The sequence below is a fragment of the Pogoniulus pusillus genome, chromosome 13 (genome assembly GCF_015220805.1).
Source record: "Pogoniulus pusillus isolate bPogPus1 chromosome 13, bPogPus1.pri, whole genome shotgun sequence".
NCBI classification, from domain to species: Eukaryota; Metazoa; Chordata; class Aves; order Piciformes; family Lybiidae; genus Pogoniulus; species Pogoniulus pusillus.
The window spans coordinates 9,833,014-9,969,863 of NC_087276.1; the positions used below are offsets into that span (position 1 = coordinate 9,833,014).

At 53.7% G+C, this 136,850-nt stretch overlaps 7 protein-coding genes across 9 annotated transcripts; 2 read left to right on the top strand and 5 right to left on the bottom strand.

Annotated features, from left to right (window-relative positions):
- Positions 1-27,752: 27,752 nt before the first annotated feature.
- On the bottom strand, positions 27,753-36,980 carry CRYGS (crystallin gamma S). Of its 3 annotated transcripts, none has more exons than XM_064152927.1 (3): positions 35,876-35,996; positions 29,861-30,103; positions 27,753-28,161 (listed from the first exon to the last, which is right to left on the bottom strand). In XM_064152927.1, exons 1-3 carry the CDS (start codon positions 35,957-35,959, stop codon positions 27,889-27,891), a joined length of 600 nt encoding a protein of 199 aa, XP_064008997.1. In that variant the 5' UTR covers positions 35,960-35,996; the 3' UTR covers positions 27,753-27,888. The 3 variants fall into 3 exon arrangements, with proteins under 3 accessions (XP_064008997.1, XP_064008996.1, XP_064008998.1); XM_064152926.1 differs by lacking the exon at positions 35,876-35,996 and adding an exon at positions 36,018-36,561 and having other exon boundaries at positions 27,754-28,161; XM_064152928.1 differs by lacking the exon at positions 35,876-35,996 and adding an exon at positions 36,597-36,980 and having other exon boundaries at positions 27,755-28,161.
- Positions 36,981-38,826: 1,846 nt separating this feature from the next.
- On the bottom strand, positions 38,827-50,943 carry TBCCD1 (TBCC domain containing 1). The gene is made up of 7 exons (XM_064152925.1): positions 50,511-50,943; positions 50,277-50,426; positions 46,859-47,225; positions 45,273-45,459; positions 44,375-44,872; positions 40,547-40,710; positions 38,827-39,336 (listed from the first exon to the last, which is right to left on the bottom strand). Exons 1-6 carry the CDS (start codon positions 50,862-50,864, stop codon positions 40,581-40,583), a joined length of 1,686 nt encoding a protein of 561 aa, XP_064008995.1. The 5' UTR covers positions 50,865-50,943; the 3' UTR covers positions 38,827-39,336; positions 40,547-40,580.
- Positions 50,944-51,237: 294 nt separating this feature from the next.
- Positions 51,238-69,605, top strand: DNAJB11 (DnaJ heat shock protein family (Hsp40) member B11). Its single transcript, XM_064152929.1, has 10 exons — positions 51,238-51,427; positions 51,558-51,714; positions 54,476-54,573; positions 56,326-56,458; positions 57,508-57,650; positions 58,140-58,222; positions 59,436-59,493; positions 60,928-61,039; positions 61,557-61,716; positions 68,685-69,605. The coding sequence occupies exons 1-10, from the start codon at positions 51,258-51,260 to the stop codon at positions 68,747-68,749; spliced, it is 1,179 nt and encodes a 392-aa protein (XP_064008999.1). The 5' UTR covers positions 51,238-51,257; the 3' UTR covers positions 68,750-69,605.
- An 8,868-nt stretch (positions 69,606-78,473) lies between these two features.
- Positions 78,474-80,808, bottom strand: PROCR (protein C receptor). The gene is given in 4 exon segments (XM_064152678.1): positions 78,474-79,082; positions 79,167-79,433; positions 80,270-80,506; positions 80,631-80,808. Coding segments are annotated over 4 exon segments (795 nt in total). The 3' UTR covers positions 78,474-78,969.
- Positions 80,809-82,990: 2,182 nt separating this feature from the next.
- On the top strand, positions 82,991-89,845 carry PFKL (phosphofructokinase, liver type). Its single transcript, XM_064152930.1, has 22 exons — positions 82,991-83,109; positions 83,676-83,749; positions 83,850-83,927; positions 84,014-84,203; positions 84,402-84,567; positions 84,646-84,690; positions 84,776-84,884; positions 85,208-85,303; positions 85,384-85,476; positions 85,739-85,864; positions 85,970-86,034; positions 86,508-86,571; positions 86,658-86,804; positions 86,923-86,993; positions 87,109-87,196; positions 87,334-87,486; positions 87,635-87,799; positions 88,008-88,069; positions 88,392-88,503; positions 88,584-88,683; positions 88,802-88,907; positions 89,009-89,845. Exons 1-22 carry the CDS (start codon positions 83,025-83,027, stop codon positions 89,154-89,156), a joined length of 2,343 nt encoding a protein of 780 aa, XP_064009000.1. The 5' UTR covers positions 82,991-83,024; the 3' UTR covers positions 89,157-89,845.
- Positions 89,846-92,873: 3,028 nt separating this feature from the next.
- CFAP410 (cilia and flagella associated protein 410) lies at positions 92,874-98,774 on the bottom strand. Its single transcript, XM_064152931.1, has 7 exons — positions 98,658-98,774; positions 98,253-98,271; positions 97,521-97,567; positions 96,482-96,711; positions 95,691-95,853; positions 94,972-95,065; positions 92,874-93,876 (listed from the first exon to the last, which is right to left on the bottom strand). The coding sequence occupies exons 1-7, from the start codon at positions 98,732-98,734 to the stop codon at positions 93,751-93,753; spliced, it is 756 nt and encodes a 251-aa protein (XP_064009001.1). The 5' UTR covers positions 98,735-98,774; the 3' UTR covers positions 92,874-93,750.
- Positions 98,775-104,961: 6,187 nt separating this feature from the next.
- Positions 104,962-119,176, bottom strand: RARRES1 (retinoic acid receptor responder 1). Its single transcript, XM_064152935.1, has 6 exons — positions 118,903-119,176; positions 108,612-108,674; positions 108,105-108,279; positions 106,787-106,923; positions 105,584-105,646; positions 104,962-105,484 (listed from the first exon to the last, which is right to left on the bottom strand). The coding sequence occupies exons 1-6, from the start codon at positions 119,122-119,124 to the stop codon at positions 105,326-105,328; spliced, it is 819 nt and encodes a 272-aa protein (XP_064009005.1). The 5' UTR covers positions 119,125-119,176; the 3' UTR covers positions 104,962-105,325.
- Positions 119,177-136,850: the final 17,674 nt, after the last annotated feature.

A 136,850-nucleotide genomic window follows, 5' to 3' on the forward strand; every position in this document is an offset into this window, starting at 1 on the left:
TGACTCCCCCTGGGCGGACAAAGCCGTGGCACATGTGTTTGTGCAGGGCAGTGTCTCCCCTTAGCTGACCACAGCTGCAGGTGGCTGCTGCCTCCCGCGCTCTCCATCTCGCGTAGCTATTACCCTGCTGCCTCCAGGCAGCCACTCAATTGTGCTCAGTGTTTTGCATATAAATTTCTCCCACTGAGGGGGAAAAAAAATAATCATAATAAAACCCAAACCAAAGCTCTGCTGTGCCAGAAAAAGAAGCTGCCTGGGATGCCAGGTTTTTTTCTTCCTGGGAGTGCTTCTGGTGCCTTGCCAGGGACATGCTGGAAGGAACGAGTCCCTCCTAACCTTGGTGGAACTGCCCCGTGGGCTTCCACTACCTATCTCTCTGTCCTGATGAGTCTCTCAGCACAGGTTCCAGCAGCCTCTCTTATTTTTGTTTCTAAAATCCTTCCCTGCTCACCTTCAAGCCAGGATCAGCTCTGGGAGCAGGGCAGGGATTTCAGGAGGTGGCCAGCAGTGCACAGAAACCTGAGGAGATGACCTATTTGCTACAGGTGTTGAAAACAAGTTTGCACAGGGTTGGAAGGCACCTTAAAGCTCATCCATTTCCAACCTCCCTGCCATGGGCAAGGACACTTCCCACTAACCCAGGCTGCTCAAAGCCACATCCAACCTCACCTTGACCATTTTCAGGGAAGGGGCATCCACAACTTTCCTTGTTCCCATAAAGCCCCCCAGTTCAAGAGAGATGTTGAGGAGATGAAACCTGTCCAGAGAAGGGCAACAAAGCTGGTGAGTGGCCTGGACCACAAACCCTGTGAGGAGAGGCTGAGGGAGCTGGGGGTGTGCAACCTGCAGCAGAGGAGGCTCAGAACAGACCTCACTGCTGTCTGCAACTACCTGAAGGGAGGCTGTAGCCAGGTGGGGGGTGGCCTCTTCTGCCAGGCAAGCAGCAACAGAACAAGGGGACACAGTCTCAAGTTGTGCCAGGGGAGGTCTAGGCTGGATGTTAGGAGGAAGTTGTTGGCAGAGAGAGTGATTGGCATTGGAATGGGCTGCCCAGGGAGGTGGTGGAGTCACTGTCCCTGGAGGTGTTGAAGCAAAGCCTGGCTGAGGCACTTAGTGCCATGGTCTGGTTGACTGGCTAGGGCTGGGTGCTAGGTTGGACTGGCTGATCTTGGAGGTCTCTTCCAACCTGGTTGGTTCTGTGACTGTTTGTGAATGTTTGCCTTTATTTCTTTCATCTAGGTAAGCCAGCTGATTTTAATGCACAGCTGCCCAGGTGTTAGGCAGGTCTTAAACTCCAGAGTGTCTTGAGCAATTTCAGCCCTTACAGGTTTAGGAAAAATGCAGGACCTCAGCAGCTGGGCTTTAGGAGCTGATAAAGCTGAGCTCCATTCCTGCAGGCACGTCACCAGACTTTGCTTCCCTGGATTTAGCACCAGCAACACATACACAAAATCATCGGCAGGAGGGGGCTGACCCAGTAAGGATTGCTAGGAGCTAATCCAGTCTCCTCAGATGAAGTCCCACACTGAGATGAAGGCCCCCTCCCGTGCCCTGAGCTCTCCAGCCTTGACATGTTCTGCCTTGCAAGGGGGGTGAGAGAGACTCCCATACACACCTCTCTGCCTCTCTCCTGCTCACTGGGCACACCTTCACCAGCACACCAGGAGCTGAGAAGGTGATCAGGCACACCTGAAGGAGCTGGGACAAACAATCACAGAATCACAGAATCAACCAGGTTGGAAGAGACCTCCAGCATCATCCAGTCCAACCTAGCACCCAGCCCTAGCCAGTCAACTAGACCATGGCACTAAGTGCCCCATCCAGGCTTTGCTTCAACACCTCCAGGGACAGTGACTCCACCACCTCCCTGGGCAGCCCATTCCAATGCCAATCACTCTCTCTGCCAACAACTTCCTCCTCACATCCAGCCTAGACTTCCCCTGGCACAACTTGAGACTGTGTCCCCTTGTTCTGTTGCTGGTTGCCTGGCAGAAGAGACCAACCCCAGCTGGCTACAGCCTCCCTTCAGGTAGTTGCAGACACCAATGAGGTCTGCCCTGAGCCTCCTCTTCTGAGATGATTGAACAGCAAGGAGATGATTCCAGGAGGCTGAAATCAAAAGGACTACCAGGACACTTAGGAGAAGGTAAGAAACCCCACCTACAAGCACTGCCAGCTTGGCAGACTCCACACACAGAGCACAGTTTGCTGTGAGGCCTGTGTAATTTAAGGACTTTTCCCATGTATTCCAAGGACTTGGTCAAATTATAACCAGAGGGAAAAAAAAGCTGGCTCTGCAGCCACTGTGCCTGTGGGAAGCTGAAAATCAGCACATCCTTCCCACAAGAGTAGTCAGGTGTCTGCCTTTTGGACTTCCAGCTCAGACTTTGCTTCACACCCAGGCTTTAAATCACACCTGCAGAGTGTGTCCCATCTAGACATAGACATCAAAGCCGTGGGAGCTTCTTAGGCTGAAGGAAAATCAGGTTCCTGCATACAGCAGGGCACAGCTGGTAGCAGTAGCATGGCTGTGGATGAGTTGGCAGCCCAGGGTGACCTCAGCATGGGCACTGCCTTCATCCAGCAAGGCACAGCCCTCCAACATCACAGCCAAACACTGGCACTCATTACCAGTCATAGAATCATAGAATCATAGAATCAGTCAGGGTTGGAAGGAACCACAAGGATCATCCAGTTCCAATGCTACTGCCATGGGCAGGGACACCCTACCCTAGAGCAGGCTGCCCACAGCCTCAGCCAGCCTGGCCTTAAACACCTCCAGGGATGGGACCTCAACCACCTCCCTGGGCAACCCATTCCAGGCTCTCACCACTCTCATGCTCAACAACTTCCTCCTCACCTCCAGCCTGAACCTACCCACCTCCAGCTTTGCTGCAGTCCCTGGCACAATGAGGGGATGGGCCAGGTCCAAGGTCCATCCACAGAGCCTGCTTGAAAGACCAGGCAGAAACAGGCTCAACACAACACATACTCAAGACTCACACAGGAGAAAGGCGAGACTGGAGACAAGCACACCTACAGCATGGTCCGAGCCAGGGCCAAATGCCTGGGGCTGAGCTCCAGTGGAGCTCCTGAACCTCTTGGGAGCAAAGTGTGGGGATCAGGGTCCCAGGGGAGCCAGGTGAGAGCAATTAAAGCACTCGAGGCCCTGCCATTATATCAGGGATCTCTCCAGTAGCAGAGCTGTGACCTATTTTGAAGAGCTTCTAAATCTAAGAAAAGAGAAAAGTCTGGACTTCCAAAAACCCACCTGGGCAGCACTGAGTTAGAAGACCATCCTGCTTCTTCAAAGCATGGCACAAAGAGCCCTCTCCCAGGGTGCTAGACCATCTCTTCAAAGCATGGCACAAAGAGCCCTCTCCCAGGGTGCTAGAGCATCTCCTTTATACTCTAGTCTTACCCTAGAAGGTTGGACTGGCTGCTCCTTGCAGTCTCCTCCAATCTGGTATTCTATGAATCTCTGAGTCCTGGGATTCCTTCCCAGCCTGCTGCCTTCAGAATCACACAATCACTTCAGCTGGAAAAGACCTCTAAGATCACCGAGTCCAACCTTCAGCCTCCTTCCTATGAAGGACAGAAAGGCAAAGGAGGATGCCTTGCAGCCCTGCTCAGCCCTGGGCTGCTGGAGGAGGCTCAAGCAGCCTCCGCTGGACCTCATTCATGCCTAGGTTTGGCTTGCCTGACTTGCAGGCAGCTGCCGGTGACTGCAAAGACAGCAGCAGCCTCCAGCGGCCAGCTGGCAAACAACAGCAGCGTGCCTGTGCCACCACAAATGCCAGCATGACTGTGCCACCACAACAGCAGCGTGCCTGTGCCACCACAAACGCCAGTGTGACTGTGCCACCACAACAGCAGCGTGCCTGTGCCACCACAAATGCCAGTATGACTGTGCCACCACAACAGCAGCGTGCCTGTGCCACCACAAATGCCAGCGTGACTGTGCCACCACAACAGCAGCGTGCCTGTGCCACCACAGCACTAGCATGGTTGTGCCACCACAAACACCAGCACGACTGTGCCACCACAACAGCAGCATGCCTGTGCCACCACAACAGCAGCGTGCCTGTGCCACCACAAATGCCAGCGTGACTGTGCCACCACAACAGCAGCGTGCCTGTGCCACCACAACAGCAGCATGCCTGTGCCACCACAAATGCCAGCGTGACTGTGCCACCACAACAGCAGCATGCCTGTGCCACCACAAACGCCAGCGTGACTGTGCCACCACAACAGCAGCGTGCCTGTGCCACCACAAATGCCAGCGTGGCTGTGCCACCACAACAGCAGCGTGCCTGTGCCACCACAAATGCCAGCGTGGCTGTGCCACCACAACAGCAGCGTGCCTGTGCCACCACAAATGCCAGCATGACTGTGCCACCACAACAGCAGCGTGCCTGTGCCACCACAAATGCCAGCGTGGCTGTGCCACCACCAATACCAGAGTGGCTGTGCCACCCCCAACATCATCATGGCTGTGGTACCACTAGCACCTGCATGGCTGTGCCACCACCAGCACCTGTGTGGTTGTGCCACCACGAACATGGCTGATGTGGTCTCCTGTCCTATGTCCCATGGCAAACACCACTATAGTCTCAGGTCATGCATCCCACTGCAAACACCAATGTGGATTTTAGGGATAACTTTTCACTACAAGAGTGGTCAGGGACTGGCACAGGCTGCCCAGGGAGGTAGTGGAGTCGCCACCCCTGGAGGTGTACATGAAACCATGTAGAGGTGGCACTTTGGGACACAGTTTACTGGTCATGCTGGCCGTGGGTGGGTTGACAGTTAGACCTGATGATCTTAGAGAGCTTTTCCAGCCTTAATGGTTCTGTGATTCCATGATTCTGTAGCTTAGCACCAGCCTTGGTAGAGTGAGATAATGGTTGGACTCTATCAACTTAGAGGTCTTTTCCAACCCAAGCAATTCCATGACTCCATGATTCTGTGATTCATGCTCGATGTCCCATGGTGAGCTCCAGCTCAGCCTTGCATCCAGCAGCCCATGGCAAGGACCAACATGGCCTCAATTCCAAAGTCCCATGGTGACAACTGCTATGGCCTGACACCTGACATCCCACAGCAAACACCCGTGCACAAAAGCCCACAGCAAAAGCAAGCAGAGCTTTGCACCCAGCATCCTCCAAGGCATCTCACAGACTCACAGAAACATCCAGGCTGGCAAAGCCCCTCAGGATCACCAAGCCCAACCTAGAACCCAACTCTACAAGATTCACCTTAAACCATAGCCCTAAGCACCACATCCAAATGATCCTTAACCACATCCAGGGTGGGTGACTCCACCACCTCCCTGGGTAGCTCATTCCAGTCCCTGACCACTCTCTCCAGGAAAAACGTTCTCCTAATGTTCAATCTAAACCTCCCCAGCCTCAGCCTGAGGCTTGTTCTGTCTTCAATTACCTGTGAGCAGAGATCAGCAGCAGCCTTTCCACTACGTCCTTTCAGGTAGATGTAGACAGCAATGAGGTCTCCCCTCAGCCTCCTCTTTTTCATCCTCGTACTCTTCATCAGACCTAAGCAGACAGGGTTCAATTGGCTCAGCTGGGCACAGCACTGCAGGTGAGGTCCCCCAGAGCAGAGCAGAGGGGCAGGATCCCCTCTCTTCATCTCTGGCCCCGCTGCTCTGGATGCAGCCCAGGCTGCCATTGGCCTTCTGGGCTGCCAGTGCCCATTGCTGGCTCCTGCCCAGCTTCTCCCCCTGAAGTCCTTCTCTGCAGGGCTGCTCTCAGTCTCATAAACCCCAGCCTGGATGAGTTGTCACAACCTTAGTGTATGACCTTGCACTTGGCGTCGCTGAACTTGATGAAGTTGGCCCACTTATCTGTCTTGTCCTGGTCCCTCTGGACAACATCCTGTCCATCTGGAATGTTGACCACACCACTTAGCTTGGTGTCATCTGCACACGTGCTGAGGGTCCCCCTGTCAGTATCACTGATGAAGATGTTGAACAGCACTGGTCCCAGTACAGAGCCTTGAGGAACACTACTTGTCTACACTCAGCTCCATCTGGACATCAAGTTGTTGGCATCCTTGGGGTGCCATCCTCCAACCAATTCCTTTGCCACTGCACTGCCCACTCATAAAATCCACATCTCTCTAGGTTAGAGAGAAGGATGATAGATGATCCTTGTGGTCCCTTTCAACCCTGACTGACTCTATGGTTCTATGCTATGGGGGACTCTGTCAAAGGCTTTACAGAAGTCCAGGCAGATGACATCTCATGGTCTTCCCTTGTCCCTTGGTGTAGCTACACCCTTGTGGGACACCACTAGGTTGGTCAGGCAGTGCCTGGCCCTGTGAAGCCACACTGGCTGTCTCACATCACCTCCATGGGCCTTAGCAGAGTTTCTAGGAGGATCTGTTCCATGGTCTTCCATGGCACCAAGGTGAGAGTGACAGGTCAGTAGCTCTGGGGATTGTCCTTTCTACCCTTTAAACCATGGGTGGGATGCTTCCCTTTCTCCAGTCTCCAGAGACTTCAGCTGACTACCAGGACTGCTCAGATATCATGGAGTGTGCCTTGGCAACTCCATCAGTCAATTCCTTCATGACCCTGGGACTCCGAGGTCTTCCTGGTGGCTATTCACTGTTCCCTCCTGCAAGGATAGAATCACAGACTGGCTTGGGTTGCAAGGGCCCTGTGAAGGACATCCAGTCCAACCCCCTGCCATGAGCAGGGACATCCTTAACTAGACCAGGTCCCCCAAAGGCTTCAATCTTCAATGTCACCATGCCAACCCCAGCGATCCCTATGATGTACCCTTCCCCAGCACCTCACCCCATGCACTGCCTGGCTGTCTTCCCTGAGCTGCTGCACAGAGAACATCTTGTGGAGGAGGAGCCCACTCATATGCCCAGAGAAGCTGCAAACCAAGAGTGGGTGAGCTTATTTTTCTTGTTGTCTGCTTTTCCTTAGCCCTTCAGAATAATCACAAACATTGCAATTATTGCCAAGATAAAATAGCAAGGATTAGGAAATCCTCCCAGGCAAAGCTCTCCATCAATTAACTGAATCAATCCTTGCTTTAAAATATAATCCACAACAAGAAGCCACAGCAAGAGACTCTTCTGAAATAGGCACAGCAAATAAATATTCTGGAGGAAGAACAGGGTGGGAAGGAGAGAGGAGAGGTTGGTATCAGGGAGCAGAATTGGGGTTTGGGCAGCTGCATGTAACTTACAAGCACACAAAAATACCTTAGTGAGGAGCATGCTGAGGTGTTGAGTTCTTTGCCACAAGGGTGGTGGAGCACTGGAACAGGTAGTCCAGGGAGGTGGTCAAGGCCCCATCCCAGGAGATATTCAAGGTGAGGCTGGACAGGGCTCTGGGCAACCTGATTTAGTTGAAGATGTCCCTGCTGACTGTAGGGTGGGTTGGACTGGATGAGCTTTGAAGGCCCCTTCCAACCCAAACCATTCTATGATTCTGTGATTCCATGCCAGGCAGGTGGTGGAGGCTCCATCCCTGGAAACAATCAAGGTCAGGCTTGGTGGGACTCTGAGCAACATGATCTGCTTGGAGATGTCCCTGCTTAGTGCAGGGGCCTTGGGCTAGATGAGCTTTAAAGGTCCCTTCCAACCTTTTAGTCTACAATGCATTGATGACATCTTAAAATGTAGCTGAGGGATTCCAGGGGCATCAGGAGTTTTGAGGTACAAAGATAGGCAATGTTTGGATCAGGTATGTAAAACTGGGTTCCTCAGGCCACCTTTAGGGACGTGGCACTAGACAAGCTCTCTGGGACCATTCTCCCACAGCATGAGCAGTGCTGGCATATACTCCTCCTCACTCAGCAAACAGCCTCTGCTCCAGGAAAGGTTCAGTCTGGGGGATGCTGTGCTCCGTGTGCTGGCAGAGGCTCCTCTCCTCCACAGCCTCCTTGATGGGTGATCAGGGTTGGTTACTGTCAGTCAGCTTGCTCCTCCCAGTTCAGCCCAATTTCTTCCAGTATCAGCAGCCTTTGGTAAAGGAACCAGCTGCCAACCACTCCAGTGCCCTCCTTTTGGGCAGCAGAGGAAGCAGTTCTTGCTTCATTGACTAATGACTATGCTAATTAAAGTTGTTGCCTAGTGACTCGAGACAGAGATCAAGCCTCAACATCAGGGGGAGACACCAACATGAAATCAGTGACCAGATGCGTGTCCTTCTAGGGCACCCCATAACCAACAGACCTGTGAGCTTGCTGGAGAGAGCCCAGTGGAGAGCCACAGAGATGCTGAGGGGACTGGAACAGATGCTTGTGAGGAGAGGCTGAGAAAGCTGAGGCTGTTCAGCTGTGAACTACTGGAGAGAGCCCAGTGGAGAGCAATGGAGATGCCGAGGGGACTAGAACAGATGCTTGTGAGGAGAGGCTGATAGAGCTGAGGTTTTTCAGCATGGAGAAGAGGAGGCTGAGGAGGGATCTCATTGATGCTGCTTCAATAGCTAGAGGGTGAGTGGCAGGAGGATGGAGCCAGCCTCTTTTCAGTGCTGTCCAGGGGCAGGACAAGGGGCAGTGGACACAAACAGAAGCTTCCATGTAAACATAAGGAAAAAAAAACCTTCCCTTTGGAGGTGGCAGAGCCCTGGAGCAGGCTGCCCAGAGAGGTTGTGGAGTCTCCATCAACAGAGGCATTCCAAACCTGCCTGGATGTGTTTCTGTGTGATCGACTCTGGGTGATTCTGTTCTAGCAGGAGGGCTGGCCAAGATGACCTTCAGAGGTCCCTTCCAATCCCCACTAGTGTGTGATTCTGGGATTCCAACCCCCACTAGTGTGTGATTCTGGGATTCCACAGGGAGGATGCAGGAGTGCTGGGCACTGAGGAGCAGCATGCAAACTCCCAAGGCTTTGGAGCTATGTCCACCAAAACCTGTAACTCCCACGACAGGTTTGTCCCTGTGGCAGGGACAGGTTTGTCCCTGATGGGCCTTAGCAGCCTTACAGGCTTGGGCTGCTGCCTTCAGTCAGGAGAACCAAGCCCATGGTAGGGAAGTGAAATGCTACCACAGGTTGCCTAGAGAGGTGGTAGAGGCCCCGTTCATGGAGACATTGAAGGTCAAATTCCATAGTGTCCTGAGCAACCTGATTAAAGATGTCCCTACGAGGGGGTTGGACAAGATGGTTGGAAAGGTGGCTTCCAACCCAAAGGTTCTATGTTTAACCAGGCAGATTTGGAGTTATGGCTCAGGTGAGCTCCTCATTTCATAGAATCATAGAATCAACCAGGTTGGAAGAGACCTCCAAGATCATCCAGTCCAACCTAGCACCCAGCCCTAGCCAGTCAACTAGACCATGGCACCGAGTGCCTCATCCAGTCTTTTCTTCCTCTGTCCTCTGCCAGGGGCAAGCCTCCTTCTCCCTGTGCCCACATACAGCACCCAACACAAAATCCTGCCGTGCAGGTAGAGCCAAGAGAGCCCTAAGCTTGCTAAGCACAGAGAGCTGCATTTCAAATCTCCCTGCTGTGCTTTGTCTTCATTTGGAAACTCAGAAGCCATAAGGGACAATCACACACCAGGAAAAAAAAATAAAGGAGGTTAATAAAAAGTGGGAAATGCTCTGAAATGACAGCTCAGGCTTCTGTTTGTTGTTTTTTTTTTTCCCCTATGCAGCTCAACTCGAATATCCCTGCTAATTTTTTGGAATCTTGCTGTAGTGCACAGAAGAAGTGCTGATGACACATTTTCCTCACACAAAAGCAGATTACATTTCAGCCTCTTTTAGAGACTATAAAATCAGATTCATCCTAACGAGAGAGCAAATAAAAAGGGGTTTCCCCTTTTCTTTCTCAGTCTCTTGGCATTTTTTCCCCCTCCCTCCTCCTCCTCCTGTGGTTTTATTCTTCTCCTCCTTCCCCCTCTCTCTCCCCCCCCCCCCCCCTCCCATCTCCTCTTTACTCAACATTATCTGTGTTTCCTGCTCATTTCAACTTGATGACATGTTGCTGGGACAACTAAGTCTCCTAACCTTCTTAACTTGGCCATTGTTACTGCCTGGAGTGTATTTAGGAGGAGTGTTTTAATTTCTTCTCCGCTGCACCGCGCCTGCCCCGTAGAAAGATATTAGAAACGGGAATGGGAGGCTATGGGGGGGGTCGGAGGGGGGGGGAAGGCTTTTCTTCTATAAATGTGTGCTATTCAAATCATCTCTTTTTTTATTTCCTTTAAACCCATCATTTGTATGCTGTAGGTCGCTACTTTAAACCCCGGCTCGCTATTGCTGAAAGGATCACCCGTATAATGATGTCATCCATATTCAGCTGAAAGCGCAGCTCGGCTCACAGCCCGCAGCTCCCCTCCCTTCCTTCCCTTCCCCCTGCCGGCTCCCCACCAGCCCATGCTCACCTCAAATTTCCCTGCCACAGCTCTGCCAGGGATGGAGGATGAAAGCGATCCTGGCAGGAGCATCAGGCGCGTATAAAGCTGCCGCAGCGAGTGGCTTCCGCTGGAGCCAGCTCTACGAGCGGCTGCTTTGGAGGAACCTCTCTCCCAGTTTTGGTGGAAGGTCCTTAGGGTCATCCCACAGAGGAGAATCGGAGAATCAAATAATCACAGAATCAGAGAATCATAAAAACATAGGACCACAGAAGCACAGAGTCATAGATTCATAGAACCACAGAATCATAGGGTCATAGAATCACAGAGTCACAGAATCATAGAACCACAGAATCACAGAATCATAGAAGACAAGAGTCATAGAATCATAGATTCATAGATTCATAGAACCACAGAATCATAGAGCCATAGAATCACAGAGTCACAGAATCATAGAACCACAGAATCACAGAAGCATAGAGTCATAGATTCATAGAATCATAGAATCATAGAACCACAGAATCATAGAGTCATAGAACCACAGTCACAGAATCATAGAACCACAGAATCACAGAAGCATAGAAGCATAGAGTCATAGAATCATAGAACCACTGAATCAGAGTCATAGAATCACAGAGTCACAGAATCATAGAACCACAGAATCATAGAAGCATAGAGTCATAGATTCATAGAATCATAGAATCATAGAACCACAGAATCATAGAGTCATAGAACCACAGTCACAGAATCATAGAACCACAGAATCACAGAAGCATAGAAGCATAGAGTCATAGAATCATAGAACCACTGAATCAGAGTCATAGAATCACAGAGTCACAGAATCATAGAACCACTGAATCATAGAGTCATAGAATCACAGAGTCACAGAATCATAGATCCACAGAATCACAGAATCACAGAAGCGTAGTCATAGAATCATAGAGTCACAGAGTCATAGAATCAATCATAGAATCAGCCAGGTTGGAAGACACTTCCAAGATCAGCCAGTCCAACCTAGCACCCAGCCCTGTCCAGTCAACTAGACCATGGCACTAAGTGCCTCATCCAGGCTTTTCTTAAGCACCTCGAGGAACAGCAACTCCACCATCTCCCTGAGCAGCCCATTCCAATGCCAATCACTTTCTATGTGAAAAACTTCCTCCTAATATCCAGCCTATAGCTCCCCTGGCACAACTTGAGATTGTGACCCCTCATTTTGTTACTGGTTGTTTGGGTAAAGAGACCAACTCCACCTGGCTACAATCTCCCTTCACGTAGTTGTAGAAATGCTTCTCTTGCTGAGAGGAAAGGATCTGGCCTGACCAGTAGCCAGCAGGACCAAGGAGATGATCATCCACCTGTACTCAGCACTGGTGAGGCCACACCAGTGTTGGGCCCCTGACTCCAAGAAGGACATTGAGGGGCTGGAGCAGGTCCAGAGAAGGGCAACAAAGGTAATGAAGGGTCTGGAGAACAGGGCTGGGATGGAGCATCTGAGGGAGCTGGGGGTGTTCAGACTGCAAAAGAGGAAGCTGAGAGGATACCTCATTGCTCTCACAGCTCCCTGAAAGGAGATTGCAGTGAGGTGGGGTTTGTCTCTTCTCCCTGGTCTCAGGTGATAGAAATAGAGGAAAGGTCCTGAAATTGTACCAGAGGAGGGTTAGGTTGGAGGCTGGGGGAAATTTCTTTGCTGCAAGAGTGGTCAGGGATTGGCACAGGCTGCCCAGGTTGGTGGCGGAGTCCCCATCCTTGGAGATGTTTGAGAAAGCTGTGGCCATGGCACTTGGGGCCATGGTTTAATGCCCACGGTGGTGTTGGGTTGATGGTTGGACCGGATGATCTTGGACAGCTTTTCCATCCTTAATGACTCTCTGATTCTCTGATTCTAAGAGCAGCCTGCCCCAGCCCTCACAGCTCAGCTGGAGCCAGGTTCCACAGCATGCTGCGATATCCCCAACCCACGGCTCAGTGCCAGCTCAGTGCCTCTGTGCCCAGCCCAGTTTAATTGCATCAAAGATCTCACGGCACACCTGTGGTGCACACCAGCTCCCTGTCCCCTCACTGCCAGCTTGATGTCTCCCTGACACACTTCTTGTACCTGGATCAATGCTATTTTAACAACTAATTGATCTTTTATTAACATACAATAACTTACTTATTAAATCTAAATTAAAGACTTAATTGAGACACTTAATCTGGAGTGGCTCAGTGTATCACCCTCATAAGCATAATGTGTAATTTAATTAATTGACAGGGCTGATAACAGCACGTCATCTGTCACCATTTCTCCTGACCTGGGAGCTGGATTTTGCCATGGATGCAAACATGAGGCTCTCCCAGGAGTGGTACTGGAAGGTTTGGGTGATGCTCCTTGATGCACCAGGCACAGGCATCTGAAAGCTGATCCCCACCAGCAGCAGAATGCACACAATGAATTTGCTGCCTGGGATCACAGGCTGATATTCAAATGTTGTCTGCTTAGAAGAAGAAGGCTCAATGTGCACTGATGGTGAAGGATCAGCTCAGGCCAGGGATGACCCAGGGTTGTTGGAGGAGGGCAGCAAGGATGTTGGTGAAGGAGGGCAGCAAGGATGTTGGTGGAGGAGGGCAGCAAGGATGTTGGTGGAGGAGGGCAGCAAGGATGTTGGTGGAGGAGGGCAGCAAGGATGTTGGTGGAGGAGGGCAGCAAGGATGTTGGTGAAGGAGGGCAGCAAGGATGTTGGTGGAGGAGGGCAGCAAGGATGTTGGTGGAGGAGGGCAGCAAGGATGTTGGTGAAGGAGGGCAGCAAGGATGTTGGTGAAGGAGGGCAGCAAGGATGTTGGTGAAGGAGGGCAGCAAGGATGTTGCTGGAGGAGGACAGCAAGGATGTTAGTGGAGGAGGACAGCAAGGATGTTGGTGAAGGAGGGCAGCAGGAATGTTGCTGGAGGAAGGCAGCAAGGATGTTGGTGAAGGAGGACAGCAAGGATGTTGGTGAAGGAGGGCAGCAAGAATGTTGCTGGAGGAGGACAGCAAGGATGTTGGTGGAGGAGGACAGCAAGGATGTTGGTGAAGGAGGACAGCAAGGATGTTGCTGGAGGAGGACAGCAAGGATGTTGGTGAAGGAGGACAGCAAGGATGTTGCTGGAGGAGGACAGCAAGGATGCTGTTGATTTCTCTCCCCCCTGCCTCCAAGTGCAGGTTTTGGCTCTTGTCCTGCCTGGCAGCTGCCTGGAAATCAGGGTGCAAGCAGCATCCCCCTAGATGCAGAGGTGGCAGGTAAGGCTTTCTTTCCCCCCGACAGTCACTATTCCTTGCGCTCCAGCTAAATTTTGGGCCCATGCAGCGTTTTCCCCAGCCAGGCACTTACACTTCCCCCCTTCCCCTCTACCCTTTCCCGCCACCATCTTCCCACAATAAAGAATTTCATCTGAAAAACTGAAAGATTTAATTTAAAAGTACAAAAATGGCCAAGGGAAGGTGGTGCTTTTTTTTTTTCCCCCCTTCCCCTTTAACTAAAAAAAATAAAGGTAAAGAGATGATGGTGGGAGCAAAACGTTCTAGAAGAAAGCTGTTCCCTTGGGGGTTCTTTTTTTTTTTCCTTTAAGCTTTGCATATTACAATTTGAATTTTTTTGTGTGTGTGTAAAGAGATCCCCATTTTATATTCACACTGGTAGCTTGAATTTAAATATCTCTCTCACCTGAGATTAATACAGGCTTCACCCTGAATTACTTCCCGGCTCTGAAGTACAGCTCTGGAGAGCTCAACTCTCCACAAATTCACTTCTCTTTTAGAGGCATAAAAGCTTATGAAATATATGAAATATTAAAATGGGCTGTGTGCTGGGGCAGGGGAAGGGGGGGCAAGGAGAAGGCAGGGCTGGGTCACCGAGCAGGGTGCTCCTTTGATATGAAAACAGACTATTCCTCTAGCGGAAGTGGGGATCTGTTAGCGTGGGAGAAGAGAGCAGCTGAACACCAAAGGCACAGATTCCAGCCCCTCTCCTTTTGTCGATGCTGTTTAATTGCTAAGCCTGGTGCAGGGAGCAGGATGCAATCTGTGTTCTGCTTCTGCACTGGATGCAATCCCTGCTGCACTTCTGCGCAGGATGCAATCCCTGCTGCGCTTCTGCGCAGGATGCAATCCCTGCTGCGCTTCTGCGCAGGATGCAATCCCTGCTGCGCTTCTGCGCAGGATGCAATCCCTGCTGCGCTTCTGTGCAGGATGCAATCCTTGCTGCGCTTCTGCGCAGGATGCAGTCCCTGCTGTGCTTCTGTGCAGGATGCAATCCCTGCTGCGCTTCTGTGCAGGATGCAATCCCTGCTGCGCTTCTGTGCAGGATGCAATCCCTGCTGCGCTTCTGCGCAGGATGCAATCCCTGCTGCGCTTCTGTGCAGGATGCAATCCCTGCTGCGCTTCTGTGCAGGATGCAATCCCTGCTGCGCTTCTGTGCAGGATGCAATCCCTGCTGTGCTTCTGTGCAGGATGCAATTCCTGCTGCGCTTCTGCGCAGGATGCAGTCCCTGCTGTGCTTCTGTGCAGGATGCAATCCTTGCTGTGCTTCTGTGCAGGATGCAATCCCTGCTGTGCTTCTGTGCAGGATGCAATCTGTGCTGTGCTTCTGTGCAGGATGCAATCCTTGCTGTGCTTCTGTGCAGGATGCAATCCCTGCTGAGCTTCTGTGCAGGATGCAATCCCTGCTGTGCTTCTGTGCAGGATGCAATCCCTGCTGTGCTTCTGTGCAGGATGCAGTCCCTGCTGCGCTTCTGTGCAGGATGCAATCCCTGCTGTGCTTCTGTGCAGGATGCAATCTTTGCTGCGCTTCTGTGCAGGATGCAATCCCTGCTGTGCTTCTGTGCAGGATGCAATCCCTGCTGCGCTTCTGTGCAGGATGCAATCCCTGCTGCGCTTCTGTGCAGGATGCAATCCCTGCTGTGCTTCTGTGCAGGATGCAATCCCTGCTGCGCTTCTGTGCAGGATGCAATCCCTGCTGTGCTTCTGTGCAGGATGCAGTCCCTGCTGTGCTTCTGTGCAGGATGCAATCCTTGCTGTGCTTCTGTGCAGGATGCAATCTGTGCTGCGCTTCTGTGCAGGATGCAATCCCTGCTGTGCTTCTGTGCAGGATGCAGTCCCTGCTGTGCTTCTGTGCAGGATGCAGTCCCTGCTGTGCTTCTGTGCAGGATGCAGTCCCTGCTGTGCTTCTGTGCAGGATGCAATCCTTGCTGTGCTTCTGTGCAGGATGCAATCTGTGCTGCGCTTCTGTGCAGGATGCAATCCCTGCTGTGCTTCTGTGCAGGATGAAATCTGTGCTGCGCTTCTGTGCAGGATGCAATCCCTGCTGTGCTTCTGTGCAGGATGCAATCCCTGCTGTGCTTCTGTGCAGGATGCAATCTTTGCTGCGCTTCTGTGCAGGATGCAATCTGTGCTGTGCTTCTGTGCAGGATGAAATCCGTGCTGCGCTTCTGTGCAGGATGCAATCCCTGCTGTGCTTCTGTGCAGGATGCAATCCCTGCTGTGCTTCTGTGCAGGATGCAATCCCTGCTGTGCTTCTGTGCAAGATGCAGTCTATGCTGTGCTTCTGTGCAGGATGCAATCTGTGCTGCGCTTCTGTGCAGGATGAAATCCGTGCTGCGCTTCTGTGCAGGATGCAATCCCTGCTGTGCTTCTGTGCAGGATGCAATCCCTGCTGTGCTTCTGTGCAAGATGCAATCCCTGCTGTGCTTCTGTGCAAGATGCAGTCTATGCTGTGCTTCTGTGCAGTATGCAATCCCTGCTATGCTTCTGTGCAAGATGCAGTCTATGCTGTGCTTCTGCGCTGTGCAGGCTTTGTAAGACACCCAGTGCCATTGTGGCCCCAGAAGAAACAGCAGTTCAGAATTACTCCTGGGCCAAACCTGGAAGGGACAGAGGTGCATACAGCAAACAGAGGGCAGGCAGCCCACTGCTGCACATCTGCCATAAGCATCAAGACCAGACAATGGGTGGACAGCCCCCAGCCTGGGACACACCAAGATGGTCCTTCTTTTGGAGAGGTGGGCACATGTGAACTTCAGGAGGCCCAACAAGGTCAAGCACAAGGACTTGCAGAGGATCACAGAATGTCAGGGGCTGGAAAGGACTCAAGGAGATCATCAAGTCCAACCCCCCTGCCATAGCAGGACCACACAATCTAGCTCTCTGGGGAGCCTGTGCCAGTGCTCTGGGACCCTTACAGGAAAGAAGTTCTTCCTTGTGTTGAGGCAGAACCTTTTTTGATGCAACTTACACCCATTGCTCCTTGCCCTATCCCAGGGAGCAGTGAGCAGAGCCTGTCCCCCCATTCCTGGCAGCCTTCAGATACTGATAAACATTGATCAAATCCCCTCTAAGTCTTCTTTTCTCCAGACTAAACAGCCCCAGGTCCCTCATCCTCTCCCCATAAGCCATGCCCTCCACTCCCCTAATAATCCTCATAGCCCTCTGCTGGACTCTCTCCAGCAGATCCCTGTCCCTCTTCAACTGGGGAGCCCAAAATTGAACACAGTACTCAAGATGAGTTCTCACCAGGGCAGAGTAGAGGGGGAGAAGTTCCCTTGATCTGCTGGACACACTCCTAGTACACCCCAGAGAGGATGGAGCAAGGAGGGGGCAGCCTCTGCTCCTTGGTGACAAGTGACAGGAGCAGAGGAAATGGTTCCAAGCTGCAGCAGGGGAGGTTCAGGATGGATGCCAGGAAATATTTCTTCCCAGAGAGGGTCCTCAAATACTGAATTGGTCTGCCCAAGGCAGTGGTGGAGTCACCACCCTTGGAGGTGTTTAAGCAGCCTGTGGAGATGGTTCTTGGCAACATGATTTGATGTTGACCTTCCAGTGCTGGGTTGAAGCTTGGACTGGATGAGCTGGATGAGCTTGGAAGTCTCTTCCAAGTGGATGTATTCTGTGATTCTGTGACAGGGGAGACTTTCTCTGCTGCTGCTCCACTCTGCCAGCTGCAGTAAATTCCTTTGCTGGCACTGCTGGTCTGAATCAAACAGAGTTTATTTCATTTTAAGAAGTCTTTTCTTTTTTTTTTTTTTTTTTTTTTGCTTCCCCCTTCCGTTTCAGGAAAATGAATGTTAGAGCCAGATAAGAAACTATAGTCTGCTTTCAAGAAGGTTACAAGAAAACTGCATCTTGCATTACTAATCCTTTATCTTTCATGTTAACAAAGAGATTACTGACATATTTTTGAATGAAAGAAAATAAAACAGCAAATGCATCTAAAGAGCTGTGTAACTTTCATGCAACACACAAATCAGTTGTTAAACGCTGGGGGGGGAGGGGAGAGAAAGGGAGGAGAATGAAGGGAAAATTCATCATGCATTTCCCTTTGTAAAGTGAGCAAACCAACTTTCTGTTGTAAGAGAAACTAGTGGAGGAGCAGAGGATCATAGAATCATAGAATAGACTCATAGAATCAGTCAGGATTGGAAGGGACCACAAGGATCATCTAGTTCCAAATCCCCTGCCATGGACAGGGACACCCTACCCTAGAGCAGGCTGCCCACAGCCTCATCCAGCCTGGCCTTAAACACCTCCAGCCATGGGGCCTCAACCACCTCCCTGGGCAACCCATTCCAGGCTCTCACCACTCTCATGCTCAACAACTTCCTCCTCACGTCCAGTCTGAACCTACCCAGCTCCAGCTTTGCTCCATTCCCCCCAGTCCAGTCACCCCCTGAAGAAAGGCTGAGAGTGTTGTCTGGAGAAGAGGAGGCTGAGGGCAGACCTCACTGCTCTCAACAACTCCCTGAAAGAAGATTGCAATGAGAGGGTTTGGTCTCTTCTTCCTAGTATCAGGTGATAGAAGGAGAGGAAATGACCTGGAACTGTGCCAGGGGAGGTTAGGTTGGAGATAAGGAACAGTCCCTATGCTGCAAGAGTGGTCAGGGATTAGAACAGGCTGCCCAGGGAGGTGCTGGAGTCACCATCCCTGGAGGTGTTTGAGAAATGTGTGGCCATGGCACCTGGGGACATGGTTTAGAATCATAGAATCCTAGAATCAACCAGGATGGAAGAGACCTCCAAGATCATCCAGTCCACCCTAGCACCCAGCCCTAGATAATCAACTAGACCATGGCACTGAGTGCCCCATCCAGGCTTTGCTTCAACACCTCCAGGGACGGTGACTCCACCACCTCCCTGGGCAGCCCATTCCAATGCCAATCACTCTCTCTGCCAACAACTTCCTCCTAACATGCCGCCTAGTGGCCATGCTGGTGTTGGGTCGACAGCTGGGATGGATGATCTTAGAGATCTCTTGCAACCAAAGCAACTCCCTGACTACTCAATTCAAACAGTCCTATCTGTGGGACAAACAGTTGTCATAGGAGACCCAGACAGTGCCTCCCTCTGTCCCACTGTGCCAAATCTGCCCAGAATCAGCCTTTCCGATGCTTCTCTCCCCAGACCTCCCTGGAAATCCTAGCCCTGATCCTCAGCCCTGCTGTTTTTTTTTTTTCCAGGAGAAAGCATCCCTCTGCCTTGGCACGCAGTGGTTCATTAGGCATCCCATAATTGAATTCCCTGACCATTCAGTTCTAAACCCCCTTTGATGGAGAATTAGTTAATTATGCTGGCCCCAGTCTGTTCCTTGTCACGAATTTTGCCCATGTCCCCCAGATATGCCATTGCAGGCTCCTCTTGCATTGTGTCCTTTGAAAGGCGTTGCTGAGCCTTTGAAGCTCTCTTCCCCCCCCCCCCCTTTCCCCCCCTCCCCTTAATGACGCATTGTTCCTTAATAAGTTGCCTGTAACACTTCCCCATTAGGAACTCGCCGTCTGCGCCTCGCTTGGGCTGTGAATGAGCAATAATAACCCCAATGTAATTGATGATGTTGCAGCAGAGCCGAGTGCTAGGAGCTACCTGGAGGATTGGCTGGAGCGGGGCGGGTGGGATGGGGGTGGTGGTGGAGGGGGGGGGAAGAGTGCGGTCCCTGCCCGCCCCTCCCCAGCGCCGTGCCCTTCGCCGTGCTCACCCTGCCAGAAATCCGTTTGACTTTGAGACAGGGACTGAATCCAACCTCCCAGCAGCTGATAAGGGCTGAAGAGATCACAGGTAAGGGAGAAGAGTCGGCGCGGGCAGCTGCCTCTGCCTCCAGCCTGGGAAGGTGGCGGGGAGGGGTGGGGGGAGATGCAGGCAGCGTTTCCTGGGCAAGGTGAGAGGAGATAAGGAGCATCTGGAAGCGTGGCAGGAGAGGAGGCAAACGAGGAGATAAGGTCGAGATGGGGAGATTGCACTCAGCTTGGCTCAGGAAGGAAGGGCAGTATTAATGAGGCATGTTGAGGGGTTCCATGGGGCAAAGGTGGTAGAACCCCTTCTTTCTTCTCCTTCAGGGCTGGAGGACAGATGTGCCTTCTCCAAGCAAGCTGCACCTGAACAAAGGATTTCACTCTGGGACATGGTTCGTCCCAGGCTGGCTGCTGGGCTCAGTGATCTGAAAGGATCACAGGATCACAGGATGGCAGGGTTGGAAGGGACCCAAAAAGATAGAATCATAGAATCAGTCAGGGTTGGAAGGGACCACAAGGATCATCCAGTTCCAACCCCCCTGCCATGGGCAGGGACACCCTAGCCTAGAGCAGGCTGCCCACAGCCTCATCCAGCCTGGCCTTAAACAACTCCAGCCATGGGGCCTCAAACACCTCCCTGGCTCTCACCACTCTCATGATGAACAACTTCCTCCTCACAGCCAGCCTGAACCTACCTACCTCCAGCTCTGCTCCGTTCCCCCCAGTCCTGTCACTCCCTGATATCCTGAAAAGTCCTTCCCCAGCTTTTTTGTAGGCATCAAGTCTGAGCCCAAAAGGCCTTTTCCAGAAGAAACAATTCTGTGATTCCATGGTTTTATATAAGGCCTACCCCAGACTGCCAAAACCAATCAAACAAACAAGTCTTTTCCCCCAAAGCTTTACCCCCAGGCTGTAGCACCATCACCGTGGTGTGGATCTCCACCCAAATAACCTCCCCAGCTGACTGCTGGGCTGCCCAGCTCCTTTAGGCACCCTGACTCCAAGCAGGATGCTGCCCCCCAGCACTCAGATCTCTCTGCCATGTGGACTGTGTCCTTTGCTCTTTCCCCTCCAGAAGAACAGGTCTCATCTCTGCACCCAGGTTGGAGCACTGTCAGGAAAACCTTCCTTGTGATGTCCACCGGGATGCCTCCTTCTGACTCAGGGGGCATCTGCGTGTGGGCTGCTGCTCCTGCCATGGACATCTGCCCTTGCTAAAGCATCCTCTGTAATTCCAAACAGGTTGGGGGACACATACAAAAAAAGCTGAAAACCCTTCTGCAGGGAACCTGCAAACAGGATGTGAGCCCCTGCCAAGCCAGGCAGGAGGGTGCAGGGAGCAGTAATGCGATGGGACAGGTTCCTGCCCTGAGCTGGTCCAGCAGCGGGGAGGTGAAAGGGTTAGAGTTAGGGTGCTCTGCCCACCTCTCCCCTGCTGCTTCCTCTCCCCAGCCCCCTGCTCCCTTTGCAAGGCATAAGGGAGCCTTCTGAGCAGTGCCAGCCCCAGCCTAGCACAGCTCTCTGGCTATGGTGGAATCCGATGTCCAAGAGACCATTCACTCAGGAAGAGACTCAGAATCTGAGCTCAGGTCAGTGGCACAAATGGACTATGTGGAGAAGAATCAGTGCTGGGAACTGTCAGCACCATTTCTTCCAGCACCACTCACCAGAGGCATTGGGCCATGCCCATCTCAGCAGCATTTTTCAAGTTAAAAAAATGACCTAAGCCCAAGAAAGTTTAAACCAAAAGCTCAAGCATCTCCCCTGCCTTCTCCATCCTAAACCCAAAGCTGTTAGTTTGAGATTTCTGGAAGCATCGTTTCGTTTTAACCCCTACCAAAATATCCTTGCATCCTCTGTTCAGCTTGGAGCGGCTTCTCCAGCCCCTCCCAAGCGCCGCTGCCACTGCACATCGCTGCTCGTGGCCCCCCCTTGCACGGTGTCCCCTTTGCTCCTACATCGCTCTGCTCTCAGGTCTCCGGCTTGAAAACTGCTCCTCTTGCGCCTTGTTTCTTCCATTTGCTTCTGTTGCCCTCTGCTGGGCACTGCCAAAGGGATCGTTAAGGGAGAGGCTGGTCCCGTCCCGGGCAGTGCCCTCTTCTCTCTGCAATTTTAGGGGAGCCACAGAGCCTGAGGCTGAGGTGCCACCAGCATCCTGCAGCGGCATGAGGGCATCGGCGCTCACATGTACCAGGGAGACAACTCCCAGGCTACTGCACGCCCTCTCACGGCCACAGTGGACCCAGAACATCTGGCCAAGAGGACGTGTGTGATGGTGAGCAGACCCCAGAGGGGCCTCCAGGACGTGGGTGAGGGTTTGTAGTCAAATCCGAGATAAGAAACAGCTCAGTTCTGCTATTGCATCTTTCTGCACACAGCTTGAAATCTCTGCACATCCAGAGCTGGGCCAGGCTTTGAGCCACCAGCTCAAAGCAGGATGGGCAGAGCTCACCTTGAGCATCATCTCCTGGAATGCTTTGCTTGGTGCAGCTTTTGTCAGCAGGAAAGTCACAGAGTGGTTTGCACAAGAAACAGAAGAGGACATCTGGAAGGGCCACACTGGCAAAACCGAAGTACATCCTGGAATCACTAGCAAGGACCTTCAGACACTGCCCAGGTGCAGTCTAAGGTGGTGGCTGAACCCACAGGGCCTTTGCTTTCAGTGAGGAGACAGTGGGATCAGCAGGATCTAAAGCAGCAGGGCTCAAAGGGAACCAAATGGCAGTGGACACTGCTGGGTCTTGTTCATTAATGACTTCTGCTAGTGGAAGAAAGGTGCATCACCAGCTTGCTGATGCCTCAAGACTGAAGAGCATCAGTGACTCCCAAAGAAGACCCACAGAACTCTATGAGGCCCACTGTGAGCAGCACAAAAGCTCAGGCTATGCCCACAGCAAGCAGCAGGGAGAACTTCTGCTGCAACCCAGGAGCATCACTGCTGGAAAGGTTGGAAGAGCAGGGCGGCAAAGACAGGAACGTGGACTGATGGAGTCACAACCACATTGGCTCTGGCCTGTGTCTGTGGTGCCCACAAGCTTGCAGCATTAGGGCCTGGAAGCAGATGTGGAGGGGCTGGGCAAAGGTGAGTGCAAGTGTCCCACTGGGGCTATGCAGCTCTCGCTGTCTCCCACCCGGGAAGAAACCCAAAGATGTGATGCTCCATGGCAGAGCTATTGGTGCCTCACACTGGATCACTACCAGCCAGCTCAGAGCAGGAACAAGCTGGAGCACTCAGAGGAGTATTCACTTCCAAGCATATCATTTATCTCCTCCAATAAAAAGCCCTCCTCTGCCCAGGTTTTTAGCAACTTAGCATTTCACCAGCTGGACTCAAGGAAGGAAAGGGGAAGAAATTTGAGACCCTTTTCCTTCAGGAACTTCTTTACTGTAAGGGTCCCAGAGCACTGGAACAGGCTCCCCAGAGAGGTTGTGGAGTCTCCTCCTCTGGAGCCTTTCAAGGCCTGTCTGGATGTGTTCCTCTGTGATCTGTGCTAGATTGTATGATCCTGCTCTGGCAGGGGGGTCAGACTGGATGATCTCCTTGGGTCCCTTCCAACCCCTAACATCCTGTGATCCTGTGATCCTGTGATCCTATGATTTCAGCAGCAGAGAGATGCTGCAAAAGCAGGTGGAGTCTCTCCTGTAGGGTGAGGGCACCAGCACCCACCTGCACCCAGAGATGGAAGGAACAGATGGGCCTGCAGGGATGGCTCAGGGAGCAGAAGAAAGGGAAGCTACCATGCCACCTGTCCTCACTGAGGACGTCCTGGGATTCCCCAAGGACAGCCAGCTTCAATGGGGATGGTCTTCCATCCTTCAAAGTGGTGCCACCTCTCCCTGTTCCTCAGGGCCAGCTGGACCTGCCTTTCCCTGGCAGCCGGAGGAAAAGTCTGGAGCAGAGTGGCAGAAGCAGGAAAAGAGGGGGGGATAGCAGCGAGTCTTTGGGCACTAAGGAGATTTAGATGAAGGTGGCTTCACGATTTCAAAGACAACCTGTGGCCCTCAGCCACAGCCAGCGCTGGACTGGCTGAGGAGGGGAGGCAGACGCCTGCCTGCCCGCCCAGCTGCCTCTGCTTCCAGAAGTCCTTGCACACCCGTTGGATTACAGATGATGGAGGAGAAGAACGCCTTATACCAATTAATTCCCAAAGTGTAATTAACATCTGGGCCAGCTCTGCATGATCCCCAGCTGCTAATGAAGCATGGCACCGCTTTAATTCCTGCTACGCTGCACCATCTCCTTATTAAATCCAGGAGCAGGTTCCATCACATTTCCCTTAAAGGGAAAATGGAAAGAGAAAGAAACGGAGCAGGATTTGTCTCAATGAAACGTGATAGATTAGAGTTTGCTGGATAAAGAAAGTCGGGGTGGGGGGAGGGCAGGGGATGTGGAATTTCATAGGTGCGCGCAGGCAGGCGGGCACCGGGATATTCTCTCCTGCAGTGACCTCCTTACACCCCATCCATCAGCCTGGGGTTGGCTTATTCTAACGAGCAGAGCCTTTTCTCGTGTCTAACAGGCCCATCAGACACAATCTGCATGCCAATTACCGGAGCGGACCCCCTGATACTGAGAAATGGAAATTAGCTGTCAAGCCAAGCACGGCAGCGGCAGGCTGCGCTGGGGAGCGCGGGCGCCCTCCGCGCCGCTCAGCTCCGTACGTGCCCCTGCTCCGCCGGCAGCCCTGCGAGCAGGGAGCCCCCGGTGGAGGGAAAGTCATCGAGAAAATGAAGAAAAGCAAGAGAAGCAAAAATAAGAATAATCGAAAATCCACTGCAGTGTTACTTGCGTCCATTGCCACCGTCGAGGGCACAAAATACGCACCAGAGGGCGAGAGGCAGCCAGAGGAGGAGGAGGAGGAGGGAGAGGGAAGGAGTTGGGATAATTGAGTGTTCACAGTGGGGAGATCAGACTGTGCAAGGGAAGGAAGGACACGGGGAGGACACCGTTCAGTTTTGGGCCCCGCTGCATGGAAAAAAAAGGCGTGGGCGGGCTGGGAAGTATCACAGTATCAGAGTATCAGAGTATCAGAGTATCACAGTATCAGAGTATCAGAGTATCAGAGTATCAGAGTATCACAGTATCACAGTATCAGAGTATCACAGTATCACAGTATCATCAAGGTTGGAAGAGACCTCATAGATCATCAAGTCCAACCCTTTACCACAGAGCTCAAGGCTAGACCATGGCACCAAGTGTCCAGACAAGGGCCAGGAGAGCCATCAGGGGCCTGGCAGCATTGCCATGTGAGGAAAGGCTGAGAGAGTCTGGAGAAGAGAAGGCTTAGGGCAGACCTTATCATGTTGACCAGGACAGAAAGGGTGGCTGCTAGGCAGATGGAGATTCCCTTTGTACAAGGAGTCCCATGGAAAAGACTGATAGGGGCAAGTTACTGCTGGGGAAATTCCCACTGGACTCCAGAAGAAAATGTCTTCCCATGAGCACAGTCAGACACTGGAATCATCTCCCAGGGGCAGCAGTGTGGTCCCCTCCATTGGACACTTTGAAGACTCAGCTTGCCAGAGCCAGCTCATTTCAGCTCCACCATCAGCTAGAAAGGTTGGAGCAGATGATCTCTCATCTCAGATGGGGTCTCTTCCAACCTGGTATTCTGTGAGTCTCTGACACGTTACCCTAAGAGCAAACCTGAAGCAGGTCTGGTTCCTCCCATGCTCTGGGGCACTGTAGCACCCCAAATCTGGCTGCTGCAGCTCTGGCACCCACCGCAGGGAGAGATCAGTCCCACCATGCAGAGTGGGGAACTAAGCTGCCCAGGCAGGTGTTCCCCAGAATCAGAGTGGGAGGTGGTTGGTGATGCACTGTCCAGAGCACGTTGACCTTCAAGAGGTCTTCCATCCAAAATGGGCATGGAACAGGCTTCCCATCAAAAACACTGCCTTGCACAGGTAGGAGCCAGCAGCCCCCCAAGGCACTTGAGAGCCTTGCCAGAAGTCAGGGGCAAATGGGGAGCTGCAGTTGGGTGCTGGAAGGGCTGGGTGGTCATGGAGAAATATTTTGGGGAAATAGTTCAATGTTTCAGGGTCGGGCTTGGTGGGGCTCTGAACAACCTGATCTAGTTGAGGAGCAACAGGATGAGAGGAAAACGGCCTCGAGTTGCACCAGGAAGGTTTAGGTTGGATGTTAGAAAAACTTCTTGTCTGAAAGGGTTCTCAAAGACTGGCACAGGCTGCCCAGGAAGGTGACTGAATCCCCATCCCTGGAGGTGTTTGGAAGAGCTGTGGTGCTGAGGGCCATGGTGTAGCACCAGACATGGCAGAGTCAATGATCTTGAGGGACTTTTCCAGCTGAAACAATTCTGTCATTCTATGCCCCTGCTACCTGCAGGGGATTGGACCAGACGACCTCTGGAAGTCCCTTCCAGCCCAGTGCACCTATGACTCTGATATATCCACTAAAACCTGAGGATGCATCCTGCTGACCTGTGATGGAGAGGTGATGGAGGAGATATACAAGGCAGGACAGAAGTGGGTCAGAAAGATGCATCACCCCCTGCAGCAAAGGGCTAAAACACACACAAGGAGCTAAGGTAGGAGGGGTGAATGCAGGGTCATGGCAGGAGAAGGAGGAAGGCAACTCTCTTCAGCCTGCCTTTGTGCTGGGGGAAGCCTGCAGGGTCAGAGATGTCCCTCTCAGCAGCCCCTTCCCACTCCTCACTGGTGGCTGAGGTCCCGAGGGGTGCCAGCGCCGTGGCTTGACAAGCATTCCCTACCCTGCCTCCCTGCTCCGTAATAACCTCATACATCAAGCGGGAGGAGACCATCAAGCATGGCCAGAAGGGCTCTGCTTCCACATCCAGCATCATTATCCCAAGGCCCCTTGGCAGGATATGCAAAGAGGCTGCAGGTCCCCAGGGTGCCCAGGAGGAGAGTGCCCTGCACAGCAGCCATCAGTTGCTCTGCTGTGGGAGGCTGCACCTTGGCATGCAGCTGCAGTGCCAGGCCAGCCTGAGAGCCTGGAGCAGGCTGCCCGGGGAGGTGAGGGAGTCACCATTGCTGGAGGTGTTGAAGAAACACATGGATAAGGCAACCTGGGGACACGGTTTAATGGCCATGGTGGTGTTGGGTTGGACTCAATGATCTCAGAGGGTTTTTCCAACCCAAACAATTCCATGATTCTATCTAGCAGCAACGTGGAGTGCCCCAGCTGGTGGCAAACCGGGCTGACTGGGAGCCTGGTGGCCCCCTCTGCTCCTTGTACGTCTCAGGTGCCTGGGCCCTTTTCCTGCCCTTTGAGACCACTCAGCAGCAACCTCATGTTCCAGAGAAGCTTTCAGAGGCACTGTCTCTGGCCAAATCAAGCCTCTTCTCCCCGTTCCAATTGCCCAACTTGATGCAGTGCTTAGCTCCATTTCAAAGAGCTGCACCCCATGCCTCACATCTACAAGGGACACCCCATACCTGACACCAGGCTGGCAGGGTCCCCAGCATTGCTCCTAGACCCTGCAGCTATCTTTCCTCTGCCTGCTCTGCAAAGTCTGCCTCTTATGTCCATTTCCCACCCCCAGCTCCATTGTCCTGTGCTTTCCAAGAGGGACATGACTCTCCAGCAACAGGACTGCTGCCTGCTAAGGCTCCCCCAGGCTGGGGCATGGGTGCAAATCTCATCCCTTCTCCCTGACCATCAGCTGCCTCTTCTCCTGAGCCACCACAGAGCAGCAACACAGCAAGCAGAGGGACCCTCCCCCTGCCAGCGTCATAGAATGGAAAGGAGTGAAAAGGGACCTCTGGAGATCATTGAGGTCAACACCTCTTGCCAAAGCAGGATCATCTTGACAGGTCTCACAGGAGCACATCCAGATGGGTCTTGAAAGTCTCCAGCTGCGACTTCACAACCTCTCTGGACAGCCAAGGCTCCAGCACCCTCATAGTAAAGAATTTCCTCCTCATGTTTAAGTGGAACTTCCTGGGTTCCAGTCTGTATCCATTGCCCCTTGTCCTATCACAGGGCACCACTGACAAGCGATTGGCTCCTTCTTCTTGACCCCCACCCCTCAGATATTTATAGGTAGTGAGAAGATTCCCTCTCAGCCTTCTCTTCTCAAACAGCTGTTCCAATCCGTTCATCACCCTCGTAGCCGCCGTTGGACACCCCAGTAGTTCCCTGTCCTCCTGAACAGGGCAGCCCAGACCTGACACAATTCTCCAGATGTGGTCACACATCCAGCCTGCTGGCTGGATCAGGACAGGCTGAGCTAGCCACAGCCAGATTCAAAACCAGAAGCCCTGGGAATAGGAGGTCCCACTGCTCCATCAGACTGGCCAGAGGCTGGAGCACAACCTCTGGCTTTGGAGTAGTCTTCCCTGGAGAGGAGCAGTGTGATGGAGGGAAGGGGATGGGGTCAGCCTGGGTGAAGGCGATGCCAAGGGAGGCAGCGAGGGCTGGCAGAAGGTGTTTCTCTTAGAGCAGGCTCAGCTCTGTGCAATCTCCCCGCAGGCCAGGACAGGAAGAAGCAGGACAGGCTGAGCTGAGTGACTCGGTTGCTTTATTGGTGGCCTGCAGCAGCCCGGCCAGGGGGCGCCTCACTCAGCGATGCTGCGGAAGGACTGGACCGCGGGGCTGGCTGCTCCCCACTCCACGGGCTTGCGGTACTCGCCCTTGGGCAGCAGGTACTGCCTGCCCCGGTAGTTGGGGTGCTCGTAGAACACCCAGACGCCCTCCAGCACTCTGCAGGCGTGCACCTCCCGCATGTGCCACTCCTCCATGACGGAAGGGCAGTCTTCGGTGGCCTCGAACATCTGCCCGCCGAAATCTCCTTTCTCAAAGACCTGGATGTGGCCCCGGCCTCCACTTGGCTAGAAAAGGAGGAGAGAAAGATCAGAGTGCCAGGCTTGGGAGGCACCTCTGGAGATCCCAGAATCACAGAAGGTTAAGGGCTGGAAGGGACCTTGAGAGACCATCCTGTCCAACCCTTCTGTGAGGGCAGGATCACCTAGAGCAGGTCACACAAGAATGTGTGCAGGTGGATTTTGAATGTCCCCAGAGGAGACTCCACAACCTCTCTGGGCAGCCCCTTCCAGCGTTTTGGTCGTCCAGTCCAACTCCCTGCTAGAGCAGGGTCACCCAGAGCCGACTGCATAGGAATATGAACACAGCAGAGTGCTGGAAGCAGGCATCAACACATCCCTGGCTCTGACGGTCACCAGCAGATGGGAGCAGAGCTGAGGCATGGTCAGACTCACACCGGGTACAAACCAGCTCTCCAGCACACCAGGACAAGCCTGAACAGTTCACATGAGCACAGTGGGGAGGAGCTGGGGTAACAGAATCACAGAATGTTAGAGGTTGGAAGGGACCTCTGGAGATCGTCGAGTCCAACCCCTCTGGCCAAGGCAGGATGACCTAGAGAAGGTCACACAGGAACACATCCAGATAGGTTTGCAGTGTCTTCAGAAAGAGACTCCACCACCTCTCTGGGCAGCCTGCTTCAAGGCTCCAGCACCCTTAAATTGAAGAAGTTCCTCCTCATCTTCAGATGGAACTTCTGATGTTCCAGTTTGAGCCACTTTACCCTTTGTCCTGTCACTGGGCACCACTGAACAAAGCCTGGTCCTGTGCCCCTGACAGCCACCCTTGAAGTACTGATCAGCATTGATGAGACCCCCTCCTGCTGCTCTTCTCCAGACTTAACAGCCCAAATTCTCTCAGCCCTTCCCCATCAGAGATGTTTCAGACCTCTCAGCATCTTTGTGGCCCTTTGCTGTACCCTCTCTCCAGCAAGTCCCTGTCCTTGAACTGGACAGGACAGAACTGGACACAATACTTCAGCTGTGGCCTCAGCAGGGCAGGGGAGAAGGGGAAGAGAACCTCCCTACACCTTCTGGTTACATCTTGTTGTTGCACCTCAGGATGCCCTTGACCTTCTTGGCCATAAGGGCACACTGCTGCCTTATGGTCACCCTGTTGGCTACCAGGACTCCCAAGTTCTTTACCCCAGACTGAGGCTGACCTCCTGACCTCCAGGGTCTGATCCATGCGGTTATTCCTCCTGAGGTGCCGGCCTCTACACTTGCCTTTACTGACTTCCACTGGATTTCTCCCCACCCAGCTCTCCAGCCTGACCAGGTCACTGCAGATGGCAGCACAGCCTGACTGGGTGTCAGCCACTCCTCCCACTTTGGCACCACCAGCAAACCAGCTGAGGGTCCACTCCGTCCTTTCATCCAGATCACTGACGAAGGTATCTCCAAACAGGACTGGATCCAGTAATGAACTCTGGGCACACCACTAACCACAGGCCTCCAACTGAAGTCTGCCCCACTGACCACAACCCTCTAGAGCTCCTTCCTTCAACCAGTTCCCAATCCATCTCACTGCCCAACCGCCCAACCTGCACTTCTTAAGCCTGGCTGTGAGGATGCCACAGGACCCCCTACAGCCATCCCCTCCAAGGGTCCTGCAGGCCACCAAGAAGGGACCACCCACAAGCATGGCAAAGCCCTGCCAGGGCAGAGGTGTGAATTCCACGGCCCCTTGGCAAGAGGTGACACTTACTATCTGGACGGCTTTGCAGGAGCCGAGGCGGTCGTTGAGGCCCATCCAGTGGTGGTAGTCAGGGTAGTCCCCCCGGGTCAGCACATACATGTTGCCAGAGAAGTTGGGCCTCTCGTAGGCCACCCAGGTGCCCCCGTCCACGCGGATGGAGTTGCAGCGGCTCAGGTAGGTGTGGAAGTCAGGGCAGTCGCTGTCGCACTCATAGCTGCGGCCCAGGAAGTTCTTGTCTTCGTAGAAGGTGACCTGAAAGGCAGGCAGAGGAAGGAGAGCAGGAAGGCTTCTCGTCACCTGCCTGCCTCAGAAAGCCTTCTCGTCACCTGCCTGCCTCAGAAAGCCTTCTCATCGCCTGTCTGCCTCAGAGAGCCTTCTCATCTCCTGCCTGCCTGCCTCAGAGAGCCTTCTCATCACCTGCCTGCCTCAGAAAGCCTTCTCATCACCTGCCTGCCTCAGAAAGCCTTCTCATCTCCTGCCTGCCTGCCTGCCTCAGAAGCCTTCTCATCGCCTGCCTGCCTCAGAAAGCCTTCTCATCTCCTGCCTGCCTGCCTCGGAAAGCCTTCTCATCACCTGCCTGCCTCAGAGAGCCTTCTCATCGCCTGTCTGCCTCAGAAAGCCTTCTCATCTCCTGCCTGCCTGCCTGCCTCAGAAGCCTTCTCATCGCCTGCCTGCCTCAGAAAGCCTTCTCATCTCCTGCCTGCCTGCCTCGGAAAGCCTTCTCATCACCTGCCTGCCTGCCTCAGAAGCCTTCTCATCGCCTGCCTGCCTCCACGTTGTAGCCACCACTTCATTCCACAGCATGAAATCTCTGCCAACAGAGCCCTCCACAGAATCACAGAACTCACCAGATTGGAAAAGACCCTCCAGATCATCAAGTCCAGCCTAACACCTGCCAGCTCTGGAAAGGTGATGTACACTTACTTCCAAAAACCTTCCAGTGAAACATTGCCAAGTCCTAGACCCAGACACCTCCAGCTTGAGAACCTTCCAGATCAGAGAACCATCAAATATTTTTGGTTGTAAGAGACCTTTGAGATCACAGAGTCTGTATGACTCTGCACTCTGCCTGCACATTTATACACTGACTGTACCTTATCACAGAATCACTGAAGCTGGAAAAGACCTCTGAGGTCATCAAGCCCAGCCTATAACCTAACACCATGACATCAGCTAAGCCATGCCACCAAGTGCCACATCCAATCTTCTCTTAAAGACCTCCAGGGATGGTGACTCCACCATCTCCCTGGGCAGCCCATTCCAGTGCCTAACCACCGCTCTCCGTGAGGAAGTGCTTCCTAATATCAAACCTAAACCTCCCCTGGTGCAGCTTCGGGACATGAGTCCCACTGTCAGCCCAGCACTGCCAGGTCACCACTGCTTCACAGCCCTCAGCACCACACCTACACAGCTTTTAAGTCTCTCTAGGGATGGTGACTCCACCACTTCCATGGGCAGCCTCTTCCAGGGCTTGACAATGCTTCTGGAGGAGAAATTTTTTCTTGCTATCTAACCTAAATCCCCTCTGGGGCAAGCTGAAGGCAGTTTCCTCTTGTGCTATTGCTTGTAACTGTACTTACATGAGAGTCACTCATCACAAGCTGCCCTTCACAACAGGGGCTCCTGAACCACTATGTCCATTTTGACTGCAGGCTTGGCTGCTCATGGTACTGTGCCACTCAGCCCACGCCAAAAAAGATATCAGTCCAATGGGAATTGGTCTCAAAGGATCCCTTTAAGCTGCATCCAACCACCAGCCTGTCTTCCATCCTAACAAGAGCTTGATTGCTCACCCCAGGGTCTTCTAGAGCTTAGACCTAGACGGTTGATCCAACGTGGGGCATACTCAGGATGACATTCTACCTTTTCCAGCCTCCCAGCACATACACACTGCTGACTTCATAGATTCAGAGAATGGTCTGGTTTGGAAAAGACTCTAAAAGATCATCCAGTTCCAACCTCCCTGCCATAGGGACACCTCCCACTAGCCTAGGTTGTTCAAGGCCTCATCCAACGTGGCCTTCAACACCCCCAGGGAGGAGGCATCCACAACTTCCCCAGGCAACCTGTTCCAGTGCCTCACTACTCTCAAAGTCAAGAATTTCTTCCTCATCACCAGTCTGAATTTGCCTTCCTCAAGCTTCAGTCCATCCCCTCTAACCCTATCACGACCAGCCCTTTGTTATTTGGCAGCACCTGAGATTGCCTCCACCAGTCCCCTCCAGATGCTCTGGAGGGAAGGTTTCTGGCCACAGTGCTGCCAGCACCTCAGACACAGCACTCTGGAATTCTCTTTTCCCATTACTTTCCCATGGCTTGAGTATGAATGCAGAATCTCCTTCTGCTCCCAGATGTTTGAATTTCAGCTGTCCTTTGGCTGCAAAGCTTCAAACCAGGAGATAAGACTCAAGTCAAGTACAACCTGCTCATTATGTTTGGGTGCTTGGTTTGGGGTTTTTTGTGTTTTGGGGTTGGCTTGGGTTTTTTTATTTTTTGGTTGGTTTGCTTTGGGTTTTTTATTCACTTTGGGTTTTTTATTCACTTTGTGTTTAAAATGTTAGCTACAGCTTTCCTAGAGCTGGTTGGTCACTGTGTCCTATCAGCCTGAGCAGGTGTCTGGGCAGTCAGACTAACCACACAATCACAGCGGGTGGAAAGGAGCTCTGGAGACCACTGAGTCCAATACCCTCTGCCAAAGCAGGGCTACTTAGGGCAGGTTGCACAGGAACACATCCAGATGGGTCTTGAAAGTCTCCAGACAAGGAGACTCCACAACCTCCCTGGGCAGAATGCTCCAAGGCTCCCTTGTAGTAAAGGCTTTTCTCCTCCTGGATTCCAGTTGGCCTCCATTGTTCCCTCTCTTGCCACTGGGCACCACTGAAAAGAGCCTGGGCCCCTCTTGACACCCACCCCTCAGATATTTATAGACATTGATCAGATCCCCTTTCAGCCTCCAGACTAAAGAGCCCCAAGGCTCTCAGCCTTTCCTCATCACACAGCTGTTTCAGTCCCTTCATCATCCTCATAGCCTCTTGCAGTAGATTCTTGTTCCCCTTGTTGTGGTAGGCCTGATAGGCCCAAAATCACAGGCTCACAGGATGTCAGGGGTTGGAAGGGACCCAAGGAGATCATCGACTGCAACCCCCCCTGCCAGAGCAGGACAATGCTATCTAACACAGATCACAGAGGAACACATCCAGACAGGCCTTGAAAGGCTCCAAAGAAGGAGACTCCACAACCTCTCTGGGGAGCCTGTTCCAGTGCTCTGGGACCCTTACAGGAAAGAAGTTCCCCCTTGTGTTGAGGCAGAACCTCTTGTGCTGCAACTTACACCCATTGCTCCTTGTCCTATCCCAGGGAGCAGTGAGCAGAGCCTGTCCCCCCCTCCTGGCAGCCTTCAGATACTGATAAACATTGATCAAATCCCCTCTAAGTCTTCTCTTCTCCAGACTAAGCAGCCCCAGGTCCCTCAGCCTCTCCTCATCAGCCATGCCCTCCACTCCCCTAATCATCCTCGTAGCCCTCTGCTGCACCCTCTCCAGCAGATCCCTGTCCCTCTTCAACTGGGGAGCCCAAAACTGAACACAGTACTCAAGATGAGGTCTCACCAGGGCAGAGTAGAGGGGGAGGAGAACCTCTCTTGATCTGCTGGACACACTCCTCCTAATACACCCCAGGGTCCCACTGGCCTTCTTGGCCACCAGGGCACATTGCATGTCCTGCCTTGCCTAGGCATGTTTTTCTGCTCCACCAGAGAGGCAACCATGAGAAAAGGACACAAAAGGACACAAAAGAACCTGTAGCCACTGAGCCTGGCCTGCCCAGGATCCTGTGCTAAACAAGGCCCACACACTTAGCTTGTGTAAGGCCTCTGCCTTTCCAAATGGGGGTAAAAGTGAGGCTATGGCTTTGCCTGATATGGTAAGCTTTGGCTAAATGCCAGCCTGACTGGCTGCTCTCTGCAGCACCTCTGCTGTAGAGAGTTGGGGCTCTGCAGCCTGGAGAAGAGAAGGCTTCCAGGAGACCTTGGAGTGGCCTTCCACTATCTGAAGGGGACCTAGAAGAAGGCTGGGGAGGGACTATTGAAAGGTCTTGCAATGACAGGATGAGGGGTAATAGGTTCAAACTGGAAGAAGTGAGATTTAAACTAGATGTTAGGGGAAGTTCTTTACAGTGAGGGTGATGAGACACTGGCACAGGTTGTCCAGGGAGGTTATGGCTGCTCCCTCCCTGGAGGTATTTAAGGCCAGGTTGGATGAGGCCTTGAGCAACCTGTTCTAGTGGGAGGTGTCCCTGCCTATGGCAGGGGGTTGGAACTGGATGATCCTTGAGGTCCCTTCCAACCTAGACCATTCTATGATTCAATTAATGTTTCTATATTTTGCTGGTTATTACTAGATCTAGTCAGGGGGTGGCAAGAGTTCTGAGTAGCAAAATCAATAGAGAACATTAATTCTGGAAAAGATTACCATCTCGCATCAATTATCTCCTCTCCACAATGCTCTTCAACTGGGGAGCCCCTAACTGGACACAATACTCCAGGTGTGGTCTCACCAGGGCAGACTAGAGGGGGAAGAGAACCTCCCTTGACCTGCTGGAAACACCTCTAAGATTGCTGAGTCCAACCTTAGAATCATAAAATCAACCAGGTTGGAAGAGACTGCCAAGATCATCCAGTCCAACCTAGCACCCAGCCCTAGCCAATCAACTAGACCATGGCACTAAGTGCCTCAGCCAGGCTTTGCTTCAACACCTCCAAGGATGGTGACTCCACCACCTCCCTGGGCAGCCCATTCCAATGCCAATCACTCTCTCTGCCAACAGCTTCCTCCTAACATCCAGCCTAGACCTCCCCTGGCACAGCTTGAGACTGTGTCCCCTTGTTCTGTTGCTGCTTGCCTGGCAGAAGAGCCCAACCCCACCTGGCTACAGCCTCCCTTCAGGTAGTTGGAGACAGCAATGAGCTCTGCCCTGAGCCTCCTCTTCTGCAGGCTGCACACCCCCAGCTCCCTCAGCCTCTCCTCATAGGGTTTGTGTTCCAGGCCTTTCACCAGCTTTGTTGCCCTTCTCTGGACACGTTCCAGCAGCTCAACATGTCTCTGGAATTGAGGGCTCAAAACTGGACACAGTGCCTTCTACTGAACACCTCCATGACCATTAGACCATGTCCCAAAGCACCACTCACTGCCCAAACATGGCTTTTTGGGGCTTACCTGGGCAGAAAACAGTTTTGCCTTAGCAGCTCTCCCTTTTGGAGCTGCCTCAGCCAACTCACAGCAGCTCTGGTTTCTTTCCACCAGCAGCTGTCAGAAGGAAGCTCCACAAACAGTAACTGCAAACCACAGCTAGCAGTGCCCACTGCCTTCTGAGGAAGCAGAGTAGGGGCAGTGACCCTCTTCCAGGGCAGTCTGCTTGCTTAGGTTGTGGGAGGTCATGTTTTGATTCTCTCCTCTCCCTGGAATGGGCTAGACAAGAGCATGGCACAGAGAAAAGCTGAGATTCATGCTCTTGCACTGCTTTAGCTGCTCCTGAACACTGTGCTGCAGCTCAGCAGCACACAAGACTCCCTGCAGCATGCTCACAGGGCACATGGCCTTCATCAGGGGGAAAGGTAGCAGGTGACTAAGGCTCTCCAAGCAGACAGAGGAGCAGGACACAAATCAGTTACACTCCCCCAGCACCTTCTTTAGGCAGTAGTACATGCAGGCTGTGCCCCTGTCATCTGCACCAGCAGGTTAGAAGCAAGCAGCACCCCATCCTCAGCCTCCAAACCTGCTCACAGCCAAACCACTTTGAGCCAAGGTCCCAGGGAAGCAGAGGCTGCGTGTAGATCTTCCACAGCATCAGCCAGTGCCTACAAACCATTCTGCTACTCAGCCTTCTGCCCGCTCTGGAACTGTGGTCTCCACAGTTTAAAAGGAAGCTAACCCAAAACTCATCCAACAGAGACACAACCAGCCAGAGCCTCTTAACAGCTGCTAAACGTTTCACAGGACAAGCTGGCCACTAGCCCCAAGTTCTCACCCTCCTTTCCCAGGCATTTATCCCTGCCCAGTCCCAACCCTGCAGCAAGGTCTGCATGACAAAGCAGCTCAGCTTTGCTAACATCCAGACCGAAGATCACACCATCAGAGTTGGGTCCCCTCCGTGATGCAGACCACTCCACCTGAAGCTGAACTCTTCTGATCCACCTCCTTCTCCAGCTGACATTCATCTCTGATGATTCCACCAAGTTAGGAGGTTGGCTTGCATCCCTTAGGGAGCCTTTGGTGCTATGGGCATCATTTAGGTGTTTCTCTGTTGCAGCACACCATTTGTTCCCCCATGGAAGGGGGACGTGGCAAATGCCACTGCTGGAAGCTGGATGGCTTCCATGACACCCTGCCCTGCAAACACAGCTGGTCATGCTCACCATGGCCACAGCAGCCTCCAGAGTCAACTTACAAGATGTCAGCTCCTGCTGCACTTTCAAATGTCCCCTGACCAGCTGCTGTGTCCCACCTCCCTTCTCCCACAGAGCCACACCTTGAGGAGACAGCCAAGATCTGGCAAAAGACCTGGGAGGGCTCAGCTCCAGCTTCCCTCCATTGAGGGAGGGATTTGGAGCATCTCCTTTTGCCACCACACGGACAGAGGGGGAAGCTGTCAGTCAGCAAAACAAAGCAGCCGAAGTTTCTCCACCACTTACCCCTGTTCAATTCTTTCCTCCTAGCCACAAGCACCTGGAGACTGCAAACACCCTTACCTTGGTTCCAGCTCTGGACATTTTCCGTCCCAGCCAAGCTCCCCACTGCTGGAGGAATGTCAGAAGCTGTTACAAACAGCCTGGATCTGAGGCACCCTTTTTATAATGGGCTTGTTTGAAACCAGACAGCCGCTTTGTCATGAGAATAGGATCCAAAAATTGAGTCAGTGATTCTGGGGCTGCAGCCCATTTCCAGAAAAGCAAACAGGATTATGGAATAAAGGAAGGCTTCACCATCCTGCCTTTGTCACCATCTGCTGAGTCAGAACACCAAAACTCTGCCAAACGCACTCAAAACATGCAGACCCCTGCCAAGGCCTGGAGAATGGGGAGGGTGGGAGGGAGCATAATTTGGCTGCTCTACTTCACAAGCATGTTAAAACAAAAAGGCATCCTCGGCAGCTCTGAAAGGCCCAACCCCATCTGTGAGGAGCAGACCCAGCACTGAGCCCGCAGCATCTCCAGGCAGCCAAGGATGCAGCTAGGAAAGGGTCAACACATGCCAAGGGAAGACACCACAGGCTTTGTGAAGAACAGGCTCTGAGGGGAGGTTTTGCTTCAAAAGCTCCCAAAGGACACATCTGGGCAGCAAGGAGGCTACAGGTTCTATAGTACACCTTCAGCTTGAGCTTTGGTCAGTCACAGAATGGGCTGGGTTGGAAGGCACCATAAAGATCACCCCGTTCCAAATCCCTTGCCATGGGTAGGGAAACCTCCCACTAGGTCACATTGCTCAAGGCCTAATCCAACCTGGCCTTCAGCACTTCCAGGCAGGGGGCATCCAGAGCTTCCCTGAGCAACCTGTGCCAGTGTCTTACCACCCTTGCTGTAAAGAATTTTTTCCTCACCTCCAGTCTCAATCTCCCCTCTTCCATCTCAACACTATTGCTCCTTGCCCTGTCGCTCCCAGCCCTTGTGAAGTCTCTCCCCAGCTCCCCTGTAGCCCCTTCACCAACTAGAAGGCTGTTTTAAGGTCTCCTTGGAGCCTTCTCTTCTCCAGGCTGAACAGTCCCAATTCCCTCAGCCACCTGCTGCTGCAAGATGGTGCTCCAAATGATGCCCCAACACAGAGGAGAAGTCTGGCCACACACCCCTGAAGTGAGTGACTTCACACATCAAACAACCCCAGGATTGTCTGGGTTGGAAAAGACCTCTGAGATCAAGTCAGCCATCAGTCTAAGAGCACCATGGGTGTTCAAGTAGTAAAGAACAACACCCAAATTTCTGCTGGCATCACAAACCAACCCCACACCCTCACGGCACCATCTGAGGTCTTTATTTTAGCCACACTCTGGCCCAGCGAGCAGGCAGGATGAGGACTGCAGCTTGTGTGGACCCAACCCCCACCCCAGCCAATGCACAATGAAAAAAACCACCCCTGCAGCAGCCAGGGGCTTAGTGAGACAAAGGCAGAGGAGTTTGGCACAGCAGTGCCTGGAACACACAGGCTCCATTTCAAATCTGCCAGGACAAGCAGGCTTGCAACAGCAGCTCTGCTAAATGCACTCAGGTAGGACAGCCTGAGGCAGACACATCCAGCAGCACCCCAAGGCAAGGTGTCTTCAGTCATCTGCTGTTGTTGCTGACAGCTTCTGCTGGTAGAAAGTTGTGAGGTCATTTACTGCAAGGTTGGGTTTGTTTTTGTAATTCAAACACTCAGTGATGGGGATCAGAGTCCAAACACAGCCCAGGTCCTATCAAAAGGCATCCTAGTAGTTTCAGAGGACATCTCCAACCTCCACTGTGATCACTCTGGAAACACAGAAGCACAGAATCGTTTGGCTTGGAAAAGCTCTCTCAGATCCTTCAGTCCAACCAGCAAGCCAACACCACTATGGCCACTAAACCATGGCTCCAGGTGCCAAGGCCACATGGTTCTAGAGCATCTCCAAGCATGGGGATTCCCTGACAGCCTGCTCCAAACCCTGACCACTCTTGCAGCAAACACATTTTTCCTCATCTCCAACATACCCCTCCTCTGGCACAATTTCAAGCCAGTTCCTCTCCTCCTATAACCTGAGACTACAGGGAGAAAAGATCAACCTCCACCTCACTGCAATCTCCTTTCAGGGAGCTGTGAGGTCTGCCCTCAGCCTCCTCTTCTCCAGGCTGAACACTCCTAGCTCCCTCAGCTGCTCCTCCCCAGCCCTGTTCTCCAGACCCTTCCCCACTGCCCTTACAGCTGTTGTGTCCCTCTGACATGCCCCTCTCCCTAGGACAGGTGTCAGGCTTAGGTGACAGCTTTGGTTTATTGACATTTGCCAAAACACTGCAAACACCTGAGAAATTTCACTCCATAAATCCCCCACTGTTGAAGTGCCATATTCAGATAAAAACACATCCATTGTCTTTTTAGTCACTAAAAACAAAACATCAAACCTTTCCTTCCCACAGCTATAAAAAGCAGGGAGCTGGCTCCTACCATCACGCAGCAGCGGCAGCCAGGGTCTTGTGTGCAGCTCTGCACCAGGAACAGCTCCTTTGCTGGACACCTGCACACCCTGCCAGCCTCCCCACTGCAGCAAGCACACTGCATCCTCCTCTAGTGACATCCACCTCATCAGCAGAGGAGTTACAGCACACTCCTGGGAAAACAGCAGTGCTTGGACATCCTAAACCAGAGTCCAACCCACACCCAGGCTGGGCAGCAGGTCCACACCGAAAGCTGTGCTCAGACAGGAAGGCTGTGAAGGCTTCAGGAGAGTTGTTTTCCAGGGTACTGCTATCTGTCCCCAGAGCTCTGTAACAAGATAAGAGGAGCACATTTTACTGGCAAAGAAAGCACATTCCAATGACTAAAGAAATCCAAAACCACTTTCACAGAATCACAGAAAAGTAGGGGTTGGAAGGGACCTCCAAAGATCATCAGGTGCAACCCCCCTTGCAAGGCAGGGTCACCTAGAGAATGTCACACAGGAATACACACAGGTGGATTGGGAGTGTCTCCAAAGATGGAGACTCCACCACCAACCTAGGCAGCCTGCTCCAGGGCTCTGTCACCCTTTAATTAAAGAACTTCCTCCTTATGTTCAGATGGAACTTCTGCTGTTCAAGTTTGTGCTCCTTATCCCTTGTCCTGTCACTGGGCACCACTGAAAAGAGCCTGGTCCCATCCTCCTAACAGCCACCCTTGAAGTATATTGATCAGTATTGATGACATCCCCCTCAGGCTGCTCTTCTCCAGGCTAAACAGCCCCAATTCTCCCAGCCTTTCCCCATCAGAGATGTTCCAGACCCCTCAGCATGTCTGTGGCCCTTTGCTGTACTCTCCACAACCAAGTCCCTCTCCTTGAACCAGGGAGCCCAGGACTGGACACAATACTCCACATGTCGCCTCAGGGGGGCAGAACAGAGAGCACCTCCCTCGACTTGCTGGCCATAATCCTCTTGCTGCACCCCATGATGCCCTTGGCCTTCTTGGCCACAAGGGCACATTGCTGGCTTATGGTCACCCTGTTGTTCACCACAAAGCAAATGCTTCCAATGGTTTGAAACATGCAATGGCAGAAGACTATGGTGAGGGCTTGTTTCTGGCTCCTAAACCACTCCTGCATGGCAAGAGAAAGTCTACAAAGCAGGAATTATTTGAAGCTGCACTCCCTTCTGCTAGGCACACAGGGTAGTACAGACCTTCACAAGCACAGCCACTGGGGAAGAGCAGCTGCTTGGAGGAGTTTGGACATCAGAATGTGTACAACACATCTGAGTGCCCCACCAAACCAAACACACCATCTGCAAAGAAGCAGGGAAGGGTTGAACCCACAAGGAACAGATTCAAACTGCACAGAGCTTTTGACCAAAAACCAAGAACTAAACCCAAATGCAAAGCTCTTGGGAGAACCTCCACTGAACAGCCTCCTACTTCTGCTTCTGCCCAGGCTGAACACACACAAAGATGAGACAATTCCTCTGGTTGGACAAGAAGCAAGAGGATCAGGCTCTCTACTCACCCTTGCTTTCCTCTGGCTGCACAGGAACACAATGCTAGCCTGCTGCCTGCTTGGAGCCCACTGCAGGAGGGACGAGGCTGTCCAGCTGCAGTCGGTTCCCTGTCTGCACCAGCCACTCATAAAATTTGTTCTCCACCAGCATCTGGAACTGCTTCCTCTGATCCCTGAAACCAAGAGCAGAGCAGCAGGGTAGCAGGCAAAGATCACCTTTATTTCTAGTGTTGTACTTCTCACCTCCATGGCCAAACTCAACTCCAGCTACATGAGCTAAGGGCTGGGCTGAGCTCCTCAGCTCAGGAGGACGTTTTGACCAAGTGACTCTTGACTATCATGAACCCCAAAGGCAGAATCTGGTGAAGCTAGACAAGCCCTGCAAACCTACCCCATCCCCCCAGCACAGCCACCCTGCTCCACAGGTCTGCAGAGATCAACAACCTGTCTCAAAAGGGTGGAAGAGATCAGTAAGCAGGGTTACAGCACTAAAGGCACAAAGTTCTGTTCTAACAGCATCTGGCAGAGAGAGGATGAAGAGCAGAAGAATTCACTCTGAACAGCAGACAACTAACAGCCATTACTGCTACATCACTTCTGGGGTGTCTCTCCAACTCTGGCACCAATCAGATGTTCAAAAGTAGCACAGGCTCACGGCAGTGCTTCTCCAGAAGAGTATCCCAGTCACCCCATGCCAGCTCAACTCTGGAATCTCTTAGGCCAAAGGCATAACAGGTGCTGAGTAGCTCCTGATGGAGTTTTTTTGCTCCTTTGAGCTTACACAATTCCTTTCTGAATTCAAGTGAAGTAGGAATACTTTCAATATCCTGCAGAGATTTTATGTGGTTCTGCTTTGAACCTGAGTTCAAACTTCATAGAATCACAGAATGGCTCAGGTTGGAAGGGAACTCAGAGATCATCTGCTCCAACCTCCCCTCCATGCCCAGGGACACCTCTGAGCTAGACTCAGCTGCTCAGGTCCTCATCTAACCTGCTCTTGAACGCCCCCAGGGCAGAGACATCCACAGCCTCCCTGGGTAGCCTGTTCCAGAGTCTCACTACCCTCACGCTGAAGAACTCCTTCTTCAGCTCCAGTCTAACCCTACTCTGCCTCAGCTCCAAACCATTCCCCTTTGGCCTGTCTCTAGACATCCTCAGCAAAAGTCCCTCTGCAGCCTTCCTGTAGGATCCCTTCAGCTATTGGCAGGCAGTTCTAAGGTCCCCCTGAAGCCTTTTCCTCTCCAGGCTGCACACCCCCAGCTCCCTCAGGCTGTGCTCACAGCAGAGCTGCTCCAGCCCTTGGATCATCTCTGTGCCCTCCTCTGGCCTCTCTCCAGCAGCTCTGTGTCCTTCTTGTGCTGGGGACATCAGAGCTGGAGGCAGAATTGGAGGTGAGGTCTCAGCAGAGCAGAGCCAAGGGGCAGAATCCCCTCTCTTGCCCTGCTGCCCAAACTCCTCTGGTTGCAGCCTGGCACACAGCTGCCTGCTGGGCTGCAGAAGGGCACTGCTGGCTCCTGGGGAGCTTCTCAGCAACTAACACCCCCATGTCTCTTTCTTCAGAACTGCCCTCAATCCACCCCGTGCCCAGCTTGGATTCATGCCTCAGATTGGCCTGACCCAGCTGCAGGGCCTGCACTGTGACTCGTTGAACTTCATGCAGTTGGCACTGGCCTACTTCTCCAGCCTGTCAAGATGTGCTGATGCCAGCCTGTCCTGGGCAAAGCAGCAAACCAGCCCTGTCCATTTCTGTGCCACACCTCCAGAGGCTCAGTGTACCCAAACCATTTTTTTTTGCCTTTCAAGCTCAAGGCTCCTCTTTGTACCATCACTTCCACTGGTGTCATTCCCCAAAAAGCAGGGTTCTAGGACAGACACCAACCTCAATTCCTCCTTGGTGACTGTGAGCACAAAGGCAGACACTTCTTTCTTCCCTTCCAGTTTTATCTTCTCCAAGTGCTTTTTATATCCCTTGATCTGCTGCTGCCCCTGAAAGCCTCTCTGTCTGATAGGCTGGGAACTGAATAAACAGGATTTTATGCTTTGGCAAGTTGCTCCTCAAGCTGTCTCCCTGCTCCTGTCTTACTGGGGTTTTACTCTCAGCCTGGCAGGATTTACATTCTTTTTTTGCCCCACTTTCCTCATTCAGACAACATCAACTTCTTGAAAGATGTTTGCTTATTTCTAACATTCTCTTTCACATCCTCATTCAAGCATGGCAGCTTTTTTTCTTTCTACATGTCTGATATCCTGTTTGCTCTAAGCTTGCCAGTTGTCTCCTTGCTTGTATCCCTGTCTGCAGGAGGCAGGCAGGTTTTACCCTGTCAGCTGCCCAGATTCTTTGCAGCAAGCTGCTAAACTCAGCACAGCTTTCCCCCTTTTATGAAATAAGGCACTTCAGCAGTGAGCTCTTGCCCCCTGTGACTGCTGCAGGGGATGGTGAGCCTAAGCATATTCATCTCTACTACCTCACATGCCTTCCACGGGAAGATTTTTGACAGGCCAAACACCTTCACAGAACTCTGGGCTGAGAAGCAGTAGCCTTGAGAGGATAATGGCTGGAGGGGGACGCCTGATAAGCACAAGGGATGACTCCAGCACAAAGGTTGAAGCTGCAGGGCTCCTCTCTGCTACCTTTGAAGACTCAAGGCTGAGAGTTGAGGTCTGTACACCTCTGCTACCACTACAGGGTCACTATTGCTCATCCATCCTCCACGTGTAGCAAAATCCTACTACCCCAGAACCCCTTCTCTCTCCCAATTTGGAGCTCTTTCAAACTGCAGGCTGCTCCAAGCTCAGTACAGAGGCATCCTGACTTCAGAAACAAAGGATGGAAGTCAAGGGAGCTCCTCCAAAATAACTGCTCAGCTGGACAAGAACTCCTCAGCCTGGCATTGATGGTTTGACCAAAGAGTTTTTGATGCTCTCTTCCCTATAGGATAAAGCCCCTCAAGATCACTGCTTACCAGCACCCAGTGACACACCAGTTACAAGCCAGTCACTGAGCCCAGAACACTGTCTGTGTAAAGCTTTGGGTGGAAGCGACCACCAAATGGCTGCAGACCATTAATTAGTGGAGTTCTTGTGCAGGGTACACAGCTAGAGCTCTCCCACAGCAGCATGAGGCACTGGAAGTAGGAGACACCTCTGCTGTGAGGGCAGGCTGAGGGATCTGGGCTTGTTCAGCCTGAAGGACAGAAAACTTTGAGGGGACCTAAGAACTGCCTGTCAATAGCTGAAAGGAACCTGCAAGAAGGCTGCAGAGGGACTTTTGCTGAGGGTGTCTAGAGACAGGCCAAGGGCCAACGGTTTGTAGCTGAGGCAGAGCAAGGTTAGACTGGAGGAAGAAGTTCTTCAGTGTGAGGGTGGTGAGACTGGAACAGGTTGTCCAGGGAGACTGTGGCTGCCTCCTCCGTGGAGGTGTTCAAGGTGCTCGACAGCCTGCAGTAGTTGAGAGGTGTCCCTGGGCATGGTGGGGAGGTTGGAGCAGAGGATCTCTGAGGTTCTTTCTAACCTGATCCACTCAATGATTCTAGGAGAACCCAAGGCGAGATCAACTGCAAAGCCTTAGTGGCAGGGTGGATCGCTCAGCTCAGCCCTCAGCAGTCCCTAGGCAGTGTCCTTTCCCTTAAGTCTCCCCAGCTAGGAAACTGCCCTCCTGACAAAGCAGCTCCTTCAGAGGCAGGACGGGGAGCACTGCTGTTCTCCCTGCAGCACCAAAGACCCCCAGGATGGCCTGCAGATCGTGGCTCATGCACACCCCCCCGTGAGTCAAGCAGCATGGAATGACTCCTCTGCCTGCACGCAGCTCAGGGGCTGCCGCGGGAGGGCAGCACTCACTTGGTCAGACCTGCCTCCTTCACAGTCTTCTGCCAGATCTGCACCTTCCGCTCTCGCTGACTCAGTGCCTTCTGGTAGGCCGGCGGGAGGCCACCTGGCGTCTCTGTGGTGTCTCCTTCCATCTCGAATGGAATCACGAAGGTGTAGAAGTCGGAGGGAGGCATGAGGCTGAAGACACTCCTGTCCCCACTCTCCCTGCACACCAGCATGGGGTCATCCCAGTGGTTGGGCAGAGTGGCCAAGCCCACCTGAGCCATGTGGTCCTCCAGCGTGGGATAATGGGTGTGGAAAGGGGCAAAGCTTACTGTTTGGTTGCCCGGGAGAATGAGAGGCTGGGTAGGGGTGAGAAGGTGAAAAGTACACCCAGTGGTGGAAGAAAGGATCAAACGGTGGCAAATGACAATGACCCTGACGGTGTCACAGCTGTGGACGTGGACAGATGCCTGCACAGGGCCAAGGACGAAGGTGCTACTGCGGCACTTCTCAATGGTGACAGACCTGCAAAGGAACCACAGAGCCAGTTGGGCAGGAAGGCACCTCCAAAGGGCAGCCTCCAAAGACCTATCCCCCCACAGTCAGCAGGGACATCCTCCACTAAATCAGGTTGCCCATCGCCCTGTCCAGCCTCACCCCAAGGATCAGGTCTCAACCACATCCCTGGGCAACCTGTTCCAGTGCTCCACCACCCTCATGGTGCAGAACTTGTTCCTAATGTCCAACCTAAATCTGCTCTTCTCTCGTTTCAAACCACTGCTCCTCATCTGAGAGGGCAAGGACACCATGAGCAGAAGGAGCAAAAGCAGGACTTGGTCACTGCTTCAGCCTCTCTAACAGGAACTCAGCAGTGGCTCAGCCTGCCAAGCACCACCCAGCTGTGTCCCAGAGAACAAAGACTCACCGGAGGGGAGAGAGGAGATAAACAAAGGACTCATTGCAGCGATGAATTCTCACATGAGCACCCACCAGGGTGTCTGAGCTCTTGGCCAGGGTCTGCTTGTACACCTGACTCATGATCACCATGGAGGATTCCTCAGGCACCCCACGAGTACTGCAAGCAATCTTTGCTCTCCTGGTTGTTCCTTCAACTGCAAAATAAAGTTCACCAGTGGAAAGGCAACCAACCAACCACTAACAGACAAAAAAAGCACAGAAAGGCTCCCTGTGATGATTCCTACAGAGACACACACACGATGCTTTACTGCCCCCAACACTCCCACAAGGAAATCATCAGCCCCGAACTTCAAGGGCACATCAAACTGTATCACTTCATCCACCAATGCCTACCAGGGAGGTCAGCAGCACACAGCAGCCACAAGCCTCAGAAGTTTTTGAAAGATCAACTTTTGATCCTTCAAGTTTCCAAAAGATCAAAACCGCTTCAAGGTTCTGCCGGCGGCAGCCATGAACCTCCCACAAGCTGCAGACAGCCCTGGCCTAGGCTTCTCCATTGCCAGAACACAAGATTCAGCTCGGCAGGAAGATCCTAAGGACAGGTTTGATGTGGAAAGCAGGAACTGTGTCTGAAGGTAGCCAAATGCTCCCTCTAGAGTACAACCCTTGAGCAACCTCCCTGTGCCATCCAAAGCACTGTCACTGAGGGCTGCACAGAGGAAAACAGCATTCATCAGAACCTGGGGAAGGTGCCTTGGCTCCCCTGCCATGGTCCTGCAGGCAAGGAGCTCTGATTCAAGAGGAGGAAACCCAGAGCACTTCTCAGCTTTCTCACAAACACATCACCTGATCCACACTCTCTTGTGCCCAGCTCTACTGGATCATTGAGGGCAGCAATCCTGATCTGACCCTGCATGGCCTTTGCAGTGAACTCTTTCCTATCTGCTCACAAAACTGATCCACAGACCAGACAAACACATACAGATGGCATGGAGCACTCTCCTGTCCTCCAGACCTGCCTCTCAGCTGTCGCTTTCCCCACCTCCACTGACAGAGGGCAAGCCCCCGAGGGCACTGCCAGATCCCTACTCAGCAGAAGTTGTGAGACTAGAAGTTATTTTATAGAATCATAGAATTGCTTTGGTTGGAAGAGTCCTCTAAAGATCATCCAGCCCAACCTTCAACCCAGTACCACCATGGCCATTAAACCATGTCCCCAGGTGCCATGGCCACATCATTCTGGACTATCTCTAAGCATGGAGACTCCACCACCTCCCTGGGGAGCCTGTGCCAAGCCCTGACCTCTCTTGCAGCAAAGACATTTTTCCTCATCTCCAACCTAACCCTCCCCTGGCACATTCTCAGGCCATTTCCTTTTGTTCTATCACCTGAGACCAGGGAGAAGAGACCAACTCCCACCTCACTGCAACCTCCTTTCAAGGAGCTGTGAAGCGCAATGAGGTCTCTCCTCAGCCTCCTCTTCTCCAGACTGAGCAATCCCAGATCCCTCAGCTGCACTTCACCAGCCCTGCTCTCCAGCCCTCCTTTCATGGAGCAGTGGCATCTAAAGGGAAAGACAAGGCCTGCAGTTACCTTGCTGTGCCCAGGCCAGTTTCTTCCCCGCCCTGAGGCAGGCACTCATTCCAAAGGGGTTTGTGATCAGGCAGGAGCGCAGCCAGCTCTCCAGCTTGGCCAAGGAGAAGGCTCTGGAGAGCTTGGAGTAGCCGTTGGGCTCCTGGCAGGGCTGCCAGAGAGCCAGCTCGTGCAGGGGACGGACTGTCCTGGACTTGCTCACAGTCCCTTCAATCAGAAAGCTGAGGGCACAGACGGCTTCGTAGGACACCAGGCTGCTGTGGGTGGAATGGGAGGAGGCAGTGAGCTGCTCTGGCTCCAGCAGCAGTTCCAACATATCCAAGAGGTGGCTCTGAACAAAGGCAAGGTGCTCTTGATCATTCCAGTTCTTGGCAGGCAGAAAAGAAACACAGAAGAAGGAGGCGAGTTAGAATGATTGAATGGCTCAGGTTGGAAAGGACCTCAGAGATCATCTACTCCAAACTCCCCACCATGCCCAGGGACACCTCTCAATCAGCCCAGGCTGCTCAAGGCCTCATCCTGCCTGGCCCTGAACACCTCCCAGCAGGAGGCAGCCACAGTTTGTCTGGACAGCCTGTTCCAGTCTTAGCACCCTCACACTGAAGAACTGCTTCTGCACACCCAGTCTAACCCTGCCCTGCCTCAGCTCCAAACCATTCCCCCTTGGCCTGTCTCTAGGCACCCTCAGCAAAGTCCCTCTGCAGCCTTCCTGCAGGATCCCTTCAGCTATTGGCAGAAAGCTCTAAGGTTCCCCTGGAGCCTTTTCCTATCCAGGCTGAACAAGCCCAGCTCCCTCAGCCTATGCACATAGCAGACTTGGATCATCTTTGCAGCTCTTCTTTATCCACCCCAACATCAGCTGGAGAGCCAACAACGCAGGGCATAAGCGATCCAGGAGATTCCTGGAATGCATTGATGCTCCAAGCAAGAAAAGAACCAAGGAGGAGAGCTGACATAATAAGCCTTTGTTTTCACCAACAGGAAGGGGCTGGTATGTTCTCAGAGAGCTTCATGGACATTCTACAACACATCCTTGCTTCTACTCATTTGGAAAGAGGGGAAAGCAGCTCCAGACTCCTGCTTTGCCCTGCCCTGCTTGCTCCTTGTGCTACTCTGCTCTTCACAAACACAGACAACAACCTCCACCCAAAAGAGTTAAAAAAAAAAAAAGAGAACAAACATTTTATTCTAACTCCAAGTACCAAATATTTCATTCTAGAAAGCAGAAACAGACTCTGCTGCAACCCTTCCCACACAAATTCAGCCAGCTGCTGCTGCTGGCAATCGCAGGTAGGAAACAAATCAATAACTGACAGTCAAGGTCTCACTATTGGAAAACTTCTGCATCTGCTGCAGACCTTCAAACATGATTCAGTGTCGCTTTCCAAGGCACTGCAGGGGAAACAGCAGAGGGTCATTTCTTCACAGAGAGCAGGGCAATAAATCAAATGACCTCTAAAAGAATCACGAGTTCAGATTCTAAAGCACTCTAGACACACACCACCCAAAAATAAGCGGATGGCAGGAATTATAGCAGGCCTCAGTAAGGACAACCTCTGCTGTGCACTGTAGAACAAGCCACACACAGCTGTGACCACACATTCTCCTCACCACCAGCAAGGCCTGGAGCACAAACCCTATGAGAGGCTGAGGGAGCTGGGGGAGTGCAGCCTGGAGAAGAGGAGGCTCAGGGGTGACCTCATTGCTCTCTACAACTACCTGAAGGGAGGCTGTAGCCAGGTGGAGTTGGGCTCTTCTGCCAGGCAACCAGCAATAGAACAAGGGGACACAGTCTCAAGTTGTGCCAGTGGAGGTCTAGGCTGGATGTGAGGAGAAAGTTGTTGGCAGAGAGAGTGATTGGCATTGGAATGGGCTGCCCAGGGAGGTGGTGGAGTCATCATCCCTGGAGGTGTTGAAGCAAAGCCTGGATGAGGCACTTAGTGCCATGGTCTGGTTGACTGGAAAGGGCTGGGTGCTAGGTTGGAGTGGATGATCTTGGCAGTCTCTTCCAACCTGGTTGATTCTGTGATTCTATGGGCTGGAGCCAGAAGGGCTCAACAAGCAGCTGTGAGCATCCCTGTCCAGCAGCTGGATCACAGAGATCCACTGGCACTGGACAAGCCTCCCTGCCCCATTTCCAAAAGGGATACTGTCACATCAGGCGTTGCTGATGGTGGGAGAAACTCACCCGCCACAGAGACAAATAACAGCAGAGGAGGCAGACCCAGCCCTGCTGGGATTAAAACCTCTGGGGATCACAGAATGATCTGACTCAGAAGGGACCTTAAAGACCATCCAGTTCTAAACCCCCTGCCACGGGCAGGGACACCTCCCACTAGACCATGCTGCTCAAGGCCTCATCCATCCTGGCCTTCAACACATCCAGAGAGGGGGCATCCACAACCTCCCTGGGCAACCTGTTTTGGTGTCTCACCACCCTTGATGCTAACAATTTCTTCCTGATCTCCAGTCTCAATCTGCCCTCTTCCAGCTCAAAGCCATTGCCCTTCATTCTGTCACTACAAGGCCTTGTCAAGTCCCTGCCCAACTTTCTTGCAGTCCCCCATTAGGTACTGGAAGGGCAGAATGGAAGGGTACTGGGAGGGGTACAGTGGTAGCCAAAACACACATTCTTCCTACCCATAAAACATCAGCTCTCAAACAACACCAGCACTTCATGGCCACTCAACTCACAGCCCTGGATGAGTTTCTCCTGTTCCTTTTCTCATGTGTCCAGTCTTTCAGTGTAAAGTGACTTCCTATTTTTCATTATTTCAGCTTGCTCATCCCAAGCTACATTTCACCAGCCCATACAGCTCCCAGCATCCCAGCCTTGACAGAAATCCAGAGGTCTGTAGCCAATCTTCCCAATGATGTCACCAACCCCTAACTCACTCTTAAACACAGAGCTGCCCACAAGCTGGACCCCCTATATCCAACTTACTTCTTTTTAACTACCTGAGAGTATTTTAAAAGGAAACATCAGCAGCACCTCCCTGTGGTCGATCTACAGCTGACCAAGCAATCCTCCTCTCTGAAATATAAATGCATGCAAGGGGACATCCTAATAATCTATGGTGGATCACAGGAAAGCAGTCTCCCATCATAGGAAAAGCTTCCCAGTGGAGTAATAGAAAAGGCCAACAGGCAGTTGTTTCTGAGAGAATGTTGGTCTCAGGCTCAAGGAAATTCCCATGGACAACTTTTGCTGGTAAAGCTGCAGAGGATGCCCCGGGCTTACAGAATCAGAGCATCCCAGAAGGAGAGGGCTTGGAAGAGGCTCTTAAAGAGTCCAGCCCTCTAGCTTAGACTTTACTGCAGAGAGGGTTAGATCGTTGTGGGAACGAAGCAGTCACTTTTGTCTCCCCCTCAAGGCAAACTTTCGCACTTTCCCACAGGACCCTACAGCCACAAATACCTTGTTGTCGCTGGCCGATTTCCCAGACAGGCTGGGAGACTTGGTCCTGGGGCTGGGCCATTCCTCTCCGACCAGAGACCGCCGCAGAGAAACCTTGTTCACCTGCTGGATGTACAGGAAGAGCAGGAACTGCAGAGTATCTACGGACAGCTTGCCAAGAGGAGAGGAAAGGAAGGCGTTAGGCCGCGCTGGGCTCTCCCCACGCCTGCCCGCCGCGGGGTGCGGGGCTCCTACCTTGCTCCGCTCCCGCTCCAGATCGTCGGCGCTGACGCAGCCCGCCTCGGTCTCGGCCCACTCGAGGCGGCGCGGTGGATCCCGCCGCAGGAGACTCTGGAAGAGCTCGAAGTAGAGCCAAGCCAGGTCGCGGCCCAGCTGCAGCTTCCCGCAGGCGATGTGCCGCCAGCGGGGCCACGACAGTCGCGGGAAGCAACCCTCGGCCGCTCGCAGCCGAGTGTAGACCGCCATCTTCCGCAGGTAGTGGGGACCGAGGCGGGCGGGCGGCGGGGCGGGCAGCACGCCCACCAGGAACGGCTCTGTCCTCACCCAGAGCCGCACCGGAGCCGCCGCCGCCGCCGCCGCCGCCTCCATGGCGACCGTTGCCACAGATCGCTTCCGGTGGTGACGGAGGCGCTGTGCAGAGCGGCGCTCGCCCGGGCCATCGCCAGCCGTGGAGGACTCGCCGAGGAGCCGCTTTCGATTGGCTGATGGAGCCAGCGTGGAGGCGGGCAGAAACGGCTCACTCTCTGATTGGCTACCGCCGGGCCAATTCCCGCCGCCGCACGGCGATAGGGCAGGGCTGCTGTGACGGCCTGAGCCGCGATTGGGCCGTCGGGCCGAAGGCAGACGCCGCGGCGGGCCATTGGCTGCGGCGCCGTGCCCGTGCTGAAGTGTGCGCCACCGATAGGCCAGCGCCGCCAGCGCGCGGGGACGCGCCGCTCTCCGATTGGCTGGCGCCCGCGGGCGGACTCCTCCTCACGTCTAATGGTGGCCGGGCCGGGCTGGGTGGCTGCGGCGCCGCGGACCGTTCCGGAGAGCGTCGCTTCCTCTGCCCGTCGCCGCCCGGGCGGGCCCGGCCGCCGCGCCATGGCTCCCGGCTGGCTCGGCCGCCTCTTTCTTCTGCTGCTCTGCCTCTGCGGGGAGGCCGCCGCCGGGTGAGTGCGCCGCCGGGCCTGTGCTCCCCTCCGCTGCCTTAGCGCCGGGCTCGCCTTGCCCTCCGCCCCAGGCTCGGTGGCCGCGGCGCTAACGGGGCCCCGCTCCTCTCTTCTTTCCCACCCCCGCCAGGAGGGACTTCTACAAGATCCTGGGGGTGTCCCGCAGCGCCTCGATCAAGGACATCAAGAAGGCCTACCGGAAACTGGCGCTGCAGCTGCATCCCGACAGGAACCCCGACGACCCTCGGGCGCAGGAGAAGTTCCAGGACCTAGGGGCTGCTTACGAGGTGAGGCCGGAGCCCGCGGGTCTTCACCTCGCCCTCTGCCCGTCCGTGAGCGCTGCTGAGCGGCGTCGCTGCCGGCAGCGTGGGGCAGGGCGTAGCAAGGCTCAGCGTGGCGGCTGGGGAAGGAGAAGGGTGAAGTTGTGCGCTCCGTTGTAAGGAACTCGGAGAACCTTAAGTTCTTCCAGCACTTCCCAGACCGTGAGGTGAGCAGGAATTCATGGTGAAACAGGCTGGCAGCATGAATCTTGAGGTAGCATCTTGAACTTTCATCCTAGAAGGTTCAGGGGAGCTAGAAAGGGGAGCCTCTAGGAGCTCTTAGAATCACAGAATGGTTTGGGTTGGGAGGGTCCTTAAAGGTCATCCAGTTCAGCCACCCTGCCATGGGCAGGCATCTCCCACTAGCCCAGGTAGCTCAAGGCACATCCAGCCTACCCTTGAACACCTCCAGGGAGGGGGTATCCTCAGCTTCACTGGGCAACCTGTGCCAGTGTCTCACCACCCTCACTGTCAAGAATTTCTTCCTAATCTCTCGTTTAGATATGGCTTTTTCCAGCTCAAAGCCATTGTCCCTCATCCTGCCACTGCAAGCCCTCGTCAAAAGTCCCTCCCAGCTTTCTGCTGGCCCTTGAAGGTAGTGGAAGGCTACTCTAAGGTCTCCCTGGAGCTTTCTCTTCTCCAGGCTGAGCAGCACCAACTTTCCCAGTGTCCCCATAAGGCAGGTGCCTTGGAGCATCTTCATGGCCTCCTCTGGACCTGTAATGTAAAGACTGCAGGTGCAGTCCATGCTGATCCTTTACCATATCCAACTGCACACATTCTACCAAGTGAAAAACAAAGGTAGAGAGGCCACCAGGTGAATGAGATGCTCTTGTCAGGGGGCAATAGGAAACCACAGCACCTTCAAGCAAGAGAAAATGAGGGCAGCAAGACAAAGTGATTTGGCATTTGTTAATTGAGGAAGAAACTCTGTTGCATCAGCTATAGGCCTGGCACAAGAGCAAGTCTGTCTGTGTGTCTGGCCTGGCTGTGAGGCTGAGCTGAGAGCTTGCCTTTGAGGAGGCCTCAAGGCGGTGAAGATGGTTGTGGGTCACATGTGTGAGGATTCCTGATGTTTCTGTGGTAATACCATAGAACTGTTTGGGTTGGAAAAGCCCTCCAGGGTCATCCACTCCAGCCAGCAACCCAGCACCACCATGGCCATTAAACCATGTCCCAAAGTGCCAAGTCTGTACTTCAAGGGTGTCAGGGGGATGGGACCAGGCTTTGTTCAGTAACAGGACAAGTGCCAATGTCAGGACAATGAAAAAGAGCTTAATTGAAGGAGCAGGCTGATCAGAGAGGTGGTGGAGTCTCCACCTCTGGAGACAATCCAAACCCACCTGGTTGTGTTCCTGTGTGACCTTCTCCAGGTGTACCTGGCTTGGCAGGGGCACTCCACCACCTCTCTCGGCAGCCTGCTCCAGGGCTCTGTCACCCTTCAATTAAAGAAGCTCCTCCTCATGTTCAGATGGAGCTTCTCACGTTCAGGTTTGTGCCCCTTACACCTTGTCCTGCCACTGGGCACCACTGAAAAAAGCCTGGCCCCGTCCTCCTGACAGCCACCCTTGAAGATCAGCATTGATGAGATCCCCTCCAGGCTAAACGGCCCCAATTCTCCCAGCCTTTTCCAATCAGAACTGTTCCAGTCCCCTCAGCATCTTTGTGGCCCTTTGCTGTACTCTCCACAGCAAGTCCCTGTCCTTGAACCGGAGAGCTCAGAACTGGACACAGACTCCAGATGTGGCCACAGACAGAGGAGAGGGGGAGGAGAACCTCTCTCAACTTGCCGGCCACACTCTTCTTGCTGTGTCCCAGGACTGGGGATTGTGAATTGTGGGTTGTTACAAAACAGTAACTGGAGAAACAATTCTGAGTGCCTGAGAAGCAGATGAAGAGCTATGCTGCTGTTATGTGATTTGGGTTTTTACTTCTCTGTGTCCTGCCCTGCAGGAGCCCATTGGAATTGCGCCTTCTGATTTTTTCTTCATGCCTAAGGTCAACTCAGTGTTGTTTCTGTTTGCTGTGCTCCTTGTGCTGCTTTGATGAACTACCCTTGCCTTTTCTGGACTCAACTAAGGACTGTTTCACTTCCCCAGCGCAGTACAGCAACCAGGCTGTGGGCAGTTGTGCTGGTTTGAGGCTAACTGGAATATTTTAATGAGACAAATTAGATCACTGGCTGTGAAAAGAAAAATAATAGTGATGTCTGTATCACTCATTTGTTCTGCTGAGAGATATAAAACCAGGAAACAATAAACAAAATCAGTCAGTCTCTGTCTGGCTGTCACCTGCTTCACTAATTCCTCTGCCTGGACCTGCATAACTCAAACTAATCAATCTAACTTCTTATCTGGCTGCCTTCATCTCATCCCTTGCACATAAGAGATTCTGGCTCAGGAGGAGTGGTGGAAAGAAAGAAGAGAGTTGGTTTGGCAGTCCTGCTGTTAGGGTGGGGTTTTTGTATTTCTATATTACTTTTAACTTGTATCTAATTGCCTATAGTTGTAAATATCTGCATATATTATGTATCTATACTGTAACTGTAGCTTCATTCCTTAACTTCCACCTAGCTGAGTTAGTCTGATGAATTCTAGGGGAAGGGATGGAGGCAGGAAACTCTCAAACTACCACAGCAGTGCTGGCGTCAAGCAGCAGCAAGGTTCTCCTCAAGCTGTGTGCCTCAGCTCAGCTGTGAGTCAGTGTCTCGTCTCTTTGCCTTTGCCAGGTCCTATCAGATGAGGAGAAAAGGAAGCAGTACGATGCCTATGGTGAGGAGGGGCTGAAGGATGGCCACCAGAGCTCCCATGGAGACATCTTCTCACAGTAAGCAGATCTTGCCACTTCAGGCTGTAATTCTGTGATGCTCTGTTTGAGGTGGGTTCATTCTGCGGTCAGGCCATGTGCCCAGTTAAGAGACACTGCTCTGAAGTGACAGTGGAGAACGGAAAGCGAACATTGCACAAGCAGTTCTTGGTTGTCTATCATGCATTGGCCCCTGCCTCAGGAGCAAAGAGCAGGAACCAGTGATGCCCTCTCACAGGAGTAGCACACTTGGCAGGCTGCACTGCCAGCATGGGCAATGTGTAAGGTGCTGCAGCTGCATTAAACAAGTAGAAATCTCCTCATGTCATCTGGGCTGTGGTGAATGCTGAACGCTGAACCTGCTGTCGCAGATTACAGCTGGGGACACTTTTCCTCTGCAGTGACCCACACGGCATTTCAGAGCAGCTGTAGAGTTTGAATGGTCAAGACCCAAAGGCCCTTGGGTGTTGCTGAGGCAGAAGCTGACTTTCTCTTCAAGGCCACTTTGTTTCCTTCTGCTAGACATAAAGTTACTAAAATTCCTGAAGTTGCACATCTCCTCTCATGCTTGTGAGTGAGAACTCGCAGTTGTCTGCTCTCTTTAGAGAAGAAATACGTAGTCTTGTGTCGTGGGTTGGTTTTTTTTAAAGAGAGCACGACAGAGATTAAACTCTCAAAATCAAATTGGAGAGAAAATACAGAATTCTATTTGGAGAGAGAATACAGCGATAGACATTACAGAGCAATTACAGTGGCAACCCCCCTTGAAGTTTCCCCCATTCCCAAAAACTAAATCTACACTCCCCAGTGCTCCAATCCCCCCTCCCCCCCCAGCGCCTCTGCCATCCAAGAGGCCTACTGCTTACATGTTTCCAGATAAATTGGCTCCCGCCACACACTCGGGGCAGGAGGAGGAGGAAAGGAGAGCAAACTGACCTTGTTGTCAGTCTGTAAAGAGATAGCAGAATAATGGGATTGAATAACAATCTTCTAGTCCCAGGAAAAAATTTTTTAACCCTATAGCCTCAACCTGGGACATCTTGCTAGGAAGATTTTTCTTACCTGTGCTCTCCTCAAACTACTGAAAGCCAACCTGCTGGCATTGACTTGCAGTGCCAGAGATCACAGAATGGGTTGGATTGGATCTTAAAAACTCATCCAGTTCCAATCCTCTGCCATGGGCAGGGACACCTCCCACTAGCTCAGGTTGCTCAAGGCCTTATCCAATGTGGCCTTCAACACCGTCAGGGACTAAGCATCCACAACCTCCCTAGGCAACCTGTTCCAGTGTCTCACCACCTTTACTGTCAACAATTTCTTCCTACTTTCCAGTTTCAATCTTTCTCCTCTTTCATCTAATACCATTGCCCCTCATCCTTTCACTACATACCCTTGCAAAGAGTCCCTCCTCATCTTCCTTGTAGCCCCCCTCAGGTACTGGAAGATGGAAAGCACTATTTAGAGTTTACACCTTGTGATGATGGAGTTGAGAGGACTTCCCTTAGTGGTCAGATGTTGAGGTGTTGGCATTCAAGTCCTGCTTCCAAACCTGTGCTTTAGTACACCAAACTCTTCTCAAGTGCCTGCTTGGCTTGAAGGCCTTTCCTCATGTCCTGCAGGAGCAAAAGGAGGTCTCTGGGTTTGCTGTGGCGCTTTGTGCTGTAAGGAGGGAGTCCTCTGAAGTGTTCACCAAGCAGCACAGTGCTGCTGCCTTCATCAGAGCCTCATTTGATCAGAATCTCCTCCTGAACTAATCCATGTTCTTTACTCCAGCTTCTTTGGGGACTTTGGATTCATGTTTGGAGGGAACCCTCGCCAACAGGACAGGAACATTCCCCGGGGAAGTGACATCATTGTGGACCTGGAGGTCACGCTGGAGGAGGTGTACTCGGGAAATTTTGTGGAAGTAAGTTTGCCTGCTTGCCTGTTGGGCTCTGCAGTGTGTGCTCAGCCTTGAGCTGCATGACCTGGCCACTGCTCTGGATGACCTCTGCCGCCAAAGAGTGGCACTGACATAGGTGAGCTGTTTCTTGGTATCTGACTGTGAAGGATCTTGTGAATCACAGGACAGGATGGGTTGGAATGGACCTTCAAGATCATCTAGTTCAAACACCCTGCCATGGGCAGGGACACCCCCCCACTAACCCAGGTTGCTCAAGGCCTCAGCCAGCCTGGCCTTCATCAACTCCAGGGAGGAGGCATCCACAGCCTTCCTGGGCAACCCGTTCTAGTGTCTCGCCTCCTTTACTGTGAAGAATTTCTTCCTCATCTCCAGCCTAGATCTGCCCTCTTCCAGCTCAAAGCCATCATCCCTCATCTTGTCACTACAAGCCCATGTCAAAAGTCCCTGCCCAACTTTCCTGCAACCCCCTTCAGGTCCTGGAAGGCTGCTTTAATGTCTCCCTGGAGCCTTCTCTTCTCCAGGCTGAGCAGTCCCAACACTCTCAGCCTGTCCCCATAAGTAACCTGTCCCATGCAGAACCTGCTGTCCATCAGCGAACTTGCTGGACAGACTCTGTCTGTCTGTGCCCTCATCAGTGGCATTGGTAAAGGTGTTGAACAGGACTGGAGCCAGCACTGAGTTGACGTTGCAAGTGTGCAGGAAAATGGGCAACTCTAAATCTTAGTAGCTGTGTGGGTCAAGAAACCTCTGTGACTTAAGTATGAGGCCTTTCCTATGATGAAAGATGTGCAAGAGCAAGAGAGGGTTTGGTAGCAGTGGTGTCAGGAAGAGCTGTTGTGGTGGTTAATGTGTGCTCAGCAGAGGCTACAGGAGGCTCAGACATCAGGTCCCTTCCAACCCCTACCATTCTAGACAAGATAAAAACTGTCATCCGAGTGTTTCACTGAGGCCACTTGGAACTGCTGTGGAGGCAGCAGACACAAACTTAATGGCATCCAGAGCCTTGTGGGGACCCAAGACTGCTGGTCTCAACCTCTTCCTCTTCCATGCAGGTTGTCAGGAACAAGCCAGTGGCAAGACAGGCGCCTGGCAAACGGAAATGCAACTGCCGGCAAGAGATGAGGACCACCCAGCTGGGTCCTGGACGCTTCCAGATGACTCAAGAAGTTGTTTGTGATGAATGTCCAAATGTCAAGTGAGTTTATAAACTTAGTGCTCTCTGGATGTTTACTCCAATCCTGCCACTAGGTGGATGAATGTGCTTGTGTTACCAGCAAGAGCTGAGGAACTGGGGACAACCCAGCAGCAGCTCCATCTCCAAGGCGCCAGTATATTCTTCCAGTAGCTTAGCTGTAGAGCTTCCCAGCTTGCCTCTTTTTCCACAAACAGTCGGTTCCACAGCTAAACCCGAATAAACAAAGGCAGGGCAGCTGCAGGACTGGGAACAGTTGGACATGGAATGCTGGTTTAGTTGCACATCCAGATGCTGGCTGCATTTAGGAGCTGGTCTCTGCCTTCTCTACTGGCTGATGAGTATCAGCTCACAAGAACTACAGGGCTTGCCCTCCATTTGTAGATGTGAGCAAGGACAGAGTGTGTCTGAACTTCTGGGGGTGTTCTCCTTACCTCTGTAACATGAGCAGGGGTTGAAAGCTTCTTGGTTGCTTCCTCTCCCCCTTTGCAGGCTTGTGAACGAGGAGCGAACGCTCGAAGTGGAGATAGAGCCGGGCGTGAGGGATGGCATGGAGTATCCCTTCATTGGGGAAGGTATGGATATGGGCACTGCCCTGCTTTACCTTCTCCTTTGCCATCCTCAGAGAATGGCTTACATTGGAAGGGACCTCAGAGATTATCTGCTCCAACCCCTCTGCCATGGGCAGGGACATCTCTCAACTAGACTTGGCTGTTCAAAGCCTCATCTAAGCTGGCCTTGAATACCTCCAGGCAGGAGGCAGCCACAGCCTCCCTGGGCAGCCTGTTCCAGAGTCTCACCACCCTCGCACTGAAGAACTTCTAACCCTGCTCCCCCTCAGCTTCAAACCGTTCCCCCTTGGCCTGTCTCTGGACACTCTCAGCAAAAGTCTTTCTGCAGCCTTCCTGCAGGATCCCTTCAGCTATTGGCAGCAGCTCTAAGGTCCCCCTGGAGCCTTCTCTCCAGGCTGAACACCACCAGCTCCCTCTGCCTGTCCTCACAGCAGAGCTGCTTCAGACCTTGGATCATCTTTGTTGCTTGCTCAAGATTCACTCCAACAGCTCTTTGTCCTACTCATTCTGAGAACACCAGAAATAGAGGCAGTGTTTGAAGTGGGATCTCACAAGATGATGCAAGACTGCTCTGCAGAGCAGTGCAAAGCCTTCAAGCCCTGCTTTGAGTGACTGATGATCAGATGTGGTTTGAAGTTAGGAGGCTTCCAAGAGCATGCCCTGCTGAGTCTGAGTTCTGCTGCCTTTGCTGCTAAAGAGGTTGCACACACACACACAAAAAAATTCTAAATCTGGTGTTTCAAAGAACTTTTGAGCAGGAGTATTTTTTCCAGGCTTGAGTATGTGAGGAAACTCCCCCTGCCCAAGGAGACAAAGTCCCAGGTGAAGGACAGGACTAAGGAAAGTTTGTTTGCAGGGCAGCAGAGAGGTGACAGATCCTTGAGGCAGTACTCAGAGTCCTGGGCTTTATAATAAGAGATGTGTGAGCAGGGCTTTAGTTATGTGAAGATCCCCTGACTGCTCTTATTCCTTCTGAGGTGCAAATCTCTAGAGCTTAACTCTGGTGCTGTCTGTTTCGTGGAACCAGGGAATGGTTTGGGTTGGAAGAGTCCTTCCAGATCATCCAGTTCTAGCCCCCTTGCCCTGGGCAGGGACACCTCCCACTAGCCCAGGTTCCTCAAGGCCCCAGCTAGCCTGGCCTTGACCACCTGCAGGGAGGGGGTTTCCTTAGCTGTTCCTAGGCAGGTCCTTTAAAGGGCTTTTCTGTCTCTCACAGGTGAGCCCCACGTGGATGGGGAGCCAGGAGATCTGCGCTTCCGAATCAAAGTGCTGAAGTAAGTCACTGCCCCACTTACACTACTCCTGCTTTTGGAATGATGAGTGGTTGGCCTTGGAAGGGACTACCAACCCCGTGCCATGGGCAGGAACACCTTCCACTAGCCCGGGTTGTTCAAAGCCTTGTCCAACCTGACCTTGAATGCTTCCAGGGATGGGGTATACACAGTTTCTCTGGACAACCTGTTCCAGTGTCTTGCCATCCTCACAGTGAGGAATTTCTTCCTGATCTCCAATCTGTATCTCCCCTTTTTCAGTTTCAAACAGTTACTCCTCCTCACTGTTCCTGTAGGCCCCTTCTAGGTACTGAAATGCTGCTCTAAGTTCTCCTCAGAGCCTCTGCTCCTCCACAGGGAACAACCTGAACTCCCCAGCCTGTCCTCAGAGGGGAGGTGCTCTAGCCCTCTGCTCATCTTCATGGCCCTCTTCTGGATCTGATTGAACATCTGTCTTTCTTCCACTGGGGACCCCAGAGCTCCAGTGAGGTCTCAGGGGAGCCGAGCAGAGGGCGAGAATCCCCTCCTTCAGCACTTCTCTGTGTCTTTATTACACTGGGGACCCCAGAGCTCCAGTGAGGTCTCAGGGGAGCCGAGCAGAGGGCGAGAATCCCCTCCTTCAGCACTTCTCTGTGTCTTTATTACACTGGGGACCCCAGAGCTCCAGTGAGGTCTCAGGAGAGCAGAGCAGAGGGCGAGAATCCCCTCCTTCAGCGCTTCTCTGTGTCTTTATTACACTGGGGACCCCAGAGCTCCAGTGAGGTCTCAGGAGAGCAGTGCAGAGGGCGAGAATCCCCTCCTTCAGCACTTCTCTGGCTGCAGCCCAGGCTGTAACTGGCTCTCTGGGCTGCCGTTACACGCTGCTGGCTCACGTTCAGCAACACTCCCGAGTCCCCTGCAGGGCTGCTCTCAGCCCAGTTAGAAGGGAGTCACTCTAAAGGAAACAAGGGACTTCCCAGCCAGTGTTGCCTGCTTGGCTGGCAGCGCAGCTTGCCTTGCAGCAGGGCCATGGCACTCAGGGCTGTGCAGGGCGTTGAGCTCTGCTGATGCCAAGCAGCTGGATTCACCACTGTTAAGATGCTGCCCTCATTCCACTTCTATTTCCTTTGCTTCATTCTGGCATGCATTAGTAGCTGCTGTGTGAATCACACAAGTTGCTGCTCCTTTTTATCATGAGGCACACAAGCTCCCTGTTGTAAGGAAATGCCCTCCTGAGAAAAACTGCTGGGTGAGTCATGGCTTCTTGCCACGCCTCGCCACTCACTGCCCTAGAAATAGAAAGGTTAGGACTGGTGTGTACCTCACACAGGAAAGAAAGGCTCCATTTCTTTAATTGTTCACTTCCTCCCTGGTTCCTGAGTGCTCCAAAGTCATAAACAGGGGAGAGAGCTGGCGGACCTGGAAGGAGAAGGATTCCAATGTCTCTTCTTTCCACAGGCACCCAGTGTTTGAAAGGAGAGGAGATGACTTGTATACAAACGTGACAATCTCGCTGGTCGAGGCGCTTACAGGCTTTGAAATGGACATTGCCCACTTGGATGGGCACAAGGTGAGGCAAAGGGTTGCTTGAATGCCACAGAGTGCCAGTTTGGAAGGCACCCCAAGGATTGTCTGCTCCAACCCCTCTAGAGTTGAAATGAGCTGGCTCAGCACCCTGGCAAGCTGAGTCTTCAAAGTGTCCAGTGGAGGGAACTCTGCTGCTGCCCTTGGGAAGCGATTCCAATGTCTGACTGCTGATGGGGAAACATTTCTCTGCAGGTCTTCTGTGCTGAGGCTTAGCCTTGCTTGAAATCTGGCTGTATGCAGTGTTCCCTCTGCCTGGAACCTTCCAGACCAATTCCAATGGAGACAGAGCAGGCCCTGGGCTGCAGGGTGTGGGTCTTGGCGGCAGGCTGTCACAGCACTTCTGCATCTGGGGTGCTGTTAGTCCTGGCAGGAATCCTGTCTGGACCCTTTGGACACCAGTGCCTTTGGCAAGCAATCAATAGCAGCTGAAGCTGCTTGTTGGACCGGAAAGGACGGGCAGAGAGCAGCAGTAACCTCCTGAAATGTCCTTTTGTCTCTAGGTTCACATTGCTCGAGATAAAATTACGAAGCCTGGGGCCAAGCTCTGGAAGAAAGGAGAAGGTCTCCCAAACTTTGACAACAACAACATCAAAGGCTCCCTGATCATCACCTTTGACGTGGAGTTCCCCAGGGAGCAGCTGACAGGCGAGCAGCGGGAAGGTGCGTGCTGTAAAGCTGCCCAGCAGCAGCCTGCAGCTCGGCACAAGCTGCCACAGCTGAGCCAGTGGCCAGGAGAAGCTCCTCTTGCCCTGTGCCCTTGTGCAACGTGACACAGTTGGCTGCTGTCCTGGGATTTCACTCCCATTTGCCTCTGAAGCACAGGAGCTCAGCTGCAGGGGCTGCATTAGGCTGGGCTGTGCCGTTGCTGGGATGCAGCACTTGGGCAGCCTGCAGGAGTTGTGTAGCTGGCCATGTCTGAGCTGAGACTCGCTGCTCTGGGCTCTGCTTTGCCTCTGCTCAAATGGCATCACCGGCAGCTTTCCAGCCCTTGCTGCTACTTTCTTAGAGGCAAGACTTGTGCAAATCCCTCTAGAGCCAAGGTAAGGAGTGTCATGGAGCACCAGGAGAAGGATTGGGCCTTTCTACATCCCCTTCTACCATACAAGGAGGAAGGGTGCAGTGCAGGCTTTCCATAAGAGATTTGCTTCTCAGCTTCAGGACTCAAATGGGAGCTTGATGGACCTACAACACAATAGAGTAAACTTTGTACCCCTAGCTGCAGACTCATTGTGGCTTCATCAACCTTTGCTGCCTTGCACAAGATACCAGAGTAGAAGGTATAAGGGCCTTATCCTCCGCTAGAGAGCCTCCAGGGCAGGGCTGTTACACCTACCAACTTCTCAAGGTGCCCTGTTAGTGGATTCTGGCAGCTGTCCTGGTAGAATGAGGTAAATATGCAGCTTTCCTGGACTCCTCAAGCTTGTAGAGGGAAGCTAAGCCCAGATGGGTTGGGGTTTTGTGACAAAGAAGGGCAAGGAAGCTAGTGAAGGGCCTGAAGAACAGGGCTGGTGAGGAGCAGCTGAGGGAGCTGGGGACATTCGGCCCGGAGAAGAGGAGGCTGAGGGCAGACCTCATGACTCTCTACAACTCCTTGAAAGGAGGCTGCAGTGAGGTGGGGTTGGTCTCTTCTCCCTAGTCTCGGGTGATAAGAGGGAATGGACTGAAATTGTGCAAGGGGAGGGTAAGGTTGGAGATAAGGAGAAGTGTATTTGCAGGAGTGGTCAGGGATTGGCACAGGCTGCCCAGGGAGCTGATGGAGTCCCCATTCCTGGAGTTGTTCTAGAACTGTGTGGCCATGGTACTTGGGGACACAGTTTGGTGGCCATGGTGGTGTTGGGTTGAAGGTTGGTCTGTGGATGATCTTTAGAGGACTTTTCCAATCCATTCAACTCTATGATTCTCAGCCCTGCAGAGCTTACTGCTGCTTTGGCAACACTGCTTGGAGCTGTGCTGGTAGCTACAGCTGCAGGGTTGAAGGGTGCTCTGCTGCTCTTCCTGCAGGTCTCTGGGCTGTGAACTCTGTGCTTTGGGGCTGGGCCGGTAGTGACCCTGTTCAGTGTTTCTACCCCTGTGTGTTGTGCCCAGTGAACAGAGTGGAGCACATGTGAAGGCTCATTTCATGCTCTGCTGCCCTTCTGGAAGTGTCATCTGAGGTGTCATCAAACAGATGTGAGGTTTTTCCAGCTGTAGCTCTTGGCAGTTAGTGAGGAGAGAGGACAAAGGGCAACGACAGAAGCCTCAGGTTATCAGAATTGCTCACACCTTTGCCAGCATCAGGGATTCACAGAATGGGTTGGGAGGGACCTTAAAGCTCATCCAGTTCCAACCCCCTGCCATGGGCAGGGACACCTCCCACCAGCTGAGGTTGCTCAAGGCCTCATCCAGCCTGGCCTTGAACACCTCCAGGGAGGGGACATCCACAGCCTCCCTGGGTGGCCTTGTTCCAGTGTCTCACCATCCTCACTGCAAAGAATTTCTTCCTTATCTCCAGTCTCACTCTCCTCTCTTGCAGCTCAAAACCATTCCCCCTTGTCCTATCGCTGCAGGCTCTTGTCAAAAGTCCCTCCCCAGCTGGCCTCCATCAGGTACTGCTGTAAGGTCTCCCTGGAGCCTTCTCTTCTCCAGGCTCAGCAGCCCTAACTGGACACAGAGAGGTGGTGGTCCTGGTGTGAATGTGGGTCTGCAAGTGTTGTGCTTCCTGCCATGGCAGTGCCAGCGTGCCCTGGGGAAGCAGCTGGGTGGGCAGCGCTGCGTTTCTGTGCCCTGGGCCAGCTCCAGGTGCCCAGCGACTGCCGGAGCTGCGTCAGGGGTGAGGTCTGGTCACGTTGTGTGGCAGCAGGTCAGGGTGCACTTCGAAGGGAAGAGTGTGGGCTTGGGAATTCAGAACATCCCTTCTGGTTCTTTTTGTTGGCAGTGGCCCTGATGCCTTATCACAGCCACGTGTACAGCTGCTGGGGCTGTCCACTGTGGGCACTGGGAGCTTTAGAGTCAGAGCAAAAATGTTTGCTTTCCTGTGACATCAGGGAATTGATTTGCTGTTTCTCAGGGGTGCCTTTCCCCCTGACTTGTCTTCTGTCCCTCTCTGCTGACACTTGTTTGTTGCCTGGTCCGGAGCTTTGGATTCCCTGCTTGAACTCTGCTGTGCCCAAATCTTGCCAGCAGGCAGCAAACTGCCCAGGTTGTCTTGTCATCTGTTTGTGGTGTCAGATAAGCCTTGAAGCTGCTTCTAGTACAGAGTGCCTGAGGTGCAGTAGCACCAAGGATGCTGGCTGGAGTTCCATCAGGAGTATCCTGTGGGGCTCAAATGTGCACTAGGAGGGCGTCCTTCACACTAGAGCAGTACCTAGAGCTAGTCAGCAGGAAACAAGGTATGGGAATGCTGCTAAGCCAACTTTTCTCAGGGCTCCTGAGCACACCTTTCTCCTGCTGTGTCCTTCCTTTCCAAGAATGCACATTGAGGAGCCACATCCTCCAGGAAGTGGCTTTGAGCCTCCTTTGGCTGTGGAGGGGAAGTGACCTTGCCCTGCCCTCGCTGGGAGAGTGCCCTGGCTAGCAGCTAGTGTACAGCTCTGCTGCTGAAAACACTTCTGACTTCTCTCCTACACTCAGAATTCCCAGCCTAGGGAGCAGGAAGTGTTGTTCTTGCTTGGCAGAGAGCTGCCTCGGTTCCAGTTACCCCTACACAGACAGTTCTTCAGGAGTTTAGCAGAGCTGGTCTGACCCTAGTGGCCAAGAAGGCCAAGGGCATCCTGGGGTTCAGCAAAAAGAGTGTGGCCAGCAGGTCGAGAGAGCTTCTCTGCCCTGTATCCTATGCTCTTCTGAGGCCACAACTGGAGTGCTGTGTCCAGGGCTCCCTGGTTCAAGGACAGGGACTTGATGAGGAGGGTACAGCAAAGGGCCACAAAGATGCTGAGGGGACTGGAACAGCTCTGAGAGGAGGAAAGGCTGGGAGAATTGGGGCTGGTTAGCCTGGAGAAGAGCAGCCTGAGAGGGATCTCATCAATGCTGATCGACACTCAAAGGTGGCTGTCAGAAGGATGGGACCAGGCTTTGTTCAGTGGTGCCCAGTGACAGGGTGAAGGGCACAAACTTGAACATCAGAAGTTCCATCTGGACATGAGGAGGAGCTTCTTTTATTAAAGGGTGAGAGAACCCTGCTGCAGGCTGCCCAGAGAGGTGGTGCAGTCTCCATCTCTGGAGACATTCCCAACCCACCTGTGTGACCTTCTCTAGGTGACCCTGCCTTGGCAGGAGGGTTGGCCTGGATGATCTTTGGAGGTCACTTCAACCCCTACCTTTCTGTGGTTATGCATCAAGCTGCTGTTCACTCTGCTGAGACCCCACCTGGAGTGTGAACAGCCCAAACCATCACAGTACTCTATCCCATTCTGGAGCCCCCATTACAAGAAGGATGTGGAGATGCTGGAGCAGAGTGAACAGCAGAGTGAACAGCCCAAACCATCACAGTACTCTATCCCATTCTGGAGCCCCCATTACAAGAAGGATGTGGAGATGCTGGAGCAGAGTGAACAGCAGAGTGAACAGCCCAAACCATCACAGTACTCTATCCCATTCTGGAGCCCCCATTACAAGAAGGATGTGGAGATGCTGGAGCATGTCCAGAGAAGGGCCACGAGGATGCTCAGAGGGCTGCAGCAGCTCTGCTGTGAGGACAGACTGAAAGAGTTGGAGCTGTTTGAGTATGGAGAAAAGGAGGCTCTGAGGTGACCTTCTTGTGGCCTTTCAGTATCTGAAGGGAGCCTACAAAAAAGCTGGGGAGGGACTTTTCAGGCTCTCAGGGAGTGACAGGACTGGGGGGAATGGAGCAAAGCTGGAGCTGGGGAGATTCAGACTGGATGTGAGGAGGAAGTTGTTGAGCATGAGAGTGGTGAGAGGCTGGAATGGGTTGCCCAGGGAGGGGGTTGAGGAGGTCCCTGGAGGTGTTTAAGGCCAAGCTGGATGGGGCTCTGGCCAGCCTGCTGTAGGGTAGGGTGTCCCTGCTCATGCCAGGGGGGCTGGAACTAGCTGATCCTTGTGGTCCCTTGCAGCCTTGACTGATTCTGTGATTCCTGAAGGGCAGAAGCACTGGAGGCAGTGACAAGCAGGACAAGGTCTGCAGGGAGGTGCACTCCCGTGGGTGGGTTTCTAGAAGGACCTGAATTCTGGAAGGTTGGGGCTTCGTTGGTCACTTCACTTGCTGATCCTCCAGCTCCTTGCCTGTCTCCCTCACTTGAGGTCAGCAGCTAGGTGCAGATGCTGACAGGAGGAGACCACAGCTCAGGCTTCAGTGGAGCAACAGGGCAAGCTGCTCTGAGACAGGCTTCCAGTCCCGCCTGCTGTCCTGTGGAGGTGCAAGGCAGGCATTTATAGGCCTTGTTCTGAGGACAGCCAACAGCCATTTAGCTTCCTTTTGTTTGGAAGTTGCCTGTGGGGTGGGGAATTCTCCACTCTTCTGTGGCCTGACAGGTCTGCCTCAGGCTGAGTGATTTCTGCTGCTGGTCAGAACAGAGATGCAGCCTTACCCTGGGGCCTCCATGGCTGGGGTAGTCTGTGACCAGGCTGACTTCAGAAAGGGAATCCTCTCTGCTTATCTCTGGACAAACAGTGTGACACATCTACTCCTGCCACTTGGCTTCCTCCCTCTTGTGTAGACTTGCCCTTTAAGTAGCAGTGACAGACCTGCTGGTGTCCCTGAGTGTGCCAAGGGCAGTAGCTTAGTTCTGCTTTGCTTCATTGAGTCATTCTTATCCTGTTCTGGATCACAGGATGTTAGGGGCTGGAAGGGACCTCTGGAGATCTTCCAGTCCAACCCCCTGCCAGAGCAGGACCAGAGAATCTAGCACAGGTTGCACAGGAACACATCCAGACTGGGGAGCTCAAAACTGAGCACAATATTCTCAGCAGGACAGAGTAGAGGAGGAGGAGAACCTCCTTCCATCTACTGGCCACACTCCTCTTAATGCACCCCAGGATGCCCTTGGCCTTCAGGGACCATTTTTGGTGGCCAGCAGTGTCCCCAGGCACTGCACAGCACTGTGCAGAACTTTGCTTCCCAATCACTTGTGTGGCTTTCTGCAGCTGCCAAGTCCAGAATGGCTCAAATGTAGCCCTCCTGAGCTTGCTGCCAGGACTGTAGAAGGGGTCTGGGGAGATGACCTTGAAGAATGCAGCTGGAAAGGCTCACAAAGCTCTTTGGTAGATGCAGTTTTACTTGAGATGATGAAACTGTTCTCGGCTTCAATTGCAAAACAGCTCTGGGAGTCAGTTTTGTCCCTTACAGAGCTGTGAGGACCACGAGGGTAGTGCTCCAGGCTTGGAGTTTGTAGCACAGGAGACTTTATCCTTAGATCCCACTGGGCTTGCATTGGTCCAAGAGTATGTGAAAGCACTGGGACAGCATCACTAACCTTGGCCCTCCTTGTAGGGATGCTGAAGGAGCAGGAGAGAAAGCTGTCACCCCTTGGGTTTTCAGGGGTTTGAGTTTGGTTGGTTGTTGGGTTTTTTTGTGTGGTTTTGGTTTGATCTGGGTTTGGAGTTTGTGTTTTAATGATGCTCTTAGAGTTCCTAGTGGTGGGCTCAGGCTGGAAAGGCTGGTGTGAGGAGGAGAGCAGTGTCCAGGACTGCAGGCCAGCATACAGCAGGAAGATCAAAGCCAGAGCCCTCCTCTTTCTCCTGCTCATAGAATGGTCTAGGCTGAAAGGGACCTCCAAAGGTCATCCAGTCCCACCCCCATTTCAGTCGGCAGGGACATCCTCCACTAGAGCAGGTTGCCCACAGCCCTGTCCAGCCTCACCTTGAATATCTCCAGGGGTGGGGCCTCAACCACCTCCCTGGGCAACCTGTTGCAGTCTGAAATTGTGCCTAGGGAGGGTCATGTTGGAGACTGGGGAAAAAATTCCTTGCTGCAGCAGTGGTCAGGGATTGGAACAGGCTGACCAGGGAGGTGCAGAACTTGGTGCAGAATCTGTTCCTAACATCCAGTCTCAATCTGCTCTGCTCTAGTCTGAAGCCATTGTCTTCATCCTGTCCTTGCAGGCCTTTACAAACAGTCTCTCTTCAGCCTTCTTGTAACCCCTTCAGGCACTGGCAGGCTGCTATGAGGTCTCCCTGAAGCCTTCTCTTCTCCAGGCTGCACACCCCCAGCTCTCTCAGCTTGTCCTTGCAGCAGAGCTGCTCCAACCCCCTTATCATTTTCATGGCCTCCTCTGGACCTGCTCCATCAGGTCCATGTCTTTCCTATATTGAGGGCTTCAGTGCTGGATGCAGCACTCCAGGTGAGGTCTCAGCAGAGCAGAGGCAAGAAGCAGGATCCTCTCTATCTCTGGCCACACTGCTTTGAATGCAGCTCAGGCTGCCATTGGCCTTTTTGCTGCAAGCTCACACTGCCTGCTTATGTCCAGCTTCTCCACCAGCAGCCCCAAGTCCTTTTCCTCAGGGCTGTTTTCTGTCCTCTCCTCCCCCAACCTGTATTAACAAGATTGTTCCTGCCCAGGAGCAGGACCCTGCACTTGCTCCTGTTGAACCTCATGAGGCTGACCTGGGCCCAGCTCTGCAGCTTGTCTGGGTCCCTCTGGATGCCATCCTGTCCCTCTGGTGCTGTGCAGTAACATTTTCCCTTCCTCCTGCAGGTCTGAAGCAGCTGCTGAAGCAAGGCTCTGTGCAGAAGGTGTACAACGGCCTGCAGGGCTATTGATGTGTGGCAAAAATGGGACTTCAAAGACAAAGAAAAGTCAGAGTTGGTTGCAGTCTTTTCTCCTGCCCACTGGAGAGTGGCAGAGGGGGGAGGGGGGTGTTAATTGGTGAGGTATATTGAATTTTTTTCCTTTGTAAATGGTGGAAGTGCTCAAAGTTGGGGAATCTTCAACCCTTCTTGGGCCATAACTGGTGCTGCCTATCATGTTCCACATCCTGGAACAACAAAGAAGACTCCTTGAGCAGGAAAAGCAAAAAGCTGGGACAAGGAGTTCTAAATTCCATGCAGATTGGAATTTCTGGTTTTTAAATATATTTTGATGTGACTTTTCTTGACCATCTCAACATATTTTCATAGCTTCTCCTGCTTTTGATGTCTTTTGAGTCAATCCCTTTTGTGTTTCTTGGGGTTTGGGTGTTTAGGTTTTTTTTTAATCCCAGCCCTTCCTCCCTTTCTCCTCTGGGTCCAGAGCGTGGTGTTGCTTCAGAGGCTGGTTTTGGGGTGCTGTTGGAAGTGGACTGGTGACACAACCTTTATGGGTTGTGTTGGGAAAGCAGAGGAAAAGAGTCTCTGACAGCTCTTAGTGGTTAAGAGAGTCCTTAAGTTGTCCTCTTGTCCCAGAAGATAACACTTGGTTTGAACTTTGAAATCACAACAAGGTAGCAAAGAGTCCTCAGCCTTTCACTGTGAGGTTTTGGAAAGTGATGGGAATGGCTTCTTGTGGCCTTGGTTCTTCCTCATTGTTCCCAAATGTAACCAACAGCTTGCCTGGAAAGGTTCCCTTCCCTCCTGCACCTCATCCTCTGTGAGGATGGGCAAAGCCAAGAGCACAGAAATAAAAACGTTTGAGTTGGAATGGCCAAAACTCCCTGATTATATAAAAACCCTTCCCTTGGGCCAGCTGCAGGTTGTTGGACTAACAAGGGAAGATCTCTTTGCAGCAGCTCCCAAGTTAAATTCACCAAAGGGTGAAACTCTACCTGCTGCTGCCAGCAACAGCTCTGGAACTGTTGCTGATGTGAACTGGGGGCCTGGAGACCTGACAGGTAAGTACCTGTGCTGCTCTGGGCTCTCTTGTGAAGACTCTCACTCGAAGCATCCTCATCAGGGACTCTCATATATTCATAACGCCATAGAATGGGTTGGGTTGGAAGGTACCTTAAAGCTAATCCAGTTCCAACTCCCTGCCATGGGCAGGGACACCTCCCACCAGCCCAGGTTGCTTGAGGCCTCATCTAACCTGGCCTCAACACCTCCATGGATGGGGCATCCACAGCCTCCCTGGGGAATCTCTGCTAGTGTCTCACCACCCTCACTGCAAAGAATTTCTTCTTCATCTCCAGTCTCAATCTCCTCTCTTCCAGCTTCTAGCCAATGTCCGCTATCCTGTCACTGCCAGTCCTTGCCAAAAGTCCCTCTTCAGCTCCCCTGTGGCCCCTTCAGGTACTGGCAGCCTGCTCTGAGGTCTCCCTGGAACCTTCTCCAGGCTGAATAGCCCCACCTCTCAGCCTCTCATCTTTGTGGCGTATTCTGGTCCCACTCCAAGAGCTCCAGGTCCTTGTGCTCAGGCCACCAGCACTGGAGGCAGTGTTGCAGCTGTGGTCTGAGCAGAGCAGGGGCAGAATCCCCTCCCTGTGCTGCTGCTCTCCTTGTCTGGATGCAGCCAGCGACCAGTGCTAGCTCCTGGGGAGTTTGGCACCAGCTGACACCCCCAAGGCCTTCTCCTGAGCCACACCTCACCCAGCCTGGGTTTGTGCTTGGAACTGCCCTGACCTAGGCACAGGACCTGGCATGTGGCCTTGTTGAACCTCACGAGGTTGTCTTGGGCCTGCATCTGCAGCCTATCCAGGTCCCTTTGGGTGGATCCTTCCCCTCCTAGCTGTCAACCACACCACACAGCTCAGTGTCATCCCCAGACTTGCTGAGGGTGCTTCAATCCCACTGCCCCTGACACTGACAAAGCTGTTAACAGCACTGGTCCCAGTGCCCAGCCCTGAGAGGCAGCACTTGTCACTGGTGCCCATTTGGCCACTGAGCTGCTGACCACAGCTCTGAGTGCAGCCACCCAGCCAAGTCCTTACTCAGTGTTCTCATCTCCATATATTCTCCAGGAGTGGCAGCTGGACACCTCACAGGCACCTGTAGCAGATTTCTGATCCACAGCCAGAGGGTTGTGGGCATCAAGAGAAGCAGTTCATGCAGGATGCTCTTCTGCTTCCCTCCAGGCCCCTCTCAGGGTTCCAAGGTGGGACCTGTACACCTCATCCCCTTGCCTGGGGAGTGGCTGGGACCTGCTTTATGGAAGTACTGGCTGGAGAGCAGCAGCAAGAGCCTCAAGGTGGGTTTGGCTCTTCATTGTGAGCTCTGAAGTAGCTCAGAGAGGTGAAGAGCAGCTCTGGCTCAGCTTTTATGTGCTGCCCTTGCTCTAGCAATGTCCCACCCAGCCCAGCAGCTCCAGCAGGAGCTGACGCAGCGGAAGCAGCAGCAGGGGGAAGGCTTCCTCTGGGATCCTTTGTGCGTTTGCCTTGGCAGAGCAGTGCAGGGACTTCAGGAACAGCTGAGAGGAGGACAGGACAAGCCCACGGTGCCAAAGCCTTGCTCTCAGTGCTCACCTTCCTCAAAAGCTCTACGCATGAGCTGTTAGCCCCAGCTATGGCTGCTGCTTCAGACCTCTGATCTTCAGATGAGCAGCTCTTTGCAGGTGACTGCAGGCAGCTCTGCCCTCATCTTTCCCTTCCCCCTTAGACTGGATTTCTAAGAACCCTCAGGCAAAAACTCTTCTCCTGTCCCTGTGCTGGGGCTGGTTGCTGTTATCTCAGCCCCTTGACGGGTGCATTCCTGCTCACTGGCAGGTGGCCACTCTGCCAGTGCTGGCCCCTGGCTGTAAGGCCAAAAGGCTGGGGCCTCGCACCGAAGTCTCAGCTCCTCCCCAGGAGATGACGGCACAGCCCTTCCTACCTGCACCTCCAGCAGCAGGCACTGCGTTTATTTCAGGCCTGCAGAGTTCTTGCTGCTGCTTTTTCCTTTCCCTGATAGTACTTTTCCTTCCTGGAGTTGGGTTTTGTTGTTCTTTCATTGTGGGTCTGCGCTCTGGGAAGCCCAGCGACAATAGCTGCAGAGCTCCAGCTTTTGGGAGGTTGAGAAGCAAAAGAAAGCCCCAAACTCTACCAAGCAGCCCTGCTTCCTTCCATCTTCCTTTTTCAACCCTGCTGAGGGCTGTGTGCAAAGCTGGGCTCCCCTGGCCTCCAGACCAAGCTTCCCTGCAGGTTCCCATGCACTCTTCACGTGCAGCAGCCTGCACTGGTGCTTGCCAGGGTCTGCCTCACACATTTCCTCGTGCTTTCGTTGTGCTCTGCTCCCCTGAGGGAAGCTGGACTGCTTCTGGGGTCATGAGGAGGGATTTGTCCTTCAGAGGCCCCAGGGTGTCTGGCCAGAGAGATGTGGAAGCTCCACATCCTGTGTCCCTTATTTCTGTAACACTGGGCTGCTGTGAGTGAGTCACAGTGAGTGTGGGCTCCTTCAGATGACGCTCAGCAGGCTTAGATGTTCATCATCATCTCTTCTCGGTGAGTATTGGGAGGGTGGGATTCTCTGAGTTGGGACTCTTGTACTGCACAGGCCTTGCAGCCTCTTCTAAGCAATGCTTAGATCCCAAATTGAATCAAATTAAAAAGGAGCCCTCATGTCCTGGTCCCCTTCTACCTCAAAGCCTTGCATGAGTCAAGGATTGTTGAGGGCTTAGGTAGAGTTCCTCCACTTGGCCTTGATACCTGCTTCCAGAAGTCCTTGCTGTTTGAAAAGGGCTTTGCCTGCCTGAACTGGGATCCCAGCTGGCTTCTGAAGTTGGCATTGATTACCTCCAGAAGCCATGTGTGTACCTCCAGAACCTCACCACAGGCTCACATTAAGATGTCACCACCTCCAGCAGGGCTATGTTGCCTACCATGCTTTGGCTGCATCCCTCCCATTCCAGGAGAGGTAAAGCAACCAACAGGGTGAGGATTTCAGAGGCAGGTAGATGACATGGGGTGAAAAAGGGACTTGGCTCTATTTTTCCAGACAGCATCGTGCCCAAGCAGCCTCATCCACTCCTCCAGTCCCTCTGCAGGTGACACTTCACAGGCTCACAGGATATTAGGGGTTGGAAGGGACCCAAGGAGATCATCGAGTCTGACCCCCTTGCCAGAGCAGGGCAATACTAACACAGATCACAGAGGAACACATCCAGACAGGCCTTGAAAGGCTCCAGAGAAGGAGACTCCACAACCTCTCTGGGGAGCCTGTGCCAGTGCTCTGGGACCCTCACAGTAAAGAAGTTCCCCCTTGTGTTGAGGTGGAGCCTCCTGTGCTGCAGCTTACCCCCATGCACTTCCTGCATCTAAAGCCACCTTTACCCCAGGTGCTGAAGTGTGGGGGCTGCCCACAGGAGCTTCTGCATTAGGTACAGGGGGCCTGGGAAGCAGTCTGGCCCAACGGGATGGGCTGTGCTTTGTGGCAGTGTGCATCCCAGCCTAGGTCAGTAATGGGGTGGCCAGGAGGCCCAGGGCAGGGATTGTCTCCTTGGACTCAGCACTGAGGAGGCCACAGCTTGAGTGCTGGGTTCAGTTTTGGCCTCCTCACTCCAAGAAGGACATTGAGGGTCTGGAGAAGGTCCAGAGAAGGGCAAGAGGGCTGGGGAGGAGCAGCTGAGAGAGCTGGGATCAGTCAGTCCGGAAAAGAGGAGGCTGAGGCCAGACCTCACTGCTCTCTGCAGCTCCCTGAAAGGAGGCTGCAGTGAGGTGAGGGTTGGTTTCTTCTCCCTAGTCTCGGGTGATAAAACAAGAGGAAATGTCCTGAAACTGTGCCAGGAGAGGGTCAGGTTGGAGACTGGGAAAAATGTCTTTGCTGCAAGAGTGGTCAGGGCTTGGCACAGGCTGCCCAGGGAGGTGGTGAGTCCCCATCCCTGGAGGTGCTCAAGAACTGTGTGGCCATGACACTTGGGGACATGGTTTAGTGGCCGTGCTGGTGCTGGGTTGCAGGTTGGGCTGGATGATCTTTAGAGGTCTCTTTCAACTCAGACAATTGCCAGACTCCAGGCAGGGGGCTGCTGCTCTCTTCTCTCTCAGCTCAGCAAGCCGCACAGCTCGGACAGAGCATCCCCTCCTCCCCTCCCTCAGCCTGCCCTCAAAGTCCTCCCAGCCAGCAGCTGCTTCTCCGCGGCAGCTCCTCCGACAGCAAAAGGCAGTTGGTTTTGCTTGGGGGGGTTTCCAAAGAATTTGTTGTTTTAAAGCGTTCTCCTTTATCTAAACTGTCCTGCTTCCAAGAGACAAGGGGAAGTGGCTGGTGCTAAGAAAAAACCTGCTCTGAGGACACATTAACATGAAAACCTCCCTGGAGGCTTCTGCTCCACTGGCTGGGAAGGGAAGGGGCAGAGCTGGTTCCTTGCAGGAGTGCTTGAGGCGGTTGGCAGGCGGCAGCCTCATCGCTGCCCAGCATCCTCGGGCTGATGCGAAACGCTGCAGCACGGCCGCAGGGGCAGCCAATGCCCAGGGAGGGGACAGCCCAGCTGGGCAGGGTGGCAGATGTGCTGTAGGGCGAGCGGTGGCATCCTGCTGCTGCGGGGCCTGCTCGGGGCTGATTGTGGCCAGCAGCCAGCTTTTCCCACCCCTTTCCTCTGGCCTGGTCACTGCCCTGGGCGGTGAGAGGAAAGAGAAGAGGGCAGTGATGGGTCCTAGGCACCCCCGAGGAGGGGCTCGCCAGCACAACCCTTTTCCTCTGCCCTTTCACGTTTCCAGGGACCTGCCTACTCTTGTGCGGCAGCAGAAGGCTGCTGGAAGGCAGAGACCCACGGACTCCACCCGAAAGCTATGATCCCCCCTCCCCCCAAAAAATAAAAGCCTCTCTTGCTGCAGGAGGGCTGCCTGGAGGCTACAGCTGCTGCAAATCCCGCCTTGGAAAGGTTATCCCGAACGGCGACATCTGGGACTGTGACCACACGGCCCGGGCAGGGAATTCCCGGGAGCTGAGCTTGTTTAGTCCAGCAGAGCGCCAGTGACGCCGCTGCAGGCACCCAGCGCGTCAGGGCTGCTGACAGGGACCATCCTTTCTCCTTGCAGCTCCCCTTTCCTCACAGGCACTGACCCCAGCAGAGCCACAGCGCTTGGGTTTCTCTTCTCCTCAGCTGCTGCCTTCCCACGGGCTACTGAGCCAGCCAGCGAGAGAGAAGGATTGAACCCCCGCCCCTGGAGGTGCTCCCAAGAGGCAGGGATGTGCTGAGGCACATGGCTGAGCCCCAGACTTGGTCGAGTTACAGAATGGTTGGCTTAGATGACCTTAAAGAGCTTTTCCAGTTGAAATGATCCCATCCCCAGCCAAGAGGCACAGGAGCCCGTCACTGAAAGTCCCTGAAGGACAAGACCAAGGACATCATCAGCTCCTGCCACAAGGCTGTCTGGAAGGCAGCAGTGGGCCTTACCCACCCCAGCTGAAGCACCCCACCCATGGGACGTGGGCAAAGGGGAAAGGTTGCTCCTAGCATGTTGACATCATCTTGCTAGAATAAGGTTCAAGGCTGGGGCCCTTATCTCAACTCTTACTGAAGCCAGTGATAGCAGAGCTGAGGGATGGAAAGCCTGCGGTGCAGGGAAAGCAAAGCCTCAGGCTGTGACTGGTGTGGACAACTGGGATGCTGTTCATGGAAAGAGGTTGGTTAAAGCCTGTTTTGGGGCCCTCACTCCAAGAAGGACACTGAGGGGCTGGAGGAGGTCCAGAGAAGGGCAACAAAGCTGTGGAAGGGTCTGGAGAACAGGGCTGGGGAGGACCAGCCAAGGGAACTGGGCTTGCTCAGCCTGGAAAGGAGGCTCTTCACAGCTCCCTGAAAGAAGGTTGCAGTGAGGTGGGGTTGGTCTCTTCTCCCTAGTCTCAGGTGATAGAACAAGAGGACCTGGCCTGAAATTGTGCCAGGGGAGGGTTAGGTTGGAGATGAAGGAAAATGTGTGTGCTGCAGCAGTGGTCAGGGCTTGGCACAGGCTGCCCAGGGAGGCGGTGGAGTTCCCATCCCTGAAGGTGTTCCAGAAAGGTGTGGCCATGGTTTGATGGCCATGGTGGTGCTGGGTTGAAGGCTGGACTGGATGATCTTTAGAGGGCCTTCCAACCCAAACAATTCTCAGATTCTGAGGGGCTTTGCTCATCCTTCTGCAGGAACAAAACCAACCACAAAACAACCCAAGGAGCAAATGCAAAACAACCCTGGGCTGACAGAAGATGTGGTTAAGTGTCACCACCTGTCCCAAGCTGTGATCAAGGGCAGAAGAATCACCAAGCTGGGGAGAGGATCAGCCGTGAGCTGCTGGACAGAGGGAACCTGTTGGAGCTGTGGTAGATAGGGAGCCCAGGCTGGGGCTGTCCTTGGCAGTGCTGCACCAGGCAGGCGCTGGGAGCTCTCTGGTGAGGCCGTTGGGGACGTTGGGGCTGCGATGTGCTGCAAGTAGCCACTCTGCTCTTGGGCACCGTGCCTGAGGCAGCAGCAGGTGCTGGTCACCAGCAGGGCAGGTGGCCCCGGGATGGGGGTGTGCAGCTTTGTGTGCATTGCTGCAGGCACAGCTCAGGGTGAGGCTGTTTTTCAGGACCCTGAGCTTTCCGAGGGGCCTCTGCTGCTGGGTGCTGCCTCCTCACCTTGGGTTTGCTGGCAGAGACTCAAGAGAGCAGCAGATGCTGGCACTCTGGAGGGCTCTCCTGCTGTGACCAACCAGCATGGGGGGCCTGTGGGAAGGCAAAAGGCTTTTCTACAGCTGTCTAAAGCAGAGGCTTCCTCAGCTGGCCAAAAAAATGACGTACTTCAGAAGACAAAAGCAAAACAAGCCCTCGTGTCCCAGACCTCCTCTATTCCTCCAACTCAGCTCTGGCCTGGGTGCTGGCACTGCTGCCAGCTCGTGTCCGGCAGCATCTTCCCAGCATCGAGGCATTGCTCTCACCTAGGAGCAAGGAGATGCAGCCCCAGCTTGCTTCGTGGAGGGGTTGCTCTGGGGAAGTCGGGGCTCTGGGGACCACAGTGCAGTGTGCCTCCAGCTGCAGGCACCCCAGCACCCAAGCAGAGCTGCAGGGGCAGTGGGTTCTCCATGCCTGGAGCTGGCCACAAGCATTCCTAGCCCTTGGTGAAGAGCAAACCTACCCTGTCTGATCTTCAGCATCAGCTCCATCTCCCCGATGGCCCCAGCAGGGACGGACAGTGCTTGGCCCACAGCACTCCCCCCGGCTCCAAAGGGCTGCTCTGGAGAAGCTGGGCAGTGACATTCCTGTGCCTCAGCCTCGCTGTTTTGGATCCTCTGAGTGTCTTGGCTGCCATCTCCCTTTCTCAGAGGAGCTTGCTGAAGGGTGGGGAGTGCTCTGGCCCCTGCCCCAGGAACCTACTGGGGGCGGGGGCTGCTCAGAGGGTGGCCAGCAGCCAGGGTGATGAGATGTGGGCTTTGGAGACCTTCTCCATTTCTTCTTAAGGACAACCACTAAGTCATCCACCCTTCCACTTTCTGTCCTGTGTCTCTTTTCCCATCTTGTCCCCTGCCCGCCCTTGCCTTCTTGCTTTGAGCCTCAGGGAAGGGTATTTGGAAAGGAATGAGCTGCAAGTTAATCCAGGAAAGCTCCTTGCTGCTGTGCTGTCCCTTCTTCTGGTGGCCCAGGCCAGTTCCTGGCTTATCCCCAGTTCTTCCTGCCCTTGGGGTAGCAGAGGCAAGGGTGTCATGGTCATTGGAGAGCATGCTCTGGGCTAAAGGAGAATGCAGTCAGGAATTTACTGTTGATAGAACTAAGTCCCAGCAGCCCAGTTCTGCAGAGCAGGCTGCAGGAAAGACAACCAAAGCAAGGAAGGCTGTGGAGCAGCACTCATGCTAGAGCTCCACCTTTCTTTAGCTGATCCTTGGAGAATGATTTTTCACTCTGAGGTTCCCCCATGCAAGGCCCTGTCCCTCCCTCAGCATCTCCACACTTCCCTGTCCCTTCGGGCAGCATCCTTACAGGACATTCATCTGCTGAGGGAGGACTCAGCCTCTGTGCTTCCACAGAGATGAGGAAATGAAGAATCAATGAAACTTTGCCCCTTGGCCACTGGGGAAATGATTTCATTCGACCATACCAAAGCTGAGGGCAGGCTGAGATGAGCTCAGGAGGCACAAGCCCCAACAGCCTCTCAAAGCTGGGGCAGGCTGAAATGAGCTCAGGAGGCACAAGCCCCAGCAGCCTCTCAAAGCTGGGGGCAGGCTGAAATGAGCTCAGGAGGCACAAGCCCCAGCAGCCTCTCAAAGCTGAGGGCAGGCTGAAATGAGCTCAGGAGGCACAAGCCCCAGCAGCCTCTCAAAGCTGGGGGCAGGCTGAAATGAGCTCAGGAGGCACAAGCCCCAGCAGCCTCTCAAAGCTGGGGGCAGGCTGAAATGAGCTCAGGAGGCACAAGCCCCAGCAGCCTCTCAAAGCTGAGGGCAGACTGAAATGAGCTCAGGAGGCACAAACCCCAGCAGCCTCTCAAAGCTGAGGGCAGACTGAGATGAGCTCAGGAGGCACAAGCCCCAGCAGCCTCTCAAAGCTGGGGGCAGGCTGAAATGAGCTCAGGAGGCTCAAACCTCAGTAGGCTCCCTCCAGAAGGATTCCAAGGCTCCACTGGAAGTGCCAACCCAGCCCCAGCAACCACAGCCACCCTGTGCCTGCCCTCTGTGGTTGATCTGTAGCCCCATGTTGATGCTGTTGGAGGTGGAGGGGAAATGAGAGCAACCAAATGTGCCCTGCGAGCTGAGGGGGCATTTATTACACCACGTCTTGATGCAGCACCACAAAGGTGTGACACCCTCTCTTTCCAGCCATTTAGCCCCACTTCAACAGGGACACATGAGCGTTTCAGTGCCATCCTTTCAACTCTTCCTTGCTTATTTCTTCTGCCACTTGCTTCTCTCCCACCGCAGGCTCTTCCCTGCTTTTTCCATCTGTGCCAAGCATGGTCCCGTGTTAAGTCTCGGTGCCTCGTGCCAGCCCAGCGTAGGGACCACCTCTAGGGCAGGGTGCTGGTGCTGGTGCTGGGGAGTCAACCCAGCTGGGAATGGGCAGAAGCCAGCAGTGTCCTTTGGGAGCAAAGCCTACAGTGCTGGGGAGAGGCGTCCCTTGCGGGGCACAGGCTTCATCCCTGAATCCACAGGGCAACGATGATGTGACGATAGGGTCCATCCCCTCCCTCCACAAGGTGATGTGAGGCTTTGGCTCTGCTAGCAGCTCCCTCCTGTGCACAAGAAGATGCCTATGGCCATGCCCAGCAAGGCAAAGGTCCCCAGGATCAGGCCCAACACCAGTGGGGCATGAGACCGAGTGCTCTGTTTCCCTGCAAAAGGCAAGAGGGATGGAGGTGACAACTGGGATCGTCCCCACCATGCCACCCTCTTCCCTCCCCAGCCCTGGCACAGACCTGTCTTGGCACTCTGAGTCTGCAGGATGCCAATGCAGGTGGTGTTGAGGAAATGCTGGAGGGTTTGGGTGGTCATAGGGTACTTCATCAGCTCCTTCTGGGCGTAGTCAGCCACTGCATGCCTGCCGGGCCAGCGCCGCTGCCAGGTGGCATTGGGAACATGGAAGCTGAGGAAGGCTGTCCCGTTGAGAGTCACCTCGTAGAAGCTGTGGGTGGTGCCATTGGGGAAGAGGTAACAGCCCAGGTGGCAGTCCAGACGCTGGGTGTCTGTGGAGATAGAGGGTGTGGTGAGGGCCAGCGTGCTCCCACCCACCCTCAGCAGCCTTGTGCTGCCACCAGCATCAAGTTGTGCACCACCCAAGCCACCCACAGCTTTGTTTGTGCCCTGTTTGGCTGCAGGGGTGGCTTTCCCAGTGGGCAGGCAGCCATGCTTGTGTTGCCCTTCCTTATCTGCACGCAGCACAGCCAGGACTGATGGAGACAGGGCAGGGGGCACACAGCGAGCTCTTCCTCGCTCCTGTGGAAGGAGGCACAGGCAGTGTGGGGACACCACACCAGGGGAGGTGTGGGGCTTACACTGAGACCCAGAGAAAGGGCTCCCTGGGGCCCTGGTAGAGAAATACAGAGCTGGGGCCAGACTGGGTTTGGGGGGAAGGAAAAAAAGGAAGGCAAAACACTCCCTGGGCAGGGGCATTGGAGTGGGCTTGGGCAGTGCAGGCAGGAACACAAAGCCACAGGCACTGGTGTCCCACTCCTCCCACAAAGACTGTGGGCTGCAGGTGGGATCCAGGCAGGATGCCTATACCTCACCATTCCCTCAGACTGCAGCCCCCTTCCCTTCTCCCAGGGGCCAGCAGGAGGCTGAGCAGCAGGTTGCCAGGTGGGCTCTGGGTGAGGAATTCCTGTCTCTGCAGAAGGGCTTCTTTTGCCCAGACAGGTTTTACACAGCCCCACTTTGGCTATGTCTCTGTCCCTCTGCCCAGCTCTCTCCAGAGCATCATCCTCATGCCCAGGCAGTGCAGAGGGGGCTCCCCTTCCTCGGTGAGACATTCCCACACTGAGCCATGCATTTCTGTTCCTGCACCCCCCAGCGTAGCACTCACAGTTGATGGGCCTCTCCTTGCTGAAGAGCTTCACCAGCTGGCTGAAGCAGGTCAGGTAGAAGGCCACTTCTTTCTGTCGTCTAGCCCAGGCATCTGGGGGCTCCAGTGGCAGCACCTGGGTGACGTTAAGCCCCTCCAAGAGATGGCTGAGCTGCCCATCCAGTCTGGCATTCCCCCAGAAGAGAGAGTTGCCCTCGAAGACACGGGTCCTTTGCAGCATGGTGAAGGTGAGCGGGTCTGCAAGAGATGCCAGGCATCACCCACGGACCATGCCCTGCCTGTAAGCCGTGTGCCTGCGTGTCCCATGCCAACCCCAAGCCTCTCCAGCACCCCCCACACACACACCCTGTCCTTGCCTTACCTGCGTGGTCTGCCCCACAGCCCAGGGCCCCGCAAAGCAGCAGCAAGAGGAGCATGATGTGAAGAGGGATGGGGATGAGAATGGTGGCCCCAGCGCTGGCCTGGCCAGTAGTTAAGTGGGACCGGGGAGGTGGGGCTGCAGGAGGAGGAGATCAGGAGCCCAGCCAAGTCTCTCCCATTTCCTTAGCCTGAGCCACTCGCACCCCTTCCCTGCTGGACACGCCGACAGCGCCCGGCCCCACAGCCCCTGCGGATGGGGGCGCGGGATGAGGCTCCCGGCGCTCCGCTAGGCATCGCGGCACGGGCACCGGCACCGCTCTGCCTGGCAGGGGAGGCAGCAGCCAGCGCCTGCCTCTGCTTCCCCACCCCCCGGCTAGGCAAGAGCCCCCTCGCCCGTGCTCCTCAGGGTGGTGCAGGAGGCCAGCGGGGACACAGTGATGGAGGAGGGGGGGGGATGGAGTGGAGCAGCCTAACAGCACCATGCTGCACCCATCGTGGCCCAGAGTGGATGCCCAGTGCCAGTGCTCTCAGTAAATGCTGGTGCAACAGGACCCCCACCCATGGAAAGACAGCCCCTCAAGATGCAGCACCCCTACAGCCCCTGCAGCAGCCTGGGCATGGAGGTGCTGAGGAGGAGAACTCCCTGGCTGGGCTCACTCGGTGTGTTTGGGTTTTAATTGCACCTGAAGTAGTTACGAGACCAAAATGAAAGTGCATTGAAATGTCCAGGTTGTTCCACTGGCACAGCATGGCACAGCCTGGGGTGCCAAGACCTGGCACCTCCTGCCAGGGTGCAGTACTGAGGATGGCTGGACGTGAGCCAGCGTGTGCTTGGGTAACCGAGAAGGCCACCAGCATCCTGGCCTGGATCAGCAGTGGTGTGACCAACAGGACCAGATTGTCCCCTTGTACCCAGCGCTGGTGAGGCCACTCTTTGAGTGCTGGGTTTAGTGTTGGGTCTGTCACTCCAAGGAGGATATCCAGGGGCGAGAGCAGGTCCAGAGGAGGGCAACAGAGCTCAGGAAGGGTCTGGAGAACAGGGCTGGGGAGGAGCAGCTGAGCGAACTGGCTTTGTTCAGTCTGGAGAAGAGGAGACTGAGGGCAGACCTCATTGCTCCCTACAGCTCCCTGAGAGGAGGTTGGTGTGGGGTGGGGGTTGGGCTCTTTTCCCTTATCTCAGGTGATAGAAGGAGAGGAAATGGCCTCAGAGTGCACTGGGGGAGGGTTAGGTTAGACATTAGAAGATACTGCTCGACCGAAAGGGTTCTCAGGCTGGCACAGGCTGCCCAGGGAGGTGGTTGAGCCCCCATCCCTGAAAGTGCTTCAGAGAGGCAGAGATGTAGTGTTGAGGGCCATGTTCTAGCCCCTGTTTTGGTGCAGCTAGAGGATGTTTGGCTTTGACGATCTCAAAGGGCTTTTCCAGCCCAAACGATCCTGACCTTTATGGCTCAGTACAGCACAGAAGCACAGGGTGGTAGGGCTTGGAAAGGAGCTCTGGAGGTCATCGAGTCCAACCCCCTTTCCAAGCCAGGTTCACCTAGAGTAGGCCACACAGGAACACACATAGGCAGGTTTTGAATGTCTCCAGAGAAGGAGACTGCACCACCTCTCTGGGCAGCCTGCTCCAGGGCTCTGCCACCCTTCCCTTAAAGAAGTTCCTCCTCATTGTCCTGTCACTGGACACCACTGAGCAAAGCCTGGTCCCATCCTCCTGACAGCAACCCTTGAAGTATTGATCAGCACTGATGAGGTGCCCCTCCTGCAGACTTCTGAGCCCCAGTTCTCTCAGTGCTTCACAGAATGGCACAGAGACCTCCAGAGATCAGAGAGCAGCACCACCTAGGGCAGGTCGCACAAGAACACATCCAGATGGGTCTTGAAAGCCTCCAGAGAAGGAAAGTCTACAACCTCTCTGGCCCTTCTTGGCCACAAGGGCACATTGTTGCCCTTCAGGACTCCCAGGGCCTTCTCCATGGAGCTGCTCTTCAGCAGGTCAGCCCTCAACCAGCGCCGATCCCCGGGGCTGGCTGTTCTCCCCCACATCAGGACTCCCCCTAGATCAGGACTCCCCAGTTCAGAACCCCCCCCGAGCAGGTTCATTTCACAGATCCCCAGATCAGGACTCCCCCCAGATCAGGACCCCCCAGTTCAGGACCCCTGAGACCAGGACCCCCCAGTTCAGGACCCTTGAGACCAGGACCCCCCAGTTCAGGACCCCTGAGACCAGGACCCCCCAGAGCAGGACCCTTCGCACGCCCTGCCTCGAGACCCGGCGCGCGGGCGGAGGGGGCGTGCCCTGGCGACAGGGCGTGGTCTGTAGGCGTGGTCTCGGTGGCGATGGGTGTGGCCTGGCGGGGGCGGGTCCGGCGGGGGCGCCGGTGCCGGGAGCGCAGCGATGGCGGCGGCGGAGCTGGAGCGGCTGCGGATGGCGGGGGCCGGCATGGCCATCGCCGTGCTCACCAGCGGCGGGGACGCGCAAGGTAGGGCCCGACGCGAGGTGAAGGTGGGGAAGGGCAGCCCGGTCCCAGCCTCGGCCTCGCTCGGAGCTCTGCGTGTCGCTCTTCGTGGGCGCGGCGGGGACAGAGTCCGCGGGGCCTCGGGGCGCAGAGCGGCAAGGTGGCCCGTGCTCCCGCCGGGGCTGTCGGCTGGAGGGCGCGGGAGGATACCCCTCTTCTTCCCGTGTTGCCTCCCCTTCCCATATTCTTCCCCCTCCCCCGCAGGGGGGCAGGGTCGGTGCGTGCCACCCGCGGCGATTCCCCGTCCGCATCACCTCCGGAGTGCCCTCTGCGGGAGGTCACGGGCCCCGCGAGGAGGCTCTGCGGTGGGTCCGCGCCACCCCACCCGGGACTAAGCAGCTGTTCCCACTGAGTCTCACGCTGGGGCAGTTGCTCATCTGCAGCTCTCACCTGTGCATTGAGTGTCCCCAGTCTCTGCCCACGGCGGTGCTCCCCACTCGAGCGCACACATCAGGGTCACCCATAGGATCCAGTTCTCTATTGTGCATGGGGTCCTCGGGACCAGCCTGGCTCACACTGTGCTTTTCCAGGGATGAACGCTGCCGTCCGTGCCGTCACCCGCATGGGCATATACGTGGGAGCCAAGGTCTTCCTCATCTATGAGGTCGGTGTCCCTCCTTGCTCTCCATCGCTGAGTAAATTGGGGGGCGCTGATGCCCCCAATGCCAGGGTACTCCTCACCTCTGCCTCCCACTTCTTTACAGGGCTACGAGGGGCTGGTGGAGGGAGGAGACAACATCAAGCAAGCCAACTGGCTGAGCGTCTCCAACATCATCCAGCTGGTGAGGATCCACTGATGGGGACATGGGACCCTGAAATCCTCCCCCAAACCTGTCCGATGAGCTGTGTTCCCCCTTTATCCCTCCAGGGTGGGACAGTGATTGGCAGTGCTCGCTGCAAAGCCTTCACCACCCGGGCGGGCCGGCTGCGGGCCGCCCGTAACCTGGTGGAACACGGCATCACCAACCTCTGCGTCATCGGTGGGGATGGCAGCCTGACGGGGGCAGACATCTTCCGCTCTGAGTGGGGCGGCCTGCTGGAGGAGCTGGTCCGAGAGGGTGAGGGGACTCACACCTTCCCAAAACCCCTTGGTGGGCAGAGCTGGAAATGTTCAAGAGATGTTGAGGTCTGGAGGTCTACCACATCGCTATGACCCTAAGGAAGACTGGGCTGCTCTGCAGGATCTGGCCCGATGCTGGGCCAGGGGAAGCAGGAGCACCCTAAAATAACCAGTGGTGTGGCCATTCCCTCTGCAGGGCAGATCAGTGAGGAGGTGGCACGGGAGAACTGCCACCTGAACATCGTGGGGCTGGTGGGCTCCATCGACAATGACTTCTGCGGCACCGACATGACCATCGGCACTGACTCGGCACTGCACCGCATCATGGAGGTGATTGATGCCATCACCACCACGGCACAGAGGTGAGCGGGCTGGGTGATGGCTGCTGTACCGCCCTGGGGATCACACTTACCTTCCTCTTCCCACCTGTGCCTTTGCAGCCACCAGCGGACGTTCGTGCTGGAGGTGATGGGCCGCCACTGCGGGTAAGGCCCCATGGGTAGGGATGCCCATTGCTGGGATAGGATGCCACCATCTGGGGCTGGTGCTGCTACCACTGTGTCACTCCAGGTACCTGGCCCTGGTGTCTGGTTTGGCCTCCGGTGCCGACTGGCTCTTCATCCCTGAATCCCCACCAGAGGACGGCTGGGAGGACCTCATGTGTGAGAGGCTTGGGGAGGTGAGACTGGGGGATGGTTCCTGCAGCCTCATCCCCCTTTTTCCCACCCCAGAGTCCCCACAAGGACCTGAGCTCAGGGGCTGGTGCCTGGTCCCCACAAAGCTTCAGGATCTGCCTCCATTGTCCCTGTGAAACGGGGCACTCATCCGAGTGCAAATCCAGCCCTGGCGTGCCAGGGGCAGCTCTGGCTGGCTTGGGGACATGACTGCAAGCTGAGCAGCTCCCCTCCAGGCAGCAACCAGCTAGTGGGTGCAGGATGCTCAGACTTGGCCACCACCAGTTGGTTTCAGGCAAGCTGCAGCAGCTTGTCTTCCTCACCCCAGACGCGCAGCAGAGGGTCACGGCTCAACATCATCATCATTGCTGAGGGCGCTATCGACCGCAGTGGCAAACCCATCTCCTCCAACTACGTGAAGGACGTAAGTGCCCACCCCAGCACCTGCTCTGCAGCCTGCAGTGGCTCACATGTGCCCTCCATAACATCCTCTCCTCGCTGCAGCTGGTGGTGAAGCGCTTGGGATTCGACACTCGTGTCACTGTCCTTGGGCACGTGCAGCGCGGGGGGACCCCCTCAGCCTTTGACCGCGTGCTGGTAGGTCTTGGGAGGGGACATGCAGCTGCCTTCCCTTCACCCATACTTGGCAGCAGGGACATAGCTCAGTCCCCACACGTCCCTTTCCCCTCATTAGCTGCATATGTCATGGGGCTCTCAGTCAACCCCACTGTACATCAGCCGTGCAAGCAGCCGTGCCCTTGGGAACATCCCCATGTGAGCCTAAGGGAGCGTCCCACCCGTCTGGCGTGGGTGGTGGTGCTGGTGTTACGGAGTGGGGGGTGCCCCTTTCCCCCTGCAGAGCAGCAAGATGGGGATGGAGGCTGTGATGGCGCTGCTGGAGGCCACGCCAGACACCCCTGCCTGCGTGGTGAGCCTCTCGGGGAACCAGTCCGTGCGGCTGCCGCTCATGGAGTGTGTGCAGGTGGTGAGTACTGGGGCCACAGCAGGCACACCAGCCCACTGGGTGGGGATCCCACTCCCCTCCTCATCAGCATGAGTGTCATGGTGCTGCTTCTCTTCCTCCTCCTAGACAAAGGATGTGCAGAAGGCCATGGATGAGAAGAGGTTTGACGAGGCCATCCAGCTCCGTGGGAGGTGAGGAGTGGGGATTGGGATGGTGGGAAGATGTCTTTATGGGGTGACCAAAGGGACATCGTTGTGGCTATCACCATAAAGAGTGGTTTGTACAAGGACACCCATGGAAAGGACAAAGGGTGATGGGGACAAGTTACTGCTGGGGAGATTCCTATTGGGCTCCAGAAGAAAATGTCTCTCCATGAGCACAGTCAGACTTTGGAATCATCTCCTAAGAGAAGTGGTGGAGTCCTCTCCACTGGACAGTTTGAAGACTCAGCTTGCCAGGGTGCTAGGTCAGCTCATTTCAACTGCCCCATCAGCTAGAAAGGTTGGAGCAGATAATGCTTGGAGTCCCTTCCAAGCTGGTGGTCTGTGATGCTGTGACATGTTGGGATGGGGGCTCCTCTGTGGGGAAGGGAAACTAGCAGCTCCTGCAGCCAGGGAAGGTCTCCTCCCTAACCACTCCAGGCCATGTCACCTTGTCCTTGCAGGAGCTTTGAGAACAACTGGAACATCTACAAGCTGCTGGCACACCAGAAACCAGCGCAGGAGAAGGTGAGAAGGAACGGGAGGTGGCAGGGGACAACATCCCCACCCTGGGGACACAGAGCGATGTGCTGTCCCCATCTCTGTCCCCACAGAGCCCCTTCAGCCTGGCCATTCTGAACGTGGGTGCCCCTGCTGCTGGCATGAACGCTGCTGTCAGGTCGGCCGTGCGGATCGGCATCTGCCAAGGGCACAGGGTCTATGTGGTGAACGATGGCTTCGAGGGCTTGGCCAAGGGGCAGGTGAGAGGAGCAGCAAGCCTGGGTGCTGTGAGCTTCCTAGGGGGATGAGTTTAGGCTTGGAGGGGGTGGTGGGGTGTTCTTCACCAACCCAAAACCAAGTGAGTGCTGCTGCTTGCAGGTCCGTGAGGTGGGCTGGCATGATGTTGCGGGCTGGCTGGGACGTGGAGGGTCCATGCTGGGCACCAAGCGGTAAGCATGGCCCCAGGGGATGAGAGGATGTAGCAGAGGGGACTCTGCTGTCCCTGGAGATTGCAGGGATCCCCTGTCCTCACCCCACAGTCTCTTCTCCCTTTCCCCACTGCAGGACACTGCCCAAGACCTGTATGGAAAAGATTGTGGAGAACGTGCGGAAATTCAGCATCCAGGGGCTGCTGGTCATTGGTGGCTTCGAGGTGCGGGGGGACCCTCAGCCCCCTTGTGGTGGGTGGGCTGTTGGCATCCCAGGGGCTGCAAGCACTCCAGGCCATCCCTTCTGGGATGTGGATCCAGCCCCAGGGCCAGCATCTCCCCAGCGTTCCACTGCTTGCAGGCCTACGAGGGGGTGCTGCAGCTGGTGGAAGCCCGTGGGCAGTATGAGGAGCTCTGCATCATCATGTGTGTCATCCCTGCCACCATCAGCAACAACGTGCCTGGCACCGACTTCAGTCTGGGCTCGGACACGGCTGTCAATGCAGCCATGGAGGTGAGGGGCAGGGCAGAGGATGCAGCTCACGGAGCCCTCCTGCTTGCCCATCAGGTTTTGGGGTGATGTGGCAATGAACCAGCATCCCACTTTGGGGTGGCAAAGATGGGTTCCTCTGGTGTGATGCCCCCTGCTTCTCCTGGCACAGAGTTGTGACCGCATCAAGCAGTCAGCCTCGGGCACCAAGCGCCGTGTCTTCATTGTGGAGACCATGGGTGGCTATTGTGGGTACCTGTCCACTGTCACTGGCATCGCAGTGGGCGCTGATGCTGCCTATGTCTATGAAGATCCCTTCACCATCCATGACCTGAAGGTGAGCAAGAACTCTTTCTAGCAGCATGGTTTGGGCAAAGTAAGAAAGGAAATTGGAAAAGGGAGGTCCCTGTGGCAGGGCAGGACTTGGAGCAGCATGGCCAAGCCCCGTGAAGCTTCTGGTTGATGTTACTAACACTTGGGTCTGAATGAGAGGACCAGGGGCACCCAGGATGGCTACCAGCAGCATCCTGGAATTCATCTTGCAGGCCAACGTGGAGCACTTGACTGACAAAATGAAGACAGATATTCAGAGAGGGCTGGTGCTGCGGTGAGTTGGGGACCCCTGGGGACGTGGCACTGAGAACTCAGCCCTGTGGCGGGAAGCAAGGCCAGATCTGAGCCCTTCTTGAAGCTGTGAGGGTCCCTAGGTGCAGTGGGGTTCAGCACAGTGGGCACGCAGCATCCTACCCAGGGATGCCACCGCATTCGGCCAGGGGGACAGGCCTGCACTGGGTGGTGTCCCCAGCCCCAGGGTCATGCTGGAAAGATGGGCTGGGGCTCTGGGCTTCAGGCTGAAGTGTTTAGGGGGCCACGGAGGGACCCTCCAGATTATGAGGCAGCCCCCTACTCATTTCCCTCTGTTCCCCCAGCAATGAGAAATGCCACGAGCACTACACCACCGAGTTCCTCTACAACCTCTACTCCTCTGAGGGCAAAGGCATCTTTGACTGCAGGATTAATGTCCTGGGCCACCTCCAGCAGGTATGGGAGACAGGGCAACATGGGTCACCATTTACCCCAAGAGCTGGGTGGGCTTCACGTTGCCATTTCTCTGCCCCTAGGGGGGAGCCCCCACCCCCTTTGACCGCAACTATGGGACCAAGCTAGGAGTGAAGGCGGTGCTGTGGATGTCAGAGAAGCTGCAGGAGGCCTACCGCAAGGGTGAGTTAAGGGCTGGGGGAGTCCTCTGCTGGTGTGGGGGGCGTCTGGTGGCCCTTGGAAGCACTTGGTCACTCATCCCCCGGCAAGGTGGCCATGGTCAGCTGTGTCCCCCTCCCAGGGCGTGTGTTTGCCAACTCGGGTGATTCTGCCTGTGTGATCGGGCTCAGGAAGAAGGTGGTGGCCTTCAGCCCCGTCACGGAGCTTAAGAAAGTCACTGATTTTGAGTAAGTCCCTGTGCCTGTGCCTCATCAGTTCACCGGGTCCCAGGGGAGCCTTTCCAGTGGTCCTCGGGGCCATTCTGGAGCTGTGTCCCCTCTGTGTACAGGCACAGGCTGCCCCAGGAGCAGTGGTGGCTGAACCTGCGCCTGATGCTGAAGATGTTGGCCAACTACCAGATCAGCCTGACCGAGTACATCTCAGGCAAGATGGAGCACGTCACCCGCCGCACACTCAGCATCGAGAAGGGCTTCTAGTCCCACCAGCCTGAGCCATAGCCTCCCCTCTCTAACTCCAAACTCCACCCCCACATGCTGCTCGGGGAGCACCGGGTGCCTCCTGTTCTCAGTAGCCGTGTAGCTTTGCCATCCATCCCTTAAAGCGGGCAGAACCTGGTCCCAGCTCCCAGACGGCACAAGTCAGCTCCAAATCGCCGGTCCAGGGTCTGGTGCAGATGCAGAAGAGGTGTTGCTAGAGGCCAGCTGCTCAGCCCAGAGCTCTGGATCTTTGCTCCCTAGCCTGTTCCTGTTATTTAATGGGCCAACTCCATTCCTTACTTAGCGGCTTGACCGCCTGAGCCAACTGCAGCAGCTTTTAGTCGCCTGCCCCACGCGCAGAAAGGGAGCCAAGCAGGACGTGGTGCTAGTCCAGAGCAGGTAATGGCTGGTCCCAGGGGTTCTTGGCTGCCCTGTGAGCTCCGTTAAAGCTCAGTCCTCTGGTGGTGTTTGCCCAGTAGGGTGTCTGGAGGGCTCGGGGTGCAGAGCACGGGTCCTGGCAAGCCCCCTCTTCCCCAGCCACATCGCATGACGCTTGGCTGCCACCGTCACCGTGCGGCCTCGGGTGCCGTGCACGTCAGCTCACCACTGCTCTGTGACCCCCTCCCCCAGTCTTGTACTGTTTGCAGCACTGCTCTCCTCCTCTAGAGATAAAACTCACTGGAGCCAAACTTTGCCTCGCAAGAGAGTGATCAGTGTGCGCCGAGGCCCCGTGGGGAGGAACAAGGGTGGCAGACCCCGGGGGTTTGGGGATGAGCAAAGCCAGATGGTTTGCTGCAGCCAGATTAATGCCAGGCCAGGATGTTTTCCTGCTTTGTGTGTCCTCAAAGCCTGGCAGAGCACAGGGTGGACTCTCTCAGACCGGGGCTGCAGCAGATGTAAGATTAACATCCCCCTATGGGCAGGCTTCACCGTCGTGGAGAAAGAAACTGCTGCTTGTTCTGGTTGCCACCTTCACAGACAGCACAGAAGCAGCGTCTGAAGGCGACAGCTGCTGGCTACGGCAGCTTGTCAGGGTGGCTGCCAAGTGTGCTGGCTCCTGTGTGCAGTGCTGGAGCTTGGCAGGGCTCTGCTGCGTGTAGCCCCTTTCCCAGGACACTCTTGGGGCTTTTGGCTCAGCGCTCCAGCATCTGGGACATTGCCATCGTGAAGACACGTGACAGTGTTTTGGGTGGAACAAGCAGTTATGTTTTCCTCCCCATGGAGCTGTCCCCATGTGTCAAGTGCCCCTTAACGTCAGGGCTTTTCCCCTAGCTGGCCGCATCGCTTGCTTTAGGCTCTGAGGAAGATCTCCCCTGCCAGATCTGGGCATGCTGAGAAACAGCAGATCCAGCTGATGGAGGCAGCACTGCTGCTACTTTCTGAGCCTGTATGTGCTCTGAGGACCCCAGGGAAAGACCTGAATGCTCCTCCCAGCATCAGCAGGTGAGAATCAAGTTTTCCAGTCCCTGAAGTGATCCTGCAGGAAGGCTGCAAAGGGAGTTTTCATAATGGTGTCTAGAGACAGGACAAGAGGAACTGGTTTAAAGCTGAGGCAAGAGCAGGGTTAGATTGGATCTTGGGAAGAAGTTCTTCAGTAGGAGGGTGGTGAGACCCTAGAATGGGTTGCCCAGGGAGGTTGTGGTTGCCCCCTCCCTGGAGGTGTTCAAGGCCAGTTTGGACGAGGCCTTGAGCAACCAAGTCTAGTTGAGAGGTGGCCCTGCCCATGGCAGGGAGGTTGTAGAGATGAGCTCTGAGGTCTCTTTCTCCCTGAGCCATTCTCTTGATTCCACTTTCCTAGGGAGCCTCAACTGGCTTCCAAGTGGGGTCTCCACCAGGCACACCTCCCCTTACTGCAGTGGTCCCAGATGCCTGCTTCACTATTGGCCTCTATGAATCCCCATGGCTGCTTCGAACACAAGTAAATGCTGGAGCCGTGCCCATGGGCAGACAGCTGCTGGCATTTTCCATGCCCAGGAGACGTCCACCCTCACCACTCGATGCCCTGGAAACAGGTCAGGGTGAAAGCAGGTCATGCTGAAACACCCTGTGGTTGTACCACAGCCCAGGTGGAGCCTCATGCCCAAGCGCAGCTGGCAAGCCCTAGGCACTTGGCTTCTCTCCAGCCTGCTGTTTCTCCAGCCTGCTGCTCTCCGCAGCAGGCTGGGCATTGGAGGGGCTGGCACAGCATCACAGTCCTCCAGCAGCCAAGTTTAGGGTGTGAATGGGGGGGAAGGGGTTGCCCTCACACTCCAAACCAGCTGCACAGGGGTCACTGCAGCCCTAACGCTTCCACCCAGGAAAAAAAGCCTGGAATGCCAAATCCCTGGAGGGAGATGGGACAGGCACAGCTTCTGCATCCTATGAGGCAACCACCCTGTGCCTTGCCAGGAAGAGTAGGAAGGAACTGCACCCAGGCTCCCTGACATATCCAGCCCCAGCCCCAAAGGGAAGACAGAGCAAAAAAGGCCATGAGTGTGTTGCAGGGTAAGGCAGGCTGCCAGGTCCCCAGCGTGAAGAGGCAAGAACCAAAGGGCCCAGCCACCCCTCTGGGCTGTGCCCAGGGCAAGCAGGGTGCTATAGGGTCACCCAGCAGGACATGGTCGGGAGCATCACGGGTGGCTCGTCTGGCGGCGGTGCAGTGGCAGTGGCCAAGTATGACAAGCACAGCACGTAGGCAGTGAGCTCTGCTCTGGGAGCAGAGCAGCCTCAGGCCATGGCGACTGCTCCATTAACCACCTCCACCACAAAGTAACCCTGACGACAAATGGTGACGCTGGGTCCCACTGCTCTCCTCCTAGCACACCCTAAACGGCATCTCTCCCCTTCTCCAACGTGGGAAAGGCATGACTTCTGTCACCCAGCAGAGAGCCTGGGAGAGGACAAAGCAAACAAGCTGATGGCTAGCTCTCTTGGGCTCTGGCTGTCAAGGGAAATCTGCTAGCTTGTAAATCACTCTGTCCCTTTCAATAAGGCTGGGTTTAATGCAGAAGGCAACAACTAGGTCGTGGTTGAATCCCCATCTCTGAAGGTGTTTAAAAGATGCAGAGATGTGGTGTTAAGGGACATTGACATGGTGGAGAGAGATAATGGGTGGACCTGATGAGCTTAAAGGTCTTCTCCAACCAAAGTGAGTGTGTGATTCTGTGATCCTAGGTCATTTCAGTGGTTCAAGGCTGTCTTCACCCAAGTGCCAAGGCTCAGTGTCTCCTCCCATCAAGGTCAAGCAAGCAGGCTTATGGACACAGGGCTGTCATTATCCCCAAAGAACATTGCTTCCTGGCAGCATGAACCAGCCCAAAGGGGCCCGGACACCTTTAAAGCAGTGAGTGGCGATTTGGAGGGGCTGCACCACTCTAGGCAGCACTGGGGAGCTGCTGCTGAGCAGCACAGAGGCCCTGTGCCCTGCAGCAGAGTAGCACCATCCTGCCCGGGCAGGTTCTCCACGCACAAGTGACATTTGCTGACCAGCTCTTTTGCTTCCTGTGCTCCATGTGCAAGGCTCCTACAGAGCACAGTGCTTTGAAGAGCAGCCTTGCAGCAGCCCGGAGGCAAGGGAGCCATTTCCCAGGGCCAGTGAAGCAGGAAGGGGCAGGGGCCCACAGCCCTCCTCCTGCTCTGCTGGGCAAACAATGTGAGCTGTGAACCAGACCTAATGGAGCAATGCCCAGGGTCAGTTGTTCTTGCCATATTTACTGAAGCCCAGCCACATCTGACATGTCCTGGAGGGATAATTTGTTTTATTGGGTGTGTCGCAGGGTTTTTAGTTTGTATTTAACAGCTCTCTATCAAACCTGGGTAGATGCAGCTGCCTGTGCAAACTGGGCAGTAAGGCTTGGATTGTTTTCCTCCCCTGACTGCAGAAAGCACAACAGCTTCTAACTCTGACCTGACTGCTCCTTAAGCTGCTCTAATACCTGCAGGGGCATGTGGGGGTAAGAGCACAGCTGAGCGTTCAGAATGTGGCAAAGAGAAAGTTCTGTCTCAGGCTGCACCGAGCTCTTCTCTGGGCTGCCTGACTGCCAAGTCAGATGCTACATGTGCTAATGGGGACCTGGGGAAGTCAGGAGCTGAAGAGAAATAAAAAGTAGACATTTGTCCTTCTCAATCTGCACCAGGCGGCTCTCAGCGATCATTCCAGGCAGCATCTCCCTGAGAGACTTCACAAAAGCCAATTCTTGTGGTAGAAACTGCCTTCGGAGTCTGCTTCACACAGAGCTGGCCCGGCAGGGAGGCACCGAGCAGCAGTGACCTTTTTAGCCACCAGCAGGCTCTGCCATCCCTTTTGATCACACAGCAACGTCCCTCCTCTCTCCCGCTGCACCGACTGCTGCCCCCAAACCACCCCAGCCACAAAGGTTAACGGAGCCTGCTAGGCGAGCAGGAAAGCTCCAGAGAGCCAGGGCAGGCACTGCCAGCCCCCGCACGACGGGACCATGTCAGGAGCTACAGGGGCAGCCAGCAGCACCCAGTCCCAGCTCCACTGAAGGGGAAATAGAGCAGGAAGCATGGAGGCTTTGGCTGCACCCGGGCATGTGCAGGCAGAGCAGCACCCTGGGGCTGGCTGGTGCTCCAGAGAGGTTTGTAATGGGCACTGTCACTCCTCCTGCAGCTCCTTCTTCCGAACGGCCTGGAGCCTCCTCCCCACTGTCTGCTGAACAATCTCCAGACCCTCAGTGTCCAGTTCCTTCGTGAGAAGCAGGATGGCATTCAGGACATTGTTCTGTCGGGACAAGACAAACACTGCTTTACAAAAGCCTGTTAATGCCAGCCTGGAAAAAGACATTTGCTTTTCAAAGAGATGCTCTCTCTAGGAACTCCACTGTCACCACAACCGCCACCACCACAGCCAGCAGTTTGCAACAGCCACCTGCAGCTACAGGACCAGAACAACCAAGCTCCGGTGGCAAACATGGGCAGAAGCTGCGGGAGATGAGCCAGGCTAAGTGGAATGCAGGACAAACCACCAGCCAGCTCCAGCACAGGCTGCCTACGTGCCTCTGGCTGCAGGCCACCACCCCCACAGTGGCTTCTTGTGAGGAAAGGCACATTCAGTAGCTGCTGCCATCTCTCCAGTGTGACCACGTGTAGGATGGGGAAGGACAGAAACCCTCTGGTCTGAGCACTAAGAGCTGCTCAAATGACAGAATCACTAGATTGAAGGAACCCCTGAAGGTCCCCAGCCCAACCTGCCATCAGTGCAGGACCACTGCCAACATCAGACCATGGCCCTTGTCAAACCACGTCTTGAAAAGCTCCAGGGAGAGATTCCACAGCCTCTCTAAATGACTCTCCTTCTAGGGAACATCTTCCCTAACGTCCAGCCTGAACCCGCCCTGCTGCAACCCGTGGCCGTTTCCCCTTCTCTGACGCTTCCTTTTCTTCTGAAGGCCAGGTCAGCCTCACATCACTTCAAAGCAAGACACTAAACTAAGCTTCCAACACGAGCAAAAGACAGACTGCAGGCAACTATGATAAAGCAGGACATACCTAGATCTCACTCCAGCCTTCTCATGCTAACTGAGGTGGCACCAAGCCCAGCAGACAGCAATTCCCACCTGAACAACCAAGACCCATGAGGCTCACCCAATGTTACACCATGGAGGAGGCTGAGGAACCACCTAAGCTTTCAACTCGGCAGCCTCCTTTCCACCAGGGTGCATTTCAGATGCTGCCCCTCTCCCATGTGTTCTTAGCACAACTGCAGTGAACGTGAGCTCCTGAGCAGCCCCATCGAGAGGGCAAACCCCATAGGGCCTTCCTTGCATGGCACAGCATCTGAAAGATGAGAAGCAATTTGGTCTTTAAGGATACTCACCCTCTTCTTTCTGTTGCAGTCTGTCTCTCGAGGTGAAAAGGATGAAAACTTATCCCTGGGAAGAGGCTTCATGCCGAGCTCCTCTCGGATTTTGCTGAAGGGGAGGAAGAGCAAATGTTGCTACGACCACCTGGGAGAGCCTTCCTCTCTAATCCTGGCTGGATAACCACACCGGAAGTACCTAGCTGAAGGATTCAAGGCACACCTATTCATACCCCACCACTGCCCACTGGCCACAATGCCTCAAGCAAAACTCCCACAGCTCAAGCAAGAGCCTCACAGCTATGAAAAGAAAAGGAGCACATTGCCACAGGGAGTCTGCTCCCAGCCCTGCCTGGGGTGACAGCTTCCCATGCCCAATGCTAGCTGGGACTGCAGCCCATAGAACACTGCACGTGTCACCGCACTGCCATGCACCAAAGCACATGGCAGAAGCAGAGCCAAGCGGGAAGGGACTGGAGCTCACACTCTGCCTGCACATGCAGCTGCCATACTTCAGAGGAAGTACCCACCTAGGGGAGAGGCTGGTTTGCAGATACAGAACCAGCCCCACAAACGATATTAAACCAGCACAGCTCCACCATGGCAACCGGAAGAACAGGAATCTGCACCAGCTGCAGACCTTGGCCCATGGCATATCAGCACTGGCTGGCAGGATCCCTTCATGCTACGCTCAAGTTCAGCCCAGAAATCCTAACAGCTCATGAGCAAGCCCTCACTTTGTCTCCTCCAGACTGAAGTTCAGCAGTTCACGCTCAGTCTCTGTTGTGGACTCAGCTGCACTGGATTCAGGGCAGCCATTCTCCACGTTCCTCCTAGCTGGTGGAGCTGTGATCTCCTCACCATCCACCAGCGCCTGGGACAGTTCTTCCTCCGTCACAGCTGCAAAAGCCAGAACAAAAGCCTGCTGCAATGAACTCCAGCAGCCCAGAAGACCGTGTTTGCAAAGGGGCAGGCACTGCTCCTCCAGAGTTACACCCCGGGGCTCTGGTCCAAAACTTGTCCTTTGCTCCAGCCTTTTGCTTTCATCCTCCTGTGGTAAAACCCATGTAGGGGAATGCCAGCAGCTACAACCAGTCTCTCAAAGTAGGAAAAGCATCTGGGATGCAAACATACTTTGCCACTTCCTGTCTTTGGAGAAGGCTCCAAAAGCCACCAAATTACTGCTATAGGATGGAAAAAGCTTCTAATTTTTGTTACAACAGCAGATGCAATTACAGCATCTTTGCTTTGCCACAGCAAAGGAGAGAGCTTTAAAACCCCACTAATTAGTGGGACTGTCTCAGCTATAATGAGGCTCTCTTGGCTATTGTTAACTCTGGCACTGCAAGGAAGGGAAAAAACAGCTTAGCAGTGGTGGATCTCTTAGAGGGGACACAGCCTCAAACAGATGCTGCCTGGCTGAGTATCACTATCACAAAGTCATCAAAGGACACCTAAGAAGAGGAACCAATACATCACCAGTTTCCAGTCCCCTTTGTCCATGGTTTAAGGCCATCTGTTTACCCACCTTGGTTATCAAGCTTCTGCAGGCCGGGTAGGTTACGCAACACCGTCATCCGGTAGCGGTGGGGGTCTGAGCCACAACAGGGATTTTCTGACAGCCACAGAACCCTCAGCCGGGGCAGGCTTTTGAGGTAGAAGAGCTCATTTAGGCTTGCAATGTTGTTCTTCCTCAGATAGAGTTCACTCAGATTCTGGCACTGGTTCAGTGGCTCGAGGTCGGAGATGCCATTCACGCTGTGGGGAAATCACAGGATCAGAGACCACTGAGCTCATCCCTTCTTTGCTGTACTGGCCAGGTGAGAGCATAGCCCTTACACCACCACAGCAGCTTTCCAGCTGGGAGCACAGCCCTTACACTACCACGGCAACTTTCCAGCTGGGAGCACAGCCCTTACACTACCACGGCAGCTTTCCAGCTGGGAGCACAGCCCTTACACCACCAGAGCAGCTTTCCAGCTGGGAGCATAGCCCCTACAGCACAGTAGCTTCCCTAGTGGGAGCCTATGCTATGATCTCACAGCACAGTAGCTTTCCAGCCCTCTTTCCTACAACAGCTTCACTGTAGCAGTTCCCCACTCACTGAATGAGAGCCTAAGATTTTCAACCTAAAAAGATCAAATCTGCAGCCAGCACTGAACCTGCAGGCTCCCTAGGGCAGGTGAAGGATGGGAGCACTGGACAGAGGCTTACAGATGTGAAAGCTTTGCAAGATCCAAGAAGTATTTCAACAAGCATTCTGCAAACTGTCCCTACCGAGCAGCCTGGATGATTCCATCTAAACCACTGAACAGGATCAGGGGAGCAACAATGCTGAGAGGTTTTCACATCTCTTGAAAGCAGGATTATTTTCTTGAGTAGCAAAGGGAAAGGTGCAGAGCAGAGCTAGCAGGGGAATAATCACTTCTGCATCTCTGCCACTTGAGAAACTGAGCACGAAAACCAGGCAGCTCGGACACAGAACCACAGAAAGATGGTAAGGTATTGGCCCCATGAGAAAGGTGGTTTCCCCCATCCCCTCCAAAGTTGGCACTCTTGACATTCACCTGAACGTGATCACCTCGATGTTGGGCAAATCCCGGCATATCGATATCTGGGCAGGTAGAGAGAGAAAAAGCAAGTTGGCACACCCTCCCAAAAACGGGGCAGGGAGCAATTTAAATCACAAGCAAGCAAGATAAAAGCAAGAACCAGAACTGAGGTTTGCTTCCGTTTTAGCAGAGCTTAACACCAACAAATCTGCTGCCAGTCAGTGCAGAGTCAGCAGCTCCTCTGCCCTGTCTGCTCAGGAATGGCTGCACAGACAGCAGCCAAGGTCACGTCGCTCGTCTGCTCCAGCAGCTCTGCAATCTTCACCCGTTTCCAGCCCCCGCACACAGGAAAGGATCCCTCTTACTCTAGACTGCCCTCTCCCAAACACAGTACGTCAGCCAAAGTTCCACAGAAACGAGGTAGGACTCGGGGTCCTGCTTTCCGGGAGAGGAATTTTCCTCCGTGAGGAATTTTCCAAGTGTCTCTGGAACAACAATCCCTTGAGATGCTAATCGATCCTGAGCAGCGCAGCAGCTCGCTGGCACCGGGCCAGCCCCAAGCCATCCTCCCCGCCCCGACAAGCGCATCATCGCCTCCCCGCCCCGGCTGCCGGCGCGACTCGGGCTTCCCCGCTGCGGCAGCACCGCCGGCTACAGGCCGCGGCTGGACGAGGCAGCCGGGAGCCTGCGGGGCGCTTCCTCGCTGGCTCGTCCCGGCAGGATGGGGGCGGGAAGCGCCGTACTTACATCGGTCAGGTGGCTGCCCCTGCGGAGGAGAGCGGGGAGAAGAGGCGTCACTGGGGGCACGGCGGGGCACAGCCGCCGCCCCCCGCCCGGTCCCCGTGCCCCTGGACAGGCATGGCCCCTGCCAGGCGCAGCCCCAGCCAGGCCCCACCGAAGCCGCTCTGGCACGGCCCGCTGTGGGTCTCGATACACCTCACACCGGGCTGCCCGTCCCCTCTACCCCACCCCTGCATGCCTCCCCCACCCCATCCTTGCCTGCCCCCCGTCATCCATTCCTAAGCGGTGTGTCCCCCCCCAGCACGCTCATCCGTTCATCCCTGCCCGTCTGTCCGTGCCCCAGGCCTGCCTGGCTGCCCAGCCCCGCCCCGCCTCCCGCCAGGCCCCTGGCCGTCCCCCACCGACGCCCACCAGCAGTTCAGGCGGCGGACACCGTCGAGCGCGGCGGCTTTCGATCGCGCAAGCACGGCCGCCCGCGTCAGCCTCATGGCCGGGCACGGCCGCCCCGCGGCGCCGTCGCCAGGGGCGGGACCCAGCGGCGGCGCAGGCTCCTCCCAGCCGGGCGGGCCGGGCCCTGCCGCCCCGGTGCCGCGGGGCATCGCCCAGCCCTGTCCCGCTTAGCCCTCCCGCCTCTGGCTTTCCTTGGCCCTGCTCTCCGGGCCCGCCGGCCGGCCGGGAAGGGCAGGCCGTGGGTCGGGATGCAGTGACAGCCATCGGGACTCGCTGAGTATGCGGCTTGGGCTCTGCCCACCCTGAATCCCTAAATTTAGCCCTCTTGTCTGCAGCAGGCTCGGTGCCCTCAAGCTCCCTGAGGTGCACTTTGATTTAATGACTTCAGACTTAGGTCTCCATTTGATTATTTCCTTCATTGCAGCTCATTAAAGGCCGTTTTGTACCTAGAGCGGTGCCTTCATCTGACTTACACCTCAGCGACTCTATATGCTCTATAATCCATTTGAAACTTACCTCCAGGACCACACCAAGCCCACAACTACTTTAACTGCCCCCAAGGAGGAGCAAAAATCCTCCTTCCACTCTGTGTGTGCGTAGTAAAGCTGCTCTTCAGAGCAAGCTATGGGTGGCCCTACAGAGGTACACACGGTTCTTGGCTGCCGCCACCAGAGACACCACAGTGCCTGTAGCCCTGGGAGCTTGACATTCAGAGCGATCAGAGCGTAGAGAGCACACCGTGTGAGTAGCCACAATTATTAGCTCTACAAAACACTTCTATAGCACCACAAGTTTAGCTTGCAATTCAGAGGCTGCGTGACCCAGAGAGACTCCAGGCACTAGAGGGCAGAGCACACAAGCACAACCGAATATTAAGAAGCATTTGGGAGAAGGACTCGAGAAAGAAGAGAGGACCAAGCATTCACCAGGAGCTGGCTTAGTAACAGCTAAGTACTGATGTGTTCTATCAGGATCTGCTGCAGAGCTCTGCTGAGTACACACAAATACCTCCAACTCTCTGATGAGGAAGCACAAAGTGATGCCATCACCTCTTTCCACAAACTGAGGCCAGGTTTCAGGCAGGTCCTTGCTCTAGGCCAACCACAACACCCAAGACATGGGAAGGAGCACCCCAAACCTCACTGCAGTCTACAACTACCTGAAGGGAGGCTGTAGCCAGGTGGGCTCAGTCTCTTTTCCCAGGCAGCCAGCAACAGAATGAGGGGACACAGTCTTGAGTTGTGCCAGGGGAGGTCTAGGCTGGATGTTAGGAGGAAGTTGTTGCCAGAGAGAGTGATTGGCATTGGAATGGGCTGCCCAGGGAGGTGGTGGAGTTGCTGTGGCTGGAGGTGTTCAAGAAAAGCCTGGCTGAGGCACTTAGTGCCATGGTCTGGTTGACTGGACAGGGCTGGGTGCTAGGTTGGACTGGATGATCCTGGAGGTCTCTTCCAACCTGGCTGATTCTGTGATTCAGACAACCCCTCTCTCACTGTAGAATGACTTTGCCACACCTTCCCCCTCCACCTGATTGGCCTCAAGCACCTCACACAGCAGTGTGAGGGGAATTAATCACATCCTCCTTAAAGACTCCTGAGGAACATTTCCATCCATGCTACCATGACATTTTGGGGCTTTAATCTGCTCTCCTTCATTATAGCTTTCTGGAGACAAACTGGTGGAGCTACAGTCTGCAAACTTCCATCCTTGGTGTAGAGTGGGGCAGTGTTGAGGATACCTCACTGGAGGACTGCTGAAGCAAATCCCTGCTGGGCTTCCTGCCTTGCTTGACTCTCCCCATCACTGCTTGGCCCAATTCACCTCTCAGGCCAAGGAGACCAGGAGATTTCTTGGCTTTCTGTTGCTGCTGAAGCCTGAACAGAGTCTGGTGGCTTTGGCAGGTCTGAGTGGAGTTTCCTTTGGCAGCCTAAAGCAGAGGGCAGGTGAGGAGCCCAGCAATGCCCTCCCACAGCAGCTGAAGCAAGGCCTCAGCAGCATATCACAAGAGCATCCTGCAAGCTCCAAGCCCTGTCCAAACCCCAAGCAAGCTCTCACCAGCCCTAGCACCCATTGTGCACCCAGCTCTGTGGCTGCCATGCAAACAGTCTATGCTGGCACAGCCCTCATCTGCTTTGACAGATGGCTGCTGGAGTGTAAACCTCATCTCTCTGGGGCAGTTTCTAGGCTACAGGGGAAGGGCAGAACTGCCTCCCCTCCCCTGCAGCTGTTCAAAAACGTGTGGGCATGGCACTCTGGGACATGGTCTAATGACCACGGTGGTGTTGGGTTGATGTTTGGACTCCTAGCCCTTAAAGGTGTTTTCCAACCAGATCAATTCCATGATGTTTGCAGCTGGAGGAGCTTTTGTGACCATGGAAAACGCTGAGAAGTGAAGGGTGCCTGTGGTGGACACCAGTGACTCTGGTTTGGGCACCTCTGCTGCTTTTGACACCGCCTCAGTGTTCCGAGATAATATGCTGAGAAGTGTGGGGACAGGCCGGGGCTGTGAAATGAACCCAGGAGTGCTCCTTGAAAGCTGCTCCAGCAAGGAGCACAGGAGAAGCTGTTCGGTCACTGCTCTCCCTTTATGCCTTCAGGACCAGGAACAGCTCACAGATTGCATCGGGTTGGAAGGGACCCGCAAAGGAGATGCCAGCAGAACTGTTGCCATGTAAATGCCACCCGTGAGGGAGTTGTATCAATGGCATCAACACTGGTGGCCATTGCTCTGGAAACTTGTCTGAATCTACCTGCATCAAAGTCATTTTATATTTGGACTTGGCACAGCCTGGTTTTGTAGTGAGCCTGGGCACTACTTTCTGGGTTTGAAGGTTTCATTTAGGAGCTGCACTAAGGTTGAACTGCTGGAGGAGAATGAGGAAAAGTTACTATCCAGTAGGGAGCAGCTGCCACATTCATGCTCTAAGCACAGGCACTTTGTCTCCTCCACCTAGAGCAGCCAGTCCAGAGAAGCTGTGTTGGTGTTTCCTCTGCATCCCTTGAAGACACTGCTGGAGTCTCCAGAGTCCTGATGGATGAGGCAGAGTCACCTCGGTGCAACCTGCTGGTCACCACATCTGCTCAGTTGCAAGGTACTTGCAAAGAGTCAACAGTAATAGTGGGAAGTGTCCCTGCCTTTGGGAACCACTGACAAGAGTCTGTCCCAGATGCCATGATTGCTTTCTGCTTTCCTTCACACCAGGCTGTGTTTCTTTTGTGTGCTCTGTCTTCCTGACCCCCTCCCTTAGCAGCATTCCTGCAGACTGCTAGAGAACACAGCATGAAGTTGCAGCTCAAAACCAGCTCCGTTGCTGGCAGGGCACTGGGGCTGACATTTCCCAGCTGCAGACAGCTGTGCTGCTCCTCCTCAGCCATCCCAGGGAGACACTGAAGGTCCTTTGATTCCATCTCTCAACACACTCAGGGCCTGAGGTGTGGTGGAGGCACTTCATGCCAACTGGGCACAGCAGCAAGGTTGTTTGTGGCTCTGATGTTGCTTTGGGCCAAGTCCTCCTCGATTCCCTCACACACAGAGCTTTGTTTTCTGTGTAATACTCAGCTGGAAGTTGCCTGAGGAAAAGTCCACCTGGGGGTGTTCCTAAACAAGCAAATCCAGCACATTTAGCCCAGACTCAGAGCACTTTGAATGCAGGAAGGGCACCAAGATGATCAGAAAGCTGGGGCACCTCTGCTGTGGGGACAGGCTGGGAGAGTTGGGGCTGATCATCCTGGGGAAGAGAAGGCTCCAGGGAGGCCTTAGAGCTGCATTCCTCCTCTGCCACGTGAAAAGCTGGTGCCAGTTGTCCCTCTGCTTTGGGCAGACCCAGCAGGATCAGTTTAATGTTGGTGCCAGGGCTTAGCCCTGGGCTAGTTGCTCTCTGTGAAGCCCTCTGCCTTCCCGAATGAGTGAAGGAGAGACCTAGGGACTGGGAAGGGAAACTGAGAACAGCTGTGAGGAAATACAGAACAATCGAATGGAGTGGGCAAAGCAGACAGAAAGCCATGGAGCCCAAGTCCCTGATGGCAGCTGGGTCACCACCCAGGTTGCTGTCATCAGCACGCTTGGGGAGGTGCTTCAGTGCCACCCCCCAGACCATTCCATGGACCCAAGTTAGAAGAGACCTCTGCAGATCACCCAGTCCAATCCCTGCCAGAGCAAGGTCACCCAGCGCAGGTCATACAGGAACACATCCAGATGGGTCTTGAAAGGCTCCAGAGAAGGAGACTCCACAACCTCTCTGGGCAGCCTGCTCCAGGCCTTTAGCACCCTCACACCAAAGAAGCTGAGGTGGAAGTTGCTGTGCTGCAATTTGTGTCCATTGCCCCTGGTCCTGTCACAGGACAGCACTGGAAAGTACCCAGCCGCTTTCTCTTGACACCCAGATGATGAACATCCAGAGGCTCTCCTCTCAGGCTGCTCTTCTCCAGACTGAACAGCCCCAGGGTCTCATCTTCTGTGAAGACACTGAACAGGCTGGGCCCCAGCATCAGGCCCTGAGGGACCTCTCTAAGCCTCCTCTTCTCCAAGCTGAACACCCTCAGCTCCCTCAGCTGCTCCTCTCCAGGCTGAACACCCTCAGCTCCCTCAGCTGCTCCTCTCCAGGCTGAGCACCCTCAGCTCCCTCAGCTGCTCCTCTCCAGGCTGAGCACCCCCAGCTCCCTCAGCTGCTCCTCTCCAGGCTGAGCACCCCCAGCTCCCTCAGCTGCTCCTCTCCAGGCTGAGCACCCCCAGCTCCCTCAGCTGCTCCTCTCCAGGCTGAGCACCCTCAGCTCCCTCAGCTGCTCCTCTCCAGGCTGAGCACCCCCAGCTCCCTCAGCTGCTCCTCTCCAGGCTGAGCACCCCCAGCTCCCTCAGCTGCTCCTCTCCAGGCTGAGCACCCCCAGCTCCCTCAGCTGCCCCTCTCCAGCGCTGTGCTCCAGCCCCTGCCCCAGCCCCTCAGTGTCCTTGGAGCGAGGCAGGACTCCAGGTGTGGCCTCAGCCGTGCGGAGCACAGAGGCACAGTCCCTGCCCTGCTGCACGCCATTGGCCTCACCGCTGCCCACCCACAGCAAGGTGCTGGTAGCCTCCTTGGCCACCTGGGCACACAGTGGCTCAGCTCCAGCCCTGCCAGCCAGCACCCCCAGGGGTTCCTGTGCGGGGCAGTTCCCAGCCCCTGCCCCCAGGCTGCAGCCTCCCTGGGGCTGTTCTGGGCCAGGCGCAGGCCGCGGCCCTCGGCCTTGCTGAGCAATGGCGACCCTGAGGCAGTCTGCACCGCCAGGGGTTGGTGTGGGGCTGGTGAGGAGACCAAGAGCAGGGCTGGGTGTGACAGGTCAGGGACGTGTCTGTGGCACAGGTGGCCCCCGGGCTGTGGTGGCAGCAGCTGTGTGCCAGCTGCCCAGGGCAGTGCTGGAGTCCTGTCCCTGGAGGGGTTTCAGAGCTGCAGAGATGTGGTGCTGAGGGCCAGGGCTCAGCAGAGCTCTGTTAAGGCTTGGGCCTGATGCTCTTAGAGGTCTTCTCCATCCTGCAGGACCCTCTGAGGCAAACGCTGCTTTTACAGGCTGGGAAGGTGGGAATTTGGGGTAAAACATTGCAGTTACAGGCCAGACGCAGGGAGGAGGAGGAGGAGGAGGAAATGTGAGGTCAAACTCTGCCTCTTAGAGAGCAGACACAGAGAAGGTGGAAACATGGGGAGAAAAATTGCCTTTCAGAGAGCAGACACTGGGGAAGGTGGGAATTTGGGGTAAAAAGTGCCTTGTTGAGTGCAGACACTGGGGAAGGTGGAAATTTGGGGTAAAAAAAATGGCTTTTATAGGGCAGACACTGGGGAAGGTGGAAACTTGAGGTAAAAAATTACCTTTTAGAGAGCAGACACTGAGGAAGGTGGAAATTTGGGGTAAAAAAATGCCTTTTAAAGTGCAGACACTGGGGAAGGTAGAAACTTGAGGTAAAAAATGCCTTTTATAGAGCAGACATGGGGGGAGGTGGAAACTTGAGGTAAAAAACTATGTTTTAGAGAGCAGACACTGGGGAAGGTGGAAATGTGGGGTAAAAAATGCCTATTAGAGAGCGGACACTAGAGGAGGTGGAAATTTGGGGTAAAAAAGTGCCTTTTGGAATGCAGACACCGAGGAAGGTAGAAATTTGTGGTCAAAGTCTGCCTTTTAGAAAGCAGATACTGTGAGGCAGTGGAAATTTGGGTCAAGCAGTGCCTTTGAGATGCTGACACTGGGAGCTGGTAGAAATGTGATGACAAACAGCAGCAGCAAGAAACAAAACCCAGCTCCAACCTTATGTAATGGTATCTGGTTTATTGGAGGTGTAAAATCTGCATTTACCCATCCTAAAAAGGAGCAAAAGCCCAACTAGAGCAATGTTTTAGTGAGAGATTAATACTTTCCCTCCATTCTTTCACCCAAATATATTAAGTTTGCTTACAAACTGTGCTAGTCTGAGGAAGGCAGCAACATCAAATCATCTGGGGTGTGTCTATACAGCTGTAGCAGCAAAGAGTTTAGGTAGAAGTCCACAAGATCTTGCAGGCTGTGGTATTGTAGGGATGAATTCCAGGGCCAAAAGGAGTGAAGTGTTCCAGGCTGGTTAGCAGGAAGGCTCTAAACATCTCATAGGTTGCCATCGAGCTGACAAATCTCGCTTAAAAATTCACTGCCCTGTCCTGTAAAACGCCAGCAGCTGATCCAGATTCCACTCCAGTGCCTTCATCCAGCCCCTGCTTCTCTGAGGCACAGGAGTATTTCACTTTCAGAGGGCGACCAGGGAGCCAAGTGAGGCGCATGTGGCATGAAATCATTTCCTGCAGGAGAGAAGAGATGGGAAAATGCAGATGGTTTTAGTCCCCTTTGCTCCCAGTCCTCTGTGGATGCCAGGAGGTGGGACAGGCACCTGCCCTTACCTGTGTTGGGATTTCATGGAGCAGCACAGTGTAGTCAAACTCGATAAATTCATCTTTCCTTAGCTGGGCAGGGATTGAAAAGAGAGAAGTGATCAAAAAGATAAGACTGAGGAATTTGGAGTCTGCACTGATTTTCCTCACTGGATTTAGCTTGCTCAGGGAGTGAGGAGAAGACAGCCTGGGATGGCTGGTGGGTGGCTGCAGGGTTAGTGCATGGACAGACAGGGAACTGGGAGCAATTGCTGCATAAACACCTTGGAAGGTGCTAAGTGCAGCAGGGCTAAGTGGACTCTGACCTGAAACTTGGCTGACTCAGACCCTAAGGGAAGGCAATGAAGCTGGGGAAGGGTCTGGAGCACAGGGCTGGTGAGGAGCAGATGAGGAAACTGAGGGGAGCCCTGGCTCTGCACAACTCCCTGAGAGGAGGTTGGAATCAGGTGAGATTGGTCTCTTCTCACTGTGAGTGACAGGACAAGAGGAAATGGCCTCAAGTTTCCCCAGGGGAGGTTTAACTTGGACATTAGAAGAAAATTCTTTGCTGGAAGTGTTCTCAGACTGGCACAGGCTGCCCAGGGAAGTGGTTGAATCCTCATCCCTGGAGGGGTTGAAAAGAGGCAGAGCTTTGGTACTGAGGGACATGGCTTAGCACCAGCATGAACAGACTTAGACAGGGTTGGGCTCAGTGATCTTAAAGGTCCTTCCCAACCCAGTTCTGTGATTAACTGAGTTGAATCCTCACATTGGAGACTCTTACCTGAGTCCTAATCTTTCCTTCAGAGAAAGTGGAGGAATTGGGGAGTGAAAACCAAGCAGTGGCTACAGAATCACAGATTCAGAGATGTGTTTGGGTTGGAAAAGACCTCTAAGATCATCCACTCCAATCACCAACCTCACACCTCCATGGCCACTAACCCGTGTCCCCGAGTGCCGTGGCCACACCTTTCTGAAGCACCTCCAGGGTTGGAGAGTCCACCACCTCCCTGAGCAGCCTGTGCCAATCCCTGACCACTCCTGCAGCAAAGCAATTGTTCCTGATACCAAACCTAATCAGTCCCTGGCATGGTTTCAGGCCATTGCCTCTCTCCAGTCACTGATGGACAAAACACTGGAGGTGCTGGTCAGGAATAATGCCCACTCCAGCCAGCAGGAGCTTGATTTGCTTTCTGGCAGCTCCTGTAACACAGCTGCGAGGTTCCTACTTACCCACTGCTTTGCAGACTTGACTTGTGCCATGAAGTAACCCAAGTTCTCCCTCGACTTCTCCCACATGATGTAACTGCTGCCAGCCACAGCCAGCGCCCACACGGGCTGCAGGGCAGGGTCAATGTTGCCATAGCTGTCTGCAGGGGAGAAAGGGACAGAGATGCTTCAGACTGGCACTTCAGCAGAGATGATCAACCACAGAGCTCTGCTGCCTGGGTAGTGACTCTTCCCTCCAGTGTGGTACAGCCTTGAACCAGGAAAACTGCTCAGACCCTGCAGTTGTAAGGCAGGCATGGAAGTGGGACAGAGCTGACACTGTCAGGAGGAGCTGTCCATGTGGTCCCTGCAAGGAGTCTAATGTCTATGGTAATAGAAGCATAGATTCGTGGAATGGTTTTGGTTGGAAGAGAACTTGAAGATCATCAAGCCCAACCCTTAAACCAGCACTGCCAGCTCACCACTAAACCATGGCTCTCAGCACATCTCCACAGCTTTGAAACCCCTGCAGGGATGGGGACTCCACCACTGCCCTAGGCAGCATGGACCAGGTCTGGGCCAGGCCCTCTTGGGGCAGAAATTGTTCCTCAAGCCCAGCTTAAACCTCCTCTGGGGCAACCTGAGGCCATTTCCTCCTGCCTTGTCTTTTCTTACTAGCAGGAAAAGACTAACCCCCACCTGGCTTTAACCTCATTTCAGGGAGTTGCAGAGTGCCAGAAAGTCTCCCCTCAGCCTCCTTTTCTCCAGGCTGAACACCCCCAGCTCCCTCAGCTGCTCCTCACCAGCCCTGTTCTCCAGACCCTTCACCTGCTTCATTGCCCTCCTCTGGAGCTGCTCCACCCTCTCAATGTTCTTCCTGGAAGGAGCCCAAAACTGAAGCCAGTGCTCAAGGTGTAGCCTCACCAGTCCCCAGTCCAGGTGCACAATTCCTGCCCTACTCCTGCTGGCTGATCCAGGCCAGGATGCTGGTGGCCTTCTGGGCCACCTGGGCACACCCTGACTCATCTCCAGTCACTACCAGCCAGCACCTCCAAGTCTCTTTCCCTGCTGGGCTCTTTCCAGGCACTCTGCCTGCAGAACTGCCCAGGCACTCTGCCTGCAGAACTGCCCAGGCTGCTCTGCAATCCCACTGCTGGCAATCACAGCATGGGCTGTGTCTCCCCAAGAAGCCCTGGTGAAGTGGAACTGCTTTGCTGGGTCTTTGCTCTTGGGGTGCTGCTGTCAGTTGGTGCCTCCTTTGCAAACATATCTGTGTTGGTTTATGTCCTTCAGGCAGCTCGGAGGGAAGGTGAAGCAGAGTTGGGCACTGGGAGAAACAGACCTGGAATGTTGTTTGCAGCGATGGGTTTGGTTTGCTCTCGCAGGGCTTTGTAGAGTCTGTTGTCCTCCTCTTGGATTTGTTTCTGGTCCTGGGTGGGTGTGCACTTGGCGGTGACCGCAGGTGCAGCTGCTGTCTTTGGGTACAGCACTGTGGCAAGGCAGTTGCCAGCATCTGCCTGGAAGAGCAGGATGGAAAACTCAGCAGTGCTCAAGATTAGAGTTACCAGCAACACTCTTAGAGAAGCTCTTGGCAGCAAGCCCTGATGAAGGACAGGAGGAGCACAGTTATGTCTCCATGAGATGCTTCGAATGAGCTGTGAAGGGCTCCAGAAGCTCTTCAGAAGACACTCAGGTGATCCTCAGAGCAGCCATGCCCCATGCTGGTCATTCAGGTAAGTTCACTGCAAAAGGTTCATTGAGCACAGCTCTTACAGATCCACTGGCTTGGAGCTGTTGGAGTTCCTTTACCACACAGTGGCAAGAGGAAGGTGAAGGAGCAGACACTCACCCCACTCTGGTAGTCCTCAGCAGTCAGCTGCAGGTAGTACTTGTGCCCGGAGTCTGGGATGCTCTGCAAGAGAGAAGGTTTCAGCCATCAGAGGCAGCTGCAACCTTAGATGCCAGAACTTGGGAGATGCTACCACAAGTGCTCAGAAGGGAAACTGAGGGCACTGTGATCATGTCATGGTGCTCAGAAGGGGATTCTGCCCTTCTGCTATGCTCTGCATGAGACTCTCCCTGAAATGCTGGGGCCAGCTCTGGAGTCCTCAGCACAGCAGACAGGGACCTGTTGGAGCAGGGCCAGAAGAGGCCTCAGTAATGCTGGCAAAGCTGGAAGGGCTCTGCTGTGAGGCCAGGCTGAGAGAGTTGGGCTTGGTCAGCCTGGAGAAGAGAAGGCTCCAGGGAGACCTTCTGGTGGCCTTGCAGTGCTTAAAAGAGCTGAGCAGAAAGCTGGGAACAGACTTTGAGCAGGGCCTGCTGGGTCAGAACAAGGGGAGATGGTTTGAGCTGAAAAAGGCAAGTTCAGGCTGGAGAAAAGGGAGAAATGTTTGACACTGAGGGTGGTGAGAGCCTGTCCCAGGATTCCCAGAGAGGTGGGAGATCATCCATGCCTGGAACCATCCCAGCTCAGGTTTTTTGAGGTTGTGAGCAACCTGCTCTGTTTGCAGCTGTCCCTGCTGAGTGCAGGGGGTTGGACTGGGTGAGCTTGAAAGGTCCCTTCCCACCCAACCCATTCTATGCATTATCTTGGATTTGGTTTTGTATTTCAGTTGGTTTGCTTTCGCCTGCTGCTAACAGAAATGGTTCAGTTAAATCATTTTTGGTGTGTGAGATGACAGTGTCCTGGCCCCAAGCTGGGTGAAACAGAATCCCTGAACAGTGAGGGTGGAGAGATACTGGAATGGGTTGCCCAAAGAAGCTGTGGGTGCTCCTTCCCTGGAGGTGTTCAAGGCCAGGCTGGATGAGGCCTTGAGCAACCTGGGGTGGTGGGAGGTGTCCCTGCCCATGGCAGGGGTTTGGAACTGGATGCCTTGAAGGTCCTTTCCAACCCAAACCATTCTGTGAATTGCAGAACACTTGGGGTTGGAAGGGACCTTCAGAGATCAGCTTTTGACATTGAAAAAATACTAATCACCCTGAAAGAGGCTCAGTGTCTGATCCAACAGGGTAAGAGCAGCACCTTGTAACAGTATCCTCATTATCTGCTCTTTACTGCGTTCCCCAGGCTCTTATTTTCCTGCCAACACCTCAAATCCCTTTGGAAATGTCCATATTTTTGAGCAAAGAGTAACAAACTCAGTGGAAAACTTGAGAGCTGCTGCAGCTGTTCCTTGTTGAATGCCACAAAGTGGGTTTGAAGGGTTTGTTCTGTTTCCAGGCCCTTCCCTTGATTAAATCAGCCAGAGATAAATGAAATAAAGAAGGTTTTTAGTGTGATTAATTAGACAAGCTGCCTGATAGACCAGGCAGGTCACTTCTAGGTCAGGAAGTTTGTTCTTTTTGCATGTCTTAGGTGGTTTAATAATAAATATTTGTCCTTATTGTGAACCTTTCCTGGCTTCTGTTGGCTGCTGCTGTGCCATTTGCTGCTACACTCGAGGCCATGTGGAAGAAAATGCATTTTCTGAGGCACTCACAGCAGCAAGGGCAGGGAGGGGATTCTGTGCCTCTGCTCCCCTCTGCTGAGACCCCACCTGCAGCACTGGGCCCAGCTCTGGAGTTCCCAACATGAGAAAGACCTGGAATTGCAGGGCCAGAGGAGGCCATAGCAATGCTGGCAGGGCTGGAAGCCCTCGGCTATGAGTTAGGCTTGGTCAGCCTGGAGAAGAGAAGGGCCCAGGGAGACCTTCTGGTGGCCTTACAGGATTTGAAGTGGGCTACAGGAGAGCTGGAGACATGGAGTGACAGGATGAGGGGTGATGGCTTCAAACTGCAAGAAGCTGGATTTAGATTGGACATTAGGAAGAAAGGAGGGTGGTGAGGCACTGGAATAGCTTACCCAGAGAGGTTATGGAGTACTGAAAGCGAGGCTGGGTAGGGCCTTGAGCAAGCTGGTCTGGTAGGAGGTGTCCCTGCAACTTGCACTTGGAACTAGATGATCTTTAAGGTCCCCTCTGCTTCAGACCAGTCTATGTCTGTGATTCAATGAACACCAGCTGCCTTTTAAGCTCTCAATGTCAACTGCTGCTGTCCAGCCTCAGCACTGCTCCTTTAGTCCTATTTGATTTTAAAATACAGTATCTTCAGATAAAGAGCAGAGGCAATTCTGGCTGTTGACATAAACCTGAAGATTAGAACCCAAAGCAAACATGGATGTGGGGTTCTTTTATCTCAGCTAGAACCTTTGTGTTCCCCTGCAGGAAGCCATTATCTGCCTCATGTCAGCCACATTTCGTTCCCAGAGCAAGGCCACCAGCCCAGCACCTGCCTTTAGCACATACATGGAGTTAGACACTGCAGGTAAGAGGACAAACTCCTTTGGACACTTGGTCTGCTTTATAAACCCCCTCCTTGATGCTTTACCATGAGGTAAGAATGGACCTGGTGGTTGGAACAGGCTCACAGGATGTCAGGGTTGTAAGGGACCCAAAGAGATCGAGTCCAAACCCCCATGACAGAGAGCAGGGCCATACAATCTAGCACAGATCACAGAGGAACACATCCAGACAGGCCTTGAAAGGCTCCAGAGAAGGAGACTCCACAACCTCCCTGGGGAGCCTGCTCCAGTGCTCTGTGACCCTCACAATAAAGAAGTTCCCCCTTGTGTTGAGGTGGAACCTCCTGTGCTGCAGCTTCCATCCATTGCTCCTTGTCCTATTCCAGGGAGCAGGTGAGCAGAGCCTGTCCCCCCACTCCTGACCTCCAGCCCTCACATATTTATAAACATTTATTAGATCCCCTCTCAGTCTTCTCTTCTCCAGAATAAAAAGCTCCAGGTCCCCCAGCCTCTCCTCCTCAGGCAGTGCTCCAGTACCCTAATTATCCTTGTAGCTCTCTGCTGGACCCTCTCCAGCAGATCGCTGTCCCTCTTAAACTGAGGAGCCCAAAACTGAACACAGTACACAAGATAGGGCCTCACCAGGGCAGAGTGGAGGAGAAGGAGAACCTGCCTTAATCTGCTGGACACACTCTTCCTAATACACCCCAGGCTCCCATTGGCCTTCTTGGCCACCAGAGCTCATTGCTGTCCCATGCAGAACTTGTTATCCATCAGCACTTCCAGGTCCCTCTCCACAGGGCTGCTCTCCAGCCTGTACTGCTGCAGTGTATTATTCATCCCCAGATGCAGGACTCTGCACTTGTCCTTCTTGAACCTCATCAGGTTCCTCTGTGCCCAGCTCTGTCTGTCCAGGTCTTGTTGGATAGCCACACAGCCTTCAGCTGTATCAGCCAAGCCTCCCAGTTTGATGCCATCAGCAAACTTGCTGAGCAGACTCTGCCAGACTCTGTCTGGCATTGATGAAGATGTTGAGCAGCATCAGATCCAGCACGGATACCTGGAGGACTCCACTAGTTATAGATGATCTTCAAGGTCCCTTCTAACCCAAACTATCCAATGTACCTATGAAGGGAATGGAGGGGGTAAAGTGGAGGATGAGTTCAGACTTTTACCATCTCTTCTTTTCTCCTGCCCCTAAATTTTGTCTACTAGATAAATGTTGCCCTCAAAATGGCAGAGAAAGGGCCATGAGGAGACAAGGCTTGGCAGAGAAAAGTAGTCAAAAGCAGCTTTCTGAAGTGAAGGGTTACAGAAGAACTAAGCAGAACCAGACCTTTATAGTGCTGAAAGCAGGGTCTCATCTCTCAACATCAGCACTGCACTCAAATCTAAGCTTCCAATTGCTGTGAAGCTACCCAGGAGGCATTAAGGGGTTTGTTTTTAGCATTCCTCTCCTCACCACAGAACCCCAGCATGGTAGAGGTTGGAAGTGGCCTCTAGAGATCACCCAGTCCAACCTCCTGCTAAAGCAGGGCACCCACAACACCTTGCCCAGCATCCCAAAGCCCAGGGTGGGTTGGAATCTCTCCAGAGAAGTAAACTCCACAACCTCTCTGGGCAGTCTGCTCCAGGCATCCAGCACCCTCATACCAAACAAGTTTCTTCTGCTCAGATGGAACCTCCTGGCTGCCAGTTTGTGCCCACTGCCCCTTGTGCTGTCCCTGGGCACCACTGAGGAAGTTTTCCCCCATTGCTCAAGTCTCTCTGAAGCAGAAGCTCCAACAGGAGTCTTCAGTGACTTGTGGAGAAAAGAGGAGACCTTCTGGCTCCCTACACTTCCTGAAAGGAGGTTGAAGCCAGCTGGGGGTCAGTCTCTTCTCCCTAGTAACATGTGACAGGACAAGAGACAAGAGGAAATGGCTTCAAATTGCACCAGAGAAGGTTTAGGTTGGACATGAGGAACAATTTCTTCCCCAAAAGGGTTGCCATGCCCAGCCTAGGCTACCCAGGGGAATGCTGGAGTCCCCATCCCTGGAGAAGTTTCAAAGCCATGGAGCTGTGGTGCTGAGGGTCAGGGTTTGGCAGTGAGCTGGCAGTGCTGGGCTAAGGGGTGGACTGGATAATCTGTTCCACCCAGAATGATTCTGTGGTGTAGCAGCAGACTTGGTAGTGCTGGATCATGGCTGGCTTTGAAGACCTTACAGTTATGTTCCAGCCTAACCAATGCCATGTTTCTTATGTTGTTATGCTTCTGGTATTATTTGCTCTTGCACTGGTGCCACTGGTACTCTCTGCTGAAAATAAAACCAACCACCAACCAATTTTATGGCTGGGAGAACTCTGAGAACCCTAATCAGAGCCTGCCAGACTATCTGAGCGGTTTCACTGCTTGATGTCAAGCCCTAATGAAGAAACAATTAACTAGAGGTTCTCAAAATTAATTATCCAGCTTTTGATTCCTCTTAATGGGTGGCTGTGCAAAAGCTTCCTGACTAATGACTGGGTAAATACCCACTTCCAAGAGCAGAAAGAACCTTGTGTGATGTGTTTAAAGTAGATATTCCTTTTCCAACTCCAGCACAGCAGAGTTTTCAAGAAGTGCAACACAGCTACAACAGAATTTTCAGGCTGGGTGTGCAGAGCAGAGGGCTTCCTTTGATCTTAGCAGGGAGGAGGGACATTTGGCAGAGGATCATTTTGACTTGACCAAAGTACTTCTAGTCTCAAAGCAAAACATCCCTTTTATTTCCACTCTTATTTCCCACTAGCATCCCAAAATGTAAACCCCTCTCTCATAGCGTGAGTTAAAGCAGAGCTGGGGAGTCTCTGACATCTCCCAACAAGGGCTGGCTGAAAGCAGCCAAAGATGAAAGTGGCCAAAAGAGAAGAAAACAAGCGAGTGATTCATTTTTCCACTGAGGAGCTGGGTCATGAGATTGTTTGATTTCCAGCCTCAAAATGAATGCAACCTCCCTGACAGATCTGGAGTTCCAGAAAGGACAGAAGAGCAATTTAAGAGCAGTTCCATTCCAGGTCCCAAAGGGGGTGGTTTCACAATTGGTTTTCTCTGCTCTGACTCCACATGGGCATGGAAAGGGACGATCCCTCTCCCACCCATCACTGGAGGTTTCCATCTCTTCTTCTCGGTGTTTCCCCACAAACATTTCCTCCCTAGGACCACTTTTTGGTCACTGATCAGGCTGCTGGCACTGCTCAGATAGGAGTGAGAGGTGTAATTGTGGAGCATGTCCAGGAGGGTTCACAGGATGTTAAGGGTTGGAAAGGACCTCCACAGATCATCAAGTCCAACCCCCTTGCCAAAGCAGGACCATAGAATCTAGCTCAGGTCACACAGGAACACATCCAGACAGGGCTGGAAAGGCTCCAGAGAAGGAGACTCCAGAAGCTCTCTGGGCAGCCTGTGCCAGGGCTCTGGGACCCTTACAGTCAAGAAGTTCTTCCTCATGCTGAGGTGGAACTTTCTATGTGGTAGTTTACATCCATTGTTCTTGTCCTATCCCAGAGCACAACAGAGAAGACCTCTTGGCCTCCATCCCTCAGATAAATATTGATTAGATACTCTCTAAGCCTTCTCTTCTACAGACCAAACAGCCTCAGGTCCCTCAGCCTCTCCTCATAGGGCAGTGTTCCAGCCCCCCCAGGGTTCTCCTCTCCCAGCCCTGCCACCATCCAGCTCAGATGGCCTGTGGCTTCTGGAGGTATTGGATTCACCAGCAGCCAGGTGAGCTCTTGAGCTGCCCCAAGTAGGAGGGAAAAGCTGAGGTGGTGAGGGACCTGGAGCATCTCTGTGAGGAGGAAAGGCTGAGAGCCCTGGAGATTGAGAAGAGCAACCTGAGAAGGGATCTGACCAATGCTCTGCAAGAGCTAAAGGCTGGGAAGCAAGAGGATGAGGCCAGACTCCTGTCAGTGACAGGACAAGGGGCAGTGGGCACAAACTGGCCAGCTTGCTGTGGGAAAGTGCAGCACCAGTGTATTGAAAGTTTCTCTGCTGATTTCCAGGATCTCCAGTTGGCACACACGAAGGCTTCTCAGAAATCTGCTTCGAAGTGCAAGTGTCAAGAATTCCATGAGACACCTGCTGCTTTTTCCAGGAAAATGTTCCAGGAAAACCCCACAGCGACGGGAAGGGACAGCAAAAAGAGAACTGCAGCCTGAAGAAAGGCAGCAATCCTTGTGTGTGTGGTGTGTCTCTTGGGGCTGTTGATTAACAGCCAGCTGAAGATGAGCCAGCAACCAAGAAGGCCACCAGCATCCTGGCTTGGATCAGCGATGGTGTGGCCAGCAGGAGCAGGGAAGTGATCCTCCCCCTGTGCTCAGCACTGGTGAGGATACACTTTAAGTACTGCCTTCAGTTTTGGGCTCCTCACTCCAAGAAGGACATGGAGGGGCTGGAGCAGGTCTAGGGAAGGACAATGAAGTTGGTGAAGGGTCTAGAGTACAGGGCTGGTGAGGAGCAGCTGAGGGAGCTGGGGGTGTTCAGCCTGGAGAAGAGAAGGCTGAGGGGGGACCTCACTGTTCTCTATAGCTCCCTGAAAGGAGGCTGGAGTGAGGTGAGAGGTGGTCCCTTCTCTCTACTTACAAGTGATAGGACAAGAGGAAATGGCCTCAAGTTTCACTAGAAGAGGTTTAGATGGGACATTAGAAGAAACTTCTTCACTGAAAAGGTTCTCAAAGACTGGAACAGGCTGACCAGGGAGGTGGTTGAATCCCTATTCCCAGAAAGGTTTAAAAGATGCAGAGATGAGGTGCTGAGGGTCACGGCTTAGGAGCAGCCTTGGTAGAGTTAAAGAAGGGGTGGAATTGATGATCTTAAAAGGCTTCTGCAACTGAAAAGATCCTGTGGTTCTGTACCTGTACTGTTTACTGTGCCAGCAGAGAAAAGTACTGAAATCTCATTTTACCTGAACTTCAGGACTGCTTCCAAGCTGGCAGAATCACCCAGCTGGTGACTCTCTTCAGTACTCTTCCTAACAACCACAGTTCCACTGGCCTGTGGGCTAAGAATGTTAGCTTTGAGAGACAGTGCTCATGATTAAACCCCATCCAAAAGTGCTCCTGCTTTAATAGCTGCAGGAATACAGCAACCCACATCAAACCAACTTTCTTACTACAATGAAGAGAACAAAACCCCACCCCAAACCCCAACAGTTCAGTCTCCTTCATTCACAAAATGCAGCCTGTTCCTTCCAGGAAATTGTTATCATGTTTGTACAGTGGAGGACAGGAAAGAAGGAAGTGACCATGTCCAGTGCACTTCTCCTCTTGTTTTCACTGAGCTTGCAGAGGGAAATAAAAGGAGAGGGGGAAATAAACTGCAGAAAGTGCTTACAGCAAGCTGCAGCTCTGAGTGCTGTCAGGAAATAATGAAGCATTTCACTTCTCTATAATTAATCCAATTTTCCCTTCCCTTTACTAAAAGACAGATGGATGATACTTCATGGGGAAAAAAAATCTCTTTCCCTCCCCACAACCAAAATTACCTCTCAAATACTCTGAAGTTGGAAAGAGGATCTGCACCAAGCAGCCCCTTACTTCTGAGGGGTCTCTTTAGTAGACAAGAGAAGGCAAATCATATCCTAGGCTTCATCAGGAGGAGTGCGAGCAGCAGGGCAAGAGAGGGGATTCTGCCCCTTGGCTCTGCTCTGCTTAGACCTCACCTCCAATCCTGCCTCCAGCTCTGCTGTCCCCAGCACAAGAAGGACAAAGAGCTGCTGGAGAGAGGCCAGAGGAGGGCACAGAGATGATCCAAGGGCTGGAGCAGCTCTGCTGTGAGGACAGGCTGAGGGAGCTGGGGGTGTTCAGCCTAGAGAGAAGAAAGCTCCAGGGGGACCTTAGAGCTGCCTGCCAATGGCTGAAGGGATCCTGCAGGAAGGCTGCAGAGGGACATTTGCTGAGCGTGTCTAGAGACAGGACAAAGGTGAATGGTTTGGAGCTGAGGCAGAGCAGGGTTAAACTGGAGCTGAGGAACAATTTCTCCAGTGCGAGGGTGAGACTCTGAAATAGGCTGCCCAGGGAGGTTGTGGATGTCCCCTCCCTGGGTGGGGGGGTGTCAAGGCCCTGCTATTGTGCTTACAAGGCACAAGCATTTGTGTGTAAATGTACAGCTCTGTAGAGAAAGGTTTATTGAAGCATTTCCATAACTATTGGTAGCAGTAAATACAGAAGAAGCCCTTGCAGGTTCCAAGAGATCAGACTCAACATTGGTTTGGAACCACAGTCAGCTGGGGGTGTTGTGAAAGCCTCAGGCTCAGGATCACTCTTGCAAGGACAACACCACCGCATCCTAAAGGTTTTAGGCTGACTTAATGCTTCTTGCTTGAAAGGGAAGATTTTACCCTGCACCACCTTATCCTCAGTTCTAGGAGCGAGCATCTGGATTGAAGAAGCCATGCAGATGCTGAAGGATAAATGTAAGATCTCCTTTTCAGATGCCAGAGTTGTGAAAAGGGTCCAGTGGGTTCCAGTGCTGTGTTTGGCACTGGCACAACCATCCCTTGCTTTAGGAAGCCTGCTTGGCCCCAGCCTGAGAGAAAGGGCAGTTTTAAATCCCATCCTCTGTGACAGCTTAGACTTTCCTCAGCTCTCCAGGAACAGAGTGCTTTTCTTGCAGGATCTACAGCCTCGCACGAATGCTCCTCACAAGTTTTTGCCTGTTTTCTTACTTTCAGAACCTGAGTTAGCTGTAAAAGAAGCCCAAAACTATGTCTAGAGGAAGAGAAGAGCTGCATGGCATGGCGCTCGCAGGCACAGGTACAGCAGGCATACCCTGGGCACCACCTTAAGCATCCCTAGCAACCTCTCTGTGATGTGAAAACCCTGCCCCTGTAGCTGTGTCTATTTCAGACTCTTGCCCCTTTCTGTCACCTCCATTTGACACGTTTTTGTCATGCTTTCTGATGAGACCTGTATCACCTTTCCTTGAAGCTCTTGGTCTCCAGAGGCAGAAAGACAAGTCCTGTCCATCCCCGCTTGCACAAAGCACACAGTCACTCCAGAAGTGCTTCTGCTGAAGATATTTCCCTGCCAAACTGTTCCCTTGCCATCATGTGCCTGCCACATGCCTCAGTTTCCTCCTCCCCTCATCTGTGCTCTGCTTCTTTTGATACCAGGACAACCTCAACGTTTGTATGGGATGCTGGGCTTGGATTTGGGGGGTATTTAAATCATGAATAAGTTAACGACTTTTTGAGGTGGGTCTCTGCTTCCCTCTGAGCAGAGCCTGGTGTCCCAAGCCCCCTGAGACTGGACAGCAGCTCCTTGAGAGGACCTGGGTGTCACAAACTCCCTAGTGAAGAGGTGGTGGAGGGGACATGAAGGTTCTGAACTCCATGAGGAAAGAAGCGGTGGACCATCACCTTTAGAGAGGACCCAAGTCCCCCAGATTCCTGAGGAAAGGGGTGGTGGGACATCAGCTTTCAGAAGGAACTTGTGATACTCAGGTCACCAAGGACAGCAGCTTTCAGAAGGTACTTGTGACACCCAGGTCCCCAAGAAAAGGAGAGGTGAGAAAGCAGCTTTCAGAGGGGGCTTGTGACACTCGGGTCTCCAAGGGGAGAAGTGGTGGGACAGCAGTTTTCGGAGATGGCCTGGATGCCCTGAACCTCACCAGAGATGGGGCAGCAGGACAGTAGCGCGCAGGGAGGACTCGGATGCCCCGCACCCTGTACGGGGCGGTAGGACAGCAGCCCCCGGGCAAGCCGGGCTGGCACCCGGTGCCTGTGCGCGCAGGGCAGCGAGCGCCGCACGGCTGCCAGTGGCACTGTTGGCTTCGCGGCCGTCTCAGGACCCCTCCAAGACATCGGCCCCCAACCCGCCCGTCCCGGCGGCCGCCCTTTACCTTGACCGTGGCCTTGCGGAGCTGCCCCAGAGCCCGCAGCGCGGCGGCAGAGCTGCTCTGGAAGTTGAGGTAGTGCAGAGCCACCCGCGCCGCCTCCACTGCCAGGCTGCTGTCGACGCTCAGCTCCTCGCTGCCCGCCGCGGCCGCCGGCTGCAGCGGGCTGAGGAGGAGGAGGAGGAGGAGGAGGAAGGCGGCGGACGGCGCGGCGCTGAGCCCCTGCATGGTGCTGCGCGGATGCGGACAGGACCCCGGATGGCTCCGCACTGAGGTGGCTCCGCCGAGAGCCGCTACTAATAGCCGCAGCCCGGCCGCCGCCTGCCGCCCGCCCTGCTCCGCCCGCGGCCGGCGCTCGGCCGAGCTCCGCTCCCGGCTGCTGCCCTGCCCCTCGGCCCTCCCACCGGCGGCGCCTTGGGTGCACAGCAGTTGTGCGGGCGACCTGGGGTGCTGTGGGGAGCCGGACGGGTGCCAAGGGTTGTCTGAGAGGAGCCGGAGGGCTTGAGGCGTGTCAAGGGGTGCCAAGGGTTGTCCGAGGAGAGCTGAGCAGCCTTGAGGAGTGCCAGGCGTTCTCTGAGGGGACCCAGGGATGCTCGAGGGGTGCCCCAGAGACTTGAGGGATGCTGTTCTGCTGGACTTACAGAATGTCAGGTTGGAGATCTCAAGGGTGATCTGGTCCAGAAACACTTTTTTTGGAAGGACTGAGTGTGGTATAAATGTAACAGACTGCACCGCTAAGTTCAGTTCTGGTGTCCCCAGCACAAGAAGGACTCAGCTGTTGAAGTGAGTCCAGAGGATGCCACAAAGACTATCCAAGGGCTGGAGCAGCTCTGCTGTGAGCACAGGTTGAAGGAGCTGGGGGGATGCAGCCTGGAGAAGACTCCAGGGAGACCTTAATGCTGCCTGTCACTGCCTGAAGGGATCCTGCAGGAAGGCTGCAGAGGGACTTTTGCTGAGGGAGCGTAGAGACAGGACAAAGGTGGATGGTTTGGAGCTGAGGCAGAGCAGGGTTAGACTGGAGCTGAGGAAGTTCTTCAGTGAGAGGTGTCCCTGGGCATGGTGGGAAGATTGGAGCAGATATCTCTGAGGTCCCTTCCAACCTGAGACATTCTGTGATTCCTGGTTTTAAAATGTTGGGTTTTTTCTACTGCCCCACTCTGTCACCACTCCAGCAGATGGGTACCAGTATCTACAGATGAGAAGCTAATTTTGTGCTCCTGAAAGTAACTCAGAGCTCTGGTTAAAAGCCTCAAACTGCATCTCATGGAGCACCAGGTTTCCTTTATCACTGTGCAGAGAACTTGAAATTCAGTATCTTCGAGGCTTTCCTAAGTGAGGGAGAGAGCTGCATCAACCAAAGCATAACAACTTTCCCCATTGCACCATGTCTGCACCACTCAGCTTCCTTCAGCTCTCTCCGACTTGCTGGAGATGATGATTGTCCTTCCTCACATTCCCTGGCAGCCTGCTTCTTTTCTTTCCATTGGGGTGGCAGATGCCAAAGTTGTTCCTCTTTTTTTCCCCTTCCCTTGCCACAGACCATGTGTTGGTTCTGCTTTGTCCCTTCTGCAGCTTGCTTTGTTCATTTTTTGGCTGCTGGTTAACCAATCCTTGGTTACAGATCCTGCAGGACCTCAAGGGAAATTGGCTGTGTTTGGAGTGGAAGTGTAAGATGAAGGCAGAGAGATGGGCCCAGAGCTTGTCTGGCACAGTGTCCTTCAGCAGCGTCTTTGCTTGGTGGTGGCTGTAAGATGAGGGCAGGAATGGGTGATGCTTCCTGGGAACAGCCTTTCAGCTTCCCACCACTTCTGGCTCTGAGACAACAGAGGTTTTTTTCTGAGTGATTAGTAACCTGCAGTGGATTTGTGTTCTGCAAATGAGTCCTGTCCCCAGTACCCCATGGCAGGTTCTGAACTCAACGTTTCCTGCCTCTACTCCTACGCTCATGTAGTGATTGCAGGATCAGAGTCACAGACTAGGTTGGGTGGGAAGGGACCTTTCAAGCTCATCCAGCCCAACCCCCGTGCACTCAGTAGAGATATCTGCAACTAAAGCAGGTTCCTCACAGTCCCAAACAACCTCACCTGCAATGGTTCCAGGCATGGGACATCTACCGCCTCTCTGGGCGACCTGGGACAGGCTCTCACCACCCTGTGTCAAACATTTCCCCCTTCTCTCCAGACTGAATCCGCCTCTTTCAGTTCAAACTAACCCCTCTTGTCCTGTCCTAACAGGCCCTGCTCAAAAGTCTGTCCCCAGCTTTCTGCTCAGCTCTTTTAGGCACTGCAAGGCCACCAGAAGGTCTCCCTGGAGCCTCTTTCTTCTCCAGGCTGACCAAACCCAACTTTCCCAGCCTGGCCTCACAGCAGAGCCCTTCCAGCCCTGTCAGCATTGCTGTGGCCTCCTCTGGTCCTGCTCCAACAGGTCCCTGTCTGTGCTGTGCTGAAGACTCCAGAGCTGGCCCCAGCACTGCAGGAGAGGCTCAGCAGAGCACAGCATAAGGGCAGAATCCTCTCCCTGCCCCTGTTGCCCACACTGCTAGAGATCAGTCCGGGACAGGCTGGGGCTGGGCTGGCAGTGATCAATGCCAGTTCATGTCCACCTGAGTGTCTCAACATCTGAGCCATAAAATGCCTGAACAGAACTGGTTCTCTTCCATCTGAGATCTCAGTGCTTGAGGTCTAAAATTACTGAACTGTTTCTTTTCTAGCTGAGATCCTGGTGTCTGAGCTGCCGGGCATTGACCCCATCCATGAATTTCCATGTACTTCCTTTTCCCTCTTGTGTTCTCCTCCTTTTCCTGCTTTCTCAGTCAGCATCGCTGTTGCTGATATGGTTGTTTCCTTCCTCCTCTGTGCAACAAAGAGCAGCCCAAACCTGAGGGTCAGTCTGATAAGGGCAGAGAAGCTGTGTCACAAAGCAGGGACAATTCCATGGCCACTTCCTAACCCACTGCAGAAGTTCTGTTGCTATAATTTACTGTTGCTCAAACATGGCTCTGAATTTACAAAGCAGTTTTACCTGAGGAGATGAACAGCTCCAGGCTGGGGCTGGGAGGATGTTCCTAAGTGTGAGCAAACACAGGAATCTGCTGCTCCCAGGGCAGTTAGAAAAGGAATTTATCTTAAATCCTGATTTTAAGTGGCCCTTGAAAGCTTCTCCTTCTAAGAACCAGGCATGAAGCAAAGCTCCTGTGTGTCAGGTTTTTAGGTGACAGTAAAATGAAAGCTTTACAACGTGGAACATCTTAAGAGGAGGAACTGAAGAGAGTCTTTTAACTTGAAAGGACAGGAACGTTGGTAAGGAAATCTTTCCAGTGAGGGTGGTGAGACACTGGCACAGGTTTCCCTGGGAGAGTTGTGGATGTCCCTATGCTGGAGGTGTTCAAAGCCAGGTTGGATGAAGCCTTGAGCAACCTGGGCTCTAGTGGGAGTTGTTCTGGCCCATGGCAAGGGGTTGGAACTGGATGATCATGAAAGTCCCTTCCAACCTAACCCATTCTATGCACCCATGAAATACCCCAGTTCAGCAGAATGAGCTGTGTGTAGCTCTGGCCTTTCTATGATATCTTTTTCCCTTTCTGCCCACTTCTCACAGTCCAGCCCCAGAGAGAGGGTAGAGGTGATGGTGCAACTTAAATGTAATTAGGCTTCTCACCTTCTCTGTTCTTCAGCAAAGTAAATTGTGCCTAATTTCCCATCCTTAAAGTTCATATAGTCATGGAATGGTTTGAATTGGAAGTGATCTTAAAGACCATCTAGTTCCAACCCCCTGCTGTGGGCAGGGACACCTCCCACTAGCCCAATCTGCTTAAGGCTTTATCCAACCTGGCCTTGAGCACCTCCAGGGAAGGAGCAGCCACAGCCTGTCTAGGGAACCTGTGCCAGTGTCTTACCTCCCTTCCTCCAAAGAATTTCTTCCTAATTTCCAGTATCAATCTCCCTTCTTCCAGCTTCAAGCCACTGTCCCTCACCCTGGCACTCCAATCCCTTGTCAAAATTCCCTCCCCAGCGTTCCTGCAGCCCCCTTCAGGTACTGGCAAGCTGCTCTAAGGTCTCCCTGGAGTCTTCTCCAGGCTCAACAGCCACAACTCTCCCAACCTGTCCCCACAGCAAAGGTTCTCCAGCCCTGTGATCATTTTCACGGCCTCCTCTGGACCTTCCCCAGCAGCTCCAGGTCCTTCTTGTTCTGTGTGCCCCAGCACAGGAGGCAGCGCTGCAGGTGTGGTCTGAGCAGAGCAGAGGGGCAGAATCCACTCCCTGTGCTGCTGCTCTCCCTGCTCTGAATGCAGCCAGCACACAGCTGGCTCTGGACTCCAAGTGACCAGTGCTGGCTCACGGGGAGTTTGGCACCAACTGACACCCCCAAGACCTTCTCCTGAGCCACACCTCACCCAGCCTGGGTTTGTGCTCGGGATTCCCCAAAAGATAGGGAACTGCATCTCACTGATGTCACATCTGACTCGGGCCCTTTAGGGATGGAAATGAGGGTTTGTTGCAGGCAGCTTGTCTCCAAAAAAAGAAAGCATTCCTTGGTTTTCATTTTCTTGCCATCTCCCTTCATACATCAAATACTTGTTCAGAGGCCACTTAGTCCTCATTTGTTTCCTATTTGCAGGCTATTTCTATATCGTCTGTAAGCACTTTACAACAGCCCTCTCTGGCTCCTAATCACCACCAGATGACTGTAAAACCATTCAATCAGTTTGGGCACACTGCACTTGATTGGCTTTTGTAACTCATCCAGCTCTAACTTCAGCAGCTTGCTCTAGTTCAAGCCAAGCTTTGGTAGTTGATTTTTTTGAAGTGAATTTTTGAATTCTTGTATGGATTTCTTTATTCCCCCCCCCCCCTCCAATAATTATGGCTCTATTTTATTCCCAGTAATTCTTCCCAAGAGCTCATTTCTCCTGTCCTTAAGTCTCCAGATCTTTTGCTGGATAAATCAGGCTGGGAACAGATGATTTTCTGTGTCATTGCTGGAGCACAGGCATAAAACCACAAATGTTTGGTTTAGTCTGGCCTCTCCCCAACGCCCCCTCTCCAACCCCTCCTCCCCCCCCCCCCCCCCCCCCCCCCCTTTTTTTTTTTTTTCTGGTTTGGAAGGTTTTTGACTATTTTCAAACCCTTCTGGTTATGGCTAGGGTTGTTTTTTAAAGTCAAATATCCATTTTCAGTGCCAGCAGGCACAGATGCTGCATTTCCTCCTGGATTTTTTCTCTGTGACTCTTCTCCAGGCTGGACAACCCCAAATCTCTCAGCCTGTCAGATATATTCACTCGATAATGACATTTATTTGAAGCAAGGGCAGTAAATCATTGCAGATTAGCATCAGTTATCCTAACATTAAAAGGAGACATGGTGACAAATAAAGGACATTTGGCCAGCCTATTTGGATAACTTTGGGTTATGGAACAGGTATGGAACGAAGAAATCTTAGTTTATAGACTGGTCCCAGCAAACAAGTCCTTTACATGCCCAGTGAGATGTAATCAGGCAGAGCCAGGAATAAACACAAGCATTAAATCACAGAATCCTACAATGGCTGAGGTTGGAAGGGACCTCAGACATCAGCTGCTCCAGCCTCTGCTGAGGAGTGAGCACAGGCTGAGGGAGCTGGTGGTGTTCAGTCTGGAGAAGAGAAGGCTCCAGGGGGACCTTAGAGCTGTCTGCCAACAGCTGAAGGAATCCTGCAGGAAGGCTGCAGAGGGACTTTTGCTGAGGGTGTCTGAGACAGGCCAAGGGGGAATCGTTTGGAGCTGAGGCAGAGCAGGGTTAGACTGGAGCTGAGGAAGCAGTTCTGCAGTGTGAGGGTGATGAGACTCTGGAACAGGCTGCCATGGAAGGCTGTCACTGCCTCCTGCCTGGGAGTGTTCAGGGTCTGGCTGGATGAGACCCTGAGCAGCTGAGTCCAGCTGAGAGGTGTCCCTGGGCATGGAGGAGAGGTTGGAGCAGATGATCTCTGAGCTCCCTTCCAACCTGAGCCATTCTGTGATTCTCTGATTTTCCTCCTAGCAGACGCAGCTGGATGGAAGTCAGGAACCCTTGTGTCCCTCTCACTTGCTATTTTAGTTTGTTGGAGGCTGACATTTACTTCTAGCTGCCAGCAATAAAAAAAAAAATCCCCTTGAAACAGCAGGGTTTTGGCAGGGGTTTCACCAGGGCTCTGCCTATGTCACCGTGAGACAACTCCTGCAACAGGACAATACCACTGGAGGTGTTTAGTTGCGCAATGTTTGAACAAGGCATTAAATATTTGAACACTGAAGGGGTGAGGTCTCGAGGTGGGGCCAAAGGGGTGAATTCTAACCCCAAATTCCCCAATGCTGTATCACAAAGCATCTTTTTCCCAAGGTGACGTGGATGAAAGGATCCAGAGGAGGAACAGTTGAGAGGAAAACACATTTCTCATCCCTTGCTCACTATAGCCTCCCTTTTGTCCTCTCCTTTGTCAATGCTCTTCTCTCTTGCTGCAACCACTTCCAGGGCTTTGGTCTCCCCAGGACTGTGGATGCTGAGCTGTTGGGTCCATGGCTTGTGAAATCAAAAGACAAAAAGGGGAAAAAAAAACAGGAGAAAGCACATTTGGGGACAAACCTACACTGCCACTCCTGGGCAGCCCCCAGAGCTCATCCTAATATTTTTATTTCAAAGAGTATCTTTTAATGCATTCCTAAGAGTTGTCTCATCGGGTCAAGGCAGGTTCTTCTCCTCATCTACTCTGCCCTACTGAGGCTACATATGGAGGACTGGGTCCAGTTATGAGTTCCTCAGTATAAGAGAGAAAAGGAACTACTGGAGAGAGTCCAGCAGCCTAGAGGAGACCTACAGAGGGACTTTTTCCTAAGGCATGTAGTGACAGGACAAGTGGTGATGGCTTCAAACTGGAAAAAGCTGGATTGAGATGAGACATTAGGAGGAAATTCTTTTTCAGGACAGTGGTGAGGCACTGGAACAGGTTGTCCAGAGAAGCTGTGGGGACTCCAAGTCTGGAGGTGTCAAAGTCAGGTTGGATGGGGCCTTTAGCTACCTGGTTTAGTAGGAGATGTCCCTGTCCATGGCAGTGGGTTGGAACTGGATGATCTTTAAGATGTCTTCCAACACAAGCCAGTCTGTGGCTCTGTGATTTTGAGCTGCTTAAAGCTCAAGCAAAAAAACAGTTGGTGATAAAGAGTAGAGGAGCACTAAACAGTCATTTTCAGCAGCATTAATCCCAGTTGGAGAGCCCACAAGGAAAAAACTTATGCTTTCATTGCTCTGAAGCTTAAGGGAACTGGTGTGAGCTGGCAAACCTCCACCACTGCACAAGAGCACCCTGCTGCTGCTGGGAGGGAGCTGGCTGCTTGGGTGGTCACCTCTCACTCTGCCACCTGCTGAAAATGGACATTAATGGGCAGCATTTTTCCTTTGTCATGGAATCACTGAGGCTGCAAAAGACCTCTGAGGTCACCCAGTCCAGCCTACAACATAACACTACCACATCAGCTAACCCATGCCACCAAGTGCCACATCCAGTCTCTTCTTAAAGACCTCTAGAGATGGTGACTCCATCACCTCCCTGGGTAGCTCAATCCAGTGTCAAACTCCCATTTTCATGAGGAAGTGCTTCCTAACATCTAACCTAATCCTCCCCTCACACAGCTTCAGGCCATGCTCTCTGGTCCTGTCACAAATTTCCTAGGAGCAGAGCCTGACCCCCACCTGGCTACAACTTCCTTTTAGGTAGTTGTAGAGAGTGCTAAGGTCCCCTCTAAGCCTCCTGTTCTCCAGGCTGAACACCCCCAGCTCCCTCAGCCTCTCCTCATCAGCCTTCCTCTCCATCCCCCTCCCCAGTCTCATTGCTCTCCTCTGGCCCCACTCCAGTCCCTCAATATCTTTCTTGCAGTGAGGCCCAGAGCTGCACACAGTGCTCAAGGTGAGACCTCCCCAGTGCCAGTATAGGGCAGAGTGACAGCCCTGGTGCTGCTGGCCAAAAAACCTCTCATATAAAGAGTTTTGATGAGGAGCTGCTGTTTTGCTGTTGGAAATGTGTCCTGCCATCAGGGTCCCTGTTAGCATAGATCAGGAGATGGTCACAGAATCACAGACACATTCAGGTTGGAGAAGCCCCTCAGAATCACCAAGCCCAACCCTACTCTACAAGGTGCACCCTAAACCATAGCCCCTAGCACTGCATCCAAAAGACTTCTAAACACAGCCAGGGTTGGTGACTCCACCACCTCCCTGGGCAGCTCATCCCAGTGCCTGACCTCTCTTGCTGGGAAAAAAGTCTTCCTAATGTCCAGTCTGAGCCTACCCGGTGGCAGCTTGAGGCCATTGCCTCTTGTTCCATCACTAAAGACCTGTGAGATCAGCACTCTGCTGTGGCACTTTGGGACATGGGTTCACGTTCACAGAGGTGTTGGGTAGAAGGTTGCATCTGAAGCTCCTAGGGCTCTTTTCTAACCTTAATGATTCCATGGTCGAGTGGTTTGGGTTGGAAGGGCTTTTTAAAGGTCTTTTAGTTCTACTCCAGCTCATCCACTTCCAACCCCCTGCTATGGGCAGGGACACCTCTCACTGGACCAGGTTGCTCAAGGCCTCATCCAACCTAGCCCTGAACACCTCCAGGGAGTTCCAACCTAGCCTTGAACACCTCCACAACCTCCCTGGGCAACTTGTGCCAGTGTCTCACCACCCTCACTCTAAAGCATTTCTTCCTCATCTCCAGTCTCAATCTGCCCTCCTCAAGCTGTACTGAACCCTAGAATCTTTTAGGCTGGAAGAAACCTTTAAGATCACCAAATCCAAACAGAAATCAGTGTTAAGATCAGGGGCAGGTTTGGGCTGCAGTGTAAAACCCTGTTCAGGGTGGGTTTGCTGATTTGTTAAGAAGGAAAAAAAAAAACAAAACAGACTTTACAGTTGTGGAGTTTTATTCTTCCTGCTATCAGTTTAGGTTGGACACAAGGAACGATTTCTTCCTCCAAAAGGGTTGTCAAGGCCTGGTTCAGGCTGCCCTGGGCAGCAGCGGAGTCCCCATCCCTGGAGGGGTTTCAGTGTGGTGTTAAGGGCTGTGGTGTGGCTGTGAGCTGGCAGTGCTGGGTTAAGTGCTGGAGTTGATGAGCTCAGAGGTCTCTTCCAAGCTAGATGGTTCTGTGAAGTATTGCTGTGAATGTTGTGGTTGAGGTTTCCTTCCTGAATCCCCAACCCCAGCCACTCTTTCCTTCTGCAGGAGTTTTTACTGGAGAGCAATGTTCCATTCTTGGTCTTGCCCAAGAATATCTGGAAGATTTAAAGGGAAATTACTGTGCAGATTGAAAAAAAGAAGGAGAACTTTTCCTTCTGCTTGTGTAAGCCCTGAGGACAGGAGCAGAGTTTCCCACACAGGCATCTCACAGCTCTGTTGACATCTTCCCTTGTCTTGTAAGCAGCCCTGGCTGACCTTGCTTCCAGGGGTGACAGTGACAAACAATGGCAGGGCAGGGAATGCTCAGCGGATTTAAAGCACAATCATGGGAAATGCTGATGACCTCCCAGTGCCACCAAGGCCTTTTCCTTCCCCTGGCAACACCTATGCCTTGTCCCCACCACTGTGCTACCAGCAGCTGGTTCTCTGCCTCTCATTTTAAGGGTAGCACTTTGAGGGCACAATGAAATCTCATCACAGCAGGACTGAGAGATTAACTTAAACCCATTCTGGAGTTGTGGTTGTTCAGCCTGGAGAAGAGAAGGCTCAGGGAGACCTTCTGGAGGCCTTGCAGTGCTTAAAGGAGCTGAGCAGAAAGTTGGGGTCAGATTTTGAACAGGGCTTGTTGGGACAGGACAAGCAGGGATGGTTTGAAGTGAAAGAGGCAGATTCAGACTGGAGAGAAGGGAGACATTCTGTACTCTGAGGATGGTGAGAGCCTGCCTGAGGTTGCCCAGAGAGGTGGCAGAAGCCCCATCCCTGGAATCATTCCAGGTAAGGTTGTTTGGAGCCATGAGTAACCTGCTCTGGTTGGGGAGGTCCCTGCTGACTGCAGGGGGGTTGGACTAGGTGACCTTGAAAGGTCTCTTCCAAACCAACCTAGCCTGGATTCTAAGATACACTTTTGAAACACATTGCCCAGAGAAGGAAAAGAGTCTGCAGAAAAGGGCTGGGGAGGAGCAGCTGAGGGAGCTGGGGGTGTTCAGCCTGGAGAAAAGGAGGCTGAGGCCTCATTGCCTCTCTGCAACTCCCTGAAAGAAGGTTGGAACTGGGTTGGTCTCTTGGGTTGGTCTCTTTTCCCAAGGATCAAGCAACAGGACAAGAGGAAATGGCCTCAAGTTGCACCAGGGGGGGCTCAAGTTGGACAAAAGGAACAATTTCTACCCTTAAAAGTGTTGAGAGGGCCTGGCCCAGGCTGCCCAGAGCAGTGGTGGAGTCCCCATCCCTGGAGGGGTTTCAGAGCCTCGTAGATGTGATGCTGAGGGCCATGGTTTAGTGCTGAGCTGGCAGTGCTAGCGTAAGGGTTGGGCTAGGTGATCTAAAAGGTCTTTTCCAACCAAAACAATTCTGTGACTCTGTCAGTATTTTCCTATCCTTCTGGCTGCTAATAATCAACTTCAGGCACTAGCAGTGAATGCAGCACTTGAGAAGGAGCTGAGTAAATTTGTTTTAGGCATAAAACCTGGATTCTTAACAAGACACTTCAGGTGGAGGAGGTTTGCTGTGAGTCTTTACCTTCTGAAGGCGGCTATTGATCCAGAGAGGAAATGCCTGGCGAGCTCAGGAAAGGAGTCACCAGCACCTGCTGGAACTCCAGACAGATTGTTGGCAAGAATGAGCCAAGTGCTGGTGCTGACTGTGGTAGGAAACAGTTTCTTATGCAAATAGTGAAGGGACCTGAACACTGGAGAATGTATCATGATGTGACATCATCCAAATGAAAGCTTCAGAAGAGGTACAGAGGGGAAGAGAAATCTGCTTAGGTAGAAATGAGGAAAAAAATCATCACTTTGAGGGTGCTGGAGACCTGCAGCAGGCTGGGGCCAGGCTCTTGTCAGTGGTGCCCAGGGACAGTACAAGGGGCAGGGGGCACAAACTGGCAGCCAGGAGGTTCCATCTGAGCAGGAGGAGAAGCTTGTTTGGTGTGAGGGTGCTGGAGGCCTGGAGAGGTTGTGGAGTCTCTTTGTTTGAAGAGCTTCCAACCCACCCTGGGTATTGTGATGCTGGGCAAGCTGCTGTGGGTGCCCTGCTTTAGCAGATCATCCTGGACTGGATGATCTCCAGAGGTGCCTTCCAACCTCTGCCATGCTGGAGTTCTGGGATTCCTCAGGTTTACCCCTGGTTTTGTCTCATTTAGCTGAGAGATGGTGAGCACCACCAGCAACCCCCAGGCTGGAGCAGAGGAGCATCTGACAAGCCTCTAGGAATGTATTGCTGACTGGGAGCTGAACTTCTAGGCTGTCTGACTTCTCATAAGCCAACAACATCGAGGGTAAAGCATCACTTTACAACATTTAGGCTAACAAAGAAGCTGTCCAGGGAGGCTGTGGATGTCCCCTCCCTGGAGCTGTTCAAGGCCAGGCTGGATGAGGCCTTGAGCAATCTGGGCTGGTGGGAAGTGTCCTTGCCCATGGCAAGGGGATTGGAACTGGATGGTCTTGAAGATCCCTTCCAACCCAACCCAATCTGTGAACCACAGGGGTGCTGTGGCAAACCTCAACAGCAAGGGCAGAGAACAAGGCCAGGAGGAGGAACAGGCTTTAGTTTAGCAATGCCTGGCTGCTAAATCTGTTTGCTGAGTACCCAGAGCACAGGGAAGTGAGGGAAGCATTGCGACAGCACAGAGATCCTCTTACAGCTTCCACACGCAGTGCTGTGCCAGCAGGGCCACTCACTGCTGCATGGTGTTCATTTCCTCACAGCCTCCCCTCTGCCTGAACTCTAAGCCAGATGCTGTGGGCATCAAGGTTCATCGATTTATAGAAAGGGTTGGGTGGGAAGGGACCTTCAAGACATCCAGTTCCAACCCCCTGCCATAGGCAGGGACACTTCCCACTGGACCAGGTTGCTCAAGGCCTCATCCAAACTAGCCTTGAACACCTCCAGGGAGGGAGCATCCATAGCCTTCCTGGGCAACCTGTGCCAGTGTCTTACTACCCTCACTGTCAAGAATTTCTTCATAATCTCCATTCTAAACCTCCACTCCTCCACCTTCAGTCCATTGCCCCTCATCCTGTCACTCCCAGCCCTTGCAAAAACTCTCCCAGCTCTCCTGTAGCCTCTTTCAGGTACTGGCAGGCTGCTCAAAGGTTTTCCTGGAGCCTTCTCTTCTCCAGGCTGAACCACGATGATAGTGGCATGGGTCTAAGCATCTGCAGGGCTGTAGCCTTCAGCACAGCATCCCTCACAGCCCCCCCAGGGAGCCAATTATCCCATTTGGAGCTCATTTTTTTTTTCTGACTTCCTTGAAGACATGTGTTAGGAGCTGTGATTCATCCAGCAGCTCTTCCCAGTCCCGTGAGAGCTGTGAAAGGGTTGTCAGCAGTGCTGTGTTTCTTTCCCATTTCCTGGAAACCCTCGGTGTTTGGGGCAGGTTGCTGGGCTACCCTCTGCTGCTGGACACCTTCCACAGCCACACCGCAGCCAGGGCTGGCTGCTCAAATGTTATCTCCTGGGTGTAGCATCTGTGACATGATCCCCCTGCAGTTCCCAGCTCTTTGGCTTTGTAGGGACAAAAAAAGGCTTTTGCAAGGGGGCACTCAGGGTGGGAGGCTGGTTGTGGGAAATGTTCCCAGGGAATAAAGGTTGGGAATGTGCTGAGAGCAGCATAAGAAGCTTACACAGAGCTGGGATCTTGCTGCTTGAGCAGGAAGCACAATCAAACAGGAGGCAGGGCTAAGAAAAAACAGGCTGAAGGCTGAAATGATGCTGTGACAGTGAGAGGTGGAGGCAGGAGTGTCCTTTGTGGAAGGAATCCAAAGACTGGGGACTGGGGACACTTGGGGGTCATAGCTGATGGAAGGTTGACCATGAGCCAGCAATGTGCTCTCCTGGCCAGGAGGAGCAATGCCGTTCTGGGGTGTATTAGAAGGGCTGTGGTTAGTAGGTCAAGAGAGGTTCTCCTGCCCCTCAACTCTGCCCTGGTGAGGCCACATCTGGAGCACTGTGTCCAGTTCTAGGCCTCCCAGTTCAAGAGGGACATAGAACTGCTTGAGACAGTCCAGCACAGAGCCACAAAGAAGCTGAAGGGAATGGAACATCTCTGTTAGGAGGAGAGCCTGAAGGAGCTGGGGCTGTGCTGCTGGGAGAAGAGGAGACTAAGAGGTGACCTCATTTGTGTTTATCAATATGTGCAGCATGGATGCATCCAGGAGGCTGGAGCCAGGCTCTGCTGGGTGATGCCCAGTGCCAGCACAAGGGGCAATGGTGGAAGCTGAGGCATAGGAAGTTTCATTTAAACATGAGGAGGAATTTTTTCCCTGTGAGAGTGACAGAACCCTGGAACAGGCTGCCCAGGAGGGCTGTGGAGTCTCCCTCTCTGGAGATATTCAAACCCTGTCTGGATGTGTTCCTGTGTGATCTGCTCTGGGTGATCCTGCTCTGGCAGGGTGGTTGGACTGAATGAGCTTTTGAGGTCCCTTCCAGCCCCTAACATTCTATGAGTCTATGGATGCTGAGATGATGTAGACAATGCTGCAAAAGAACCAAACCAAAGAACTCAATACCAGCCAGCCAGGGGCTACACAAGACAAGGGTCACCACATTGTGAGCACTGCCACCCTTCTTACTGTGAGACCATAAGAACACCAAACACTCCTCAGGTTCCAGAAACTGAAATTCCCAAAAGGTCTGAGGACATGAGAACAAGGGCTTGGAGTGACTGGACAAGGGGCAATGGCTTTGAGCTGGAAGAGGGTGGATTGAGACTGGAGGTTAGGAAGAAATTGTTGACAGTGAGGGCAGAGAGACACTGGAACAGGTTGCTCAGAGAGGCTGTGGATGTCCCTCCCTGGAGGTGTTCAAGCCCAGCTTGGACGAGGCCTTGAGCAACCTGGGCTAGTGAGAGGTGTCCTTGCCTATGGCAGAGGGTTGGATCTGGATGATGCTGGCTCCTCTGTGAGACCAAGCCTGTGTCTACAGCTTGGTTGCAAGAGGAGAAGGCAACAGAAGTATTTGGTGGTTGCTGGTGCCCTCTCCTTCTCCACAGCACAGAGCTCAAGATGAAGGGAAAGCAAACCTTGAGAGAAGAGCTCACATCACCCAGCTGTCTGCTGGGGAACCTTGTGAGCAACCCTCTTTGTCCCTTAACATCCCTGGTGTTCCTAGTCAGCCTAGAAGGGATTAGTTGATAGGTTCATAAAATGGTTTGGGTTGGAAGGGACCTTAAATATTACACAATTCCAACCACCTTGCCATGGGGACACCAGACCAGGTTCAGAGAATCATAGAATCAGCCAGGTTGGAAAAGACCTCCAAGATCATCCAGTCCAACCTAGCACCCAGCCCTAGCCAGTCATCTAGACTATGCCACTAAGTGCCTCATCCAGGCTTTGCTTCAACACCTCCAGGGATGGTGACTCCACCACCTCCCTGGGCAGCCCATTCCAATGCCAATCACTCTCTCTGGCAGGAACTACCTCCCCACATCTAGCCTAAACCTCCCCTGGCACAACTTGAGACTGTGCCCCCTTGTTCTGTTGCTGGTTGCCTGGCAGAAGAGACCAACCCCACCTGGCTACAGCCTCCCTTCGGGTAGTTGTAGACAGCAATGAGCTCTGCCCTGAGCCTGCTCTTCTCCAGGCTGCACACTCCCTCAGCCTCTCCTCACACAGAGCACACTCCAGGCCCCTCACCAGCTTCGTTGCCCTTCTCTGGACACATTCCAGCATCTCAACATCACTCTTGAATTGAGTGGCCCAGAACTGGACACAGTACTCGAGGTGTGGCCTGATCAATGTTGAGTCAAGGCCTCATCCAAAATGGTCTTGCACACTTCCAGGGAGGGGGCATGGAAAGGGCTTGTGCTGGCTTCACCTATCCCAAGCTTCTGAAATTCCTTCTCTTATCTGGAAATCAAATGCAGATTTATTTTTCTTCCCTAGCAAGCTGAGCAGTCAGTGTGAGGTATCTGCTGTGGGATCTGCAACCACAAAGCATTTAAATTAAATAGAAGGCAGTGAGCTGCCCTGATTCCCAATATCTGGCATCTGAGGGCACATGCCAAGCATCCTGCTTTGTAAAATTAGAGGGGAAAGTAAAATGGAAAGAGAAAAGTGAACTGAGGCAAGGGAACAGATAAAACTCCTGCTCTGGAGAATGATGCCAAGTGCAAACATCCCCCCCCCGGCCCCTTTACGTGAGCTGCAGTGTTTGCTTCCCTTGGCAAAGGGAATAAATCACAGCTAAACAGTAAGTGCCTTCGGGCAGAGCTAGGCTTGGAGATCTCCAGTCGATGCCCTGCTCTCCAGCTGGCACCTAACCCACTGGGGAACATGAACCCACTCCTAATCTCTGCAGGGAATGTGTCCCTCAGAGCCCTTCCAAGCCCTGGTAGCAGCTCTGTTATTTTATTTGGCTTTTCTGTGCTGCGCAGGAGGCTTAAATCACAACAGAAAGGGAAGAAACAAACACTCAGAGTTTTGGGAGCTTCTTAAAACCTGATTATTCTGGGGAATTCAAGGCAGGGAATTCACAGGAGGGGTGGAACAAGGCTTCTAAACCCTGCTTTTTGTGGCCAGGAAGGCAAATGGTCTCCTGGGGGCATGAAGAAGAGTGTGGCCAGTAGTGAAGGGAGGTTCTCCTCCCCCTCCACTCTGCCCTAGTGTGGCCATACCAGGAGGATTGGTATGGCCACACTAGGGCATACCAGCTTTGGTCCCCACCGTTCAAGAGAGACAGGCAACTGCTGGAGAGTATAAAGAATGCTGCAAAGCTGCCGAGGGCCCTGGAGCAGCTCTGTGAGGAGCAAAGGCTGAGAGCCCTGGGGCTGAGAGCCTGCAGAAGAGCAGCCTCAAAAGGCATCTGAGCAATGTTCAGCAAGAGCTAAAGAAGCTGTGGGGGGCAAGAGGCTGGGGCCAGGCTCTTGTCAGTGGTGCCCAGGGACAGCACAAGGGGCAATGGGCACAAACTGGCAGCCAGAAGGTTCCACCTGAACAGGAGGAGAAACTTGGGCTCAGTTTCCAAAAAGCCAACTTGTTACAGCCCTGAAGGGTGTCTAGGACTCTGCTGTGATTTCCTCCCCTCAGAGAAGCTGTTTGCAAAGAACTCGTTGTTCTTTTTCTCCTTTCTGAAAGGAACCACCCAGAGCCCAGGAAGCAACCTGCTTTGCTGCAAGTACATCTGACTCAGGTTGCAAGCAGGTGACTTGAACAGCCTGAGTTCTTGCATGACCTGCACAAGTCAAGTCCTGACCTTACCTGGGGTCGAGAGCATGTGCCCTCTGCTCAGCTCTGAGCACAGATGGTGCCTGGAAGATCCCAAGCTCTGGGTTTCGGGCAGTTCCCATGTTCTAGAGTTCAGCCAGCTCCCCAGCTCTGGCTTCTGGGCAGTTCCCAGCTCTGGATCCCAAGCAGATCCTGAGCTCTGGCTCCTGGGCAGTTCCCCAGTTCTGGATCCCAGACAGAGCCCAAGCTCTGGCTTCTGGTCAGTTCCAGCTCTGGATCCCAAGTAGATCCTGAGCTCTGGCTCCTGGGCAGTTTCCCAGCTCTGGATTTCAGGTAGTTCCCCAGCTCTTGATCTCAAGCAGCTCCCCAGCTCTGGCTTCTGAGTAGTACCCAGCTCTGGCTCATAGGCAGTTCCCAGCTCTGGATTTCAGGCAGACCCCCAGCTCTGGCTCCTTAAAATTCCCATCTCTATCTCCCAGGCAGTTCCTCAGCTCTGGGTCCTGGTTATAAAGAAAGTGAGAAAGAAAGTGTAGAAGGAAGGGGAATTCTGTAGGTCTGAGGAGAAACAGAGACCCTTAAGGCAAAATCTTCCCCACTAACAAAAGCAGGAGGACCTTTCACTGAACCCCTGGCCTAGAGCAGCTTTGCCACAGGTTTACTCCACATGAATGACCCTGTTAGAGCTATCCTGATATGCCCACAGTGGCAGGAAGGGCTGGTATGATATTTCACTTAGTCACCCACAGATCTGGTATTCATTCTCTTGTCATGTAGGTGGAACAACCTGAATCCACTTGATTTCTTGTTTCCCCCCCACTGCTAATGCTGTCAGTAACATCTGTGAAGTTGTTTGTACTTCAAAACCACAAAGGTGATGAACTCAGAGGCAGAAAAACATAAAGAATGGTAATCTCTAAGGAATGGAAGGGGGAAATCAAGTGGGGAGCAAGATGCTTCCAAAGGCAACAACCTATCTTCTGAACTATCTGCCAAGTGATTGTCTTGCTGCACAGAAGAATTTTTCATTCCCTCTTTGAAGGAAAGCAAAGATGGAACCTCAGCATTTGATGGAACTGTGTGGTGTGGACAATGTGCTGGAGGGAAGGGAGGTCAACCACAGGGACCTGGGCAGGCTGCAGAAGTGGATCAATGTCAGCCTCCTGAACTTCAGCAAAGTGCAAGGTTCTGCACCTGGGTTGTAATCCCAAGCACAAAGCCAGGCTGGGCAGAGAGTGGATGGAGAGCAGCCCTGTAGAGAAGGATTTGCAGACACTGGGTGAAGAGAAGTTCAACATGAACTGGCATTGATCACTGCCAGCCCAGCCCCAGCCTGTCCTGGGCTGATCTCAGTAGTGTGAGCAGCAGGGGCAGGAAGGGGATTCTGCCTCTCTGCTGTGCTCTGCTGAGCCTCCCCTGCAGTGCTGGGGCAGCTCTGGAGCCCTCAGCACACACAGAGATCTGTTGTAGCAGGGTCAGAAGAGACCACAGTAATGCTGGAAGGGCCAGAAGAGCTCTGCTGTGAGGCCAGGCTGAGAGAGTTGGGCTTGGTCAGCCCAAGCTGACCAGAAGGCTCCAGGGAGACCTTCTGGTGGCCTTGCAGTGCTTAAAAGAGCTCAGCAGAAA

Coding starts and splice junctions, on each gene's coding strand:
- CRYGS (XM_064152926.1), bottom strand. CDS start 36,266: ATGGTGAGCATGACCAGCTGTGTTTGCAGGGCAGGGTGTCATGGAAGC. Junction 30,104..36,017: donor TCAGAAGAGTTCAGCTTCAG/GTGGAGTGGTCT, acceptor CCTGCCTTTCAG/GTCACCTTCTACGAAGACAA. Junction 28,162..29,860: donor CCTGCAAAGCCGTCCAGATA/GTAAGTGTCACC, acceptor CTCCTTTTCTAG/CCAAGTGGAGGCCGGGGCCA.
- TBCCD1 (XM_064152925.1), bottom strand. CDS start 50,864: ATGGAGGCGGCGGCGGCGGCGGCGGCGGCTCCGGTGCGGCTCTGGGTG. Junction 47,226..50,276: donor AATCGGCCAGCGACAACAAG/GTATTTGTGGCT, acceptor CTGCCTGCCAAG/AACTGGAATGATCAAGAGCA. Junction 40,711..44,374: donor AAGGAGGCAGGTCTGACCAA/GTGAGTGCTGCC, acceptor TCTTGGTTTCAG/GGATCAGAGGAAGCAGTTCC.
- DNAJB11 (XM_064152929.1), top strand. CDS start 51,258: ATGGTGGCCGGGCCGGGCTGGGTGGCTGCGGCGCCGCGGACCGTTCCG. Junction 51,715..54,475: donor ACCTAGGGGCTGCTTACGAG/GTGAGGCCGGAG, acceptor TGCCTTTGCCAG/GTCCTATCAGATGAGGAGAA. Junction 57,651..58,139: donor GATGAATGTCCAAATGTCAA/GTGAGTTTATAA, acceptor CCCCCTTTGCAG/GCTTGTGAACGAGGAGCGAA.
- PFKL (XM_064152930.1), top strand. CDS start 83,025: ATGGCGGCGGCGGAGCTGGAGCGGCTGCGGATGGCGGGGGCCGGCATG. Junction 86,035..86,507: donor GCCATCCAGCTCCGTGGGAG/GTGAGGAGTGGG, acceptor TTGTCCTTGCAG/GAGCTTTGAGAACAACTGGA. Junction 87,197..87,333: donor TGGTCATTGGTGGCTTCGAG/GTGCGGGGGGAC, acceptor CACTGCTTGCAG/GCCTACGAGGGGGTGCTGCA.
- CFAP410 (XM_064152931.1), bottom strand. CDS start 98,734: ATGAGGCTGACGCGGGCGGCCGTGCTTGCGCGATCGAAAGCCGCCGCG. Junction 96,712..97,520: donor ATCGAGGTGATCACGTTCAG/GTGAATGTCAAG, acceptor ATTTCCCCACAG/CGTGAATGGCATCTCCGACC. Junction 95,066..95,690: donor TTCAGTCTGGAGGAGACAAA/GTGAGGGCTTGC, acceptor CCTCCCCTTCAG/CAAAATCCGAGAGGAGCTCG.
- RARRES1 (XM_064152935.1), bottom strand. CDS start 119,124: ATGCAGGGGCTCAGCGCCGCGCCGTCCGCCGCCTTCCTCCTCCTCCTC. Junction 106,924..108,104: donor CGCTGCAAACAACATTCCAG/GTCTGTTTCTCC, acceptor TCTCCCCTGCAG/ACAGCTATGGCAACATTGAC. Junction 105,485..105,583: donor TCCATGAAATCCCAACACAG/GTAAGGGCAGGT, acceptor TCTCTCCTGCAG/GAAATGATTTCATGCCACAT.